Source organism: Sciurus carolinensis, chromosome 3 (assembly GCF_902686445.1).
Source record: "Sciurus carolinensis chromosome 3, mSciCar1.2, whole genome shotgun sequence".
Classification (NCBI taxonomy): Eukaryota; Metazoa; Chordata; class Mammalia; order Rodentia; family Sciuridae; genus Sciurus; species Sciurus carolinensis.
The window spans coordinates 10,930,615-11,074,793 of NC_062215.1; the positions used below are offsets into that span (position 1 = coordinate 10,930,615).

The 144,179-nt window shown below is 39.5% G+C and overlaps 1 protein-coding gene, 1 non-coding gene and 1 pseudogene across 5 annotated transcripts; 2 read left to right on the top strand and 1 right to left on the bottom strand.

Annotated features, from left to right (window-relative positions):
- Positions 1–9,724: 9,724 nt before the first annotated feature.
- Positions 9,725–10,162, bottom strand: LOC124980761 (ubiquitin-conjugating enzyme E2 D3-like; annotated as a pseudogene).
- A 27,086-nt stretch (positions 10,163–37,248) lies between these two features.
- Trnaa-agc (transfer RNA alanine (anticodon AGC)) lies at positions 37,249–37,321 on the top strand. The gene has a single exon. It is a non-coding gene; the product is annotated as a tRNA-Ala (tRNA).
- Positions 37,322–46,093: 8,772 nt separating this feature from the next.
- LOC124979828 (ABC-type organic anion transporter ABCA8-like) lies at positions 46,094–116,442 on the top strand. Of its 4 annotated transcripts, XM_047544591.1 has the most exons (40): positions 46,094–46,234; positions 47,281–47,494; positions 54,858–54,959; positions 56,031–56,235; positions 59,289–59,450; positions 64,176–64,279; positions 64,866–65,092; positions 67,031–67,172; positions 67,481–67,666; positions 68,713–68,860; positions 70,097–70,265; positions 71,555–71,613; positions 72,307–72,417; positions 73,216–73,391; positions 73,854–73,973; positions 74,362–74,500; positions 75,074–75,164; positions 78,298–78,437; positions 79,956–80,075; positions 85,577–85,775; positions 87,068–87,234; positions 92,160–92,293; positions 93,018–93,155; positions 95,221–95,328; positions 100,157–100,330; positions 100,514–100,627; positions 102,510–102,629; positions 103,381–103,446; positions 103,898–103,989; positions 105,403–105,523; positions 106,162–106,279; positions 106,932–107,023; positions 109,064–109,224; positions 109,632–109,707; positions 109,781–109,875; positions 110,184–110,303; positions 110,521–110,661; positions 114,199–114,278; positions 115,417–115,472; positions 115,602–116,442. In XM_047544591.1, the coding sequence occupies exons 3-40, from the start codon at positions 54,864–54,866 to the stop codon at positions 115,698–115,700; spliced, it is 4,866 nt and encodes a 1,621-aa protein (XP_047400547.1). In that variant the 5' UTR covers positions 46,094–46,234; positions 47,281–47,494; positions 54,858–54,863; the 3' UTR covers positions 115,701–116,442. The 4 variants fall into 4 exon arrangements, with proteins under 4 accessions (XP_047400547.1, XP_047400549.1, XP_047400548.1 ...); XM_047544593.1 differs by lacking the exon at positions 54,858–54,959; XM_047544592.1 differs by lacking the exon at positions 47,281–47,494 and having other exon boundaries at positions 46,098–46,234.
- Positions 116,443–144,179: the final 27,737 nt, after the last annotated feature.

The following is a 144,179-nucleotide window of genomic DNA, read 5'->3' on the forward strand; positions in this document are numbered from 1 at the left end:
AGCAGTGGAACTTTCAATGAATGGATATTTTTAACCTTTTCATCCTTTAGAATAATGTTTGCTCAAAGACTTCCTGAGCATTACCTCATTAGAAGTTCCACCTGACCATCAGTGTTTTATATGCAGTGTTTTCTTATTAGAAAATGTTTTATTTTGGTATTTTTTTTACTTGTTTTAGACTACTATTTTTTGATATTCCTGAAAACTTATTTTAAAGCCAGTACAGAAGCAGAAGAAAAAAGCTCAGGAAATATCATGAAAGACAGATGCACAGAAGAAAATATGAGAAAGCTACAGAGTGAATCTTGAGTAAACACAGGAATTACAGAACATTTTCTAAGAGGGAGTGCTTTGCTCTCTCCATGTGGAGACGCGTTACTACATTTGTGCTCTATGGGTTTTGAGTCAGCATACAGCAAGCATTAGGGATTTGAGGGAATTGCAAAATAGTTCCCTATAATCAAGATTAACCTGATTATCCCATAATGAGAGTTAAGTTCTCCTTTTTTTCCTCAAAGCTCATTGCTATGAAATCAGAAATAGTATTGACTGTGGCATTTCAAAATTGGGCCCCCAGGATTTGTGGTTTTTCAAGTTGTCATTAATGTTGCTATTATAGAGGTAAGCACAAAATATTCAATGCAAATTAGCACTCAATTAAATATTGATGCTATTAGAAACATTCAAAGTTTTGCAAGAGAAAGCAGAGGTAGCCTTTTTCTCTCATCTGCTCACTTTTCCAGTTATTCATTCATTCATTCATTTACTCATTTCTTACTTACAAATGCTATGAAAGTCCCTATATGCCAAGTACAGTATCACAGTTTCAGCAATACCAATAGAACAGGAACCTTTCCTCAAGGGATTCAGTAGTGGCAGGAAGTCAGGTAGGCAATCAGATAATTATTAAAATGGAAGCAAGTGTGTTGTCATAGAGTTATAAATAAAATTTTTATGAGTAAATAGGCAACATATTCTCATTCTGGAATGCCATGGAAGAATTCCAAATGAAATGATATATTTCCTCTTGAATGATCAGGTGGGAAGTATGTCTAATTCATGTGGTAGGAAAGAAAATTCCAAGAAAAATGAGCAGGCACAGAGGTGATAAAACACATCATCAATTCTGAGAAGTATGGATAGATCGGAATTAACAACTAGACTCCAGAATCCAAATTCTTGCAGTGGCAGAAGATGTAAGTGGAAATTTAGGTTGGCATCAAATCCAGACAAGCCCATTCTACATTCTGCATTCCACTGATGCACAGATTTTGTTTATTGATGTCCTTGTGTAGACCACAACAGATAATTCAGCGGTAGAAGAATCTCTGTAAGTTACTGGAAAATATATGAAGACAGATCCTTTCATTGGTTGAGGAAGAATTGTGACTGATTTCTTCATTTTTACCTGCATTACTTGTTTTGCCCAATTCACCTACTATAACCGGATCAGTGTTATGAGAGAAAGGAAAAAGATATGGGTTTTTTAATGACAGGTCTTGAGACTCAGCATTCTGGCAAGTCAAACACAGCACAAATAGGTAAATGGAGGTACTCAGAAAAAGTGGGTTTCTAGGTACAAAGCATCATCATTAAACCTACAACTTTCCTCACATTTCCCCCCTCGAACTGAAATTAACTGCCCCTGGTGTTGCTTGTTTGGTGAAGGCTGCACTTGGCCACATTTAGCCCTGAGTTGAAGGATGAATCGCATGCTTGTCACTAAGGGCATCGTTTCAGATGTCGAATGACCAACATTTCTTGCTTTCAGATTCATAAGAATTAGGAGTTTTGACATTTAGCGAAACATTTGCTTTAGGGTTTTGCTGTACAAAGAGATCATTTATTGGATCACTGCGATGAGACATCATTCTGAAAGAATTAAGGAAAAAGCCACCAGAGTGCTGAATCCATTGAGACCCAAGGATTCAGAGACACATGGATTCTGCACCTGAAGAGCAGCCTTTAGTCAGGAGAAGCAGAAGAGCAGAGTGAATAAAACTAACAGGTAGGTGTATATTCAAATGTCACATTCACCACACAGTTGTGTAAATGTGGGCAAATTGCCCAAAAGAGCAAGCCTAGATTTCCTTCTCTGCGAACATGAGAATAACACCCGATCATACCAGCCTCTAATGGTTATCGACATGATGGGTCAGGGCCTTTCCTACAAAATCCTAGCCTACACTTTGAGAAGTATTGAAGGATCTGTAAATATCATTCCTATGAACATTTGTTCCAGTAGTTTGGATAATGATCTGTATATGAAAGAGCAGGAAACTTCAAGATGAGAGCCCAGCTTTCTGGTCTTCAGTTATCACAAAGTCATATAATCTGTGTCAGTCATATGACATCAGGATCAGGTTAAAGAACATTTTTAATTTATATATTTTAGTAATAGAATTTATTTCTTGAGCAGAAAGTAGAGATAATTCTCCCAGCCCAATACATTTCCCTTATTATTAATACCTTGTCTTAATATTGTATGAATATTTATCACAATTAAAAAGCCAATAGAATTCATTATTATTAACTGAATATCATAGTTTAAATCACAAAACACTCTATGTTGAACAGTTCAATAGACTTAAGCCAATATCCACCATTACAGTCTTCTGTGGTATAGTTTCATTGTCCTTAATTTTCTCTGTGTTCCATCTGTTCTACTCTCTCCCTGAACTCCCTACTCTCTCCCTGAACTCCTATAAATCATTAGGTCTTTTATTCTGTTTATAGTTTTGTCTCTCCCTGAGTGTTTTATATATATAGTTTACAATATATAGTGTATCATATATAACTTTTTATATTAGATAGCACATAATATATAGCATTTTTCAGACTGACTTGAAAGATGATAGAATCAGTTGAAATGGGGATTTGACTTACAGAGATTTATATTCTTCATGTGGCAAAGTTAATTTGCATTGGATGAATAGGAACTATATGTATAATATAGACAGGAAGCATTTGTCTTACTATTGATTTTCTGCTAATTAATTTCTGTCTCTGAGACCAGAGAAAATGAATTAGCATCTTAGTTTTTTAGATCATTCTTCTGTAAAATTAGGGAAACAATAATACCTCTTCCACGGGCAGGTTGTGAGTTATAAATTAGCAAATGATAGTGTATGAAAAGTTGGAAATGCTATGTGAGTTATTTATCACTCACATTTTAATAACTAAATGCTAGTTAGTTATTAAAAATAAAACTATTATTAGTTTACTACTACTAAAATAATAGATTAGTAGTGGAAGCAGTAATATGGGACATCAATATTACCAAGCAATAATGAGTCTCCACTGGGTTCAACAATATGGAACAAACTGTAGTTTATCCGTGAAAGTATTAATGAGGAATGCAAAGTAACTTTCCTCAAAGGACAAAGGGAAAGACATTATATGTTTGGTAATAATGAGAGACTGAGGGTCATTGTATCTCAACAGAATATGACTGGAATTAAAGGAAAGAGAATATTTTGTGTCCATATAAGAAAGCATGGTGACCTGGATTTTAGGTAATTTAGGAGAAAAAGGAGAAGAATTAGAAATGGGCTTCAGGAAGAATTTCCTGTTTCCATACAAATTCATGAAAATTTTTTATCATGAGAACCTTTACAGAGGGTGAAAAGAATCAAGGATTGCTCAAGGATTGGCATACCTGGGACAAGACCCTGTGCCACACATCATCACATCAAATGCACACTTGTGTTATTTTCATTTCCAGAGAAAAAGCAGTGTTTTAATTTTTGCATCCAGCAACTTTACTGAATTCATTTACCAGTTCTAACAGTTGTTTACTGTTGTTTTTTCCCCTTCCTATTTTTATTGGTGCATTACAGTTATACATAATGTAGAATTCATTGTTATATGTTCATACATGCACACCATATAACAATATAATTTGGCCAACATGTTCCTCAGTATTTTCTCTTACCCTCCTCCTAATCCTTTCCCTCTACTCTACTGATCTCTCTTTGATTTTCATAAAATCACCCCCCAACTTTAATTTCCTTTTTCCCCTCCAGCTTCCATATCTGAGAAAACATATGACCCTTGACTTTTTGAGTTTGATTTACTTCACTTAACATAATGTTCTGAAGTTCCATCAGTTTTACTGCAAATGACATAATTTCATTCTTCTTTATGACCGAATAAAATTCTGTTATGTATATACACATTTTCTTTATCCATTCATTCATGGATGGATTGGTTCCATAATTTGGCTATTCCTTTTCTCCACATTCTCTTCAACATTCATTATTATTTGTATTCTTGATGACTTACATTCTGACTGGAGTGAGATGAAATCTCAGTGTAGTGTGACTTTCATTTCCCTAATTGCTAATGGTGTTGAACGTTTTAAGAAAGCAGTTTAAGCAGTTCATAGGTTGCCTGAGACCACAGAGATAGAGACTCACTTTGAATCTAAACCCGTCAGGTCAGAAAGATTCCTGTCCTACAAATATTCATGAAATTGTTCTTGTGTTTTTCTTTGTATTAGTTTTAAGAGAAAGAACATCTTCTTTTCCAAATAGTCATGTTCTATTTGCATAGCCTAGAAGACTATGACTAACTGGTGAATGAACGAGGGGTGAATGAAGGAATGAATAAGATCAGCATCCATTCTAGTTCCTCTTTTTCAATTAAGCATGAAATACCCTTCCTTTCCACACTGGGCTCTCCTGGGGTTTGCTGTACGTGGGTATCATCTTCATTATGTCCTTTTTCTTGGCCTTTATTATAAAATCAATTCAGTTTGTCATCCTGACTGGCTCTGTGGTGGTCCTCAGCCTCTTCTTCCTCTATGGCCTGTCTTTGCTGAGCTGGTGAGTCAAATCTCTGTGTGTCCAGCTTTTACTCTAAGGAACAAAGTTGGTGACTGAAAAGGTTATAATACTCTACCTCTTCCTCTTCCATTTGCATGAGACAATCTACGGACTAGTATAATTTGATTTGTAGTGCTTCTAGAATAAATTTACAGTGTAATTTATAAAATAAACTTAATTCTGTATGTTAGATCTTTTGTTTTAGTATGCTACTAATAATTCTTAGAAAAACCTAAACTGACTAGATCTTTTGTCATGTAGATAGCTCTTTCTTTTTTTAAAATTTTTAAAAATTTGTTTAAATTAGTTATACATGATAAGTCATATATAATGGAATATAATTTCTGATTCTTCTGGTTATGCATGATGTAGAATCCCACCCACTGTATAGTTACATATGTATACAGGGTAATAATGTCTGTTTCCTTCTACTATCCTTCCTATCCCCATAACCCCTCCCCTCCCTTCAATCCCCTCTACTTAATCTAAAGTAACTCTATTCTTCCCTAGCACACCCCCATTGTGAATTAGCATCCATATATCAGAGAAAACATTTGATTTCTGGTTTTGGGGGATTGGCTTATTTCACTTAGCATGATATTCTCCATTTCTATCCATTTATCAGCAAATGCCATAATTTCATTCTTCTTTAAGGCTGAGAACTCAAAAAACTTAACACCAAAAACCAAATAACTCAATCAATAAATGGACTAAGGAACTGAACAGACACTTCACAGAAGAAATACAACCGATCAACAAATATAAGAAAAAATGTTCAACATCTTTAGCAAATAGAGAAATGCAAATCAAAACTACTCTAAGATTTCATCTTGCTCCAGTCCAAATGGCAATTATCAAGGATACAAACAACAAAAAATGTTGGCGAGGATGTGGGGAAAAAGGTACTCTCACATTGCTGGTGGAACTGCAAATTGGTGCAACTATTATGTAAAACAGTATGGAGATTCCTCAGAAAACTTGGAATGCAACTACCATTTGACCCAGTTATCCCACTCCTTGGTTTATACCCAAAGAACTTAAAATCAGCATATTATAGTGATGCAGCCACATCAATGTTTATAGAAGCTCAATTCACAATAGCCAAGCTATGGAACCAACCTAGGTACCCTTCAACTGATGAATGGATAAGAAAAAAATGTGGTATGTATATATGCTATAGAATATTACTCAGCCTTAAAGAAGAGTTATGACCCTGACTTTCTTAATGAGCATCTTGGTAAAGTCTGTCCTCAGTCACCTGGCTGTTTCTTCTCACCGTCTTCTTGGGGAGCGTGGGGTTCAGAGCATTGCATGGGTAACTTCCTGTGTCCTTGAAGTGGATTTAATTTTTTTAACCCCTTTGCCTTCCTGCTTTGTAATGGCCCAGGTGAGAAGCCATCTATTTGTTTATTAATGACATTACCACAGTACCTTTCCTCTGGAATTCAGTAGTCTGTACTTATTTCAATGTTTAGCCGGATAAGCTATATAGCTCTATTGAACACTTTTGTGAGGTTGCAAAGATGAATTTTTTAAAAGTCGAGAGACACTTTCTAAGCAAATAAATTCTTTTATAAGTTTAAAAAAATGAAGACTTCTAAATATTTTTATAAAGTATTTCGGTAGCCTCCAAAATGAAGTTAATGTTATAAATTGAACTCTAGCATGTACAAATATATGACAATGAGTTCCATTCATATATAATTATAATGCACCAGTAAAAATTTGGGAAGAAATAAGTTGAATTCTAACTAACTTATTTCTATTAGCCATTTCACTCAATAATTTTAAAAGGACATGTGATTCAATTCTGAAAACTATAAAGCAAAGCAAAACAAAATAAAGAAAATATTTTGCTCACCAAGGTTCGATTAGGAAATCTATCTTCACTCCTAAATCATCTTCTCTTCTCCCTCCTTATTTGGTTCTTACACTGGATAGACCAGCTCCTCCCTTCACCTGTGGACTAAGCCCAATCATCAAATCTCCACCATGATGGGCTTATATAAGATTAACTATATAAAATTCCTTCTCTTGAGAATTAGGGATCAGCCCATTTTTCCTATTGGTCTTTCCTTAAATATAAAATGTAGTTTTATAACATATTTAACTCTCATGCAGTTGTATCCCAAAATATCCTACCGTCTCTCCATTCCCAAACTCAGAACTGGGTCAAACGTTGCATCTGGTCTGAGTTTCCTATCTTATTAAGGACTCCCTTTTCATTTGGAGCAGGCCTCTATCCCACCCACTACTAAATCACAGGTAGTTTTCACGTGTCTCTGTTTTCCAACAGAGAACTCTCAAGTACACATCCAGATAAATTAGACCCTACTTCCTAGGGTCTGGCAGAGAGTAACAATTACAGTCTATGTCAGAGCTAAATTAAAACAAATTTAGAATAATTCCTTTCCTTTTACCTACTGGTTTATTTTTAAATTTTCAGTTCTTGCATTTGGATTATGATGTGAATTCTAATGCAAACTAATGGTTGACTTGGATCTAACCATAGCTGCAATTTTTATGTTGTTCTTTGATGGTTTCCTCTATCTGACATTGTACTCTGAAAAAATTTTGCCAAGTAAGTAGTAGCATGATACAACTTGACATCATGTCTGCAATTGCATTTCTTTAACAATACCTCCTACAAATGTGTTATCTATAGTTCAAGAATTTGTGACTAACGGGAAAGAGACCAGCATAGCCATTAGTATAGAAAGAATTATTTCTTTATTTTTTCCTTGCAACTTAACTGCTCAGGATTGAATTCTGAATTGTGTACAGAATCAATAGTTCTTTAGATTACTTAAATATGTGGCTAGCTTCTCTTCCATCTTTTTATCCTTCTTACATTTAGGACATGTGGTTCCTAAATGCTTTATGGCTTTGTACTCAATCCTAGGAATTATTAGAGCTGAGCAGTTCTGAATGTTGCCTCCATATCAGAATAACTAGCTTTGCTTCCTGTTTTATTTAACTGAGAAATGAAAACTATATATATTTATCCACTCTATCATGATGCTTTGAAATATGCATACGTTTGGAATGGCCCAATCAAACTAATCAGCATTTATATTACTGTGTGTGTGTGGCAAGAACAATTAAAATCTACTCTCAGCAATTTTTAAGAGTACAGTACATTGTTACTAACTTTAGTCACCACGTGGTAAGATCTCTTGAATTACTGAAATTTGTCTTGTCTTACTGTAATTTTGTATTCTTTGGCCAACATCTCCCAAGTCCTACCCTCTCCTCTCAGCACCTGGTAACTACCATTCTATACTCTAAGCTTCTATGAATTCAACTTTTTTGGATTCCACATATAGATCAGGTCCTGTGGGCTTTTTTCTGACTGTGCTTGACTTATTCCACTTAACATAATCTCCACCAATTTCACCCATTTGTTGTAGGAAGTTTAAGGAAAGACCAAACCCAGTTCAATCCAAGACAGTTCCTTCTTATTTTTTTTTTTTTTTGCCTTTTTCTAATTTTAAAAATTTTGTCATGTACAACTAATTGGAACAAAAATATTTTTAAAAAGAAAATTTATAAATAGTTTATGTTTTACTGTCGTTTTTGTCTTCATTGCTTAATTGCAAAGATGTTTGGTTTCATGTTCACATTTAGTTTTTATTCCTAGTGTACTCTTATTTCAAGCAACTCAAAACTACAATTCCTCATTTGTTTTCTTTTTCTTGAAAACTATTGCTTGCCTCCAGCTCAGTTTGCTCAAACTCTTTTGATGTTTTTCCCCAGTGCTCTAGCAGACAAGATTCGCTACTTTCCCTTGGCCCATTTGTTCAATAGTGGCATCTTAGGCAAGTGACTTCTCTACAAATCAAACGCAGATTTGAATGCTCTTCCTTTGACTTTTGACCAGAACTTTGTGCAATATTGAGATATGGTTGATCTTTTCTCAGGTCTCAGTTCAAAACAATTTTTTAATCTAACTTAAAATGTTATTTTTCTATTAACATCATTTTTATTGTTGAACGTTGATAGATTCCTACCTTTAGATCTTTATTTTTACCCTGCTTGTTTATTTTGCCTTCATTTTTCTTGGTTTATGCAACTTTAATGAAGAGAAATAAGTCAACAAGCAGAGCTGTTTGTTAATCGCTCATCCATTGACAACTTGCATAATCTCTTCAGTGCTAAAGCAAACAGTGTGTTGAAAGATAGGTTAACTAATAGCTCCAAGCCTTCTAGCAATTTAAATGAAAATTACAAAGTATTTTGAGACTCTATTTTGGAATGCAAAAGGTGTTTGACTTCCAATTTCCATTCTCTGTAGAACAAGAACAGTTCATTCCTTTATTACATCCATAAAATACATCACAATTTCTGTTTTGCTGATACTACAAATTCAATACCAATTCTCCAGTCACATCAGTTATAAGCATAAAGTATATCCTCAGCTTTTTTTTCATAAAGTATAATCTCAAGTTTCTGATGTGGAAGGTTTAAACCGAACAGATGCTACTAGAATAATGCTGTTCCCTTTGATGTGACAACTGAGCATCTATCTCTCCTCCCCCTCAGATGACTCTTCAGCATGTTAGAACAGTGAGGAAGGTTTAGTCTCATAACCAAATTCGTGTGAAGATATTGGCCACATAAAACACATGCTCATTAAAAAAAATTCTGAATCTTAGGCAACTCTTCTCTTATAACTTCTTTACAGTTTCTAAAAGCAGTTATTGTCCAAAGCTGGAAGGACTTAAGTCTTCTTAGATAGCATGTAAATGAATGCAGGAAGGTAAGCAAAAAATAAATAAATAAAAATTTTAAAAGGTGAGATCTGAGAGGGGGAGCATCCAGATAAGAAAATTAAAAAACAACAGTAATTTAAAGTTTATTCCAGTTCAGATGCAGGTTATTCTGACTTTGAAATAGCATCACATGGCATACTTCTGAGTCCATTCTGAGATATTTGGTTGTACGAATCTCTGTCTGTCTTATAGATTCCTGCAACCTCTGGCACCAAAGCATCATCTGCATTTGGATCATATAGCTATGAACAAATGGATAAAAGAACTTTAGAAATAGTTAAAGCAGGAGACCATTGTGATCTTAGAATATTGAGAGATGCTGCCATTACTGTTAACATTTGGATGATAAATTCTTATTGTAAAAGCAGACTTAGGTGGTTGGAAGGGATAGTCTATAGGAAAATGAATTGTCAAAAAGAATGTACCACCTTGATGTGAACAATTAGGTCCCATGATTGTGGTTTGGCAATGAAACATGTCATCCCCAACTGGACCTGGAGAATGTTTTACTAGAAGGTCTTGGGCCAAATGCCTAAATTCCTTATTAATGCATTTCAGCACCATAGTCTGTGTTTTGTGTCTGACTCCTCACTACCTGTGTGTGCTCTTTGGGTCAGTTCGACAAACCCTCAGGAACAAGAGTGTTGGTACAGCCAACACTCTTGATTATCTGAGCCAGGAAGGATGGTCTCTTCATTTCATACAAACTGTGCCAGACACAGGTGCACAGGGGCTGTGGTGTCCCTCAAGCTGCAGCCTGGGCCTCCTTTCTGTGTAGCAGCTGGTGACTCCATGACCTTATGGGGCGCATGTCTTGCTTTCATTCTTAAAAGATATATTTTCACTGTGTATAGAGGTCTAAGTTGACAGGGTTTTTTTTTTTTTCTTTCTTTCTTTCTTTCGCTAATTTAAAGATGATGCAGGCCACCATCTTCTGGCTTGCATTGTCTCCAACAAGAAGTTTCTTGTCTGTTGCTCTCTGTATACTGTCTGCTTCCTCTGGCGTCTTTTAAGACTTTGTCCTTTTGTCGATTTTTTAAAACCATTTGCTTTTGAAATGAATTGGTATGGTTTGCTTCATGTTTTTTGCACTTAGAATTCCTTGAGTTTTTTGGATTCAGTAGTCTGTAGCTTTGAGCATCTTTGGAAAATTTTCAGCTATTATATATTGAATTTTTTCCCTTTCATTTCTCAGTGTCTTCAGGGACCCCCCAATTATATGTATGTTGGGTCACTTGATATTATCTCAGAGCTCAAGGGCGCTTTTTTATTTTATTTTTAAAATTTTTCCTACCCATATAATCAAGAGTTTTGGCCAGAGGACATCATAAGAGGAACTTATGTGTAAGTCAAATTCATTCTGATGGCAAATGGAGGGGCACCATTGTGTCCATTGTACAGTTTCAACTAATCCAGTGTGTCATTCCCTCCTTTTCTAATGGCCAATCATTTAATTGTACTAAGATGATATGCTCTGTCTTTCCTAATAATATTCATTATGTGTTCAATAGTCTTTCCCAACTTTCTCTTTTTAAGGACTAAGAACATACAGCATGTTTTGGGTCTGCATTTTGGCCAGTCCAAGGTTAAGAATTTGTTAATGTTGCATTAAAATTCCCCCTGCATTTTTTAAGTGAAATGTCTATCTTATTAGAAATTTCTTAGCAATTTTTCTGATACTCTCCATGTCAGAACATTTTTAGACAGTGATCACTTGGTGTTGGCAAGGTGTTCATGTTTAGTGGTGAAGGGTGACCTTCAAAACAGTGACAGACGCAAGTGTAATTTTGTCCTGGTCACAAAGATGAATATGGACATCAACATTCACCCTTATTTCATAACAAATAACAGCTGATAGTGTGGCCCCTGAGAATAAAACAGAATCTGAATTTTCTGATGACTCTTTTGAATCAGTGTCTATATAGATCCATGGGAAAGAAGCCATGGGGTAATAGATATGAGGGCTGGGTCAGAGGTGAAGATGGTATCCTCAGCCTAAAGCCTGCTACCGACAAGCTCCAAGGCCATAGGAACCCTCCTTGGGGAACTTCACAAGGCTCCCACTTAACCTCAGCTTCCTTTGTATGTAACTGTCTCTGTCCTCTATCCCCCAGCTCCCCCACTTCCTTTAAAAATATAAGGCATCGTCCTGAGAGTTGACTTATACATTAACTAAAGTATTAAGGCCCCAGCAGTCACAATTCAAGAAAAATCCCTTCACTCTCTCTACTATCTGTTGTTTCTATTTTCTCCCCTTGGTTCTCTTTTTCTGTTGCTTCGGTGATTCACATGTTCCCTCAACTCACTTATGGGAGTACCTATTTTCCTTTTCTAATCTTTTTCTCTCTCTGTCTCCTCATCTCTTCATTCCTTCTACAAAGATGCAGGAGAAAGAGGAAGAAAAGGTTTAGAGATGGAAACAAGGAACGTGGGACAATGTGCCTTTCAGAATCCTGCATCTCTTCTTTCTGTGGGACAAAAAACTATCCACTCTGTTTGGTGGCAGTTGCATTTATTTCCAAATAAGGAAGAAAACCCTCAAGTCCTTCATGTTCAGCTGTCACCCATCCATCAATGACTAGCTCCTGAGCACTCCTTTGTGAACTCTCATAGACTAAACCTGGCTACTTCTAGGGTCCACTTAATTTTTAATTTTTAACCTATTCTACAATTACCACCACACTTCTCTTTGACTTAAATCAGTCCTAACCTCAGGCAGAAAAAGCCATTTAGAGCAAAGACTTTGACTTGTTTTGTGTGTGTGTGTGTGTCTCACATTCTCTCCAGTGCCTCACCTAACCAAAAATGCTTAGGCAGAATGAAAATATAGAACTGAAAAATAAGTGAGAAATGTAATTTAATCAATAAAAATGAAGACTGCATCCTGTGATAAAAAGTAGTAGGTGACAAATAACTATAAATTGGATCAGTTTATGAATTATATACTTACCTGATAGAATAAAACCAGTACATAAATTCCCTAAGATTCCAGAGCTATAATAACACCCATAGTTAATTAGCTTCCCTTCTGTGAACATAATCCTCATCACCTAATCAGTGACATCCAATACTTCTTAAGTGTTTATCATGTATCACCCATTGGATATGCATCACAAAACATTGTGTTTAGTCTTCAGAATAGCTCTGTTACATAGGTACTATTATTATTTCCATTTCCAAAGTAAGAAAACTGAGGCTTCCGGGGAGAATTACATTTGTCAGCTATTAGGTGTGTAAATGGGATGACACTCAGCAGCCTATGATGGGTTCTTCTTATCTCCATCATACTATCTGACCACCCATGAGCAACTCTGGATCATGGTAAGGTGGAGACATTATCTCCAACTGGCTTCTGTGGTTCATAATGAGCCTTGTCATTTGAGATATCTATGTTACCTCATTGTACAGCTTCCCTATCAGTGGAGAAATTTAGCTCAGGGATGAGGTTGGCTATCAATCATAACACATAAGACAGAACTCACACATAAAGAATCAGAATCTCTTCCAATGGAGCACAAGCACTGGTGAATTTTTTAAGTGCCCTGATAATTCTAATGTGGAAACTGCCAATCAAAGTGTGAGTGCCATCTAACCGCAACTAAATAAAGTTGAGAAGTTCCCCCAGATATTCTTGTACCTTACAGACAAGATTTACCCAACCCTCTCAACAAAACTCAGAATTATAAACTGCAGAAATTTGCCAACTTATTTATTTATTTATTTATTTTTACAGACTGCATTTTGATTCATTGTGCAAAAATGGGGTACATCTTTTCATTTCTATGGTTGTGCACGATGTGGATTCATATCACTGGTGTAATCACATATGTATATTCCACCATTTTTCATACCCCCACCCTCTCCTAAAGTTCCTCCATTCATCTCTCACCCCCCAACCCCCCACCCCCATTATATATCATCATCTATTTATCAGGGAAAACATTCGACCTTTGGTTTTTTGGGATTGGCTTATTTCACGTAGCATGATATTCTCCAATTCCATCCATTTATCTGCAGATGCCATAATATTATTCTTCTATAACTTTTTTTGCTCTTTTTTTTTAACCAGAATTAAAAATCTTAAAGAATATATAGAAAAGCTTAAAAGTATAGAAGCTCAAAGGGTAAAAAATAATATTTATTATATAAACATCTTGATTTTAATCCAATGAACTTTTCTCTTGGTGAGCAATTGGCAGATTTACTTTGTATTTTATAAATCAATATTTGAATCTCATGATTATTTTCCTTCCCATTCTACTACTATTACTACTACTGTTTTGGATCAGTTTTGGAATCACATGTGCTTGAAAGATACATTGTACAAAAGGTATAGTAATGACTTTTCTCTCTGCAACTTAAGTTTTTCTATTGTAGTCCACTAGCCATCTTTAATATTATATGTAGTTTATTTTGCGGGGAGGAAAAACACATTTGGTTCATACAGCTTTTAGCTACATAATGATTTATTACTCACACATTTTTAATTTAATAAATTATCAAATGGTTATGATATGCCAAGTGATGTTGTTGAACCTGTGCATATAAACCTGTTACATTCCTTTAAAATCACCTACTTTCAGAACTTATGAAAAAGGAAGACTGTAGTATAATTTTTATTTCACAAATGAATGATACATACTGTCAGAAACGATGGTAGCGTGATAGAAATACATAGGCAGTACATAAACTTTTAAACCTACGTTAGTGTGAGAGACAGTTTGCCTCCCCTCCTTCTTTTTCCCATGCTTCCCTTCTCCATTCCTTCCCAGATCTGACATTTGACAAACATGAAGCCCAGACCATTGTCATATGTGGTCCCAGTGGAGCTGGAAAAGCAACACAGTTTGACACTCTCAGCAGGTTGTGTGTTCCCACCAAAGCTAAAAGAGTTTCCTCAAAATTAACAAGTGAACCAATTATTAGTCCTATGAGCATGAACTGTAGATCCAGACCACCAAAAGAAAATGAAAGAAATTTAAGTTTGGCTTACATGATTCATTTATAAAGTATATAGAATTTTAATTGAAGTATAGAAATTGTGAAATACTCAAATTTTCACATTAACCACTTATCTTTTCAGCAGGTATCAATGACCTTTTTCTACATGAATAAGATAACTTAGGGGCTGTTAAAAAGCAATGATACCTTATTTTTCATGATTGAATGGGTTGGTTGGAAAGTTCTTCCACTCTTCCTGGAACCACTGAGGCTCAGGGCCTGGGACAACCTCACACCTGTGTCTAGGATTTTGTAGGTGGTGTTTGAACTCTGTTTCTCACACATCCTATCAGGCTATCCTGAATTTCTAGGATTGATGGTCTCCAGATTTTGAAAAGCAAGAGAAAATAATTGCCAATGTCCTAAAACCTTCCTCTCCTCGTGTGGCATTTGCTAAGATCTCATTATACAAAGCAAGTCTCATGGCTGACCCTAGATTTCAATGGCAGAGAAATTGATTTCACCTCTTCATGGGAGATGCAGAAATATAGCCATATTTTCAAATGTGTCACACAGATGAAATGGGTCATCAAAATGGAAGTTCATCATGTATGAATCATATGACTTTTATCTTATTAAAGATAAAATCAGATAGCCAATTTTAGTTATTCAAGTTTTTTTTAAGTTTAAGTTATCTTAAAGTAAGGATGCTATATTATCCTGATAGTAGCTTTGTTTCTAAAGAAGAAATGCAGGTTGAAAGATCACTTGAGGTAGGGCCACCTGAGGAGGCTCAGGATAAATGACAGGAGTAGGGCATGATGCTCGAAGCAAGGATCACAATATGTAAGAAAGCCCATGTGTGCAGGAGAGAGAAAGAGAGAGAGAGAGAGAAAAAAAACTGAGAGGTGGAGGGTGGGCGAGACTGGAATACTGGATGCCAAGACTGCAAATATGAGGAAATTTAGCATAGATGAAGACAAATGTCTATACCAGTTGATCGTTTAGAAAGTCAGTGTTCTTACTACTTTCTCAACCTTGACAAGACTGTACTTAGTGTCTTTATTATCTCTCACCCAGAATAATAACTAGCATCCTAGCTAGTTTTTAACAGTATGTGTATCAACTGATTTTTGTATTTGTTGTTGCTTTGGTCAGCTTTTTTGCTTCTGTGACTAAATGACCTGACCAACACAATTGTAGAGGAGGAAGAGTTTATTAGAGGGCTCACGGCTTCAGAGGTCTCAATTCATAGACAGCAAGCTCCACGCCTCAGGCTGGAGGGGAGGCAGGACATCATGGCAGAAAAGTGTGGCAGAGGGAAGCAGAGACAGTCTCCATTCTCCAGATGTAACATATACACCCAAAACCACGCCCTGATTCCCACCTCCTGCAGTCACACCCTACCACTTTGGTTACCACTCAGTTAATCCCTGTTAGGGGATTAAATCCCTGATTGGGTGAAGACTCTTACAACCCAATCATTTCTCCTCTGAACCTTCTTGCACTGTCTCACACGCAAGCTTTTGGGGGACACCTCACATCCAAACCATAACACTAGCATTGGATTTGTTAATGCTCTATTACATTTATCTCTTTTTGGATGATATTGGAAAATATTTCAAATGACATATGACCTTTTTTTGAATATCACTTTGCAGCTGAATGATATGTGTTCATGAAAGAATAACATCATTCGTTAAACAGCACATCCCTGATGCCAAATTATAGACAGAAAATGAAAACAAAAACAAACAAACAAACCTGTTCATACATTGCTTTTGGAAAGAACAAGTAAATTTCCAGATAAGTCTTTATATAGAACTCATACAATAAAATCTGCAACAAGAAGTAACTTGTAGTATCAGAGTAATATGAACCAAGTGTCATACTAAGCTCTTGAGATGAACTGTGGCACTGAACTCTCATAATAGCAGTAAGGGATGATACAATTCCTATGCCCACTTTAGACAGAAGGAAGCTGAGGCACAGGGACTGATGTTACCTGCTAAAATCACACTGTAGCACTGGTGGCTCTGTGCCCCAATCATCCTCTTAGAAGAGAGAACCTGTTCTATCCTGTGGTAATTGGCACAATTGCTTCAGCTTTTTCCATGTTCTGTGAACGTCTAGCGAGTGTGATGTCTAATCTTGTTCCATATGTAGAAGTACCTTAAATGCTGAGAAAACTTACTCTTATTATATCCTTCTTTTTGAAAACTGAGATGAGTATTTATTTCCAGGTAATAGAGAGCAGAGTATGATGTACCTCAAGTGAGAAGAACACACATAACCAAACAACAACAATAACAAAAGCAAAACAGGAACAATGAAAAATTATGGGTTTAGCAAAACATTCAAGGAATCTGTCATTAAAAGAACCATCAAAAGAGTAAAAAGTGATGTGTGGATAGCCACAGAGAGAGGTTAAAGTAGTGGTTTCTTTTGCCATTGCTTTTCCAAAATTCCCAATGGAAAAGGAAATATCACAATGGACACCACTGAAATTCAGACAATAATCAGAACCTATTTTGAAAATTTATACTCTAATAAAATGGAAAAGCTTGAAGACATTGACCAATTTCTAGAGACATATAACCTACACAAATTGAATCAGGAGAACATAGAAAATTTAAACAGATCAATTTCAAACAATGAAATTGAAGACACCATCAGAAGACTACCAAGAAGGAAAAGCCCCGCCCAGATTCTCAACCAAGTTCTACCAGACCTTCAGAGAAGAACTATCGCCAATCCTCCCCACATTATTCCATGAAATAGAAAAGGAGGGACCTCTTCCAAACTAGTATCACTCTGCTACCAAAACCAAAGACACATCAAGGAAAGAAAACCTCAGACCAATATCCTTGATGAACAGAGATGCCAAAATTCTTAATAAAACACTGGCAAATTGCATACAAAAACACACTGAAAAGAGTGCACCACGCTCAAGTGGGTTTCATTCCGGAGTCGCCATCTCTTTAGAAATAACTTCAGTTGTCAGGTCAATGCCTAAAAACAAACTAACAGGGCTTATCCCTCCCGGCTCCTGCCCCTCATCATTAGGGACTATGAGAGCCCAGGTTATTAAAACTTTGTCATATCTATGGTTAACACAGGCAGATAAATTATCAAGCAAGGAAGTTCAAATATATATTTTATAATGAAAACACAAATATTCCTTAGAACCACCAGGCAAAGTACCAGTCAGTCCATTTAAAAGAAACATGTGATCAGAAAGATTGACTCCATCTCAGGGAGAATGAAGAATGGCCGCCAGTGCTCATGAGCAGTTTAATCACCCCTACTTTTCCATACTCGGTACTCCAATTGAGAAACGATTCTTTTTGCTCTTGCATTTCAGGAGGCAAAGCCCTAGGACTCAGAAGAAAACCACCAAGATCTGGAATTAGGGTTTTCTTTAAATTTTAATTATTCCCTCTCATTCAAGCCCATGGGGATAGAAACCCTGCTCATTCACACGTAATAGGTGCATCCCACATTGAGGAATGAATGAATGAATCCAGAATTGCTGGAAAGAGCAACTATTAACTGTTTCCCACTGTGCCCAGAGCAGGGGTTACTACTCTGCTCTGGGACTTATCTAAGTGAAAGAAAGTGTCTCTTGTTCTTCAGCTTCCTATTCTTTTGATTCAGCTGAACCGTTCTAGGTCTCAAAAGATTTTCTTTATTGGGGAGTTACAGTCCACAATTATTTTCTCTTCTGGAGGCATGCTTTGAAGCTGTTTTAATTTCAAGGTGTTCTGAATAAGGTTGTTAGTGAACATCTTTACCCAAGGTTATATGGACAGTTTCTCCTTTTTCTTGAAATTTCTGCTCCTTCTATAAGTGAAGATTATTGAATTTCTGGATCAAAGAATGCTCTTAGAGGAGGTTCAATCAAAAGCATGTGAGATGGCACTTAGAAGATATTGCTTAGTTTTTATTTTATAGATATTGGTATTTTGGAAGAAATATAAGCTGACGGGACAAGAAATCCAGGGAGGCTTGTTGACATGAGACAAGTTTTCTCTTCCCTTAATGGGATGAGGAGGAGAAAAGGTTGGCGTGCCTATCTGGTGGCAGCAAATATGGGCAGTTGCCAGGATTCACTTCTTGAAATTAAAACCTAAGAGGAAAGCTCTCTTCACACAGTGAGTATTTAAGCGCTGTAGTGTCTTGCAGTTATTGTGTTAAAAAAAAAAAATCTAGACGGAAAAGCAGGAAAAAAATGTTAAAATACAGTACCTAAAATTCTTTGATCTCACTTGTTGACAGTCACGATATTTATGTTATTGTACTGACACACTGAATTTGTCATTTGTCAGCGATAGGCAAAAAGCTTGATTATGTAAGTCTCCCTTTCTTCCTGTTGTTTCCTCCTTCAAAGTTTCCACATTGGAGGAGGCGGTTGTGCTGGAACACAGTTTTCATTTCATTTCACTTACGGCTCTGAATCTAGTTAAGAGAATGCAAGGACTGCTATTTTCACAGATTATGTGAATTGTATTCCTGGGTATAATCATAATGGACTCGAATGACTCAGCTCTTCACCTAAGCAATGTTTACCAGTCAAACGCATATCACCTAAAACACGTTGCAAAGAACAGAACCGAACCTTGGGAATTCATCTATCCTTACTGGAATTTTGTAGAATGCACACTCTAAAATTTTTATTTTATTGAATTATAAAAATTCTATTCCTGGCTCTGCGAAGCCAGAGGGCATCAGAGATGATCCCAAAATCAGACACAGCCAGTCTCATTGTTAGTTTGGCCCAATATGGGTTTGGTTTTAATTTTAATTATGTGCCAATATTTAAACATTAAGTCATTATTAAATTGCAATGTTGATTTGTGCTTCTTCAAGGAAAAAGAAATTGAAAATCTAGAAATGTACATGGGCCACTTTTTAGCATTTACTACATTATCAGTATTTGAAAAGACTGCACATTTTACTAATTTTATATTTTCTCTTTCAGGATTCATAGCCTTTTTGTTCTATTTCAGAATTACCCCTTTTCTCTAGCATGTGATACCAAGAGACGGAGTAGCTTCCTGGTTCTCATGATGTATTGGTAACGGGTTACTCGGAATGTTTACCCCATCAGCATTCAAACGACCCAGCACATTTTCTGAGGTGGGTGTATGAGCTCGTGGACTGTGCTCTGTCACGAGTTTCCCAGGCTATTCCATTTGGAATGATCTTAATGGATCTTAATGTTCTTGAGTAGAGCCCCAGATAATGGATTAGCATTTGGCTGCTTCCTGGCGCCCTGGTTTTGAAAGATCAGGACGCTGTTTGGAGCATTAATTTTCTAAATGCAAAGGGGAGCTGACTCCTCAAACACTTTTTTCTGAGGACTCAGTGGGCTAACGAGTGTGAAATCACTGAGCACTTCAAGATGGGAAAACAGAGGGAACAGTGAAGCAAAACAAAAACATCCTCCTAATAGCTGAGCACTGAGCCACTGGGTGCTGTTGCCGTCATCCTAGTGTTATCATCATTATTCAGAATATGGCAGGAGGGATTTGCTGGAGGTCATCTTTCTTCCATCATTTACATCATCATTACTCCAGATTCTATCAAATAGCACAAATTCTCAGTGTCCACCCCGTCCCACCCAAAGCAGCATTTCCATATGTGAGACAAGAAAAAAATGTTTTTTTCTTCACAAAATTTGATCTCATGTGATCTGAGATGATCTGATCATGTGATTCTGGAGAACCAAAATACTTATCATCATTTGTAATTATTTGTATTAGTCTCTGATAATTACATTTCTCTCCATTAGCTAGATGTTTGAGCAAAGAATGATGCCTTTTTTAACAATATTTTATGACCTCTAACTTGGCATATGTCTAGAACATGGTAAACATTAAATACATATCTGCTAAATTAATACATAAAAGAGGTTATTAATGTATGTCATGCCCTCTTCAAGTCTAGATTTCATACAGGAGAGCAAATACCATTAACCCATCTGTATGTAGAACTAACCATGTGTTCAACATGATTTTCATATGCTCCAGTACAGTCTCAAATTACTTTCTCATATCCTATCTCATTGTGTGCCCAAGAAATAAAAAAAAAAAAAAATCCCTCAGTAGGAAAGTATTAGAAATTTAATTTTAGGGACAGGGCACAGTTGTGCACACCTGTAATCCCAATGGCTCAGGAGGCTGAGGTAGGAGGATCGAGAGTTCAAAGCCAGCCTCAGCAGCTTAGAGGGGCGCTAAGCAGCTCAGTGAGACCCTGTCTCTAAATAAAATACAAAATAGGGCTGTGGATGTGGCTTAGCAGTTGAGTGCCCCTGAGTTCAATCCCCGGTACTCTACCCCACTGCAAAAAAAAAAAAAAAAAAAAAAAAAGGAAATTTAATTTCAGGACAAACTTTGGAAATTCTATCAAATATTCATTTTCTAATACATGATGTACAATATTTCATTAGTTAACTATGATGTTGGTTTGATTTCCTGGCTTCTGAAGCCACCAAGCAAAATTGAGCCTTCATTTACAATGTGATACTGTATTAGCTACATGAGTCTGATACCAACTGGTACAGTTGACCTTAGACAATAGGCCCTCCTATCTTTAGGTTCTGCCTTCTCAGATTCAACCAACAGTGCATGGAGATATTTGAAAAAAAATGTCAGTACTGAATACATACAGAGTTTTTGTTGTCAGTATTATTCCTTGAGCAATACAGTACAACTATTTATTTAACATTGACACTGTATTAGGTATCATGAGTAAGCCAGAGATGATTTAAAGCACACATCAGGATAAGTGCAGATTATATGAAAATACTACACAATTTTATTTAAAGACTTGAGCATCTGCAGATTTTGGTTTCCACAGGAAGCCTGGAAGCAGTTGCTCCCAGATACCAAGGGATGATTGTGTTCACTTATCCATAAATTTAACTTCGATTAATGACTCTGTTAATCTATCTTTCATTAGTCAAAATGCATCTATTTATTGTCCCAGGTAACTCCAAGCATTGAGCACCAAAAGCAGGATTTTTCTATACATCTAGACTTTGTGGTGTTGCCCCAAGTCAGTAGTTTTGCTGTGATGGACAGATTTGCCCCTAAACTTTCCCAGCTCGCAGAGAACTCTGGAAAGTTCTGTGACAATGTTGCTGCATGTCCTCATGGGAGTGAACCAGACTGTGCTCAGCAGGTGCATTCTGATTGCCTGGCTGACCCCCAACTCTGATTTGAGTCTCCTCAGTAGGATGTTTAATCCACAGGACACTAGCATTTGTGAACAATGAGAGCAACATGAGGATTGATGTTCAAAACAGTTGATGAATCTTACATCTTGAAGACTGTTAGGAACCGTATTAGCTATACATTAAGTCTGAGGTTTTCTCTGAAGACTTCCATTTTCCTTTGCTTTTCATGTCTATCTACTCTGACTTCTTCAACCTATATTTATTTGGAGCTCAGGAAAAATATAAAAATATAATTCGTAATCATTCTGTCCAGAGAAGTCTAGTAAAAAATATATACAATATATATGATAATTTATACTTCTATGTGTTTATATATGATATATATACATCATTACATATATTACTACATTTCTATATATAATTAGTTGAGTAGTTGTGTATAAACAATAAAGGATAAATTAGGAGTTGAAATCTGTGAGCCATGACTTTTGAATATTGAGTTGATTGCAATAGCTTCAACTGTGAAGATATCTTGATAATTATTAAGGGCATAAAATGTTAATCAGGGGCTGGGGCCGTAGCTCAGTGCCAGAGCACTTGCCTAGCACACGTAAGGCACTGGGTTCGATCCTCAGCACTGCATAAACATAAATAAAGGCATTGTGTCCATGTACAATAAAAAAATTTTTTAAATGTTAATCAGCATTAAATGCCAGTGGATTTAGAATTTTACACTCATGAAGAAAGAATTGTTGCTATTTTCCATTCAACTTCTTTCAATTACCTTCTTAACTTATAAAATTGAATATATAAGGAAAATCCTATATTGATAACTGAATTTTAATGAATGGAGATGGCAATCTCAAATGTGAAGCATGATTTCAAGTAATGAGGTTAATGGTTTTTGAGAGGAACACTCCAGAAAATTAATTTCAGCTCTGTGCCTTGAGTTTACTGCATTGCTCACATTTTCAGGAGAACAGCTACAAGCGGATTGGGACTATAGCCTGTCTCCTTTTATGGCTCCTTTTGATCTCCTCTTTTTCTCCTTCCAGTTCCATAAGCAACATCGATGACTATAAGGTAATAGAAAAGAATGAAATTTTTGCTAATTTAAATATTTAGAAATTGATAATAATGTGATTATAAGATTTTTGTTTAAAATGTTATGCAAGTTTACAAACTAAGCAGTCAATTCAATATACTTACAGCATATAGCAATAAAAAAAGGAAAGAAAAAAAAGAATGAGAGAAAAAAAAGAAAAAAGGAAGGAAAGAAAGAAGAAAAAAGAGAAAGAAAGAAGCAAAGAAAGAAAGACAAAAGCTTGAGTTACATCACTTTGGACTAATGGTGAAACTGGGATAAGATTTGACCTCCTACCATAAAAATTTTATTAAAAAATAGAATATCTGGTTTTATCATGGAGAAATAGACAGCAGAGGACTGGAATTCCTAAGAGAAGGAAACAGTCAGTTTGAGTTCTACATTTATCACAGATTTCTTCCTGGAAATATTTCATGGAACATAGAAAGGAAGATCCCAAGAAAATAGTCAGAGATCTTATTACACTGAAGAGATAGAAATTTGTAGTTCAAAGGGATGGAGTCTCCTAGAATCTGCATGGCAGTAAATTGAAAAAGAAGGAGCTATGTTGAGAAAGAGCTACAGAACTGCGTGGGAGAGTTGCTTAGCGTTGGTTCTTAACACTAGGCCATGCATGTGTAGAGTGAAACTCTACAAAGTCAAGAATGGACAGATAGCTCGAAGATGAGCAGAGCCAGGAGCCCACGCAGGTCTGGAAAATACGAGTTCCAATCAGTTGTTGAAGGGGTTCACCAAGGGATTCAACCCAGAGGGGTATTCCTTAAGAGTAGAGCTAAATTAGCCCTAGAGTAAAGCTTCTTGTAAGCATGGTAAACATATCCTTCGAAAGGAAGAAGAACAAGAAGTCACAAAAGCAGAAGCAAAAACTGAAGTAGTAGAAGCAGGTGCTGCTTAAAGATAAGACTTAATGAAGAGCAAGTGGATCTATACATAACTTAACCACTTTCCAGGACTTTATTAAACCTTCTTAGAGTAAGAAAACAAAATCCAACACCCAACAATGTCAAATTCACAATGTCCAACATCCAAAATAAATTACTTGACATTCAAAGGAGCAGGAAACTGTGAGCTGAAACCAGGAGAAACTCAGTTGAGAACAGACACAGAAATGACAAAGAAGTTAACCGAAATAATTTTGAAAAAGAAGATATTAATCTGCTTAAGAATTTAACTGAAAGAATGAATATGGTGAGAATAGAAGAAAATTATAAAAACAAATCAAGTGCAACTTCTATAAAGAATGTATCTGTCTGAAAATTAAATGAAAGTAATTTATGGAGTACAAGACACAGAGGAATAGAAAACTCTGAAAAAAACGGAGCTTTAATGATTCATAAGACAATATTAACCAGTCTACCATGCATTTAATTAAATTACCTAAGGGAAAAGAGACAGACATGACAGAAAATAAATTTGAAAGCAAATTCAAAATATGATGAAAACTACACATTCACAGATACAAGAAATTCATTGAATTCCCCGTGAAATAAACACACACCAAAAACACCCACAGAATGGTTTAATGGCTTGGGTATGAGATGTCCTACAGAGGCTCCTGTGTCAACCCAGGAATGTGCGGTAAAGCACATGGATTGTGACCTAATCAGTCCATCCTAGTTTGCACAGGCTGAGTGGTAACTTAGGACATGACTGGAGGAGGTGGGTCGCTGGGGTCGTGCCTGGAAGGGTTCGTCTTCCCTGTGGCCCCTGCCCCCTGCCCCCTCTCTCTCTCTGCTTCCTAGATGTCATGAACTGAGCAGCTTTCCTCTGCCATGATGATCCTCTGCCTCACCTTGTCCCAGAGCAATGCAGTTAGTTAGGTATAGACTGAGATTTCTAAAACCATGAGCCCCAGATAAACTGTCCCTCTTCTGAGTTGTTCTTGTCAGGTACTTTGGTCACAACGATGCAAAGCTGACTAACACAGAAATTAAGAAGCCCAGCAAGGAGATCGGGGACAATTTCTATCAGACTAGAGTCAAAAAGGAAATGGGAACAGGCATCAAAGGACCCTGGAGTTAGACACTTTGGAATAGTCCAGATTCAAGAACACAACCAGACTCATCTTAATTCCTTCGAGACCTCCTTTGTCCATGGAATCTACATTTCAAAATCTCCATTTGCCTGGGACTTTAGAAATCCCCGTTTAGAAGTTCCTGCTGCCAAGGTAGTTTCCTGACAGTACTGGAAGTCCCAAGTCCTAAGAAAGCCCTCAACCAGGCAAGCCGGGAGGGTTGGCCGTCCTCCCACCATAGTGGAGTGACCTCTGTTCCAGGACTCTTTCAGATGGCATCTTTGATCAGCATGGGGAAGGGGTGGAGTAGTTCTCTTGTTAAGAAGGTGTGAACTGGACTAGAACAGAAAGGGTCAACCTGACACTCATGCAAGAGGAAGGTCTGTACCTGATCCCAGAGCTAGAATCCTCCGTGACAGATCTGATTTTAAATGCTCTGGCTCATTATGCTCAGAGCAACCTTGATAATGTCTACATTTTGGTGTCAAAAGTATAATTCCCAGTGTACTTATCTCACAAATGTTGAGAAAAATTCAACCTCACAAACAGTTAAGAAAATCAGAGATGGTTTAATACATTTTGTTTTTAGGTAATTATGGATATTTTTCTTTGATATCAAATTAGACAATTGATAGTTTCTTTAATTACAATGTGAAATCTGACAGCATATTATCAAACTATTTTTTCTTGCTTATATTACAATTCATTGGTCTGTCTGGCCCTTTGACTTGGTCCCTAATCCATGCATGTTTTTTTTAACCAATCAGTCAGTTGTCAACTATTAACTCTATGAGTTATTGAAGATCTTCTAAATGTGAACATCTTTGGTTCAATACCAAAAAAAACCCCATATTTGTTAAAATCACTATCACTCTCATCAGAAAAGTATTTACATTTCAGGAAGCTGTCAACCTCATAGTGATGGTTATAAGTCCACAAATTCCAAAATTCTCAGTTTTGTTTAAAATCTTGGATTTTCTCACAAGCAAGAGATCATATCAGCTGTGTCCCTTGAAGTGATGACTCACTCCATTTAATTTGGAGAAAACATCCACCAAATTCCAGACTGACAGTTGATCAATTTCTCTTTGAGATAAAAAAAGAAATTACATATTCAAAGAAAGTGCTTCAGCTCAGAACTCAAACAACAGTGTAAGTGCTTTTTCTGAAAAGAAGATGGATACTTGGGATATTCTTTAATAAAAGAATTTCCTTTTACTGCCTCATTCAGAATATTTCAAAAGATACAGGCAATTTCTCCTATACATGGTAGTCAAGTGTTCCCCGGAGGATCTCTGATTGGATTTGTGCTCAGTCACAACAGTTTGACCCTTTACTGCTTTTGTAGCATTGGTGCAAATATTCCTATCCTTGGTAATAGATATGGAGAATGAGACATTCCCAAGTTAATGAGGCCTGAGAAGAAGAAGTAAAAATGAAGGCTACGCACTTCATCTCCCAAGACAAGTGTTTTCCAGGTGTGGGCTGCAGACAGGGAGGTGTTTTATCACCTCTAAAGTAACAGTCTCTAGGAGGTGTTAATCTCCTCCAAGATAAATCCTCTCCAGTCACTGCCCCCAGACTTCCATCAAAAAAAACTCAGATTCCTGAATGTCCAAGAAAACTGATGTGCACTCTAGAGCATCCCTCAAAATAACCTATATAAACCCAGTCCCTTTTTTTGTTCAGTGGCTCATTTTCCACCAGGAAAGTGGGTCCACGGGCGCCATTTTCATCCCTGCACCACCCCCCAGATAAACAGCTGAGATGACTCATGAGGTTTGCATCCTGATGGGTCTTTTTGTGCTAACACTTAGTCCTAGTTAAAACCATGAGATTCAGAAGTTATTCATATTTTGAATATTTCAACCGTGCTAGCCTCTGTTGTCAAGCATTCTCCTTAAAAACAGATCTGGTTCCATGGGCCACTGGCACTGATAATAGGTAAATGAAAGTCAAATGGTGGGAGCGGCCTCAAGTGTCAGTTTGAAAGTTTAATTTGGCTGGTGAAATATCAGCTCAGTCTTCAGATTTGCAGCGAAAACGTTCACTGCTGGGAAATGGCACTGCTGTGATTTCTTTGCTTTCTTTTCATCCAGTAGACATTTGACAGTGTTCACTGTGAAAAGCTTTTTTAGTTTTTCAGGTATTGGGAAAGCTTCTTTAGCCAATGTTGTAATGACTTACCCAGTAGGATGCCTAAGTGGATTTTCCTTTTCTTGTTAAAAAGCTCTGACAATATTTTGTCTTTTGAAAGCACTCATAACATCTATATTTAAAATGCTAGATTATTTTTACTTTAAATTCGGAATGATAGTTCTCCAACTATTTACCTGGCCTCCAAATTCTATTCAAAATACTCCACAACAGACCAATGTACAGAATAGAAGACACAGACACAAAGCCACGTAAATACAGTTATCTCATACTAGACAAAGGCACCATGAACATGGATTGGAGAAAGGATACTCTCTTCAACAAATGGTGCTGGGAAAACGGGAAGTCCACATGTAGCAAAGTGAAAGTAAACCTCTCTTGCTCACCCAGCACAAAACTCAACTTTAAGTAGATCAAGGACCTAGGCATTAGACCAGAGACCCTGAGCCTGCTAGAAGAAAACGTGGGCCCAAATCTCCATCATGTTGGCTTAGGAACCAAATTCTTGTGTAAGACTCCTGAAGCACAGTAAGTAAAATCAAGAATCAATAAATGGGATTGTATCAAACTAAGACACTTCTTCACAACATAGGAGACAATCAAGAATGTGAAGAGAGAGCCTACAGAATGGGAGAAAATGTTGCCACCCGCACCTCAGATAGAACATTAATCTTCAGGATATATAAAGAACTCAAAACATTTAACACCAAAAAACCAAATAACCCAATTAATAAATGAGCAAAGAAATGAACAGGCACCTCACAGAAGAAATATGATCAGTCAACAAATATATGAAAAAAGTGTTCAACATCACTAGCAAATAGAGAAATGCAAATTAAAACTACCTTGAGATTGTGTCTCATTCTAGTTAGAATGGCAATTATCAAGAATACAAGCAACAATAAATGTTGGCAAGGATGTGAGGAAAAAGGTTCACTCATACATTGCTGGTAGACTGCAAGTTGGTGCAACCACTCTGGAAAGCAGTATGGAGATTCCTCAGGAAACTTGGAATGGAACCACCATTTGATGTAGTTGTCCCACTCTTTAGCATGTACCGAAGGACTTAAAATCAGCATACTATAGTGATGCAGCCACATCAATGTTTGTAGCAGCTCAATTCACAATAGCTAAGCTATGGAACCAACCTAGGTGCATGGATGAATGGATAAAGAAACAGATGAATGGATAAAGAAAATGTGCTACATATATACAATGTAATATTATTCGGTCAAAAAGAAGAACGAAATTATGGCATTTGCCAGTAAATGGGTGGAACCGGGAGACTATCATGCTATGTGAAAAAGCTAATCTCAAAAAATCAAAGGGTGAAAGTTCTCTCTAATATGGGGATGCTAACACTCAATAAGGGGCAGGGATAAAAAGTTCATTGGATTAGATAAAGGGGAATGAATGCAGGTTGGGATGGGAATGGGAAGCATAGAATGAATGGGACATTGCTTTCCTATGTTTATATATGAACACACAACCAGTGTAACTCCACATCATGGTGAAAGTTATACTCTATGATGTATGATATGTCAAAGTAACTTTAGGTTAGGTAGGGGAGAGTGAAGGGAGGGGAAGGATAGTAGAATGAATCAGACATTACCCCATGTACATAAATAACTAAACCACCAGTAGGATTTTACATCATGTATAACCAGAAGAATGAGAAATTATACTCATTATATATGATGTATCCTTGTGCATTCTACTGTCATGTATAACTAATTAAAACAAATTTTAAAAAGTACAAAATACACTCTACTGTCTTGTATACCTAAAAAGAACAAATTAAAAAAAATACAGCAAAACAAAACACAACATAAAGCACAATAAGGAAAATCCATCAACATTTACCAAGCAGAGTGATGAAGATAGGTTTTGTTATGCTTGCTTCTTACTTGCTCTTTCTTTCACCAGTTTTATTTTTTGTTTCTTAAAGTAAATCTTTCCCTTCGATGAATTAAAGACAGGCTATGAGATGAGAAAGCAATTCGATGTCTTCTACAAGAGCCAACAATAATTCATCCTTGGACATAAAGAGTTGTAGAGACTTATTGTTTTGGAATAAGATATTATTAAAATCTAAAACAATTTCTTTTAGATAAAATTTAAGGTTTAGATGAGTTTTCAAAGAATGTTTAGAAATATTGAAAAGGAGATAATAGTTTCTTGACATTTCTATGTGAGTACAGAGAAAACTCTGGGGTTTTCAAATTACTATTTATTGGACAGTAATGAGATTACATCCATGATAGCGGGAATAACCAAAGACACCCAGTGCCGGGGTCCAGTCCTAGCAGCAGTTGGGGGTCCTAGGTGGATAGGAGGCATCGGCGTGGTGGAGAGATAGCAGAGACACCAAGTGTTCTGAGGCTGAATCTCTATCTTTATTTTTCTGCCAGTCTTTTTATATATTTTTCTTTAGTAATGATTATATCATTTTATGATTAGTTCAAAATAAAAAACCTTCAAAAGTACAATCTATGCTTCTTCTCAAAGTACACATTCTTTCTGTATGATAGCTGAGATCAAAACAACCTTATTTCCCAGCTAGATTAAAACAAACTTGCCCCCCAGCTACATTAAAACAACCTTGTCCCCCAGCTAAATTGAGGGCACCATGATCTGTTAACTTCTAATTTCCAGAACGAATTCATCACTAGATTTTCTGAGAAATTACCCTTACCATGAACTCCAGTATTTAACAGTGAAAAGCTTTTACTATTATTAACAAAGGGCAAAGAAATCAACTTGTCGTTAATATTTAGTCTATTCTATTTCATTTAATGGCGGACTACAATCTCATTTTGATTCTTAAAGAATTAGACTAAACATAGGAAAAACACAAATTATGTTTATGACTAACCCAAATATTTTTATTATGTAAAGTATCTCTAGATCAACTATTAAAACTAGGAAAGCAACATAGGCTAAACACTGCATCCAAGCTCAGAGGAATGCCTCTTTATCCATCTATATTTAGAAATTATTGTACTAAAGTAATCACAGTCTCCTTTTAACTCAAGCATAGCTACAATTGTTTATTTTCATATATTTTATCTATGTATTACTACTAAATTTTATTGTGTACTATTTTGCGTCCCAATACAGTAAAACCTTCCCAATGTTTTTCCAGCAAGTTTCTAATTACATATTGATTATTAATATTAAAAAGCAACTATACATGGAGACATGCCACACCTATGGCCCCCAAGAGGGAGGATGAGTTTTCAACAGAACCATGTCAAGTGTCAGAGTGGTAGGAAATAGATGTGGCAACCCATTAAGTACACAGTGGAAGTACTAAGATACGAAGGATAAGCTGAGTCAATATTGTGTGTGTGTGTGTGTGTGTGTGTGTATTTGTGTGCGAGATTCCCTGGTGTGACTTGTCACTTACAGAAACCCACCATTATTATCAGCTGTCTATGCAAGGAGCGCACAAACAAGAAGAAATGCCTCTTTTTTTAAGAGAAAGAAGAAAATAGCATTGAAAAACACCTCTTCCTGTGTTAGAAAAGGTTGGACGCAGTACCTCTATGTTTGGCTCAGGAAGTTTCTCTAAACTTTAGAGTCCTTGAACAGAGTTCTGCACTCAGGAACTCTGCTATCGCCTGGGCCCTGCAGAGAAGCCTTGACAGTTTCTTTTCCAGTGAAAATTAAACCCTTTGAACAAGGAATCATTTATGCCTACACTAAAATCACAAGCTTTCTGTGCATGTAAACCCTTGGAACTGTGACATCGTCTTTTATTTAAGTTTTCCCAGCGCCCAGTGCTGCCCACCAGCGACCTCACTGTAGTTGTGCTAGCACATTCTGAACCTTGACCATGGGGTAAGAGGAGCCTGTTTCCTGACTTCTGCTCCCTCATCTGGCACACCTGGCTTCCAAGTGTGGCTTGGTCACTCCCGGTCTGTGTGACCTTGGGCAACTAGCACACTCAGAGAGCTTCTAACCCTTGTCTGTGTCATCGTAACAACTAAACACTGTATAATGCACGTAGCACTAATCACATAGGGAGACGTCTAGGGATTGTTGCTGTTTTAGTTAGCTTTTTCATCACTGTGACCAAAACACCTGACAAGAACAATTTTAGAAGAGGAAAATTTATTTGGGGCTCACAGTTTCAGAGGTCTCAGTCCATAGATGGTTGACTCCATCTGGGCCTGAGGTGAGACTGACCAACACCACAGACTACAACAGCTCAGGACACGGCAATCAGGAAACGGAGAGAGCTCCGCTCACTGGGAACAAAATATGTACCCCCAAAGGCACGCCCCCAGTGACCCACCTCCTGAAGCCACACCCACACTCTACCTGCCTGCAGTTACCACCCAGTTGATCCACTTAAGTGGAATAGTGCCCTGATTAGGTTAATACTCTTATAACCCAATCATTTTGCCTCTAAACTTTCTTGCATTGTCTCACACCTGAGATTTTTGGGGACACGTTGTATCTCTAAATCATAACAGTTGCTACTATTAATGCATCTTTTTTGCAGGAGAGGTTCAGGGTTCAGGACATAATGGAGCTGGTAAAACACACCCATCAGATGATAATCAGAGAGACAAAACCAACCTTAGGACAGGTGGGTAGATGGAGATGAATAGATAGAATTTTATGCAGCAATTCTCAGGTGACAACTTAAAAAAATGTTACTCATTAGTTGTTTAAAGTTATTTAAATAATATATTGAAGAATAAATTGGCAAATTCTTACTTAAAGCACAACTATATAATTCATTGAGTGGAGATTCTTGTTGACCGTTTTTGTTTCCTTTCAGGGTATTAAGAGGGAACATCACTCAAGGTCAGGTAAGGTCAGGTATCATTATCAAAATCATGATGAAGGTGAAGACCCCTAGGCAAGAGGAGTCTCTCCAAGCAGAGATGAGGCTTCCCCCCTGGTAGCTCAGCAGGAAAGGTAAAGATGCCTCCTGGTTTTTGAAAGAAAAATAAAAATTAATAAATACAATAGTGAAGAAAGGGTGCATTAAAAAGCTGAAGTTTGTGCACAACCATAGAAACAAAAATTTGTACCCCATTTGAGTACGAGGAATCAAAATGCAGTCTGCAAAAATTAAAATAATAATAATAATAGTAATATATTTTTTAAAAAGCTGAAGTTTTGTGTGTTGTGGTCTTACTATGCGCCAGGTACTGTGCTAGTCTTCATCTCGACCTTAAAGTAGGTACGACAGTACTACTTTTTCATTCCAGTGAATCACAGGTGAAGCTCTGGGTGTTTACAAGGAATTCAGGAACTAGGTTTTATGAGCATCTTTGTTAATAGAAACTTCATATAGAAACACATGAGATGTCGTAAGAGAGCATTGATTGATGGCAGAACTAGAATATAGTCCTTATTTTTTTTTATTCTAAATGGGTTAGTATCCTAGTGTCATCTCATGGACGACACCATCCCTAGATAAATTATATGGTTATTTTCTCCTAGAATTTGCCGTATATGACAGATGAACTAGGAGTTACAAAGGGGTAAAGCCCCATCAATAAGAGAAATAATCCAGAACAGCAAGAGTTGTTTTTTTTTCCCCCCAGAGGATCATACAAAGGTAACCTGTGCAGTATATTGCTAAATTCAAATGCTTCACAAACACATAATAATTAATAAGTGTGGTGGGTGGGATTGACTACCCCATAAATAGAAAAAAATAAATCCTTTGAGGTAGAATCTAACTTGTTCTGATTATTTGTGAGCAATAAGTAGATAAACATGTACCTGTTAGTGCTGATGTACGTTGGGCGCTCCTGAACAAAATCTCATGAGAAATTCCTAAGGACGTTCACTTGGTCTTCAGGGACCCATCTGCTTTACCCCATGAGTAGAGCAGCTTGGCATGAGTGAGGGGAGGGGCTGGGGGAAGAGGAACTCTGACAGAATGCGCCTAGATTTTCAAGGTGCCTGGAAATTTCAGGAAGCTGCTGGAGGGTGTGAGGACCCTGAGTTCCTGGTTGACCCTGTGTGGCAAAGGCAGGTCTCAAAATGTCACCTAGACTGTCCCTTCTGGTTTCATTCCAGGGAGACTGAGACACAAAACTGATTCTCACCTCCTCTCCCAACCCTCCTTCTTGTCGATAGTCTTCCTTTAACTACTGTGGATTCACTCTAGAAGGTTTTGCTGGGTCAAACTCTCTCGTATGTGACAACAGACTTGGAAGATGGTTGCCATGGACTTAGGTTAGCCATAAGTGGTGCCCTGCGTACCAGAGGCCAGCCTTACTCTTCCGCCGTCCAAGGTACTCCTCTCTGATGGTCTATCAATTGCCATTGCTGGATGGATGACCGTTACCGACCTTCTTCAAATTAGAGACAGGTAGGAAAGGTCAGTTTGAGAAGGGACCCTGGGAAACAGACAGTTCCCAAATTCAAGGTTAACCCACAGAGATGAAGAATTGGGACATACAAAACTATGTCTCAGCTTTAGAATTTCAGTTTGAATTCTAGAAGCAGAAAACCAAGAAAGAGAGGGTTGTGTGTGTGTGTGTGTGTGTGTGTGTGTGCGCGCGCGCGGCAAGTGATGACAGATTGTTTTCACTTTTGCTTAGTATTTTTACTTTTTTTGGCGCATATAACAGTGTGAGATAAGACAAAAATCACTACACATTGAAAGAGATCACACTATTTTAGATTGTAGATATATATTGACTTCGGATGCTGTATTTAAGATGTATTTCCTTCTACTACATATTATCTTATTGGCTTGAACTATAGCACGAGAAACAGACTTCCTGTATGATCATGAATAACCCCTCTCCATTGGAGGGCTCCACTTGCAAATTGAGCTACTAGTCCCTCCGGGCTATTTCGTTTCATCCTTCTGGAACTCTAGCCCATGAGCACTGCTGTGGGCAGCTTGTTTCCTAAACGGTTACGTCACTGCTCAGTGATATCTTGGATTGCTGATCACATGCCCTCAGGAAGAGATTCTGATTCCCTAACTCCAGAAGTGTCTTCTGACCCTGTTGGTAGCACCTGAGGCCATCATGAGCACCCCAGCTCTCCAGGCCATGTGATCTGTCATTGTCATTGCTATCATTAGTGGCTTGGGGCTTTTAGTGGCCTATTTCCACCCAAATCCAGTGTACGGGGCTCTTCTTGTAACTCTAATGGTTCTTCCCTGTTGACCAGAGGTGTTTTCCATCTGAGTAGTAGCAAGCTGCAGTGAGTTCTAGAAAAAGGGCTAGAAAGCTGTCAGCTGCCTAGGAAGCCACTGAGGGCCTTCTCAGCTATTTCCTGATGCACCGCTATTTAGCATGTCTCTTCCTTCCACCACCTGCTTCTCCGCCAAGACTGCTTAATCATGGTCTCACACGCAGGGAAGGAAGAGCCTCAGTATTGCCTCGTGCCTTAAAGATGGATCTCAAAAATTGCTCAGCAAAGTAGGAACACAGCACTGCCTCCTTCCCTTCCAAACCCGAGCGAATGAGTCCTCTCCAGAAATGTTTGACTTATCACTCCATTTGGTGCTTGCTTGCACTTACACTTGTGCCCTAGGAAGATTCAGTAGTCAGCTAATTTAAAATATGTGAACCCCTCGTGTATACTCATCCTTCTGCAGTCAAACAGAGCTTGGGCCTGGAGGAGTACCACCTCTCCCAAGTGGGACAGTTCTGGTGACTTTCCACTAAATCCGAGTGCGTGAGATGTGCCTGCTCTGCCCTCACTCAGAACTGCAGGGGGCGGGGTGACCTCTGCCTCTCTGTTCTCTTCCCTCCTTTCAGGTTTTCCTGAAGCTATCCTAGGAGCAGAAGCTGGATGATTTGGATAACGAACTTCAGTGAAGTGGAAGTTCCTCCCGCAGGAAGAGCCTTAGGCCACAAGTACTCGGTGTTCCCGTGCAAGGCTGTGGTTGCTTTTTAAAGACATTTATTTTTGTAGCGTCCAAGTCATATTCTTAGAAACCGTATTATACACACTGAGATGGTTCTCCTTGCGGTGAGAGGGGGACCAGTGCTGGGGAGCTGCAGGGACAGTATGGTCAGAAACATCTGACTGAGCACCTTCCATTCCAGCCTCTGTGTCTCTGCACATCATATCTATGCTGTGCTCAGCTTGTTAAAAAACTCAACATCATATATGAAATACATCCACAGCGACAGATTGCTTTTATTTGCTGATGTGTAATTTTACACTGTATAAACATAATACAATTTATTTAGCCAACCTAGCTATTATGAATAAAGCTGCCATAAGCATCCTTTTATACATTCTTTTGGCAAATATATTCATCAGCACTCTCCAAAGAAGCACAACCGATGGAATATAGAGATAGATAGATGATAGATAGATAGATAGATAGATAGATAGATAGATAGTCTGTCTTAAGATATATAGAGATAAAGACTTATTAAGAGGATTGGCTCAAGCAATTATGGGGTCTGAGAAGTCCCACCATCTGCCATTATCAATCTGGTACAGTTCCAGTTCACACCCAAAGACCCAAGAAGGGGGAGGCCAGTGGTGCTCAAGTCCAAAGCCCAAGAACATGAAATACTTAAATGCAAGGGCAGGAGGAAGAGGATACCTTAGCCCAGTCAGACTGACACATAAAATTAACATGCACAGAGGAAACAAAGTGTTCACTTCTGTTGAATCTGGGCATAGGAGACCAGTTGCCAGGTCACAGAAGAGGTATTTGCTCATAGTAGATACTGTCAAATATTTTTGCAAAGTAATCATGCAAATTTATAATTTATCAACAGTATGTGAGGACTCTCAGGCTTCCATATTGTTACCACTTTAATCGTAGACACTGGGCATAGGGAGAATCTCTCATGATTTTAATTTATATTTCACTGATAAATGTCAGTATTAAACATCTTCTCACGTGGTCATTCATCCTTTGGATACTTTTTTGCATGCATTAAGTAGCAAATGAGTTATTTTGACCACTTGAAAGAATCAGGTTGCATGCCTTTTGCTTATTGACTTGCAGGATTTCAGGTATACTCTGTGAACATGAGTGCCTTCCTTGAGTAGAGCTGGAGTGAATATATGCTGCTAATATGTAACATCTACAGCCAGGTTGTGCTAGGGAAGTGGGACAGGTGGTCAGGAGGCCAAGATACCTGGAAATGGCACGGGGTGAGAAGCAAGGCCTATGGGGAAGGTCCAGTGGTGACAGAGTGGACAGGAGACTTGGCGAGATATCCAGAGGCAATGGCTGGACAGGATCATCTCCATCCCTCAGCATGCTTCACCTGGTAGCACCTCCTCTCCCTCACAGAGTTTTGTCCAGTGGTGGCTGACTGGACAAGGGATACACGTCCTTTCCACCATGCCCTCAGTGCTGTGCCAGTGGTCACAAGGTGAGGGGTTTTATATATCAGGCTGCAGAAACTGCAAACCTAGCTTGCTTAGTGTGCTTTGTTCCTTGTATGCCCAGCATCCCAAGAAGCTGCTGTCATGGCACAGATGCAGAAAAGCAACTTCCTTTAGCTAACATTAATGTATCCTAACTCCCAGCATTCGTGAGAGGATGTCTGTGTCCTCTGAGATACCACCAGGACTGGGGCTGCTGTCCATGTCTCCATGACTTGGCTGGACTCCATGTTCCGGGGACATGTTGTCTTACCGTCCTCCTTTGCTCTAAAGATGATGCACAATATCTCCTTTGATTTAATGGTTTGTGGGCCCACTTTCAATTTTCTTTTTAATGAACAGGATTTCTTAATTTATGGTTAATTCTATTGTGTCTTCTCTAAAAAAAATACTTTGTCTATCCCAAAGTTGTGGAAATACTGCCCTGATGATATTGCTTCTTTCTGGTAAGTCCATCATTTACCTTATTTGTCTTCATTTCTACACTGCTAGGACCTTCCATACAATGCTGAACACCAGCGCTGACAGTGGAATCCCTTCCTCTTCCAAATCATAGACTTAAAACACGCAACATTCCTTCGTCGAGAGTGACTCCATATTTCATGCCTTGTGATCTCTCTATTTTGGGGTTAAAGTAAGACTGGCCTCATAAGCCAAGTTGGGAAGTTGCATGGATTGCATAGGGTCAGATATCTGAAAGGACTCTCCAGACCCCTCACACAGCTTTAGTGAAGTTAAAGTATATGCCAGAACCAAAGAAAGAGTGCATGGGGGCCCTGAGAGTCATTCTCAGAATTCTTTCTAGGTCATGCAGAATGTGCTTCCTGTTTGCATGAGGTACTGCCAAGTTACATGCAAGAAATGTATCAAGAAAATGTGGGTCAAAGTTTCCAGCAAGGGCTGGGGATATAGCTCAGTTGGTAGAGTGCTTGCCTAGCATGCACAAGGCCCTGGGTTCAATCCCCAGCACCACCAAAAAAAAAAAAAAAAAAAAGTTTCCAGCAAGATCCTCTATACCCTGCTATTCACATAGCCATGCCAGGCTGTGCAAGCACTTAAACAAGGTATAATCTATACATCCTCATATCAGGCAATCGAGCCAGCCCCGGATCCCATCAGGGAAGTGTGCACACTTAAAATGCACATCGTAAGACACTAGCCAACTCATCTTCTTCTTATCTTGGCCAACGGTCAGTATCAGACTCCCAAACACCCACTAAGCTAAGCACAGAGCAGTCCCAGTCTGGGTGAAAGATTCCATTTCCTTATACCACCCACCCACCAACTCTTGGACAAGCCTGCTTGATTATAAATCCCTTATCATCCTGCATAGTTTGCAGCATTTGTAAAATGAAAGAAGTAAAAGGACAAATAACAAAGTCCTAAATATTTCTGTCGTTTCATGACCAAGAGGTGTTGCCTTAAAGTGGTGTAGGCAAGTACAGCTCCCAGTTTTGTAGGTATGACTGGCAAGCCAAGGGTCATTTGCACCTTTTTCAAGGGTGGTAAACAGATAACAACAACACAGCAAAGAAGCACATGCACCAGAGACCATGTGTCTCATGAAGCCTAAAATATCACTGGCCCTTTATAGAAAAATGCTGTGAATTCCTGACTTAAAGAAGTATTTCAATTTAATAAGTATTTCATATAAGTATACCTTGCTTGCAAATGTTCACAAGCTTGATATCTTTTGCCTCCTTTCACCAATAAAATCTGAAGTTTATGGAAGGAAGGGACAGATGGACTCAATGTGTGAACTTACTACAAGCAAATTCTGTTCCTCCTCCAGTCAGTTGTCTCCCATCAGAACATCTTTACTAGTTTCTAAGTCAGTCTTCCCCATACACTGGATCATTGTATTACCATAGATTTCATTAAAATCAATCAAATTAATCTTACTAATTAAACTAGAATCTATCAGATAGTGATTACATCATAAATTATATTAAAACCATTACCAAATAAATCAATTAGAATTACCACTATATTTTCTCAGCCTTCCCAGCAAAATTTTTGTCCATATGCCAAATGTGGTCATGGATCTGGATGGGTTGGAAATCCAAGTGCTGTAGACATAACCACATGGATTATTTTATACCCTTTAAGATTTTACTGACATGGACTCACGCTTGTCTATATTTTTACTTATGTCTACTTCTTTCAACTAGCAGAATCTTACTCAAGTTTAGTAGATTCCCATTTCCAAGTAACCGCACTGGTAATTTTGTTTACAAGCAGGACCTTGGCAACAAAAAGCAGCGACACAGGGTCTAGTTCCTACTTTATAAATCCCACAGACATGAAGCTCTGTAAGTTAATTCCTTCTCTCTCTGCTTCCATGATCTCAGGCCATTGTCCTCGCCCCACATCTGCCTCTACTGGGCTTATGGCTCTTTCCCACCTTTAATCCCTATGATGTGATCTGCTGAGTACACTTTATAGAGGTGGCATTGTCTGTTCAGGAGCTTCGTGCTCTTTCCCTCCCTTCCAAAGTAACCCTGAAGACATCTCCACTCATTAAATTTGAGCTCATCTGGGATTGAACGCTCCAGGGTCTTTCAAAGTATCTCTGTGCCCGCTGCATTATCCACTAACCATGTTGCCATGTATATACATGCTCAAGTATATACAATTTGAGCGTAGAATTTAATCCTAAAATTCTGTGTTTCCGAGGATAATGTCCTCAGGGTAGAATTCATCCCCATAGATGCATTCACGTACACATCTGGAAGAGCTTCCCATTGCACCTGTGGACATTGGAGCTGCCAGTGGTAGGTCCGTGACTTTTAGACAAGTCACCCCTAAAAGGCATTGGTTTCAGTTTGCCAAAACTGAAAATGCAGTCTACTGGCATTATTTACATGATACTATGACAAGTCAGGTAGGTGGTACATATTGTATGTCCCTGATATCTCAACAGGTCATCCCCTAGGCAAATAATTATACAATGATCCATGCTTCTGTTGGACGAAGTAGTATGTTTATATTCAGAAGCCAATAGCTACCTTCCAAACAGGGTCCTCAGTAAGAAATACAGCTTCCTAAATGTCAACAAAACACAGAACTCCATTAGAATCATTCCAAGAGTTCTTCTATGGGTGTTATTGACATGTCACTTATATGACTCCCAGTACACCGAACTTTTATTTGTAAATTACTCTTTGTGCCCCATTTCTCTCATATGCCTTCCACAGTTCAATCAACAATCCCCCTATTTAATAATAATATTCTTTACCTTTTTGTTTCCACATTTAGGTTTGGCAGTAGATTGAATAAAACTGTCCAGCATTCCCAATAACATTTTGTCACTATTCTGGACCACCTGAAGACCATTTACCTATATCAGTGCTCAAACTGGGTGTAGACCCTGGCCCTCCCCTCATGCAGGATCATAATCCCATCCTTTATCACTGCCAAGATAAGTTAAGCAAATCTGTCATGGTCATTTTATAGTTTGGTGTTGGTGGAACATCTAGATTATCTAATATCTTTCAGTTTTCTATTAAAATTTTAGTGACTACATCAGCTATAGTCCATCAATGGTGTTTGACAAAAACATCAAATATCTTTAGTCTTATATTAAGTATTTCCTCCATAAGTTCCCAATCCTTGATACGTTTTTGTCTATCACATTCTCTTCCATCAACATATTTCCCAATTCTTCAACAGTACAAGTTTTAGCAACCTCCAGTATCCGCAATTCCCGTGGGGTTCTCATTCCCAGACAGGAAATAATCCAGTTTCAAAATACCAACTCAGCATCTGCTTTCTTGAACCTTTTCTGACAACAAATATTGGATTCTCTAGCACAGGACACTAAAATGGAATTTGGAAAGCAAGATAATTACTAGGGATTAATATCTATTAAAAGAAAGATGAGGAAGGAGGATGGGAAAGAATGAGAAATGAAATTGTGTTGTGAAGAAAGAACAAGAAAATCTTAGATAACACACCACCTCACTTGGTCATGGGATACAAACTGCCCTAGGAAGAATGTGACCTCATGCCAGCTGAGTCTCAGCAGCTGTTATGATTTGGATCTGGAATGTCCCACAAAAATTTCATGTGTTGAAAGCATGACCCCAAAGCATCAGGGTTCAGAGGTGAGGAGTTTAGGCAAAGATGAATCAGGAGGGGACTGATCTCATCCATTTGATAGATGCCTCAACTGGTAGCTGGAAGATGGGTCCTAGTTAGAGAAGTACATCATTTGGGGCATGTCCTAGAAAGACTTAAATCTTCTCACCAGTCCCTTTCCTCCCCACCTCTGTGATTCCAACTGCCATGAGCTCAGCAGCTTCCACCATGACCTTCCACCATGATGGTTCTGCCTTACAACAGGCCAACTATGGACTGAATCCTCTTAAACCTAGAGACGAAATAAATCTTTCCTCCTCTAAGTTGTTCTTGTCAGCTGTTTGGGTCACGGTGATGAAAAGATGTCCAACACAGCTCCTGAGGATGATACTGAAGGTATTGATGTCTGGAGGCTGTCTACTGGCCATGGTCCCAAAGCTGAGGGGCAGTCTCTTCCACAAATGGAGAATTAGGACAGCAGCTTCCTGTCTGCCACAGCAATACAGAAGACTTGCCACTCAGGCAGTTTTGACTCATTATTTAATATAAGCACATCACAAAGGCACAATAACTCAGCATTGCGGATGAGCACTGTTACTCCACAAATCCTTTAAATGGAATCTTACGAATTCGCATCTAATTCTGATTTTCAAATGTGATATAAACATATATATATTCAGCTAAGTAATGCATTATGGATATTGTGCATTCCTGCATACTTTCAATCTTCTAATCAAAGACTCATTCACTCACCTATACTTAGGAATCCAGTTTGGTTGTCAATGGAGGAAAGGGAGAAATAGTTCTCTGGGGAATAAACCTAGCTTTTCACGATAGCTGCCAACTGTTAGGGTGTCACCAGAACACTGAGTTCTTGTTTGGGGGACAGTTGTGCAGAGTCAAGCATGCACCTTTAAAAATAAGGTAAGAAGTGTCAAAATTAAGTCTCAGAAAGCCATTTGGATGGGCCCTACCCTCTTCCTTCCACGCACTCTGAATATTAAGCTGACTGTTTTTACCCTCTGTCCCCTAATCCTTCTTGTGAACCAGATTCCTTCAGTTACTAGGCTGACATTTAATACCAGACTCACACTTAACAAATTAAAACCATAATGATGTTTTATAAAAATGTGCTTCATCATAGGTCGTGGCCTGAAAACCAGGAACAAGACAATCTAATTTCTCAGCTGTTCTTCCCCAAATTGCCAAAGAGAATGTATAACATTTGGCCCAGACTTCTTTCAAATTAAAGCGAGATAAAAAATATAATTTCGAAATGGGACTCCAGGAAGCACACAATTTCAAACATTAGCATAATCTAAGTGACATAATGCATTGGGTTATAAGGTGGTAAGTTGTCACAACCTCCCACTGAAATCCAAGAGCACAAAACCGCCGGGTTAAGGCATTCTGCTTCTGTGTGTATGTATTACTGGGTACAGGATGTCTCTTCGTGTTTGTTTTGTGGTGTACATGGTGAGAGAAGATATAACTCAGCTCTCCGTTCATCAAAGGAGATGGTATTTTGTTCGAGTGCAATGCCACACACATTAAGCACACCATATTTGCGATGCATTCCTTGCATCTGCAAAGGATTTCATTGGTTTATGCCACAGGCCTCTCAACCAAGCATGAAGAACTTGTTCTCTTGTGGTCTGTGTCACTCTGCCACAGAGCATCCTACATTAACAGGTTCAGCACAGCCTTGGGTCTCTTTCCTTGATTATTTTCCTTATTAGTCCATGAGCTCCGCTCACAGAAACTCTCTCCCTCTACTGTTTCCTTGTTGTTGCTCAATGGTATCTTTGGATGTTACCTGGTCTAAGGGAGAGATTCAAATCCCTGGTTCTAGAGATCCATGACTCCCATGGACAGCTTCTACACTCACAGTGACTTTCTTCTATTCATTCTTTAAGTTGAGCACCCCAGATTTCTAGGTCATATGGTCATTTGTCACTCTTCCCAGATTGCCGCTGTTGTTGGTCCTGGCCTAGGACTATTGGTGGTGTGATTTCAGTTTGCTGAACCCCCGTTTCAGCTCTATCTATCTTTCTCAGTCTTCTTTGGTCAATCAGAAGAGGTTCCAACCTGGTTAGGGTCAAGTTGAGGTGGCTTCTGGAAAGAGGCCCGTGAAGCTGTCTGCTTCCTAGGAAAACACTGACATCTTTCTCTATAACTTTCCACTGCTTTTCTTTTCAAGTGTCTTCCTCCTACAGTTTCCTGCCACTCCACTGAGCTGACAGTGCAAAACATGGACACATGTACAGGAAAGAAGTGGGCAGGTGCTGCTCCTTCCCTGTCAGTTCAGATGCCCTGACTTGCAGCATCGGCATGAGACATTTTCTTAAGTACAAGCAAATGCACTGGTGTATTTTACCATCGTGACAAGCTTGGTCCGTGAATGTTTATTACCTCGACTTCTTAAGATACTTTTGTATTTTTTATTTGTATTTTATGTCAATGTTTTGGGCCATCTAGATGTTAAAATACATGAACCCTTGAGCTGGTGATGTAGCTCTGTAGTAGAGTGCTTTTCTAGCATGCATGAAGCCTTGGTTTGGTTCCCAGCACCAAAAAAGAAAGAAAGAAAGAAAGAAAGAAAGAAAGAAAGAAAGAAAGAAAGAAAGAAAGGAAGGAAGGAAGGAAGGAAGGAAGGAAGGAAGGAAGGAGGAAGGAAGGAAGGAAGGAAGGAAGGAAGGAAGGAAGGAAGGAAGGAAGGAAGGAAGGAAAGAAAGAAAAAGAGAGAAAGAAAGAAAGAGACCTACATATTAATAATAATCACTAAATTACAGAAAGGTAATAGGTGTTTATTTGTATATGCAAATACACATGTATGACATATGAACCCCTAAAATAAGTTCATCCTTTGGCAGTTGCAATGTCAACCTGGAATGCTAGCATCTCACAGGTCACCCTGGTGCAACTGGATGGTTGAGGGAACTTACATCTGCATGTGAAAGCAATGGATGAATGAGTCACCTACTTGCCACTTACTTGGAGCTAGAGGAGGCAGTGGGACAGTTTTCTCCTTTCTTTTCTCTTCCCTCCACTCAGGTTTTCCAGGAGGTCTCCGGGTGTGGAATTGGATGATTTTGATGAAGAAGGTGACCCCTTACTGAAGTGGAAGCGCCTCTCACCGGAACAGCCTTCAAGTCCATGTGGCCTATGATTCTGCATAAGCCTGTGCTGTTTGGTAAGGCAATTATTTTTATAGCTTCGATGTTATGCCTTAATATTTGATTATCACGCCAGTCATTTGGCATAAGCTATTGTGAAACCCATGCTGTAATTTTACACAGAAATGCTAAAATGAATCTTCATGCCAGAAGGAAAAGAGCAGGCGCTGAAGTTGTGACAGTACTGGCCAAGATCACTCAGTCACAGGCAAGGGAGGGAGGGAGAGGGGAGAGGGAGGGGGGAATTGAAAGCATACATAGGTGATGGCTAGTTGATACACTGATCATGAGAGATAGATGGATACGTAGATAGATAGATACATAGATATTAACAATAGGTAGATAATGAATTATACATAGATACTAGAATGATAGATAGTACATAATGGTAGTAGGTCGATAGAAAATAATTTACAGATGAATGTTAGATTAATAGATATTAGATAGATAAGTAGATAATAGGTAAATTACAGAAGAGGATAGATGATTGATAGATTATAGACAGATAATGGATGATAGTTAGGTTGAGTTCCATTTTAATTGTGTATCACTTAACTTTTTAAAAATTACCTTGATAGGCTATTTAAGATACTAAACATAACAAAACTTTTTTCAATTTCTGTCTGAACGTTCCACTATTTTATTATTTTTATTAGCCTAAATAAAGTTAAAACATTATTTTATGAGCCTAAAGTCAAAACACAGAGATGTTATATAAGAAAAGTAAGTCACAAAAAATGAGCACAGTGTTTGCTTTTGTGACTCACCTTGAAGTTTTACAAAATTTCTGTTAACTTATTGAGTTGCTTTTTTGGTTGACCTTCCTCTCTCCCTCCCTCCCTCCCTCCCTCCCTTCCCTCTTTCCTTCCTTCCTTCCCTCCTTTTCTTTTTGTATTTCAGTTTTCTTTGCAGTGCTGGGACCAGAACCCAGAACCTTACACATGCCAGGCAAGCACGCTACCACTGAGACACATACCAAGGCCGCTGGTTGTTGGTTTTTGAATCCAAATTGAGAAATATGAAAATTAGATCCTTTGTAAAATGAAGAATTTAAGTTATTAGGTAGTAAAAATTTAAAATAAATATACATTGTTTTATATAACTAATAGTTCAAATGACCAAATTAAGAACATTTTTTAGATAAATACTAAATTTTAAAACAGTTTTCAGTGTATTTTCTCATGAGTTATGTTCAATTAATTTAGAAAACGCCAACACTTGATTACATATTATATCTGATGTGAATAAACTGAAAACCTATCCACTATATAACACTGTACATAAAGAAAACTAATATCTAATTGGGGGGGTGTGCTTTTTGTTTTTATATATTTACTGATTCCTTTTTATATTGCATTTCCAAATATATTGTGGGCACTTGCTACTTTGTATAAGAGAGTTAATAAACATAGTTTTAGCTCAGAGGACCAGGTAGGGGAAATTTAAAGTAAATTTCTTTAACAGAATCTTGAAATGTTACATATTTTTATATATTTATATCATTTTTCTTAAATTTATGGCTGACCTAATTCAAAAACAAATGTAATTGATCCTACTTTCTGCTATCGATATCTTTTTTTTTTAAATTATTCGTTCTAATTAGTTATACCCGACAGCAGAATGCACCCTTCGACTCATGTACACAAATGGAGCACAATTTCTCATTTCTCTGGTTGCACTGCTACCGATATCTTTTTTTTTTTTTTTCTTCCTGATATCTTTTTAACAGATCGAACTGCTAAATGTACAGGCTTTGGACTTGAAAATCATCACAACTCTCTGTCTCACCCATGTTGGATGTGGCCTAACGATTATGCTATCTGCCAAATGAAACAACATCAAAATACACATTTTTTTCAAGTGCATTTGGAATATTCACTCAGAAAGATCATCCTCCGGTTAAAAAAATAAGTCTTGAAAATTTTAGCTTTTTCTGATCATAACACTCAAACTAGAAATCAAAAACCAAAAGAAAGCAAGAAAAAAAACCCAGATATTTGGAAATTAAACAACACACTGGTAAATAACCCAGGGATCAGAGGATAAGTCTCAAGGGAAATAAGAAGAGTCTGAACTGAATGAAAATAAAAATGGGAAAGGGAGGTGGGGCATTGGGAGGGGACCACAGATCTCGATTATCCAAGAGAGACTGTCAGAGTCCTGAGCAAGAGGTTTTCTGGGATTAAGCTGTTTCTTTTCCACTGGTTTAAAGAGAGTGCTTTGAACCTTGATGTTAGCCCCAATCATCTTAGGCATAACAGAAAAAAGCTTACAAATATTAAAAGCTTAGGAATATTGAGTTTCCTCTTTCCGAAGGCACTTTATAATATGACACCGCAGCCATGCATCAATGCCACTGCCCAGCAGGAACTGGCTGAATATCAATGAAAAGACTAACAGCCCAGAGAGTGATCACGTGGGCCTGGTGTTTGGCAGGGCCGACTCTGACGTCATAACCTCCCTTCTGAAAGCGGTCTTCACGGGGACCTTTTTACAGAAGTCAAACAGTTAAAGCAAATTCTGGAGAAGTGCTAGAGACCCGGAAAAAAAAAAAAAAGTGCATTGTTTTCTTTCAGTTAGTCACCGGTGGATAAACTGTGTTTCTAGATTCCTTGCTTCAAATTTCCCAAAAGTAAGTTCATCTTGTTTTTTGTTTTCTATTTTATTTTGTGGTTTCTTGTTTGTTTTTAGGTCTTGGGGGATTTTCTTTTTCTTTTTTTTTTTTCCCTTCAAAAAATAATAATGTTTTATGAACTGAATGTTAAACATCTGTTGAGAAATTATTTTGAAAATTAATGGGCTATTTTGAAGTGTTTTGATATTTGGAGCTTAATATTAGATAGGTAAAACAATTGAATTAAAATATGAGGGTTTTAAAAGTAGGCATCTGTGGTATTATTTTAAACTAGAAACTGAGAGTAGGAATAAGCTGAGATTGGCTAACAAGTTGATTATGAAGAACTTAAAATGTTCAGAACTGACTTGTAAGTCTGAGTTGTTTTTGAAGTTATAGTTTTTCACGTCTATTGCACAATAATCGTGTTTTTCTGACTTTGAGACTGTTTACCAAGAACATTTACAGAAATCTTCTTATCATCTTTCTCTCAATCTCAGGTTGTAAGAATTTTAGAAATCTGAGTTTTCCAGAATCTTTTCCTCTTTGAATATCATGAGTTGAATCGGAATGTGAAATAGGTAGCTTTTCCTTATCACGACGTTGTTTTGAATGCACATGGTTTGTGGTAAACAGATGATGCATGCTTCTCTAGGGTAATCATTTTGTTTTGAATTTTAAAACAGCATCAAAAGATAAGTCAGTCATTCCAGTTGGAAACTATTTGCCCTATGCATATTGAGGAATTCATGTTATCAGTCTTTTTACAAACTGTAGAATATAGGACAGTTGGGGAGAAATAAATTTGGAATACTAATTTACAATGGAAAAGCTAAGGGGTGGAAAGAGATTGAAGTTTCCATGCTGCCCCGGGCTGTGGCTGATTCCACAGCCAGGAGGTCACCATCTGGGCCATCCCACCCTCCTCGACAGCCCTGCCCCGTCCCTTGTCAGTCTCATCCTGAATTCTCTGCACTAAGAATGCCTGAGGGGAGCCTCAGCACCCTCGCCTGACCTACCGCCATTTCATTCTTGAAATTTTCTTTCTCTCCTCTTTTCCCAAGGGCTTTCTGGCCTCTTTCCTCATCTGCTAGACTTGCTTCCAGCCTCGGTGAACAGCCTGTGTTATTTTCCCCTCTGTCAATACCCTCGGATCCTGCCTTGGTCAACGGGCCTCCCACTGGAACTGGCCCCTGGACCCCCTCACCCCAGCTTTGACTAAAGAACAGCAGCACCTTGTGCGTGATCTTGTCCCTATGGCTGGGACGAGGGCTTCAGGTGGGCTCCTACCCACTCCTCAGCACTGTGGATGAGTTCACAGCAGCCATGGGTGTCCATTCCTGACCCACATTGGGTCTGCAGAGAGGGTGGAGACCACTTGCTTCGGAAGTCAGGACTTAAGAGCCAACTGACCGTCTTCACCTTGGGGCTGCTGGCTCTGTGGTCAAAAGTCCTGACCTGTCCTTCCAAGTCACATTCCTACCATGCTTCCTAGAAAACTGGCAAGCATAACAGAATCTCTTTACTTTCTGTAATGCAGCTCAGACATCCTCATTCCTCCACCAGGAAAGACCTTACAAAAGCACTTGCATTCCATGATTTTCAGGGGAGACCCAGAAAATCATATGTGTGTCATCCTGGTTGATTGGGGCTGTGGAAAGAGGAGGCAGTAGTATTAGCCTCCAAGGAATTTTGTATCCCTGCTGCAATAAAACATATGTATAAATTTCCCCACTAAATCACATACACACACACACACACATCTACATGTTCTTTATTCAATGTCGAATATTATAAAACTGATTTGCTGCTTCTGTTAGAGAAAAAAAGCTCTAGTTTATTGCTGTTGTAAACCCTAGAGGATGCAGGCCATTTTAAGGTAAAGTATATAGGCTGCTTCATAACCCTACACAGGACAAAGGGTGGTGGGTTTTTAAACCAGCAGAGGTTCAGGGGAAATGTCTACTATCTACCTTAAGCACAGTCCCAAATATGTCACTCAATATTGTTGGTAAAAAATAATTTCACTGTATATGTACTTTAAAAATTGAACACATTTCTATTTAAGAATGACTAGGATGATCAAGTTGGAACTCAGTGGCAAGTTGAAATACCTATACCATATTTGTAGGAAGATAGAGATAATAAAAATGGTAAGCTCTTCTAAAATAAGGTATCACTCCCTGAGAAACTCCAAAATTTTAGAGCAACCATTAAAGAACTCTACCTCTCATATCTTTGGGACAGGAGAGAAACAGGGGGGAAAAAAAGAAATTTTTACCAATTTAAAAAGAATTGATAAGACTATAGACAATAAGATAAGAAGATAGACAAAACTGAGAGCAAAGAAAACATAGGTTTGATCCAAAAATAAAACACAATGCATGATCATTCAAAACAAAAGTCCATGGGTGACATAATTCACTTCCTCAGGTACAGTTATTGGTTTAGATTTCTAAACATAAAAGCAGTTATGAATTTTTCATGCTTAGTCATATATTTAAAAATTCAGCCAAGGGTTGAGAAATTGTTAATGATTTGTCAAACAAATGTTAAGCTAAAGAAAGTAGTGACTCCATGTTATCAGAAAGAGAAACAACCTGCCATTGGAACAGGAGCTGCCGAGTAATCTTGTTTGCACCCAACCATGTAGCCTTGAAGGCACATGCTAAACAAAGATACAATAAGAAATTGCCAAACCCATCATTAAAGTGGAAGATTAACATGAAACTCAACCCTGAAGTAATCGACCAAGTAAATCTAACATTTGAAAGGATGGTGAAGATGTAAAGTGGCACACAATTAAGAAGAGTGAACAGATGCCTACAAAACATTTAACAGGTGAGCACACCTGGAAACCTTCCAACTAGTACAGTAGGCTGCATTATCAAGGAAGTCTTAAGGAATTTCAAAGATGTTAAGGATATCTTCCAGAAGAGTCATTTCTCTTATCAAAGTTGTTAAAAAGTGAAAAGTCACTAAAAACAAAGAAGCTCCAATGTCATGGAAGCTAAAAAGACAATTCTAAGTAACTTATATCTGTTGCTACATGTATGTTTCAGAGATTAAAAAAAAAAAAAAAAAGCAACAAATAGCATAGGAGTGTAAGCATTCACAGCCACAGTGCCTGGGGAGGCCGGTGAGGGTGAAGAGACTCGGTCAAGTCTGTGTGGGCTGCTGCCTGCCTCCACTGAAGGACTAGAGGATTCAGACTGGCTTTAGGTGCCTGCCCAGGTCTGCCCTGGAAGCAGTGGTCTCCAGGAGGGAGCGAGCATGTCACTCAAGGCCTCTCCCCACCTTCCGTTGGTCAGACTAATAGTCTACTATGTGGGAGCAACTCCAAAGTTGACCGACAAAGGGTGTGGACGTGGGCCAGGGGTGCAGGAAGGGGGCCAGGATGCAATCAATCAAAGGACCTGGAGTGACCACGCCTCCAGCTACACAGGCCATGTTCTTAGCCACCACGCGGAGCCAAGAAGTAAGTGGAAGAGGCGGCCGAGCAAACATCCTTAAAATAGTACCAATAAAACCACCATTAGGTAAGAAATTAACAAAGTAGAAAAAAATAATAACATGATCAAACAGTAGCACTGATGGTTTTCTAGGGATCATTAAGGAATTCAAAATTCTGACAGGGTAATCAATAAAATAGCGAAAGAAGGTTAAAAAGAGGAAATACACGCATACATATAAATATAAGATTTTTAAAAAACCATTTAGAGATATTTTCAATTATGTCTTTAAGCTATTCAGTCTAAAAGCTTTTGCAGTAGAAATCTATAGATATATCTTTTGCAGTAAAGATGGCCAAAATTTCATCAAGGTGAAATGGAAAACCCAAATAAACTGTCATTAATTAATTAAATCTCTGTTCATTAACAACAATAAGAATCTAGCCTATCCTCAGCCCAAAGACAGCAGATTTATAAGGTTTTATCAGTAAGTTACTAGCCTTCAAGGATAAGATCACCCTGCATTAGGGAACTGAGAAACAGAGAAATGGCCCCAGAGCCATGCTGACATAAGGAGGCTAACATCACATAAGGGCAGTAGAGGAAAGTCCCAGTTCATCATAACTGAGGACCACAAACAATTGCAAGTAAAACACCGGCAAGTTCTGTTCAGTGGTAAGAAACACCTTGGGAGAAATTATAATATTTTCTGGAAAACATGAGAGAACAGACCCACCTAATGTACACATTAGAAGATTATATTAAGTATAATTATAAAAGGAGAGTAGTTTCCAAAATGCAAAGTATAAAACGCAAAATGCAGTTCGTTTATGGTAGAACATCAGTCAACCTTCCTCATCCTAATAAGACCATTTACTAACCACAGCAGAGATGTGGTAAAAATTTCATGGATCCGCCCTTAAATCAGAATGATAAGGACACCTGCTGAACCCCAACACCCCTGCTCAGCATGAGGACAAGAAATGGAGAAATAGGTTAAAAGCTTATTTTACAATGATGTAAATGTCCATATTAGAATACAGGAGACTATCATGCTAAGCAAAATAAGCCAGTCCCCAAAAGTCAAAAGTCCAGTGTTTTCTCTGATATGCAGAAGCTAAGTAAATAAGGGGGATGGATAAAAAAAAAAAAAGTAAAGAATAAAAGGGAGGAGGGATGGGATAGGGAAAGACAGTGGAATGAATCTGACCTCACTTTCCTATGGACATATATGAATATCCCAGGAAATCTCACCACTGAATATCCTTAGAAAGATCAGTAAAGTAGAGAGGGGGAACAGGGGAGAGAGGAGGAGGGGAGGGAGACAGGGGCAGTACTAGGACCTAAATTAGAACAAATTATATTTCATGCTTTTATAATTATGTCACAATGAATTCTAATGTTATGAATAATGAAAAAGAACCAATAAAAAGAAAATAAAAAGAATACAGGAGACTTTAAAATGCCATACTAGAAAATACACTGGTGTTTTAAGACATGAGATTAATATATAGAATCAGTAGCAATTCTGTAAACTAGTACTTAACATAAGTAACACACCGAAATGCTGATCACTGTTGTGGGGCGCAGTTTAAGAACAGACCCATCAGGCTGAGAAGTCCAGATTTGAGTCTTGATTAGCCGCCGGCGGGCTGACTGTCTCACGCAATGCTCCAGAAATGGTTATTGGGAGGACAGCCCTGACGACAGGGTCTCAACAGTTTTTACTCCGTAAGTCAGTACATCAATCATAAGTGTCTGTTGCTGTGATTCAAAACTACAAACTAACATCATGAGATCTAAAATCATAAGCAGATGGCAAAGTGGGTCAAAACGACCTTAGAATGGGTACTAACATCCAGATAATTGCTGTTGACAAAGTACATTGTCTAAGAAATAGGAATCAAAAAGAGAACAATTTTACATTATGTTGCCAAGTTTGTTATGCTAAGCAACTGTTGATGGGTACAGAGGTGGGTTGTTCCCACAGGAGAAGCATTTCCTACATGACATGGAGTCTCAGGGTAAAATGGATTCTGTTTGGTCGTTGCCCACGTAGCCTGGCCTGTAGCATTTCCATGGAGTCAAACATGTCACCCCACACATTCAGCCAGCCGGCCAACAAAGACTCTCAAATTTGCACTTCTCAGTGGTGATCTGTCTGTTCTTAAGTTGTGCCCCACAACAGTCACAAGCTATAGATTTTGTAATTCTGATAAAAGAATTCAATGAGTCTTTTATAGAGACTAAAAAAAAAAATGTACCATGACTAGAGGATATAAAATAGTAACTGAAAAGAAATAATTTCCATGTAGGAGAAAATGTAATACCAAAAAAATATTAATTCTCCCTGAATGAATGAATAAATTAAATGCAACCGCAATTAGATCACTATTCATTTATTCAGAAATTTGCCAAAATGTTTCTAACATTTATGTAGAAAATTGTACTGGTTAATGTATGTTATGCCATGAGGATAACTCTAGCCAAAAATTTTGTAATGGCTCAAATCCAGTGGAACATGATTTCTTGCTGAATAAACCATGTAAGACATACACTTTCAGTCAGCAGTTGTTTTTTCTCCAATAATGGTCTAGGAGAGCAGGTTCCATTCATTGATTGGCCCCTTTGTCTCCTAAGGCATGTAGCTGGTGGATGGAGGAAAGGTCACAGAGAGACACACCTAATTCCTAAGATGTCCCAGATCTGATACATATTTCTTATGTTGACATTCCATTGGCTAGAAAACACTCCAGTGTCATTGTGAATGGAGTGTGACTTTGGGCTCAGAAAGAAAAGAAATAAATTTTGGTAAAGAACCCATGATCTCAAATAATGAAGAAACTGTGGTATATATACACAATGGAATATTATTCAGCCATAAAGAAGAATAAAATTATGGCATTTGCAGATAAATGGATGGAATTGGAGAATATCATGCGAAGTGAAATAAGCCAATCCCAAAAACCAAAGGCTGAATGTTTTCCCTGTTAAGTGGATGATGATATATAATGGGGGTGGGGGGAAGGGGGTTGAGAGAAAATGGAGGAGCTTTAGATTATGTAGAGAGAAATGAGAGGGAGAGGGTGTGAAAATGGTGGAATGAGACAGACATCATTACCCTGTGTACATGTATGATTACACAAATGGTATGAATCTACATTGTGCACAACCATAGAAACGAAATGATGTGCCCCATTTGTGGACAATGGATCCAAATGCAGACTGTAAAAAAAAAAAAAAAGTTTTAAATTTAAATAAAAGAACCCATGGTCTCTACCACAAATGGTAAGGTCCCAGCATAGTGAAGACAATTTTGAAGAGAAAGGATAAAGACCTTTCCTAGTACTTGGGAAGGCTTATTATGAAGCTCTAGTTTCTAAACTGTACGTAAGAAATACACAAAGGGATTAATCGAAAGAGTAGAATACTTCAAAATGCATATGCGTGTACTTGTATAATTATATTGTATATGTACACATGTACATATACATCTGGTATTTGAGAGGGCAAACATAGCAAATGAATTAAGAAAGGAGAAACCATCAAATAATTGGTGTCTGGACAACTTGCCTGATAAACGCAAAGGAAAAAAAAAGAATCAATAACAACATTGTAGGTCACTGTCTTACATCTCCTACAAAAATAAACTGAGATGGATTAAAAGAGGTAAATATAATGAGAAACTATTTGAAACTATTAGAAACTGAAAGAATGTATGTTTAAAACTTCCAAAAAAGGAAGCACTTTCTAAACAGGACAAACACATGAAATACAGACTCAAAGAAACCAGTTGTTAATTTTGACTAAAATGAAATTAAAATTTGCGTATGATGAAATAGAAACCGATTCTAGATCCACAAAGCTAATACATGAGCCACCAATAAGCACCTGGAATAATGATGAACTCCTACAAAAATATCTGACCGAAAAAAAACCCGAGTACAGAAAAAACTATTTACAGAAGAAATCTAAATAGTCATTGGACATGAAAAATCTCTGTGACAGCAAGATGATACAAATTCAGATAAGGAGACACCCTACACACTCTTCAGAGTGACACACATATGCTTGTGCTTAGTAAGGGTCTGGGAGGTACAGATTCTTGTTTCTGTCACCGTTCTACCTCAACGTCCTCTGGCTCTGTGCACCTGAGACACAAAAGGGGTCCCTCTCCATTCCCTCACCCCCATCCCATCAGTAAACGCCTGTGGCTTTTTGCTCATTGAGTGCAGATGTGGTTGGGCCATTGTAGAAGTCTTGCTCCAGCCTCTGTCTTAAACCGGTGCTAAGGACGGAGGCCGTGGGTGGGTCTGTCCAGCATTTCCCTTTCCTTGTTTACCAGCCATTCCCACCTGTATCTACAGAGAGGCTTTTACCTCCTTCGGAGGTAGCCTAACTCTGCTTTGAATCCATGTAGGGGCCCCACAGCACACCTTCACGACAACTTACCTCTGCTTGGGAATGAGGATGGGAAGTTTCCAGGAAGCGGTCTGTTCCCGACAGATTCATGTGCAGGAGACCAAGTCCCCAGTGTGGTGGAGCTAAAATGGTGTACCCTAGTGGGAGGTCGTTAGGTTATTGGGGACATTGTTTTTGGAAGGGACTAATTAATGCGGGTCTTGAAGAGTGAGTTGGTTCTCAGGAGAGCAGGTTGTAAAGCAAGACCAGCTCATGTGCTTGGCCCCTTCAGGATACAGCTGGTTCCCGTTCCATTCTTCCACCATACTGTGACACAACCAGGGGACCATTCCCAGCATACCAGGACCATGCTGTTTGGACCCTCTGGCCATCAGAATTGTGAGCCAAATAAACCTCTTTGTAAAATACCCAGCCTGGAGTATTTTGTTATAGCAACAGAAAACAGACTAAGGCAAGTCCTCTAGGGAGAAAACTGAACATCATGCCAGCTAGCAAGAGTGATAATTCAAGGGGCCATATTCATTTTCATAGGGCAGACTGTGAAGGGTGGACTGGCAGAGTACATCACAAATCAATGATGGAGCAGAATCTGGAAGCCAGGAAAGGTGGCCCGGGAGTAATAGTACGCTAACTCATAAACACCCAGATTCTAAGCACTCCTGTGGGATACTGGAGTTATCAGGCTGCTCTCTTTTTTGTTTGCAGGTTATTTATTCTTTTAAGAACTTTATATTTAAGTATTTTCTCCCCTTCTTTCTCATAAACAGGGCAGCATGAGTAAGAGAGAGATAAGCGTGTGTCAACAAACTTGGGCCTTATTACATAAGAACATTCTTAAAAAATGGAGAATGAAGAGAGAGTCCTTAATGGTATGATCCAGTATCTGTGCTACTTTGTATTTATGATAGGAAAATGTACATTACCTGAGAGGTATTTATGCTTTTTATTTTAAATATATCTCCCCCTACCAAAAATAAAATGAAAATCCTTTATATAGCAGAAGAATCTGTTTCTCAGACTATGCATCTCTTTGAAGGCCTTTAAGTTGGCATAGACCTGTAAATTGAGGACTTAAAAGCACAAAGCCTTGTCAGAACTGAGAATTCAATAAATATTTTAAAAGTCAATGATGCCTCCTTTTACTAGTATTCCCATTCATTCATAGATAGTGAGGTTCTAAAGACACAGCAAGCAAATCAACCCACAGGTAACTTTAGAACCTCTTTCCTTTTTAAAAAATAATTCATTCTCTTCAGAAGTAGTAGAAAGTTTGGAAATGTATTAAGTGCCAAGAAGAAAATTAGCATTACTCTATAATCGGACCATGTACCAAAAAGCCTGGTTGAACTTTGGTATCTTTTAAAATCAGTTAGATATAATAAGGTAGCATTTTCAATTAAATGGGATTTCTACCGTATATCCTTTGTGAAATCTTTCTAAAATTATGCATTTGGGAAATATGGCGATTTCTTATTGGGAGTTTGCAAGTGACCAGGATTTATAACTAATTACCAAAACAGTGTTCCTCGTTAGCATTCTGTTGAATTTCCAATGTCTGACACTTGGCAGGTAATCCCTACAGCATTACCAAATGAGCAACGCTCTGGAGATTTCTCTTCAATGCACAGACTTTCAGTAGAATCAAACACATCAATGAGTGGGTTACCAAGGTAATGCTAGATGACAGTAGAATACCTTGTTCTGTTACATTTCATTTCTCACGATCAATACTTTAGCATGGGTACTGATGCTCAATACATTTGAATTACTATTACTAGTTCGTTGAAATTACTGTTTGTTCTCTACACATTTTAAATGGTGCATATTGCAAGATAGGTTGAAATTTGAAAAATGAACAAAGGGACAAATTCTATGACAAAGGACTGTGGATGAATAATTGAAATCATCATTTTCTCTCTCCTTTGCCCTGGGTCGTGCAGGAATGGACGAATGCATTGTTCCTCCTACTTTGCTTGTACCTGTATCCTCATGGTCATCAAATGAAGGACTTTTCTTCACTGCCTCCGGAGGACCTGGGACGGGTAGATTCATTTAGTGGATCCAAATTTACAATCGCATACTCACCTATCACCAATGTAACCCAACAGATAATGGGTAGAGTAGTTACTACCTCCTTCATGACAGGTAAGTTTTCTAGCAATCCACAAGGAATATCTGATGTCTGCATCCAAGCAGATGCATGCATTTAACTCACATTTCAGTTGATAAACTTGTGTCCATTATCAAAAGTCCTAGAGTGGGAAATTGGACATACTTCCCCTTTGATGGAATTAAGAGGCCACTACTCAAAATCTAACTCAAAATTGAAATATGTTGCTTGCCTAGCAAGAGATTGCCATTGAGAGGACAAAATCTCTACAAAAGAAACCTGCTGATCTCTAGAGGCTTGGCAAAGCAGGTAATATAAATTGGTGTTCCTTAAAGAGCAGGAGGACTTAGGGAGTCATTGGTATGGATCTGTGGAAGAAAGATTCTTATCAGAAGGAGATCACTGCCCTAGTGTTTGCTTGTTATTATAGATAAAGAACAATTCATCTGGGACTGGGGAGATAGTTCAGTTGGTAGAGTGCTTGCCTTGCAAGCATGAGGCCCTGGGTTCAATCCCCAGCACCACCAAAAAAAAAAAAAGAACAATTCATCTTTTCTTGGATTTCATTATAAGCATTTGATCCTCATCTAACATGCAAAAGATATTTTACTATATTTAAATATTCTGTTGAGTATTCTGCATTTCAGCTTTTCACCCTTCAGGGTTAAAGTCCTTACCAATGGAAAAGAAGAAGAGAATGATTACTGTCAAGATAATTTCTGGAACACTTTTCTGAGATTAGGGAAGCAGAGTAGCACAGAGGCCACAGAACTGAACTTAAAGAGTCGGGACACTGATAATGAAGGGTTGTCCTGTGACTCTGTGACTGTAGTACCTCTGGCAAGTCGTTGGCTTCTCTGAATTCATTATCATCAGATACAAAGTAAGATTAATAGCGTTGTATTTTCCATGCATATTTCCGTTGAGAGAGAGAGAGAATTCCAGCTTGACCTGTCTTCCAAGGAAAGTCGTGTTTAACTTAAAGAAGCACAGGATTGGATGCAGGGCTGGCCGGGGGGTTAAGGCCAGCAGAGGATGAAATATCCTCCACCTTTGAGGCCGTCATCTCAGGTGCTGGCTTCATTCAAGCTTGGCTCTTCCTGCACAGAGGCAGAGTCGGTTTGCAGATCTAGATTTAAGCTCAACTGGATACGCAGCTACAATGAAAGAAGCACAGATCTGTCCCTATAGTTCACAATAAATTCAGGAATTGTATCCATTGGAACAAATGGGTGACTGTGCATTTAGTTTTGCTATCAGTCCACCAAGGTCTGTTCCCTTTGGATAGGAGAATGCAGTAGGGTCATTACCCATTGGTTGGGTTCCCAGGTCACCGTGAACACCCCATCCAAGTTAGTATGTGAGCAAAGGAAGGGCAGCATCCCAAATGAATCTGAGTGTGTTTTTATTAGGAGTATTGGATGTCGGCAGATAAAAATGACATGTGTTCTTTACAAATAGAAATGCATAAATCAGAGGGGAATCTATGTACCCTGTAACTAAGAGTTGAGTTGTAACTTCAAAGTGACTTAGGGATTGCAGAACTTTGTGATTACACTAAAAAGCATGGATCTGTTCAGTCCCAAGGCTGAATTTTGTGGTATGTGAATTATACATGAGTTTAAGAGAAGTAAACAAAAACATGACTTGGACGGTACTGGGTGTTAATTTTCTGCACCATAATCCTCACAAAGGGCATAACTGCAAGGGAAACCTATGGATCTTGCTCCTCCCAGTCTCAGGAAGTTTAGATCAACTCTCTTTCTTTTTTCGTCAACCTCTGTGCAGCCCAGGCAACCATTAATGTTGGGCTTGAATTCAGACCCTCTCACTGGAGTCACTATCCACAAGTCCAGCCTCTCCGTAGCGTGTGTTGAGGTGTCGGTTATCTGGAGTCTCTGTGGCCTCGGTTGCCAAGCCGCTATGGGCTCTTCTTTCCTGCCTGTGCATATTTCACTGCACACTACCAGGCCAGGTGGACATGAAGCCTCCCAAACCTGCTTTCCATCGACCTCACCCACCATTACACCACTGCTAACACCTGGGTCTGCATGTCTGCATCCACTGCTGATTCAGGAGGGTACGCCGACCCCAACTCTGCACCGGCAGTCCACCTCCCAGCCTGGGCGGAGAAGGGTTTGCCTTCACATCCTGTTTCATAGGCAGCTTCCCGAAGACCCCAATCTCGTGAAGTTGCGCTTCTCACAACACTGATTCCAACACACGTCAATGATGATGACAATATCCATTAGATACAGCCACGTGCTGAATTTTTACAAAGACTTTATTCTGTACTAATCGAATGTTATTTTGCTATAATAATATTATTCTGTACTTTATGATTCTGTATCCCATTAATATTCTGAAATAATACTAGATCTCATTAAGTGCAGCTTATAAATATGGAAATTGAATAAAAACAGTGACTTACTCATCATACAGATTTAAGGAAGAGATTTCAGAATAAATCGATTCTGTCAAAATGCATACTGCCTCCACCTCTGCCTTTGACACTTGAACCCAGGACTTCTCTTGTATTCCTTTCTATTCTCTTAGTCTCAATGAGACATCTAGATAGCATTGAACATGAGCTCTGGAAAAAGGGATTCTTTTAAGTTATGTCAACATAGGCACTCCACATATTTTGAAAAATTTCTCTCTCTTTTTTTTTTTTTTGAGCTTCTTATCTTTACTGTCAGAATTTGTACAGGAAAATAACTGTAGTTATTTCCAGTATCAACAAGTGCCTAATTGTATATCTATATGCAATTTTAGATTTATTAGAATACTAATTCTTCTACAAACTGCTTAATTGCTATAGTATGATATGTGATGCTATTGAAATTGGCTCAATAGTCACAACATGTGGAAGAAAAATAACTAAATTTTATGTATTCATTCTGATGATATCTAAATGGAACTTGAGAAAAATCTTCCCCCAACATTTTAGATTTCATGACTTATCCAAAGTCAGTATATGATTTCATTTTATTTTCATAAAGAACTCTAGTAAAAGCCATTGAACATGACACCTTGAAGATGAGCCTCCTGGTGATTTACTCATAACATCCTCTTCTCTTCATGGCAGGTGAAGAAGTCATGGGACTAGCAGATGAAGAAAGCATTAAAGAATTAGCAGCAGATTATTATGGTGAAATAGTAAAAATCATCTTTACAAACACATACTCGTATCATCTGAAATTCTTGGGATCCAGAATCCCGGTAGGGAAGGAACACAAGGACCATGAAGGTAACTTTCCAGTCATGTGATTCCACTGATCACTATCTCGTTTGTGTCTGAGCCATTCATGGGAATAGATGCCAGTATGTCAAGTTAGAGCATCTCTGTCTATTGTGGTGATGTCCATGTCATTCCACACATTTAAAAAAGTGCATTCATTTTTGGGTACACTAACATATTCAATATATGACCACTATATATGGATATATATATGTATATATGCATATATATATCCAGACACTAACTTATGCATATACATATATACACATATACATATACACATATATTATCTGTGATATAGTTGTAATATATGATTGTTAAGGTAAAATAAAATTTATGGATAAAACAGAACAAACTTCCCTTTAAATGCTTACGTTAGTCCATATGAAAGTAAGAGCAATTCCCAAAAGTCTAAAATGAAGAGGGCATCAAACCCAGCATTAATAGGTTATTATTTATGTTATATGACTTTGCCAAGCTCAGCAACTAAGAGGTTTGGGTTTTAGTAGCTCTGTGAGAACTGAGTAGAATATCTTCGGTTTGTGTGAGATGAAGTTTCCTGCATTAATTTGGAATTTGGTGGCTGTGTACTCAACAAAGAGTAGACCAAAAAAGAATCACCTGTTTGCAAAGGAAGAATAAAAAGAAGCTTGTTTATCTTCCCTTGGGCTCTGAAATGATTAAAAGAGAATTCTTCAAAAAATTATAGCTTTCAGTCACCTTCTCCTGGGTTTAGAGTTCTTTCTTGCTTTGACCAGCTATCTAGTCTGAGGAATCCCAATTAAAAACCATAAATAAAGTGATCCTTGGTTAGCCAGGCACTATAGTGACTGGCAGAGGATATTATAAATTTTCTCTAGCAAAATACAGCCTCAACTCAAGCAGCAAAGATAAAATATCTCTAAATGTAAATTTACTATTCAACATGTAAAAACAAGGCACCATGAGAGTCCAGAGAATTCCCCAAGCTAAATATATGTGTGTGTGTGTGTGTGTGTGTGTGTGTATCTATATCCCAGTGGAATTATAAAACTGAAAATATAAGTCTAAAAGGTTGAAGAAATACAAATTGTATAAAATATGAACAAGAACTAGTTGGAACCTGTGATTTTTTTCAAAAAAGATACCACTAACTAATTAACTAAATAATAAGCAATGGCAACTAAAATGTTCTCCTGGAGAAAAGAAATAAATTTTGTAGGAAAGCTAAGGTCACCCTTACGGAAAAAGTATAAAAGTTTATTTTAAAAGACCATCCTAGGGACTTTTGTCCAGTTAGTGTCCCACGGCTCACCCATGATCGCAAACTTGGCGAGAGGTCACGGTCGTGCGTGGAGAAGTGGAGGCGCTCAGCGACCTCTCTGCTCGGGGTCTCAGAGGGAGGAAATGAGGCCCACGACCTCCAGGATCTCGGGAGGCCCTGCAGGAGAATCTGCTTCCGAGACTGTTGACATGGTTGAGGGAATTCGGCTCCTTGCAGCCACAGGACTGAGGTTATGTCTTTGTTGACTGTCAGTGGGGTCACCCTCTGGACTCGTGGGGACCCTGTCTGGTTCTTGTCCAACACTGCTCCGTCCTAAAAGCCAGCCACGGCACGAGTCTCTTCCTTGCTTCAGAACTTCGACTTTCCCTGTGCTGCAACTTAGAAATTCTCTGCTTTTTAAAAGAGCTCATGTGATTAGATTAGGCCCTCGGGGGATGGTTTCCTCTGGCAGATTGTACCTCTTCATAAAACCGTGGGGCGCTCTAGCATCATGTTCAGCGTTTCTTTCCCCCACACTGGGAGGACAGGGGATCAAATCAGGGTGACAGTCATGGTGGGGCATCACTTGTAGAATTCTGCTTACTAAGATGTAGATGCTGCCTCAATTGCTTCATGAATAGATTGTGATTCCAATCAGAGAAATAATAGATTTTTTTCTATCTCAACCAAGTATTCAAACTACTTATTTTTAAAAACAAAAATAAGACTATGTTACTGCCACACGTGAATAGGCCAATGACAGAGAAAAGAGAATCCCCCCCAAATTCTCACATAAACGTGGAAACTTATATATGACTGAGAGGACATTGTCGATTACTACTGGGAACTGCAGGGAAAATTGTCTCTCCATAAAGAACAAAATAAAATAATCTCATACAGAACAACCGATTCTAGGTAAAAAAATTGAATGAGAAGAGTCCTGTAAAACTTTCGGAAGTCATTATTTGAGAATACCTTTATAACTATTGGGTAGGGAGGAATTTTTTGCAAAATAAAAAACATCTAAACTATAAAATAAAAGATTGATAAATTCACATAGATCAAAATCAAGGAATCCTCATTATCCGAAAACACCGTGTAGATAGTGAGAAATTAAAGTTGAAAAAATATTTTGAAAAGAAATAATACTAGCAAAAGATGAATTCTAGGATATATAAAGATTTTCTTTGAATAGATAAGAAAAAGACCTCAAATAGGACATTATCAAAAGACATAGCAGGTATTTCATAAAACATGAAACACAGATTGATAATAAGCACATGGAGGGATTCTTGCCTGCATTAACAATCAGAGAACTGTATTTTGAAACTACTTGTGACTTCATTTCACATTCATCAGATTGGCAAAAATTAACAAATACTACGAAGTATTGACTAGGTTATGTAGCAAAGAGAATAGATATCCAATATCATACAATTTTCCAAATTCTGCAAAAATTGAGAAATTTTATTTTTAAAGTTCAAGATGTGAATAACACACAACCCATCATCATAAAAATATTTTTAGTAAAGCTCACATCCTTATGTTAAAGACTGGTTACCCATTCTCCTCTCCTTTCTGAGAGCATAGGAAGCTATTATCAAAGAGCCAGACCCAAGGCATTTAAAACCAAGTGTGAATTCCTCATCTTTCTTCACCTGCTTCTGCAAACAGAATAAGTAACATGTAATAGTGCAGGAAACTCATTTCATTTGGAGATCCTTAGTCGAATGTGGAATAGAATATACCCCAACCTCCTATAAGAGAGCCTTGCTGAACTTGTAACCTGAGTAAGAATAAGCTTTTGTGGTGATAAGTTGAGATTGAGAGGTCATTTGTTGCTGTAGCATATCATATATCATAGACTGTCCTGACTGATACACACATATTCATAAGAAGATATCTATAAGGATATCCACAGCAAGAGAGACTTTTTTTTTTTTTAATGGGAGTTGGGGATAACAGTAAAAAGAAAAAAAGGAAGAACACAAATATCATCAACAGGAGAATAAATAAATACATAGATTGGTTCACATTGCTGCAGTGGGATTTCATAATAAAAAGAAGAAAGAAATAGGGCTATTTATGCAGATTCCAAAGTCAGAAAATATCACAATTGAAGCAAAGTACAGAATGATGAATATAATGAGATCTATGGATTAAATAGAGTTTGTGTTTAAAAATTACTTATATAGTTTAGGGTGTACAATAAAAGCTTAAAGACATACATAAAAATGAAGTTCAGAAACATTGTTAGCTAGCTAAAGGCTTGGTGCTCTGGAAAGAACATTTAGACAGTCCGCAGGGAAGTTCAACTGTATTTGTAATAATTTATTTTTAAAGTTTGGCAGTAGGTACATATGTGTCTATTTTTATAATATTTGTAAATCTGAACGATTTCAAAATAATTTTTAAATATTTAAAATCCTGATACAATATGCATTTTGTTCCTATATTTAATTTTAGTTAATCTTATTAAAGAATATCACCTTACTATGACTTCATTAAATATATTGTAAGTATATTCAACATATTAAATATAGTTAAAGCTACATTAAATATGTTAATATCAGTGGACTGGTAGATTTTTTTTTTTTTCTAAATAAACCTTTCTCTTCAAAAGACATTCTGATTGACATGATTTAAGCATAGTGGGTTCCCTTATTCAAACTTCCATTCAGCCATCCGTTATACCTGTGTTGTACCTAATGTTGGAACAAGCGGTAGTCCAGTGTTTTTCAATGCATACTAGATCCTGCTGTTTTGAAGAATAGTGTGTGGTTTAGATATGAGGTGTCCCCAAAAAGCTCAAGTGTTGGAAAATGCAAAAAAATTTAGAGGTGAACTGATCGGGTGGTGAGAGCATTAACCTAATTGGTGCATTGCTCCACTTGAATGGATTAACTTGTTGGTCACTGTAGGCAGGAAGGGTGTGGGTGAGAGGTAGACCACTGGGAGCATGCCTTTGGGGGATATGTTTTGTCCCTGGTGAGTAGAACTCCCTGTTTCCTGGTTGCCACGTCCTGGGCTGCTTTCCTCCACCATGCCCTCTGCCACGATGTTCTGCCTCACCTCAGGCCCAGAGCTATGGAGTCAGCCATCAGAGCTCTGAAACCATGAGCGTCAAGCTTTATTCTTGTCAGGTCTTTTGGTCACAGAGGTGAAAAAGCTGTCGAAAACTGATAGTAAAAAAAAAAATATTGTTTGCACAATACAAAAGCAGAAAGGAGTTCCACAGAATTCTTGATTGACAGAGAAGCACAAAAGGTGGTCTGAGGAAACTGACTACAGGGGTGTTGATCCCAGGCGGAACATTCCCTAGGTCAGCTCTGCCTGACTCATGTGGAGAATCATTACTATCCCTTGTGTTTTCATATGTTTTTGAGTCAAAATAAGTCCTATTTGAATAATGGGCCACTGTCAAGTCCATTTCCTGTGATCAGGATCAACATAACCCTAGTGATAGTTTCTTTTCTTTTTTATTCACGAAGCTCATTGTTTTGAAACGTTGGACGATGTTGAATGTTACATCTCAATATTCTGGAAGGAAGGTTTCGTGGCTCTTCAAGCTGCCATTAATGCTGCTATTATAGAAGTGAGTACAAACTGTTCCATGAAAACTTATTTTCCCTGCAAAGGGATGATACTAGAGGCACTAGAAGTTCATGGAAAAAAATATAAATGGCTAGCCCTGTTCTTTGATTTAATCCTTTGTAGCATTACCACAAAGTTTACTAAAGTTGATACACATCGTTAGGATATAATAAGGAAATCAATAGAACAGAAGTAGGTTCTCATGGGCATATAAACAAGTCCTCGTAAATAAGCAAATTTCCCAGCCGAGAATGCTGTGGAAGGGCTCTTATTGAAATTGGCAGTTACACTTGAAGTTTGAGGTGAGGGGTTTGTGAAATATAAGGTCAGAAAAGGCATTGCAAACAAGTCATGAAGTGACATTCTGTGGGGAAATAGTCAAACAGTGAATTCTAAGACTTCTGGGAACCTGGAATGGCTGGACTCCAGAATCCCAGTGGGCCAGTGCCGGACACAGATGTGGAACTGTAGGCTAGCCTCAGATCCTGACAGGATGGCACATTTCTAGGAAAAGAGACGGTGAAGACAAACAGGAAGATGAAACATCACTCAGGGTGGAAATGTTAATTTTTATCATCTTTCATCAGACCACTACGAATCGTTCGGCGATGGAGGAGCTGCTGTCAGTTACTGGAAAATACATGAAGATACAGCCCTTCGTCAGTCAAGGAGGAGTTATGACTGATTTTTTCATTTTCTTCTGCATCGTCTCCTTCTCCCCGTTCATTTACTACGCGTCTATCAATGTCACAAGGGAGAGGAAGAAGATGAAGGGACTGATGGCCATGATGGGCCTGCGGGATTCGGCATTCTGGTGAGTCGGCTGTAGCACCAGCCTGTCCGTGGAGACACTCGGGAAAAGTGGGCCTCTCCATTGCGTCTTTATTAAAACCCTCAGATTTTCTAACTTTTCCCTTTATCCCTCTGAATGCAATAAGTTACCCTGGGTACAATGTTTACCAGGAGGAGGCTGAATGTGACTGTGTTTCCCTGAGTGAAGAAGGAACCCCAATTAGGTTTAGGTTGCTGGGTGATTGTGACAATGGAGACGGCCACTGAGCCTACTGACAAGAGGGAGTTGGGAAAGACAACACTGCCAGAGAGAAGTGGAATTCCAACTGCGCTGGGAAGGAAAGGGCAAGAAGTCAAGGATCAGGAGCTCCTTTGAGGCTGAAGAACAGGTAGTGTCTCTGGGGCCATGAGAGGGCAGAATAGGGTTGTGGATAGGGACTGGCTAGTTTGATCTTAAAGTTGAAGGTTGAGTAATTCCAAGAGCAGACAAGGTTCTGTGCGAGATCTTAGGAGTAATTAATTGACAGGGCATGGAGCTGATGTTTATAGGGAGAAGGAAGTAAAATCACAGTGGAGCTAGGGAGAGAGGCGGGTCGTGCACATTGTGATTGATTAAGAGTTAGCGTTCCTTCCGTGCTAAAATCCTAAAAATCAGTACTGAACTCTTTATTCAACTAATATCAGAGGAAAATATAGCAGAGCACTGCAATCTGGATATTCTATAGCCAAACACCTAGACTTGAGACTGTTAATATCCCTGTTCAGTAGGTTCTCTGTCAATAACATGAGTCGAACATAGAAATGGCATTTCTGCCTAGAGAAGCAGATGATTTAATATTTGCCAAGTTCATAAAACATTGCCCAACACATAATCATTGCTATAGGTGTGAGATATTATTGTGTTGGTTTTGCAGCTGTTTCTGATTTTTAAAATTATCATTACTTCATTATACTTTTCTAAAGAACATCGTACAAAAAGATAAATTGATGAGGAAAGCATAATGGACTCTTCGGATGGTATTACTTTTAGCATTCTACCTAATGGAATTAAGGACAAGTGTATAGACTAGTTGATGTCTCCATCCAGAGAAAGATGAAAGTAGCTTTGGGTCAGAGAAGTGACAGAATTTCACAATAGGAGGAATTTCTTATCTCCAAGGAAGTTTACGAAGCTTCTCACGCTGAGTCTCTAGAGAGGAAAGGATCAGCAGGGATTCACAGAGGTGATATCCTGAACTAAAACAGTGCCCCACAGCGTCACCGTGCCAAGTCCCCACCACAACATAACTTTCTATTGTCCAGAAAAATAAAGGGGTAAAGGGTGGTTACAGAGTTTTCCCACAGTCACAGGGTAAGAATGTCCAAAATGAAATGTCGCAACCAAAATCCATCAGGCTGGAAACCTAATTATTTCCCCACAATGATGTGCGTTTGTGGGCACGTGTGTGTTCCTGAAATCATTTTTGGAAAAAAAAAAAAAAACAATTCTTAATCCCTTATGAATTCCGTCCAAAAGTTTTGTAACAGCATGTTCTAGAATATGCAGTAAACATCTGCTGAGTGAGAGCATGGTGGCTGAATGAGTGAGTGGCAAATGAACAATGAAAAATTATGTTAGGCCAGGCACGGTGGTGCATGCCTGCAATCCCATCAGCTGGGGAGGCCGAGGCGGGAGAATCGTGAGTTCAAAGCCAGCCTCCAGCAAAAGCGAGACGCTAAGCAACTCGTGAGACCCTGTCTCTGAATAAAATACAAAATAGGGCTGGGGATGTTAACTGTTAATCAAATATATATTTGATGTTGCAAGCACATTGTTGTGAATTCTAGTCACACCATGTTCAGTGTCCCTGAGTTCAATCCCCGATAACCTCCCCCAAAAATATATATTGTAGAATGCCTTGTGGGTTCTCCTTTTCCACAGAACGCTAAGTACTAAAACAAAACTTTGTTTCCACACCAGGCTCTCCTGGGGTTTGCTCTATGCTGGCTTCATCTTCGTTATGGCCCTTTTCTTGGCACTTATTATAAAATCTATCCAGTTTTTCATTCTGACCAACTTCATGGTGATTTTTATCCTTTTTCTCCTTTACGGATTGTCACTGGTGAGTTGAATTAAATTTCTCCCTGTCCCTCTCTTGCCCTAAGAATCAAGTTGTTGGTTTCAGATGTACTTAGTCTATATACCTGTTTTCTGCCTGCTCTGTTTGCATGCAAAAATCTATAAATAGGTACAATTGAATTAGTATTGCTTTGTAAAGCCAGTTTTTAATACAATTTGCCAAATGTTAGTTTCGTGAATTATATGCAAACTAATGATAAAATTAAAATGTTATATGTCAACTCCCTCCTGTTACCATGCTACTAGTAATTCCTGGAGGAACCTGAACCCCCTGGGTCTTCTCTCCTTTAGATTGCTCTGGCTTTCTTGATGAGCGTCTTGGTGAAGAAGTCTTTCCTCAGCAGCTTGGTAGTGTTCCTTCTTACTGTCTTCTGGGGGAACCTGGGATTCACAGCTTTGTACAGATACCTCCCTGTGTCCTTGGAGTGGATTTTCAGTTTTCTTAGCCCATTTGCCTTCACCCTTGGAATGTCCCAGGTAAGAAGCCATCTGATGGTTCATAGATAGGATCTTTCTTCTCTGGAAGAGTCTCATGTTCAGCATGGTAAGATTTAAAACCCTCATCTAGACTTCTTGATTTTGCAAAGCTGAACTTTTAAAAACTTTGAAAGTACTCATCTCAGCAAAATAAACCATTTAGAAAGGTGGGGGTGGGGTGAATGATCAACACATAATTCTTTAGAGACCATATAAAGGGTTTTTGTTAGCTGTTCATCAAATATATATCTGATGTTGCAAGCACGTTGTTGTGAACTCTAGTCACACCATGTACAGTAGGACCCTGGGTTTCTTCCTCCCCTCTAAGGTAACTTTGTGCCCAGGGATTCATATCTTCTATCCCCTTTCTTCTGGACCCGCTCCAGCCTCTGGTGACCGCTCTTCTACTCTGCATTTCTGTAACTTCAGCTTCTGTTCATATTTTGATTTAGCAACTGAAGACAACATACGACCATCAAACACCAAGTAAAATACCATCAAGTTAAAAACACCTTGAAAATCCGTTAATTAACTAGTAAACTGTTTATTTTCATAAAAATTTTATTTTTATTGAACGCACCTTGCCTTCCCTCCAAATAAATTGTGATGCCAATCATCAACTATCTGGTATTTAGTGCTTAAGAAAAGAATTGTTAATTATAAAGCACTCCTTCACTTGGATATCATAGACCCACCCACTTTCCCTACTGGGGATTTTTAAACATACCAGTGTTATTTTTTCCAGAATAAAAATTCTCAGGACTCACCCCATCTTTTGACTGTGTCCTATTTGGTAAAAGTCTAAATTCAAGATCTAGTGCCATCTTTTGCCATGTTTCCCTACCTCCTCCGAATGCTCCAATTTCATTTAGAACACACTTTCCATCATTGAAGTTATTAAACAGTGTTATAGTTTCTCAAATGTCCATGCCTTCTGATACATTTGACAACCATAAAGTAGTCCATCTCCTTATTTAAAGTTCTATGAGACAATACGTAACTATTTTATTCCTGCACTAATTTATCTTTTTTTTTTTAATTTTCAGCTCTTACACTTGGACTATGACTTAAATTCGAATGCATTTCTCCATGCATCGGACGGCTCAAATCTAATTATAGCAACAAATTTCATGTTGGCATTTGACACTTTCCTCTATCTGGCATTGATGATGTACTTTGAAAAAATTCTGCCAAGTGAGTGGTGATATGATTAAAATCAAACATCAGTTGAATAATGCTCTTTCCTAGAACAGATTTCCTAAACCATGTGCAAATTATATGTTAAAAACCACTTTGTGGGACTAGAGTTGTGACTCTGTGGTAAAGCCTTTGCCTCACATCTGTGAGGCACTGGGTTCAAACCTCAGCAGTACAATAAATAAATATATATATATATATATATATATATATATATATATAATAAAGGTATTGTGTCCATCTACAACTAAAAAAAATTTTTAATAAGAACTACTTTGTGTATCAATAGGAAGGAGATAAACAGAGTTGTCAGCATTAGTCCTTCATGTCTTCCTTGCCTTGATACTCTTTAGAACTGAAGTCTGAATTTCATGTATTAAATCACTAACCTTTGCTTGAACTTCAATCCTCTTAAGTTATTTTTAAGGAGATGCTTAGAAATCTCATTCCTAAATGGGTCTGTTAATCATGAAAATTTAGGGCTGCCATGCTAGTTAGCATGGCAGTTTGGAACCTTGGCTCTCCATCTGAAACACAGAAATCTAGAATTTTTTTTTAATTGGAATTGCAGTAGTACTGGAGATTGCACCTGGGCCTCATGCATGCTGGGCAAACTCTCTATCACTGAGTTGCATCCCCAGAAAATCATAAACTTGCTTCCAAGGAAAGTTATTATTTAGGGATGAGATAAAACAGAAATATAAAGTTGCCTTTTAGAAATTCCACTCTGTTAAAGTTTGAATAATTTTTTTTGCCCCATTCTTCCCCTTTCTTACAAATGTACTTTCCTTTGCTAATAAAATGACACAGAATTCAACAGACCCAGAAAAGTTTGCATTTTTATTCCAACATCTGACTTCATTGAGGTTAAGGAAATTTTGAGTATTTATTAAAATTGCTCCTGAAAGCTTTTTAATCACAGTTTCATTGCTTCCTATAGGGGTAACTATTATAATGGGGATATCTTGGTGATTTTTTTTTTCCTTATGAAGTTGCACATGTCAAAACATGCTTGATGGGACTAAGGCATAGCTTAATAGTACAGCACATTCTTTAGCAGGCATGAGGACCTGGGTTTAATACCAAGCACCAACAGTAAACACAAAAAAGCATTGCCTTCCATTGACCAACAAGGCTTCGCAGCAAAGGGGTTGTATTGCCAGGCTGCATTAATGTCACTCCTCCCTAAAAGTGATGGTTGACCTTGTATTTAATTGTCTTCTGGTCGTGCAGATGAATTCGGACATAAACGTTCACCCTTGTTTTTCCTGAAGTCCTCATTTTGGTCACGACAACCACAGGCTGATCGTGTGATCCTCGAAGATGAAATAGATTCTAGTCCTTCATCAAATGACTCTTTTGAACCAATGTCTCCAGAATTCCGAGGGAAAGAAGCCATCAGGTAACAAGGATCTTGGTAGAGAACAGGCCAAGGCTGGGGAGCTAAGAGTTAGCATCTGAGTCAAGCAGAGCTCTCCCTGGGCTCTGTAGAGGTCACCACCCCAAACTACCCAGGACACATGCATCACCTCCCACTTTAGAGAAATCCCTTCCGCCCCTTGTAGTGTTGGCATCTACATTAAATAGGAACTTCTGTTTTGCCAGTGAGGACAGGTCAACAAAACTCTTGCTTGGATTCTCAGTCTTTTTGTTCATTTCTTTCTGTCTCCATCCTTAACCTTCCTCAATTCTTTGGCAACATTTGCTCATACTTCATACACATTGCATTTATGATACTTCTCATTTTTTGACAGTAAAATGGGATCAAAGTAGAAATGAGAAAACCTAATTAAATAGTTTAATGTGAATAAAACCTGACTTGTCTGATGAACAGTAGATGACAAAATAACATAAATTTAATTTCATTTGTGGATTCCACTTACCCACTAGAATAAAAGCATGCAGATAAAATATCTGGCATTCCAGATTTATGATAGCACCCAGCTTATGTTAATTCCATTCCTTTCTATTGCCACCACCACCATCTTGTAACCAACGTTCTCTTAAGCTTGTTGGATATTAACCATGAGTCAAGCCTTGTGCATGTAAGGTGAAATATTTTATGTACCCTGCAACACAATCCTAAAACATTCCAAATTCTCAGGTTGTAAATACTGAAACTTACCTGGATCTAGTACATTGGTTAAGATAACAGAGTAGCCAGTTGGTGCAGAGGGCATGAGTCAGGTGGGTAGCCCTGTGAGACCCCTGCCTCATTGTGGTGATGCACGGCCTCTCTTCTTTGGTTACCTTTTAAGGGTTCTCCAGAGATGGAGACTCAAGAGACCACCAGCCTGTGCCCGTGGTTCATGCTGACCCTTCCAGTGTTGGTTGCCCAAGTTCTCTCTTGGTCTGGCTTCCTTAGCTTTACAGTCCAGAAATGATCCTGTTCTCTATTAACCGATGTTAGACCATGCCCCAATCTAGGGAATCAGAGTCTACTGATAAGACCCAAGCACAACGTTTTAAAACTCATCAGGTGAGGCTAATGCCCAGCCAGAACTGGAGTATTCTGCAGGATTCTTGAAGAATTCTGAGCCACAGCCAGAACTGCATGAGAGTGATTACTACCTCTCCTTCTATCCTGAAGATCAGATTCATCTGATTCTGGCAGCAAACTAGAATTACAGACCAAAGAGAACTGTCACCTTGAAGTAGCTCTTCTTTTTCTTTTCTTTTCTCTTTTTTCAGAATCAGAAATGTTACAAAAGAATATAAAGGAAAACCTGATAAAATAGAAGCTTTGAAAGGTAAAAAAAAAAAAAAAAATTCTTATATTGGTGTCAATTTATGATTTAAATTCAAATTGTTTTGCTTTTGTTGAGCAATTAATGATAGTATCTCAGATTTTAAAAGTTATTTGAACCACATCATAAAATTTCCCTTCTAACACATCACTTTTACTTTATGAAAATTAGAAAAAGTGAGGGTTTTAGAATTACATGTATTTAAAATCTATACTAAGGTAGCCTACAGATATTTTTCCTACAAACTCAAATTTTTCTTCTATAATCCAAAAGCTATTGGTAGATACTATATTTTTTCTTTTTCTGAAAGGAGAAACTTACCTGGTGGAAGTTTTACCCATGTGACTGTTTGTTACTGATCTCTTCTCCCATTCAATAAATATTAATATCCACCAACCATATGCCAGGCAATGGTAATGAATTTAAGAGTATAAGGCATGTTTCATTCATTTAAATCAAGTAATTTAAAAATTTTTAGAAAGATTATTTTGAAAAATAAGTTTATCAAGGGTATTTTTATTTTTAACGTAAAACAACGTATTCATGCTAGAAAACACAACCATTCAAGGAAATAAAGTAACAATTTGTTGGCTCCATAACAGAGTGTTATTTTTGATTTTTACTATTTTCCTTCCTTCCTCCCATCTCTTCTCCTTCCTTCTTTTATCCTCCTTTCTTTTCCTTTTTTCCTCCTAGATCTGGTATTTGACATTTATGAAGGCCAAATCACTGCAATACTTGGTCACAGTGGAGCTGGAAAATCAACGCTGTTAAATATTCTTAGTGGGCTGTCAGTTCCCACCAAAGGTGAGTTCTTTTTTCCACAGTCAGGTTGACAAACAAGTAAGCTGCTAATATGAAATCCTCTGATTATTAACGACAAACATAAATACCAAAGAAAAATGGAAATATATGTGTAATATTGTTCTATAATGGTTTGTAATATTTAATTAGTATATATAGAATATAAGTATTTTGTGATAATTATTTTCATGGTCATTAGTTTAGCATTCCTATATGTAGCTGTCAGCTCTTGCTGTGTGACAAATACTCCTAAACTTAATGGCTGAAAATAAAAATGTTTTATTCTTTTTCACATGACTCTGTGGGTTGACTGAGCAGTTTTTCTGTTATGAACCATGTAACTGGGACTGGGTGATTTAACATGTGCCTGCTCACATATTTAAGGTTCAGATAGGACAACTGCACCTCTATTTTTGCGTGGGCTTTCACGTCTCAAGAAGCTAGCGTGGGATTCTTTACCCAATGTTCTCCATGCTCCCAGCAGCAAGAGAAGATGGCATAGTATGTAGCTGTTCATCAGCTCTGCTGGCTTCACACTTACTAAGGCCTCAGTGGGCATCTAGCCAAACCTAATCGCGAGGGGTAAGAGACATCTTCAGGAGTAACACAACCGATGGGAACTTTTTTTTTCAATTTATAGTACAACTGAAATGAAAATTCATAATGCCTCAATAGGATAAACCTTGAAGGTAAAGCAGTTTAACCTAAAATTTGATGAGTGTATTGATAGCGATTTTATGTTTTTTAGAAATAATCTGTTTTACTCATTATTATGATATTAATGTAGAATCTTTGTGATAGGTTCTGTCACCATCTACAATAATAAACTCTCAGAAATCAATGACCTAGAAAACATCATCAAGATCACTGGAGTTTGTCCACAATCCAATGTACAATTTGACTTCCTTACCGTGAGAGAAAACCTCAGGCTATTTGCTAAAATAAGAGGGATTCCACCACAAGAAGTGGAGCAAGAGGTATATAAATACATTAAAACTAACGTATTGGTCAAAATGAGATTGTTAAGTCCTATTCGCAGTGTTTTCCCTCTTTTATTAATTATCTGCGTGTGAATCCTCAGTAAATGTTGAAGAGGAAAACCTGCTTTAAGCAATAGTAAGCATTTAGACGGTTCACAATGTGCCGAGCATATTCTTAACTTTAAATGTAGAACTCATTTAGTCCTTAGAACAACGCTATGAGAGAGATGCTGTTGGTGATCCCCATTTTATGCACGTGGAAACTGAGGTTCAGAGAGATAAGCCACTTGACGGAGATTACGCAGCAGGTGAAGGTGGGGTGGCGTTCAAGGTCAGGCAGTTGGGCTACAGGATCCATGCTTTCAACCTTCACGCTTTATAACTTTGCCTCTAAAAAACTAAACAAAGGGAAAAAGAAATAAATCTTGGTTAAGACATAAAATGTTGTCTTTTGGTTAGATACAAAGAGTTTTGCTGGAATTGGAAATGAAAAATATTCAGAATGTTCTCGCTCAAAACTTAAGTGGTGGACAGAAAAGAAAACTAACCTTCGGGATTGCCATTTTAGGAGATCCTCAGGTGAGTCAAGCTAACTTGATGGGCGAATTCAAATTTTAGAAAGTAAAACGTTTTGGTGAGAGTTCAAACCTTATCATTGAAAAGGACATGTTTGATACAATATTGAAAATAAAATATTCAGAATAAGAACAAAATAGTAACCACAATACCTTTTAAATATAAAAAGGGATGGGAGATATAGCCCAATAGTACAGTGCTTGCCTGGTATGCACAAGGGTCTGGGATTAACCTTCAGTACTGTAATAAGTAAGTAAATAAATACAAATAAATAATATGGTTTTATACATTGTTTTCTGGAAGACCTTCACCTTAGGAGAAACACACACACACACACACACACACACACACACACGCACACATTTCTTCTTCACACATCCCTCCTCTGCAGATGTTCCTGTTGGATGAACCCACTGCTGGAATGGATCCCTTTTCAAGACACCGAATTTGGAACCTCCTAAAAGAGCGTAAAACAGATCGTGTGATCCTGTTTAGTACGCAGTTCATGGATGAGGCTGACATCCTGGCAGGTAATTGCTGGTTTGCATTAAATAGCCTCATGAGGACTTAAGGGTATTTGAGAAATGTGGATTGGTATTCTGAACAGCTGTATCTAATGCTGGAAATCTAGCCATCCATGGTGATCTGTACCACTGGTGGTTAGATGAACTGGGCCCAAAACATCTTGCCTCCATCCATTTCCACGTATCTTGTAAGTGTTGTGTCATTTGATTATGTGGGAGCGTGCTCTTCCAGTGAAGTAAGTAGAGTCTGTATTCTAAAGGATTAATTCTCTCAGAATAAAGACACATTAACTTGAAATATCCAAAAAATTTAAATGTTTGATCCATCAAAATGTGTTAGGTGAGGATTGTCTATAATAGAAAGTCCATCCATATAGTTGAATCTCCCTGATGAGTTATCAGAAAGATAACCTGAAGTACATAAATTAGATTAAAGTAAAGTAAGGTTCCTTGAGTCCTTACTAGCTCTGTCTCTGAAACTGTAGACAGTCCTGAACTGGAGTTAGATCATACTGCCTTTTCTTAAAAACAAATGGGAAACTTCCTAACACACTTTCTTCTCTGCTTCTTCCTTTTCAGATAGGAAAGTGTTTCTCTCCAAGGGGAAACTGAAGTGTGCAGGTTCTTCATTGTTTCTGAAGAAGAAGTGGGGGATCGGATACCAACTAAGGTAGGGCCACCAGGGAAGGATTTGCTGGTAAAGGAGAACTGGGCTTGATGGTGATTGAAGCAAACATGACAAGAAGACCTGTTATCATTATACACCAATTGCTTGCATGCACACATGCACATATTTGTGTGGAGCTATAGGTAGAGAAAGCATGTGTGTACTAGAGTTGTCGACTTTGTTGACATTTGAGATTGAGAATATACACTGGCAACAAAAGTTCAGATCAATGTGTTAGAAAATATATTCACAATGCCTGGTCTATTGAAACGTGCGTGAGGGGAACTTTTTCAACGGATATGTTCCTTCACACCCTAATCATCTCTCATCCAGTGTGTTAATATAACTTCTTAAGTAACCTACTTGCTTCCACTCCTCCAGTGCTCCCTCCTCTTTCTTGTTCTTCTCTTTTCCATTCCCCTCAATTATTAGTATTTTGAATAGTAGCATGTTGGAGCTGTCATTGATTTGGATGATACTTAACATTATTTTATTTACATCTTTGATTTTTGAGATAGGAACCATTGTTGCTTTTACTCTACAGATAAAATTATAGACTCCCTATGTGTATTAAACTATTTTGTCCTGCTAGAACAGAGTACCTGAGACTGGGTAATTTATAAAGATTAAACATTTATTTTCTACAGTTCTGGAGGCTGGAAAGTCCAAGGCCACATCTGGCATGGGCCTTTTCGCTGCATCATCCCATGGTGGAAGGAGAAAGGGCAAGAGATCACACACAGGGGTTAAACTCATCATTTTATCAGAAATCCATTCCCACAATAACTAACCCACTTCTATGACAGTGGTATTAATCTGTTCATGAAGAGAGAATCTTATGACCTAATCACCTCTTAAAGCTCCTACATCTCAACACCATTGCACTGGGATTGTTTCTAGCCCATGAACTTTGCGGGAAAGATTCAAACCATAACACTAAGTTAATATGTGATAGAGTCAGGAATTGATTTTGGATATTTTGAACTTCAAATCTAGTGTCTAAGTCCATATTTTAATTTCTATATTAATTGATTAGTTATTTTGATTTATATCACCTGTACTTAAGAAGAAAACAAAGCTAAAATGATGAGACATAACAAACAAACTTCAGTGGTTTCATTTTACCTACCAGAATCCAAACCATGTAGCCAAGTGTGTGACCTGATCTATCTTGACTCCTGTACCATGTTCTCCGACCCAATTCAACACCCTTTAGATAAAGTGAAATATTAATTGCTCCTTATGCATGTCTTACCATGATCTACACTTCCCATTGTTATTTTTTTTTTTTTTGAGGCTAGCTGTTTCCTTGAACCCAGTTAATCTTCCTGTTTTGTGAAATGTTCCAATTTTATTCTTAATTTCCTGAAGCATTTAGTTTGCATCTCTTCTTAGAAGTTGTTTAAACTCTTTGAAATTCAGTTTTTTCACTTATAAGCTGGGCATGGTAACTCCTGGTTATAAGTAAAGGTTATAGAAAAATAAGTGAGATGTGGCCTAGAATATTGTGTAATATTGAGGTCAAACAATGCTCTCAAAATAAAAGACGATAGTCGGGATCCCTGCCCAATTCATGAGTCTGTCTCTTCACGGGCCTCTGGACAGTAATTTGCATAATAACTTCATGTTCTTCTTCACAACCTGAGGTTAACAAATTATGGCTCATGGACCAAATCCAGCCCCCTTCCTGTTTTTGTAAATAAAGTTAGAGTGGGGTCCCATCTTGCAATTCTCTTGCATATTACCTATGGAACTTCTGAGACACAACAGCAGAGTTGAGTAGCTGAAACAGAGATCTCAGAGCTTTTGCAGGCAAAGTCTAAAATATTTGCTATCCAGTCATATACAGAAAAATTTGCCAAGCCCTTCCTTCCAAGGTATAAAGCTCCTGAGGAAGGACACTGTGTACCACTCACAGAGTGAGAACACCTACCTCAAGTTTTTGTAAGGGGCCAGGAAACGTTTCTAGAATTGTTTTATTTCAGGACCACATCATGGCTAATTCCCTCAGTGGATTTCACTGCTTCTATGAATAACTTATATTCTTATAAGTTCATGCATGCCTTATGAGTAAATAGAATAATTCTGACTGAAGCATTTAGCTAAATAAAACAGCTACCATTTTTAAGGGCTAAGTGTCAACATCACTATTTTTCAGTTCTTGGCAACCTTAGATGTTAGGAATCATTATTCTGTTTTACTAATGAGGAAACTGCTAAGATAGGTTAAATTAGATTTTTCAAATGATGAAAACCAAGATTCAAAGTAAAATCACTGCAGATAATATTATCTACTGTATACTCAATAACCTCGATTTAGTCAATTTTTATTTATTTGTTTGCTTTTCTACAATGGGAAAATAGTGTGGTATGTTTGAATGACTGAACTTCTCAATGAAGTTTTGTTCTTATTCGATGTTCTGGAGTTAACACTAGCAAGCAACCTAAAATTAGGGATCTCAGCTCCCCAAACCGATATTCATCCATAATTAGTTTCTCTCTATAACCTGGTTTCCTTCATAGCACTTACCACTATTGATATATTTATTGATAGTTTACTCATCTGTTTTCTTCCTGTGTCCCTAACTAGATAATTCCTTAAGAGCAGGCTAATGCTGTCTTATTCATCTTATATACTCTGAGCATTTAGTGGGATGTTTATCACATACTAAGAAATTTGCATTGAATGACTAAACTCAATAACTGAACCTGTTTGGCATCTATGACTATCAAAAGTCCCTTGTTCTTTCAAACTAGTGTGATAATCCTATTTAGCTAACTTAAACTTCTTTGAACATAATGGTCAACATTGTCCGTCTTGCTTAGTCCTGATCTTCGCTGCATTCCTGGTATTTCTACCATGTAGTTATTCTCCATTTAAGGAGCTGAATCACTAACTGACCTTCTCTGGGCACCATCTCTCAGTAATCTGACCAGTAATTCTGATTAGCTTCCTCTTTGCTTTCCTGCATTACATTTATATGATTGGGATTTTTGTCCTCTTATTTCATGTTTTTGTCCTGTTTCTTACATTAGATTTTAGCCAGTTTTCTTTGTCCTGTAGAGATTAGACTTTATTTTCATGCTATTGGAGACTATTAAATAACATACCCTCCCCCTTTTTTTTTTAACACCAGTTTGCAGTTGAATGAAATATGTGCTCGGGAAAAGATAACATCCCTTGTTAAACAGCACATCCCTGATGCCAAATTATCAGCAGAGAGTGAAGGAAAGCTTGTCTATACATTACCCTTAGAAACAACCTATAGATTTCCAGGTAATGTTTATAGAAACATGAAATTAAATATAGAAATAATATTGATAATAAAAAATAATGGTAACTTTTATAGTTAACATCATTGAGAGCTTATGATGTTGTTCAGGTATTTAAACATGATCAAATCAATAGTCAAATAATAATTGCCTATAGTGGGAAATATTATTATATTCTTATAGTAATGCTTGGGCATTTTAGAGAGCTTCTTTTAAACCTTGTTCCCCTTGTGGTATATAGAAGAACATTCTAGTAATCATAACTCTACATGAACATAAATGTTTGAAACGTCTGGCTTAACTTTGTTAAATAGCCCCATGAGAAAACTATTTCTCTTGGCCAGGCCGTTGTGATAACTTTGGGCTTTTAGGGCTAATGGACAGAAGTTTATTAATTCTGTTTGTCCTTCTGCTCCCCAACAATGAGCTCTCTGAAGGCTTACATGGAGCGGTTGAAACAATTAACTTTGCCATATGTGTGATTAACAAAGATACATAAATTATTCCATAAAGTCACTCAAATAGACATTTTATAACACAGGTATTCCTTAGAAGCATTCAGCAAAGTGTTCGTAGACTGCTAACTAGTGCATTTTTAGAGTGATTGAAATTTATCAAAAGTTTGTGAAAGTTTTAGGTAGAATGAAGAATAACACATGGTACTTGTTAGCAATGAAAATCTTCTTTTCTACCTTTCTGTATAAGATATTCTAGCTGAGAATGGAAGCTTCTAACTTTTGTGCCACCAGAATGAAACGTAGGTCTTCTGTAATTACTTTAGTCTTAGAACTGGGTTTTTATTTCTGCTTAATTACCCACTACAATTCAGGTCCACATAGGCAGGGACATTGTTCATGGCTTTATGAGCAATGACTGATGCCAAAGTATTTTTAGATGAAGGAATGGATATAAATATTGCTAGAGGGAGTAATTGCCTTCATAATTTCCTACAGGCCTAAGAAATTCTGAGTCAATTCTTTATTCTCTAATAGAACTTGTGAAATTTTTCTTCCTTTCTCAGAATAAGAAACAAATTTTAAAATGACTTAGATCCTCTGTCTACCTTTGACAGATGCTTTGTGATACAAAGAAGACTCTTCACCATCCATCTAATCCTCAAAAAATACGTTCTTCCTCTTTTGTTAGTTATAACATGAATGACTCCCATTTGCATCTGTTCTCTCAAAAGAACTCTTCAAGTAATTAGGCTTAGAGTTGAGAAATCCAAAGTTCCATAATAACTAAGTAAAAAAAAAAACTAAAATGAAATTGTAATAGAAATATAAATGAATATAAAATAATATTTGATCATGAGAGTAATGCTTGGGCTGTAGTACTATAAAATAGAAAATACATGGAATTTGGAGAATGAGATTACTTATTATGAAATGTTAGTTTTTAAAATGTCATAGACATATCTTAAGTATAACTTCATATACTTTCTTATTTTAATTTGAAAAGATGTCCTCAGTTTTCTCATGCTTTTTCTGTTCTGATTCACTGCTCTGTTTGTATTCTTTAGAACTTTACATGGATCTTGATAGCAGTCCCAGCCTGGGGATTGAGAATTATGGTGTTTCCATGACAACTTTGAATGAAGTGTTCCTGAAGTTAGAAGGAAAATCAGCAATTGATGAATCAGGTAAATACAATGCATGGAAATTATCATGTGAAAATTTTACAACAGGCAGTGCAGTTCATATGTCAAGAAGATACGTTCCAAAGATGTGACTGCAAAATGTGGTCTCCATGATTAATGCCATTCTCAGGCATTATGCAAAGATGAGATGCATCCTCTGTCAATATTGTCTTGACCGAGGGATGCATTTTCCTGCATCCAAAGCTCATTGCCCTCCTCACAGTCCAAGATCAATTTCAGACAGAACATTCTTATCTCCCTTTCTGCACACTCTGCACTTCCACTGTGTGCTGGCCTCCATAGTTTCTGATGAGAAGTTAGCACTTAGACTAATTGAGGATGCCTTGTTACTATGAGCTATTTTCTCTTACTGCTTTCAAGATTCTCTTTCTGACTTGCTTTTGACAGCTTGTTTATGTTTTTAGAGCTTTACATTTATCCCACGTGGAGTATATTGGGCATCTTGGATATGGAAATTAGTGTTTTTCATCCAATTGGGAAGTTTTTAGCCTTTTTTTTTTTTCTTTCTCTTTCTCCTCTCCTTCTGAAACTGCCATTGTTGTGGTGTTTGCTGGTGTGCTTGATAACATTCTACATTTCTCTGAGCCTCTTCATCTTCTTTGTTCTTTATTATTTATGTTCCTTAGCCAGTCTAACCTCAATTTATCTTTTGTCATGTTCACTGATTCTTCTACCTCCTGAAATGTGTTAAGTTCTGCCAGTGAAATTTTTTGTTTTTAGTTGCTACTATTTTCAACTCAAAAATTCTTATTGGGTTCTATTTTATAATGTTTTCATCTTTAATGATGTGTCCAATTTGATAAGATGAGGTTGTCATACATGGTCACTTAAAAAAATGTTGCAAATTTACAAATATTTGTGGATATCTTATGTATTACTGTAATTGACATAAATTTTTTGTGCAGCCATAAATGCATGATTTTATGATGTAAATGTTTTACATTTATTGAGACTTATTGAAGTAGTGTTTGGTCAATTTGTGAATGTTTCTTATCTGTTTAAAAACATTCACATGTAATATAAGTATATATATGTAAATATATGTAAATGCATATGTGTGCATTTACAGTACATATAGAACATATATTCTTATAGAACTTCAGTTGTATTGAGAGTTGTGTAAATGTCAGTTAAATCAAGTTGGATGATAATATTATTCAAATGTTCTATGATCTTAGTGGTTTTTCAAATTATTTTTTGCTTAGATTTTCTAACGATGATGAGTAGAGGTATTTAAATCTTCAGCTGTAACTCTGTAGGTGTCTATTTTTATCTTTTTCTCTCTTCACTTAGGTAATGTTTACTTCTTACGCTTTGAATCCCTGTTATTTTAGCATATGCCGAGGTGGGATTTGTGTCTTCCTTGTGTGTTGCCTTCATTATCCTTTCGAAGGGTCCCTTTCAACTCTGACAATGGCACTTAACCTAAGGCCCAGTTGGTCTAGTATTAATCCAGGTGCCTTGATTTTAATGTGTTTATTTGAATGGTATTTTATTCCACTGGAAATTTTTTTGCAACCTTCTGTGCTTTTAAATTCAAGGGAGTTTCTTATCGATAGTATATAGTTGAATTTTACTTTTAAACAAATCTTACAATATAGTTTTTATAAGTGGCATTTGTCCATTTACTTTTATTAAACATATTTTTCTTGGTTCATAATAGTTACACATAACATCAGGATTTATTTTTACATAATTATAAATGCATGAAGTATAGTTTGCTCCGATCAAGACCCCAGTACTTACCCTTGGCCTCCCCCTCTTACTGACCCCGTTCCCTTTCCTCTACTGACTTTCCTATTTATTCGCGTTTTTTTTATAAAATTAGTGTCTTGTGGATATACCTAATTGTGAGATTCACCCTTGGAAAGTCAAGTCAAATTCATTCCACTGTTTTTCCCTAATCCTGTTCCTCTTCCCTCCCACCTCAATCCCTTTCTTCTACTCCCCTGACCTTTCTTTTATTTCTGATTATTTTAATGTGATTATTGCTCAGGTTATGCTTAAATCTATTCTATTGGCCCCATCTATTCTTTGCTTTTTTTAACCCTTCCTGCCATGATATTTTATTAGTAATAAACAACTTGTTTCCTTATTTCTTTTTTAGCTGTAGTTTTTTGTGTTGTTTTTCATGATCACTAGGAAAATTTATTTATAATAACCTATGCTTCAATGTTGCTATACTGCTTCACACAAAATATAACTACCTTTAAGTGTATACACTCATATCTTCCCTTTTCCTTTTTGATATATTCTATCATGCATTGTAATTATATGTGCTTCTCAGTTATTATCATTGACTTATGTATGTATAAGTCAGTATCTTTATCTTTAGAGATATAGGTAGATGATTCATTGATAGAAAGGAGTGAGACACAGAGAGAATAAAACAGATTTTAATATTCTGTTTTATTTGCCCATATGTTATATCTCTATTGGGCTCCTAACTCTCCCAATCTGACATTTTATTTAGTATCATCAGCCTAAGGAACACCCTTTAGCAATTCTTGTACTGAGCAAAACATTTCCCAAATCAATACCAAATATCATCCCACAGATCAGAAAAACTTTAGAACCTCAAATAATAATTTAAGAAAAAGAAACTATAAAATTTCCTACAAACCAGTGATAAAAAAAATCTTAATTAGACATCTGATGCTGTCCCACAGACATTAGATTCTCCGGTTAGGTTTTCCAATCTTTGTTTTTCTTTGTGTTAGAAATTAGACAGTGTCTTTTAAAAAAGGAAAGAAATTGGACCATGTCTGTTTACCCATCTTCAAAATCACAGCTGTCTCCTTCACAGACTGTTCTGAAGCCAACTATTAAACTCTGCTTTCCTGATACTGTATTTTTCATCCGGATGTTTCCATTCGTTCATATTTTAATAGTTTCAGACTCTCTACTAACTTATTTATGGGCTCACTAATATTGTTCATATTTTCCAGTAGATCTGAAAATAAATCATAAATATTTTTAACACCACATGGGTCAAACCTAAGATGGGGCCACGTGCTGATGACCAACATCAGTGATGATTTTGACTGTTTTTCTTTACCCTGTCAGTTACATCTCCTGCTTCTTCACATGCTATGCAATTTCTGTTGTATCATGGACAAGTAAATTAATAATAATAATTTAAAAAAAAAACAGTAAAGACTGAAGAAAGCAATGCCCAGAAAATGTCTTGACTCTTCTTTTGTAAGGATGCCGCTATAAATTGCCGAAACGATCTGATCTGTCTTTGGCAATGTTGACTTTTGGACAGCTTTTATTCTACTCCCACCCCTAAATGAGTTGAAGGTGAAATCCAGTCTTTCCCTTCCGCATGCCGTTGAGTTATAGCGCTGAGGCTGAATTCTCCAGATCTCTCTACCACCTACAGACAACCCTGGTGCCGAAGAGCGGGAACTTCTGAGTTGGTGTAGGTGGAAGTGAAATCGAGTCATATGGGCACAAACACACAGGCGAGGCCGTCACTGGGAATTCTGAGAAGGAAGCAGCTCCAGACCACAGTGTGGAAGCTAGGATGGTGGGGAGGGAGAGGTCTAGTGTTGTTCATGGGAAAGGGCCGCTTGCAGGGGTGGACTAGAGCTCAGCAGTGTTAATTGCTTTCAGGTGCCTTTTGAAGGTGTTTTTTTTTTTTCCTTGTCCTGTGTGGGCACTAGGAGGGAGATCATTCTGGAGCCAGAATTACCTCTCTCTTAGTGATGCTGTGTTGACCTATGGTAAGGATGGGATGGGTCCCTGTATCTTTTAAGAGAACACAAATCATGCGAATCACAGGTTAAGGGCCGGGGAACTCGCTGCTTTGGCATCTCCTCAACAGAGTTGTCCTTCAGGTTGTTTTTCACTGGTTTTACTGATGCACCTGGTTTGTGAAGCTGAAAATGTTGAAGGGTGAGTGAGCAAGGCACTTACCAAGCTGCCGGTGTCCGGCAACTTATGAGTTAGGGTGGGAAAGGAGGGGAAAAGCACACACTCTCCTTATAATGGCCGTTAGGCTATGAAGTTCCAAGAGTGCATCTGCCCTTTTCCAGAGCAGGGTCCTGACTGCGCTCAGCCCCACCAAATCCCTCAGCAGCAGGATTTCCTTGACTTTCAGCCTGCCGCCCTGTTTTACTGTATTCATTATGTATCGGCTTATGTGTTTGGCGACTGGGAACAGAGGCTGACTCTCCACTCCGATGAAGCTTTGTCCCGGCCGCCGCCTCTCTGTCTTCCCGCCCTGCACGCAGATATCAGCATGATGACCAGTGCACTGTGCCAGGGCCCCTCTGTCCTCAGGTACCTCTTTCTACTCACTTATCCAGGGGATGGCTCTCGGTGGACGCTGTAGTTCACACAGGAAGACCCCGCTTACCTTCCTGATGCCTTGCAGGAGGCCCTGGGCACCCTCACATGGCTCTGTATTTCCTTCCTGCCGCAGCCTCTGGGCACTGTTCTCATGCACTTGGTGGAGCCCCGTGGGAAAGAACTGGTGGACTCATTTTGTGACTTGGGCACCATGTGATTCTAGGTGGTCATAGCAGCCCTGGTGTGACCACGAGAGTGCTTTATTCCGCTGCTGGCCCCTGGCTCATGCCTTTGATGGGCCTTCCTTCTGCCCGTCCGAGGGATGAACACCGACACAGGCATCTTCTCCCCTCTGAATGGAACGGCCCCTCTTTGGATGAGAGTTAATCTTTTTCGTTTTCATGGTGCCTCGTCTGTCTAACGGGTTAAAAACGATGACTCTTTATCACTGTAAACCATTCTTTTAAGGTGCTGTCGGCCACCATCTTGTTTGAGATCTCAATGTCTTTGTTCAGAGTGTGTGTTTCCTGTCTGCGGTTGTGCTTGTGCATTTCTGGGTGTGCTTTCTGAGGTTTTGGGTCAGGCTTATTTTAAAAGTATCACACAGTGGGCATCGTCCTGGGCACCTAGAGATGGTAGAGAATGGGCAAAGGCAAAAGAATGCAGCCTCAGACACTGAACACATCTTAAATCTCTCCAGTAATGACAATTTATAATTGACCCCCAGGCGGGTAGCTAATCATTCAGAGCTCACTCCCAGTGTGTAGCATGTCAATCTGTGGCATGTCAATCTGTGGCATGTCAATCTGTAGCATGTCAATCTGTGGCATGTCAATCTGTGGCATGTCACTCTGTTCTCTAGGTGAACGCACAGAAGAAAGATTGCTCCCTTTACTAAATTTGCACATGACACCTAGGCACTAAAATGACCTTGCACTTTTATCTGATCGCTCTAATGTACAGTGTAATTTCAAAGTATCTAAGAACTCCTCTCCACTCCTTTTTTGTTGTTGTTGTTCAAAAAATGAATCTTTTAAATATTTCCCTAGCTGAAGGCAGCAGCCAGTGAAGCCACGTCTAGAATAATGTAAAAGACTCAAACTACCGTAAAACAAACTCATGCGGTGGGCTTAATAATACACGTCTGAAGTGGGATTTATCGAATTGCTTCTCTTGTGTTTTTGCAGATGTCGACATTCTAGGAGAAGCGCAGGTGGAAAGAGCCGGGGACACTGAAAGACTTGTTGAGATGGAACAAATCCTCTCTTCACTTCCGGAGAAGAGTGAGAAAGCAGGGGGCGTGGCTCTCTGGGCGCGACAAATCGGTGCAATCGCAAAGGTTCGTTTCCTGAAGCTGAAGCACGAAAGAAAAGCTCTTCTATCACTGTGAGTATCAGAGGGCCACGGAGTTTTTTTCCTTAGCGAATGTATGAAAAATAACTAAGGCGTAAAACCAACAGAAAAAGTGAAAATAATTTTAAGATCCCTGTGTCTTCAAAACTGGATAAAGTATAATACTTATTTAATCCGTGGTCCTAGTAGTTTTCTATTAAGGGACTAATGGGTGGAATGTTCCAGAGACAATTCTAGAGGAAAGGTTAAATGATGTGAGCTTCCCTGTACTATTTCCTCTCATTCTAATGTCACTATGAAAGGTGACAGACACATTGGGAAAGGGATCCTCTTTCCCAGGATCCATATCCTAGTGCCCTGTTTTATTGAGATGCTGTGTGGTTATTCTACTGGCTTTTTCCCTAAACATTGAGATTCTCCTCCAGTCTTTATAAATAGTTGACTCTTCATTCCCACTCTGTGCATAACAGACACCATCCCTGCTCCTGAGACCCCCATTACGTCCTTCTGCTACCCTGACACCCCTGGTACCTGGGCTGTCAATCAACGCCTTGTCTCTAAACACTGTATTTTGCTTTAGAAATAAAGAGATAGGTAGCCTGCCACACAAGTGTATCTCAGCAAATACTTGCTAAACACATCAGTAATGAGAATTTGAGCATGATTTAAGAAAAGTCTTCAATATTATTGAGCATGATCTAAGAAAAATCTTCACTATGAACCTGGAAACACTGCATAACACTCAGAGAGAGTGAAGAATTGAAGGCAAGTCAGTCATTTTGCTGCTGCCAGAGAGAATGTAATTATAAATTAAGGATGGAGAAAGGTTTCGAAGTAAGAAACAGAATGAGAGTATAAGAAGATTTTTCGATTTGAATCTGAATGGAGAATATAGGAAAATAAAGAGTAAAATACAAAAATTTGAGCCTGTAAACTAAAGAAATCATGTCACTAACAACAAGTAGGGACCGTGGGAAGAGGAGTGGACGTGAAGAAAGTCGTGGGCGAGGTGTTGGGCACTGGCAAGCAAAGAGCAGAGCCTCACTCTGGAGCTTGGAAGGCAGGTGGGATCGGAGCATGAGAGACAGGACACACGGAGGGGCACAGGCTACACAATGGCCAGAGCAAGGGGAGTGACCACAGGATGAATCTACAGTTTATCCCCTCCAGTTAAGGAGGAAAAAGGATGGACTGCTCAAGAAATGAGGCCAAGAGCTGTGTTTCATTTTCACAATTTCCTGAACCCATTACGTTCTCATCTGCTCAGACCATTCTGAACAACTAGGAATCGATGGTGTTCACATCGGCAGTTTTATCCCCTGCAGGCTGTTGATTCTGGTGGTTGGATTTGCCCCTGTTCTTTTGGACTACATCTTGATGAAAGTCTATCAGAACGGTTACACTTGGGAACTGTGTCCTCATTTGTACTTCCTTGCTCCTGGACAACAGCCACACGACCCTCTCACTCGATTATTGATCATTAATAAGACAGGTAATGATGGGTTTCAAATGTAGTATGTATTCATGTATTAAAAATTTATTCTTAAATTGTTGTATAATATTCTGTAGTAGAGATACACCTCATTTTCTTAGTCACCCATCAGCAGATGGATAATTCCCCCCATTAATTGGTTATTATAGATAATGCTTTTAAAAATGTTGATCTATAAGTTTTTGTGTGAACATATGGATTCATTTCTTTGGGACATCATCCTAGGAATAAAATTGTTGGGTTATAAGATGATTATGTTTAACCTTTTAAGGATGTCCAAGCTATTTTTTTATTGTTTGTTCTATTTAGTGATACATGACAGCAAAATGCATTTTGATTCATTGTACACAAATGGAGTACAACTTTCATTTCTATAGTTATAAATGATGTAGAGTCACACCATTCATCTAGTCATACATGTACATAGGGTAATGATGTTTGTCTCATTCCAACATCTTTCCTTTCCCCTCTCTCAGCCCCTCCCCTCATTACACTCTACACAATCCAAAATTCCTCCATTCTTCCCTAACCACCAACCCCTGCCCCCCCATTATATATCAGCACCCGCTTATCAGAGAGAACATTTGGCCTTTGGTTTTTTGGTATTGGCTTATCTCACCTAGCATAATATTCTCTAACTCCATCCTTTTACCTGCAAATTCCATAATTTTATTCTTCTTTACAGAGAATAATATTTCATTGTGTATATATACCAGTTTCTTTATCCATTCATCTATTGAAGGGCATCTAGGCTGGTTAATCAATCTAACTATTGTGAATTGAGCTTCTATAAACTTTGATGTGGCTGTGTCACTGTAATATGCTGATTTTAAGTCCTTTGGGTATAAACCAAGGAGTGGGATAGCTGGGTCAAATGGTGGTTCCATTCCAAGTTTTCTAAGGAATCACCACATCATTGGGATTTGAATTGGAATTGCAGTGAATCTGTGTAGTGCTTTTGGTAGTATGACCATTTTGACAATATTAATTCTGTTTACCCAAGAACATGGGAGATCTTTCCATCTTCTAAGATTTTTTTTAATTTCTTTCTTTAGTGTTCTGTAGTTTTCACTGTAGAGGTCTTTCAATTCCTCTGTTAGGTTGATTACCAAGTTTGTTTTTTTTTTTTTTTGAGGCTATTGTGAATGGAGTAGTTTTCCTAATTTCTCTTTCAGAGGATTCATCACTTATGAATAGAAATGCATTCGAATTATAAGTGTTAATTTTATATCCTGCTACTTTGCTGAATTCATGTACTAGTTCTAGAAGTTTTCTGGTGGAATTTTTTGGATCCTCTAAATATAGAATCATGGCATTGGCAAACAGTGATAGTTTGAGTTCTTCTTTTCCTATTCATACCCATTTAGTTTCTTGGTCTCTTTAATTGCTCTGGCTAGAGTTTCAAGGACATTGTGGGGTAGAAGTGGTGAAAGAGGGCATCCCTGTCTTATTACAGTTTTCAGAGGGAATGTTTTCAGTTTTTCTCCATTTAGAATGATGTTGGCCTTGGGTTTAGCATAGATAGCCTTTATAATGTTGAGATATGTTCCTACTGTGCCTATTTTTTCTAGTATTTTTAGGCATGAAGTCGTGCTATATTTTATCAGATGCATTTTCTGTTTCTATTGAAATGATCATATGATTCTTAACTTTAAGTCTATTGATGTGATGAATTATATTTATTGATTTACATATACTAAACCAACCTTGCATCCCTGGAATGAACCCCACTTGATCGTGATGCACTACTTTAAAATATGTTTTTGTATGCGATTTGCCAGAATTTTGTTAAGAATTTTTACATCTATGTTCATCAGGGATATTGGTCTGAAGTTTTCTCTCCTTGATGTGTCCTTGTCTGGTTTTGGTATCAGGGTGATACTAACTTCTTAGAATGGGTTTGGAAGGGTTTCCTCCTTTTCTGTTTCATGAAATACTTTGAGGAGTATTGATATTAGTTCTTCTTTTTAAAGGTCTTGTAGAACTTGGCTGAGAATCTGTCTGGTCCCAGGCATTTCTTGGTTGATAGGCTTTTGATGGTTTCTTCTATGTCATTGCTTGAAATTGATCTGTTTAAATTGCGTGTGTCTTCCCAATTCAGGTTGGGTGGATCATATGTCTCTAGAAATCTATTGATGTCTTTGAGATTTTCTATTTTGTTGAAGTATAGATTTTCAAAATAACTTCTAATTATATTTTATATTTCAATAGTGTCTGTCATGATATTTCCTTTTTCATCACAAATTTTAGTAATTTGAGTTTTCTCTCTTTGTTAGTGTGGATAAGGATTTATCAATTTTGTTTATTTTTTCAAAGAACTCACTTTTTGTTTTGTCAATTTTTTCAATTGTTTCTTTTGTTTCAATTTTATTGATTTCAGCTCTGATTTTAATTATTTCCTGTCTTCTACTACTTTTGGTGTTGATCTGTTCTTCTTTTTCTAGGGCTTTGAGATGTAATGTTAGGACATTTGTTTGTTGACTTTTTATTCTTTTATTGAATGAGTTCAATGCAATGAATTTTCCTCTTAGTACTGCTTTCATAGTGTCTCAGAGATTTTGATATGTTGTATCATTATTCTCATTTACTTCTAAGAATTTTTTTTTATCTCCTCCTCAGAGTCTTCTGCTATGCATCATTCAGTAGCATATTATTTAGTCTCCAGGTGTTGGAGTAGTTTGTATTTTTTTTTTTTAAGCTGTAGTTGGCAGGTTTTTTTTTTTTTTTATTGTCAACAAATGGGATACATGTTGTTTCTCTATTTGTACATGGCGTAAAGGCATACCATTTGTGTAATCATAAATTTACATAGGGTAATGTTGTTTGTGTATTTTTTATTTTATCATTGATTTCTAATTTCATCCATTATGATACGATAGAATGCAAGGTAGTATCTCTAATTTTTTTTTGTATTTGCTAAGAGCTGCTTTGTGGCATAACATATGGTCTATTTAGAGAAGGATCCATGTGCTGCTGAGAAAAAAGTCTATTTGCTCATTGATGGATGGAATATTCTATATATGTCTGTTAAGTCTAAATTATTGATTGCATTATTGAGTTCTATGATTTCTTTGTTCAATTTTTGTTCGGAAGATCTATTCAGTGGTGAGAGAGGTAAATTAAAGTCACCCAGTATTATTGTGTTGTAGTTCATTTGATTCCTGAAATTGAGAAGGGTTTGTTTAACGTATATAGACGCTCCATTATTTGGGGTATAAATATTTATGATTGTTAGGTCTTGTTGATTTATGTTTCCTTAAGCAGTATGAAATGTCCTTCATTATCCCTTACTAGTAACTTTGTCTTGAAGTCCACTTTATCTGACATGAAGATGGAAACCCCTGCTTTTTTACTGAATCCATATGCGTGATATGTTTCTTCCCATTCTTTCACCTTCAGTCTGTGGATGTCTTTTCCTATGAGATAGGTCTCTTGAAGGCAGAATATTGTTGGGTTTTTTTTTTTTTTTTTAATTCAACCTACCAGTCTTTGTCATTTGATTAATGAGTTTAGGCCATTACCATTCAGGGTTATTATTGAGTTATGATTTGTATTCCCAGTCATTTTGGCTTATTTACATTGTTGTTTTTCATTTCCTCTTCATGAAATATTTGCTGAGAATGTTCTGTAGTGCCAGCTTTCTATTTGTAAATTCTTTTAACTTTTGTTTATCATGGAAGTTTTTAATTTCATCATCAAATCTGAAGGTTAGTTTTGCTGGGTATAAGATTCTTGGTTGGCATCCATGTTCTTTCAGAGCTTAAAATATGTTTTTCCAGGCCCTTCTAGCTTTTAGGGTCTAGACTGAGAAATCTGCTGATATCTGTATTGATTTCCCCTATAATCTGAGGTTTTTCTCTCCCATCCTTTAAAATTCTATCTTTATTTTGTATGTTGGGCATTTTCATTAGAATGTGCCTGAGTGTGGGTCTGTTGTAATTTTATACATTTTGGTATCCTGTAAGCTTGTTATATTTGATTTTCCATTTCATTCTTCAGGTTTGGGAAATTTTCTGACACTATGTCATTGAATAGATTCTTCATTCCTTTGGTTTGTATCTCTGTGCCTTCTCCAATTCCAATAATTCTTAAATTTGGTCTTTTCATGTTAGCCCATAACTATTGGAGGTTCTGTTCATGATTTCTTACCATAATCTCCAAACTATTTTTCAAAGTAAAAAACTTTATATTCACACCAGAGTTATAATTCCCACATATCCTTGTGAACATTCATTATTTCCTGTCTTTTCATTACATCCATCACAGGGTGTCTAGTGAAAAGCTTGCTAATGGCTAATGGTGTTGAACATCTTTTCATGTGCTTACTGACTTGTTCAGAGAATTGTTCTTACCAAGTTTTAGCAGATTTGCTTGCATAAATATTTCTTCATTTTATGTATACCCTTGGAACAGTTTCCAGAGATTTTTAACTAGCTGGGCTTTTTTTTTTAGTAATTTTTATAGTTATGTTTGTTCTGGATAGAGGGCCATGGAGTCCCTCATTAACCACCATTCTGCAGGTTGCTTTCCTGCAGAAACATTTTGAAATTCAGTTAGTAGTCTTGTAATAGGGAAATGAGTTTTAGTAAATTTGATGGTTAGTTAATAGAAATTATCTGTCACTCAACTCTTCATTGCAAGATTCTAGGCGAAATCAAAACCAAAACCAAAAACTATTTCAAAAGTCATATGGTATTTTAAAAGATTTATATACTATCAATGAGCATAAGCAAATAATCATGTGAAGTGAACTCCTTGAGAAATGCATAGATTCTAAATTCACGATAGCAAGCTCGTTATCAGGTGGAAAATATCCTCCCAGGCCATATTACAGTAAATGACATTAATTGTCATTGATTGTAACAACTACGCACATTGACATTGATTTTTTTCAGTTTGTAAATGTCTGTTACATTACACCTTAGGGGCAAGCATTGATGACTTTGTACATGCTGTGGAGCACCAGAACATAGCTGTGGAGGTGGATGCAGCTGGAGCTAGAAATGGCATAGATGACCCGTCTTATAATGGAGCCATTGTAGTGTCTGGTAATGAAGAGGTATGCTGGTCTCTGTTTAGTAATTTTACCAAAGGTGTGGGAAGCTAACATAATATTAATATACTCCAGTCTCCAATTTAAGAATTGAAAATGAAAAACAAGTACTGTTTCATTTATTACTTAGCAAATTATATTCATTGGTATAATACATGATAAATTTGTACATCTATCATTGTTTACCAACACAAACTATATATATTAGCAAAATACATACTGTAGAAATACCCCTTGTCAAGTGTACATTTAAGTGGAAGAAATCCATATTTTCTCTCAAGGAGTTTCTCAAACATATATCTGGAACTTCTGATTCATTCTTAAACGATTAACATCCAATAGCTGATTCTAGCATTAAGCAAGACAGTGGTGTCCTGAAAATCAAATGCATGATTTTTTTTACTACATACATGTTTTCTTATACTAATATTTGTTCTTATTTCCACAGTGTTTTTTTGTTTGTTTGTTTGTTTTTAAAGTGTTTGTGAATTTTTAAAAATTATCTGGCACCACATTAAAAACATAAACTTGGGACTGAACATGTGACTCAGTGTTAGAGCATTTGCCTAGCATGTGTGAGGCACTGGTTCCATGCCCAGCACTGAGAAAACATAAAACAGAAACAAAAACAAAAGGTTTAAAAAGTGATCTCAAATGAAAGTGTTAAATTTTGACTTCTATGGGTAAAAAACAAAGATCTTTGTAATTTATAAACTTGCCTGTGTTTTAGAAATACAACTTTTCATTAGCATGCAATACCAAAAGACTGAATTGCTTCCCGGTTCTCATGGATATTGTTAGTAACGGGCTACTTGGAATGGTTACTCCGTCAGCACATATTCAGACTGACAGCAGCACATTTTTGGGGGTAAGTATATAACTCTATGTACTCTCCTCCCAGATCATGCTTTTAAGTGCTGGAACTTTATTCTTGGTGAGTGAACCACTGTGTTATATATTAACATTTGGATTCATGCTGTTTCTGCAGCTTTGGAAAATCAAATTGCTTTTCAGAGTTTGAGTTTTTTTAAACTGCAGAGTAGAACTAACAAGACATTTTCCCAAGAAAAGATGAAATAACAAAAATGAAATTGTGTGGCATTGTGACTAGCAAAAAGTTAATGAACTAGCAGAAGGAAGGAGGTACCAGAGGAAAGAAGACAGGAAGGAAGGCAGGAAGCAAGAAGGGGTGAAGTTTTTACCACTTTAAGAAATGCTACAAAAGAAGAGAATTCAGGACAAAGTTCAGCCTAGAATTGCATACTGTCTACGTTAGAATCATGCCAGTTTCTTGTCCAAAGTATTCATTCTTTTGGCCTCCCCTACACCTACCAGATAAGTTTTCCCAAATATGGACCAAAAAATTCCTATTTCTGAACAAAGGCCCAGGAGATTGGAATACATACAGCCTGTTAAATTTGGAAAACAGAGTACCTATCACAGTTTGTAATGATTTGTTTATTTCATAAATATATTTCACCCCTTTGGAAATACAGGGATCGTGTATTTTTCAAACACCTGCATATAAATACCTTGTACCTAGGAAAAGACTTAGAACATAATAAGTACTAAATAAGTTATTTGTTAAACACATACATGAATGCAAGTGATCCTCAAATTGTTTACATCTCACGCAACTCTAGTGTTTTATGACAACATCGATGGACATTGTTCATTTACCTATTTTTATATAGAATGAACCACATATCCATCAATATTTTCATATGCTTAACAAAGATCTTGTGTCACCTTCTTATACCATCTCATTGTGTGCTCAGGAAATAAAGATGTCTTTCATTAAGGGTGTTTAAGGAATTCAATAATTAAAGCAGAAGGTTTTAGTCATGGTTCAAGCATTAATTAATTTCAGAATGTGTGCTATGTATGGTTCATTTAACCTTTAATGACTGTGAAGGTCTTTTCAACTTTCTAAAAGCAGGATACCATAATTTAGCAAATTCCCTCTCTGAGGGCTTCCTGTTTTATCTAGAATGAGTCTAATACCAGCCAGCTAGTTTACCTTTTATTTGTGTACCCACAGATTTACTTTAATCCATATCTCCAGCAGCTCATTTTATGGCTATTCATATTTACCTTCTCATTGCCCCCAAAGCAAGAGCTACCTGGAGTTTCAGACCACCATGTCCTGTCCCACCCAGAATCAATGGATTCACACTGAGCCCTGACTGAGCCTGCACTTGGGGTGCTCGGGAAGCATTCTGACAGTAAATGTCATTCTCATGATTGATTTTGTGATGAGCAAGAGTCTTTCTGAGGACCAAGTTGAAGTCAACCAGGATCTGGTTATAGCTTCCTTCCGTAGTGTGCTCACACAACTGTGAATCATGAAAATAACATGCTCTGTCTTCCAGACGGGTTGCAAATATTCCATCCTTAAAGAGGGCCACAATCAGGAACAGCAATAAATTTTCTCTGGTGCTTTCTCTCTCCCTTCTAGTACTTCATCTCTACTTGTGAATCCTGAACCAATATCGATCTAGTCTCCTGATGTTTCTGGGATGACTTCTTACTAGCACAGGGATATGATTTTTGAGACAGGCTAGCACATTCTAAATAAGATCGGTTAGAAAATTGAAAGTGCTGAATGTGAATTATCGTTTATTACTCAGCATCTGAATAAGTTTTAGAAGGCTAAGGTAAGGAGCGGCCTAAAATCTTGCTGTTATTACTGTCCAACTGTGTGAGGCAATTAACACATGCATGTTCTTTGAATTGATTTCCTTACCTATAAATTTGAGTATGAAGCCCAAAGATTAAAAGTGAAGCTTCAAAGCTAGATAATGAAAGGACTGAGAATCTCAAAAGGGACCTGTGGCAGGATTACATTAAACTGATTAGTGTTTTAAAATTTTATTCCAGAAAATTAACTTAGAAATCACTCCTTCAGTTGGTTGTGCTCTTCACTTTTCCAGAACCTATGGAATATTCCATTTGAGTTCCTGGGATACACCATATTCTGGCTGATTTTGCTGTCCAGTTGTTCTCCTTACATTGCCATGAGCAGCATTGACGACTACAAGGTAATAATGAGTCACGGAAACTTCCAGTAAATTGTTTAATTAGATGCTAACAGCAATGTTAAGATTTTTCCATGAAGCTATTTATGCATATATAATTGAGCATTCAATTCAGGCTTAAATTCTATGGAATTAAAATAATAGGAAGTTTTATAAGTGGAAGTATAGGTGTATATAAATAAATAGATAATAGAGAATGATTCTAAAATTTGTACAGACATACAAAGAACCTAGAATAGACAAAATAACTTTGGGAAAGAAAAGCAAAAATTGACACAAACTTGTGCTTCTGACTTTAAGTCTCATTACAAAGTTATAGTATTTAAGAACGTGTTGTGTTAGTTAAGAATAATCAGGTAGATACATGAAATGGAATAACCATTTCAAAAGTAAATGCACACATAGGTCATCAGTTGATTTTCAATAAAACTGCCTAGAAGCTCACATGGGGCTGTTACCATCTAGGGGTGTTGGGCTCACTGACTCTGTTCAGTAAAGAATTGAAGAACAGGACACAGAGATAGCAAGCAAGCAGCAGGTTTATTGCAAAAGCCACAGGAGAAGGGGCCCCAGAGCCAGGTGTCTGGTGGGTTTGTTCTTTTTATGGTCTCTGGATTTCCAACTTTCCTCTTCTCCTCCCCTGTCCATGTGCTCCTAGCCGTCATTCACTGGTGACCCTCCGTCCATGTGTCTGTTTTAGTTTTTCTATTGAATCCCTGCTTAGGGGCACAGGTACAGAGTGTCTGTCTGATTGGGTCCCCACTTGTGTCCATGAGCACTTTGGTCAAGCAGGAAGCTGCCCTCCTTGGAAGGCCCTCCCCGTGCTCCTTTGTTCTGGCTCGACCCAATCTCCTCACCCACCTTCTCGTCCTGACGGCCTAAACCCTTCTATACCTCCTCTCAGGGCTAAGGCCAGGCTTTTCAGCAAATTGTGCTGGAACAGCTCGATACCAAAAATGGAAACAATGTTCTTAGCCCACACCTCACACCATACCCAAAGTTAATTTGAAATGAATCATAGACCCTGTGGTAGGCAAATGTTTCTTAGAAGAGAAAGAGGTAGTGTATACGAGAAAAGAAAAAAGATGATCTTGAATTTCATCAGAGTAAAAACCTTCTTTGTATAAATGCCAATAAGGGGGGGAATAAAGGTAAGTCACAGGCTGATAGAAAAATGTTCACATTACTTATGTATCTGACAAAAGATTTTCTACACAACATGAATATTGTTGAAATGACTGGGGAAATCAAGTTTTTAAGAATGTGATGAAACTAGAACCTCTCATGAGCAGCTGGTGACAACATGAATTGTACAATCACTTTGCAAAGCAGTTTGACTGTTTCTTGTAAAGTTAAAAATACACCTCTTGCTGCGACTCAGCAAATCTTCTAAGTACTCAAGAAAAAGAAGCTGGGAGTATTGGTGCGCACCCACAATCCGAGCGGCTCGGGAGGCTGAGACCTGACGATCAAAGTCAAACTCAGCAACTTAGATTGACCCTATTTCAAAATAAAATATAAAAAGGGCTGGGAGGATGTGATTCAGTGGTTAAGTGCCCCTGGGTTCAATCCCTAGTACTGAAAAATAAAAAAAAGAAAGAAAGAAAAAGAAATTCACATTGACTTGAACATTACTGTTCTCAGTAGCTTTATTCATACTAGTCAACAACTTGAAAAAAACAACTGCTCAAGATGTGAACTGGTAAATTCTGGTATGGTCATATGATGGAATATTATTTAGCAGTATAAAAGAAGAAAAAATAATAAACCCATTGGTGCAGAGGAATCTTAGAACCAAGAATGAAGACAGACACAAAGGAGGAAATTCTTAGGTAAAACTAACCAATTGTGACCAAAGGCAGGTTTATGTTTTTTTTGTAACCAGTAGTGAAGGTTCTTGAAAGGAGTGCAGGAAATTTGGGAGAAGGGTGGAAATTTGGGAGAAGGGTGGAAATGCTCCAGGCCTTGTGGAATATGTGCGTTCATCAAGCCTCAGGCAGCTGCATATCTAACATGTATGCTTATTCTTGTTTGAAAACTATACTTCAAAAAAGTTAATTAAAAGAGAGTGTTGAAATAAGAGGAGAGACATATTGGAAAAGTCAGCATTTAGAAACTGGAACTCCAGTGTTGAACCAACTATTTGTAAATTCTGATTCACACTCTTTCATTCATCCAAACGAATCTTTTCATTCATCCTACGAATCCCCCAAGCATCCTGCTAAAATGCTTCTGGTTCCGTAGCCAGGCTTTGAGTGGCAGTCAAGGAAGGGTGAGTTTACACGATCATCCCAGGCTACCTCGGGTTGGTTTGGCCACAGATGTCAACAGAATAACCTTTAACATTCCATTTTTGTGACTCTATTATGGAAAATCCACGAGACCTGGCAGAAGTACCCCTATTTACTCATTCTCACCTTCCTCTGCTTCATTTCCTGCCTCTCTCAATGAAGTTCAGTTGCCCAGGAAAAGAGAACAGGGCCCATGAAGTGATTCCCTTCAAGGGCGGAACCTGCAGGCATCCCAAGAAATGTCATTTACTGTGTGACATAGCAGTCGGGCGCTCTGGAGTTAATGTAGCCCAGACCTGAAAACTTCTCCGGTGGGAACCAGGAGAACTTTCTTTGGCTGTGCCACAACTTCACCATCCTTATCCTGAGACCTTGCCCATCATTTCTCTGTTCCTCTGGAGGGTCTTACCCCTCTGTGTCATCTAGATTTGGGGAATCCTCAGCTCTCAGCCTGGGCGTTCCTCTCATGATAGATGCTGTTGTTCCCCAGCTAAGCTCAGCTACTGCTAGGGTTTCAAGTCCTCTTACCTGCTGGTCACTCGCAGATTTGACTCCGTCCCGGCTCTCTGCTTTGACCTCTGTTTTGACCTCCAGACTCCCCTCTCAGCATTTCCATTGTAAGTATCACAGAGGTCTCAAACCTCACGCTTGCAAAACTGGATTGGTGATTTTCTTCAACATGTCACCCCTGGCTATTTTCTTGTTCGTCAACAGAAGTGCCAGGTGTTCAGTCACCCTCCAAGCCACCCAAGTTTGTCCTTCACTCCTCTCTTGCCTTCCCCCCTATCTAGTCACTCACCAAGTCCTGCTCCGTTTTCCCACCTGAATAACCTATGCAATGTTGGGAGACTTTGATATGAATTTTCAGGTCACATTGCAAATTGGTCAGGAGCATCCCCTAGTTCATCTGAGCCCACCAACACCTGAATTTAAAAGTTTTTTAAAATGAAAAAAAAAAAATTCCAGATTACTAGAATAGTTCAATTATAATTGTGCTAAAATGACATCAATTGACACGTAGTTTTAAAATACATAATGTTTTTTACAGTTTGATGAGAAATATAAATTGCATTTATATTTATGATTCTATTTATACCTATGTACATATACATACATATTTGGATGAGTAGTGAATATGTGAACGTGGACTATGGCAAAACTACCCTAACTTGTTTATTCAGATTAAAGCATAAAGCAATTATATACATATGATTATATGTGACATATGTGATTATATACTACTATATAAAATATATAAAATATAATACTACATTTAATGGGGTATAGTATACATATTATACATAATGCATAATTAAAACATACTTAATTATGCATAATGTATAATACTTAACATACTTAATTATGCATAATGTATAATACTAATAAAATATGATAATTAACATGATTCTAGCTTAATAATATATATTTTTAGCTTAATAATTTAATTACATAATTTATACCTGATATATAATATATGAATTTTATATAATTTATAACTAATACAGTGTCTATGGTAACTTTATGTTTATAATTACATATTGCTGTATGCATTATATGTAATAATTAATATATGAATTTTATATAATTTATAACTAATACAGTGTCTATGGTAACTTTATGTTTATAATTACATATTGCTGTATGCATTATATGTAATAATTATATACCTATTATATACTACTCTGTATAACCAACATTATCATATATTATGTGGGAATTTCTTATATAGTATATGTAAGGTATAAAGCCACCTTTCTCTCCCGCTACAGGAACCACCTGTCAATCTGCGTTATGCCTGCCTCTCCCTTTACAGGAACCCAGCCTCCCAACCCACCTGTCAATCTGCGTTACGCTGGCCTCTCCCATTACAGGAATTTCCGGCTTTCGTTGCCATAATCTTCCTGCTTCCCACATTACCATTCTAATATGTCATTGGTCCATCAGTCAGTCTGTAATAATTCTCCGCGATTGGTTCCTCCCAGCCCGGGAAATTCAGATAACTGAGGAGAAACCCTGCGCCATCTTCTTCTTTTCCTTTCCCCTTTTCCCCAAGCGGCACGATTTGTCCGCATAAAATAAAAGTTCCTCGTGTGGGACCTGTGTCTGCGGAGCGTTTTTCTGGGAGTTATCTCCGAACCAAAACTGCCCCTAACATCTGCCTAACAGTATATGGAATCATACAAGCCACATTTAATCATATGTGTTTCCTGTGGTATTTAAAGACTGTGTGGCATTCTAACACTACCTGGCACCTGTGTTACCTAGTGTAACTTCGCAGAGCGACAGAGACGGGACTCTGGTGGGAAGCGAGTGACCGAGGTGGGTGAGCTCTGCTCCCCGCTCCCGGCTACGTCTGGAGCTCACGGACCGTGCACTGCAGCCCTCTCGCCTCCGTTATTGAGTCTTTCACCAGCTCTGGCATCGGGGTCCTCCATCAACGCAGCAGACTGATATTCAGGTCCACAACTAATCCACGCCCTTTAGTCTGTCGCCATAATCCAGAACTAATGCCCTTTTCTCTCTGTGCTCTCTCCTAACAGAGCAGAATGAGGTCCCAGCTGCGGATTTCGGGCCTCTTTCCTTCCGCGTACTGGCTTGGGCAGGCACTGGTGGACATTCCCCTCTACTGCTTGATCTTCCTTTTTATGTATTTAATGGACTACACTTTAAACTTCCAAGAGACTATATTCACATTTATAAGTCATATTATTCAAGTAAGTGACAATATCCATAAAGCAAATGTCGTTTTCATTTCATTAAGGGATTTGAATATTCAAACCCTTTTCATTGGCAGTATGTTGTCATAAATGACCATCAAATCCCGTGCTGTAACAATGTTTTGGGGACTCAGTGTCTTCCTGGATTGCATTTGTCTTTAATACTCCTATTGATTTCAGATCCCGTGTGCTGTTGGTTACTCCATGTCCCTTATCTTCTTTACATATGTGATTTCATTCATCTTTCGAAAGGGGAGAAAAAATAGTGGTATTTGGTCATTTTGCTTCTTTGTCGTAAGTATGTTTCATGTGAACACTTATTTTACATATTTAATGTATGATTTGAGTTAACATTGTAAATTTCGACCTCAGGAGAATAAATCAACATCACAGTCTAAAATAGTTGACATTCTCTTCACCTATGGATCCTTTTCAAAATCTACATCTTTTCCCCATCTTAGTTCCATCTTGTCTATCTTTAAAAGCGGCCAAATTGTTTCTAGAATTATAAATTTTGAGCGAAAGGGAAGTTTGGAGATCTTCCACCTCTTTGTTTTCCTGCAAAAGAAGTAAATTCAAAGCTCTTCACAAACTTATGAGGCTCCACATTCCTCTACCAACATAATTAAATGTACTTCTCCAAATTCCCTACTAAAAATTAATTCCACAAGGCCACACTTCTTTTGTCTAAATCAGGAGGGAAAATTTGTGTAACTTATGAGTATCTATTATAATTTCCTGTGACTTCAGGAGGCAAAAAGGAAATTATTACTTCAATAAGTACCTATTGACTTCCACGGTGTGTCACAAATAAAGACTGATAATAGGAAAAAAATATTAAATAGAAAAAGAGTTCTCAAAGGATAGGCAGATAATAAATAGCCACTTATTAAAACCAGGTGATAAAAAAAGATTGCCTGCAGAGTTATTTTTCTACCTTAAAAGTCTGTTACACAATGGAGTAAGAGGCTTGCAGAAACCGGAGAGGGAGAGTGTTATCTATGAAAATGAAGGCAGAGGTTTTCTTTAGAAAGTGAGACCTAGCTGGGTGCAGTGGCCCACCCCTGTAATCCTAGCTGCTCAGGAGGCTAAGGTGGGAGGATTGCAAGTTTGAGGCCAACCTCAGCAACTTAGCAAGGCCCTAAGCAACTGACCTTGTCTCAAAATAAAAAATAAAAAGGTCTGGGGATGTGGCCCAGTGGTTAAGCACCCCTGGGTTTGATCCCCATTCCTCCCCACTCCCCCCACCAAAAGAGACAGTGAAACCTGAAGAAGAACAAGATTCAACACATACAGGGAAACGCGGTGACACCTGTAGATTAGGGTGAGCAGACCTGGAGGAGGGGACCCAGGCTTATCCTAGGAATACTCACTACCTGTGAGGCCTTGGATAGAAATCAAGGTGAAGGGCGGGCAGTCCTCATCATGGTGCACAAATTAGCACATGGCTGGCCTTAAATAATGTGCTCAGGAATTTATTCTCCAGGCTTCGAGAAGCCATGGATATCTCTAGCACAGAAAAAAAGACAATGAGAGATTAACCATTACGATATTCTTATAGCCCCCAAAAAATAAAATAAAAAATGGTCCCAGAGACAAAGAAATTAGAAGTGTAAAAATTTTAAGAAGCCCTTGCGAGGTTTTAGAGAAGACAAATCTGAGAGCTTGGGATGTTCCTGTGACTTTCTCTTGTCCCTGAATTTTGTGTTTTATACTTCTGCGTAAGCCACTCCAAGTGGTTCAGTGCTTACTTTTCTGCACTGAGATAGTTAACAGAAGCTTTCATTGTTGATGATATTGTTCCTGTTTTTCAGTTTTTCAGATTTTTCAAGTTTCAATTTTTCCCTATACCTATTGCTTATTTACTGTTTCGAATTTTACTCCCCAAAAGCAGCACATGCCAACTTTTTTTTTTTTTTTTTTACTATTCTGTAATGAAAACATTCTGCATATTGGGTTTTAGGTTTGTCCAGTCATGTCTCATTCATGATGCTTTAGACCCTAGGAATTTATCTATGTTGCTCAGAGAAAATGTAATGGACCCCTGTTGACTTCAGTTTGGGTGAGGAGGTTGGAGTTGATTCAAAATGCATTCTCTGTAGGATAAGCCGCGTCTCAATTTGGAACCCATATTGAGATCCGGAGTGATTAACACGCATATTTTTGTTTTCCTTAGGTCACCTTGTCCTCTGTGCTTATGTTTCTGTTGGAGATACCTGAAAGTAGTGTGCTATTTTGCATCGTCTTTTTAATACCACAAGCCACATTGATTGGCTGCCTGTTCTTATCTTATCATGTAAGTAACGCCTCTGTCTGTCCCAGCGTGCAGGAACTCATGATCAGCTGTGAAGGCGAGTCCGCGTTGGGCAGTGCAATAGGCGGAACATGCACAAAACTTAACATTTTCCACCTCGTGGATTCCAGCTGATTTTTCTCCCCAAGGGACAATGGGTTCCAGCTGACCTGTAATAGAAAATCTGGCCCTGGTTAAGGCACGGGCAGGAAGGGGATGGCTAGTGGAAAGAGAGCAGCCTTCACGATCGTTCTCCCAGGCACGCTGAGCTTTAGAAGCAAGTGAATCAGGTGCCCTTGACTTTTGAGTCTTCAAGGTTAGAGAAGCACCCAATGTGAATACAGTCCCTTTTTTTTCCTGACTAGGTGGTACAAAAGGAGGGAAGGAAGGAAGGAAGGGAGGGAGGGAGGGAGGTGCACAAGTGGAGAGGTACAATGGGGAAGGGAAGGGACGCCATGAAGAGGAACAGCAGGCATAGGAAGGCGTGTGACGCAGTGCAGTCTCTGTCCTGGGAGGCTAGCTCAGAGCCCAGGCACTTGACGATGGATAAATCCTATTGCTTCGAAGAAAAGCTCAGAGACCCCAGGAGGAAGGAGGTCAGGCTTCACTAGGCCATTTGGAATGGACACTTGACTGACGCTCTGGGGAAATCAGGGGAAATGTTAGCAGGGCTGTTTGGGGGTGATTCAAAGTGATGAGGATAAGATGCATGAAATGAAAAACTTCCTGTTTAACATTTTATTTCCTCTTGCAGCTTTTCACGTATGATATCTTTGATGACGAACCAAATAGTAGAGAAACTTTTCTGGTCTTCCTAATTGTAAGAGCACACTCTTCCTTAAAAATTATTGTGCTTTTTACTGTACTCAACAAATCTCAGTTCTTGAACATACCCTGGAGTTTTATTTTTTGTTGTTTTCTTGAAAGTGGAGATATAAATGTCTGTGGCCTATGAAGATTTAATGTTTAGACAGTCTGGGGCAATTATTTTTATAAGGATAAGCAGAGAACATAAAGTGCTTCTAAATTTTGAGAATACTGCAACTGAAATGATGTAGCAATATCACATCATTATAATTATTTCTGGTGCTTTTGTAAATAAGATTGAAAATTAATATAATAGTTTCCCAATCTACCTACTAGTTACTGGAAATTTGGAATGCTTTCCCTAAATACATCTGTGTAAAGTCCACTTACTCCTAGTTCCTCGCTGATACTAAAACCATGATCTTTTTGTGTTTCTAATTGTTCTTTTCTCTCTTTATTCCCAGCCCTTGCTTCATTTTATCATTTTTCTTTTTATTCTCCGATGTCTGGAATGGAAGTTTGGGAAGAAACCCATGGGAAAGGATCCCTTCTTCAGGTTGGAAGAAATCAAATGAATTCTTTTATTTCATTGATCAGTATTTTAAGATTTTTTCCATCATGAGTGAAGCGATCCATTAACAAAGACATGCCATGTGCCAGGATGGAATGGGGTAGGAACAAAACTCCAGTGAAAATAAAGATTGTACTCTAGTGGAGGAAACAGACCTGAAACATTAGCTAGGAGAATCTCCAGCCCAAGATGGTGGCTCACATCTGGAATCCCAGCTACTGGGGATGCTGAGACCAGAGGATCTTAAATTTGAGGCCAGTCTGGGTAATTTAGCAAGACCGTGATTGTCTCAAAATTAAAAAAATATATATATAAAAATAAAAAGGGATTGGGGCTCTGGGGTGGAACACTTGCCTAGTATGTGTGAGGCACTGGGTTTGATCCTCAGCACCACATATAAATAAATGAATAAAATAAAGGTCTATCAACATCTAAAGAATTTTTTTTAAAAAAGGGTGGGAATATAGCTCAATGGTAAAGCTCACCTGGGTTCAATCCCTAGGACTGAGCGGGAAGAAAAGGCTCTATCCGACACGGTGCTGTGGAGCTCTAGAGAAAGTTAAATTTGGCTGGCTCAGTTTCAGGAATAATAGATTTGAATGGATTGGTGGTTGGAGGAATGTCGTCCACCCTGGGAGAAGGAATAGCATGGTGAAGAGGCCAACGATAGCGATATCTATGCTCTGCTCCCTGCCCGGTAATTAGTGAGAAGGCAGATGGCGGATCACAAGTGGTTCAGTTACAGATGGGACTTAGAGGCAGAAACTTCTGTGAACCATTCAGGGATGCAATCGTGTCCTCTGTGTCTCCCATACCATTTAGGTTTCACTATTGCAGAGAGTTGGAAGGTGACTGCCTAAATGGAAGTCAAGGGAAGAGAGACTAGAACAGGATGAAGGCTGGGTGTGATGGTCCAGACGTGGGATGGGGAGAAAGTGAAAATACACACACTCAAAGAAACAGCCCAACTTCATGACAGACCAAGCACCTAACTTATATTTTCTGAACCAGTCCTGACTTCACATAGTCCAACTCATTTTCTGCACAAGAACATGATAACAATAACACATCAATGTCAAAGCTAAGGTTCCCAGAAAAATTGCACCCCCTTGAGCTGTGATATAAAAATCCTTTGTCAGGTAATAGGCTTCAGTGACCCACTGAAAAAGATAACATTTCTATAGCTATGTAGAATGGAAGATGCATAAGATGTCACTCAGTACAGTCCTGCTGTTGACAGAAGCAGGGAGCTTACAGAGGAGTAAGAGCTCACTGCACGGAAGGGAGGTGGCGATGGTTTGTTAACTGTGCAGGCTACTGGACGGTTAAAGAATGCCGGATTCTAAATACAAGGAGGAAGGCCAGAAACCAATTGTTAATGGATGTGTTTGACTCTAGAATTTCTCCAAGAAGCATTGATGTGCGTCAAAATCTAGAAGAGCCCGAAGGGGAAGATGAAGACGTTCAGATGGAAAGAGTGAGAACGGCTAATGCCTTGAATTCCACAGACGTCGATGAGGTAAAACATGTAAAGAGGTTATTTCATCAAATTATATGAACTTTTGGTAATGTGCCTGTCCACCAGTCTGGTTCTCAAATGCTTTGATTTTTCCTTCAGCCTTACATGAGGATGACTTCTTCTGTAGGCAGTCGCTATTTTCCCCATCTAATGGGCAGAATGAAAGCCAAGTTAGCTTTCTTTGTATTTCTTAGAGTGCATATAAAGCCAAGTGCAACTGAAATAATGAAAGCCTAGAGAGGCTTTCAGAAACCCAACAAAGCAATGCACATCTCTGCTTGTTGGAGAACGTCCATGGTACAAAATTCAGAGTCAAGTCCCAGCCAAGGCACATTCTTTTGTCCCCTGAGGATGAGACAGTCAAGTGCTTTTCTAGTTCTCTTTGCTCCTGATCTGAGGAGTCAGGCAGGCTCTATAAAATAATGTGCTCCTGAGTAGCTGCTTCTGTAGGAGAGGAAAATGACATTGTTTCTTCTCCAAGATTGCAAGTCTAGAAGAATGACCACTAAGCATGTCACCAAGCAGAGGCACGTCTCTGATGCCAGGTTTGAGCAGGAAAGGGTCAGAGCAATGGGGAGAGAGCTGATTCCGTTAATGGAGAAAACCCAGGTCTGACATGATTCACTTGTCCTTTACAGAAGCCAGTCATTATCGCCAGCTGTCTACGCAAGGAGTATGCAGGGAAGAGGAAGCATTGCTTCTCCAAGAGGAAGAGTAAAATAGCCACCAGGAATGTCTCATTCTGTGTGAGGAAAGGTTGGACACGAGACTTTCCCTTGGGTGGCTCAGAGCTCTCCTTAGAGCTCCATGGTTCCTGGGGAGAAGCTTTTAGGCACCACCTCTGGGCTCGCTTGCAGGTCCTCAAGGGTGACCTCGACAACCCTTTTTACACGTCTCATTTCTAAGTTAAACTAATTCACTTGCCCCATGAATTGGGGCACAGTCACATCTACAGTGAAACCATCAGCTGTTACAGTGAACCACTGGCGCCATGATGTTGTTCTTAAATGAACACAGTTGATTTCCCAATGGTCGTTATTCACAAGAGAACAGGCTAGGGAGGCACCAGCATGTCCTGTCATCTCAACCAGCAAGTGTTAGATGACCTCAATTCATTGTTACACAGTGGTTAGGATCACAGGAGGCAGACTCCGACACTCCTGGCTTCAAAGAATGACTTTGCAATTTTCCATCAATGTGACCTTGGGCGCATAACCTTATTCTTAAGAGATTTTATCCCCCAATATGTAAGAAGAAATTATGGTAATTTCTCAGAGTGGTTGGTGTGACAATTCAATGGGATATAGCATATAAAACACACCACACATCACGTAGTGAGACTTTAGACTATTACTCTTAATTTTACTATTATATTTAAATCACATTGTCACCATTTATTTTTTTTCAGGTGAAGTTTTAGGATTGTTAGGACATAATGGAGCTGGTAAAAGTACATCCATTAGGGTGATAACTGGAGACACAAAATCAACTGCTGGCCAGGTAGGTGAATTATGTGGAAAATATATCAGCCAGTGGTGCTGAGAATAAGTGTGCAAGCTGTTACGACTTTATAGACAGCAAGGTGCCACTCAGTCATTACATGATGGAAGTGATTTAATGCAGTACACAGAAGAATAGTGCAAACATTGACATTTACATACACACAACACTTAAGCCCTGAAAGGGAATAATTATCCATGTCTTCAAAGGCAGTAAAGAGGAATTTTCTGTATCAGATCAGAAATCAAAATCCATATAAATTCAAGTTATAAATCAATAATAATACATAGACGTGCACTTGCAATGAGCAGCATCTTCCCGATATGTAATATTTTAATCTTGAGTTTAATTGCTTTAAGAAACCCAAAAATGTTTATTAGTTATAATCATCATCCTTCACAGAGTGCTTAGCTACTGGAATATACATTTTTATGCAAACACACTGTTTCTTGGGAATGTTTCTAATGAACGACTTACAGATGAGCCCCAGGGATGTGAGGTTGACTTGTACTTCAACTTCATTTAATTAAGTGGCCAGGTAGGCAAAAATAAGAGCTCAGGTATATCAAAGAGACATCATGGGATAGATATAAAACTTTTCTCCCAAATTCTGTGGCAGAGTTTTGAAAATTCCTTTGGGAAAGTATGTCCAGGGAAACGCAGGACAAAATATAAAGTGGGGGAGGTCTGTGGAATCGCCCCATGGAAAGGGGTGGATCATCCAGCCCAGAGGAAACGCACAGCCAGCAGTGGTATTGGCAAGTATCCCACTAAAGGGGAAAGAAAGCAGGTGTCACCAGCCTCTGGAGCCACGGTGAAAGCAGGTGTTCACCAAGGGGACCTGAGAGAAAATGTTGGTGAGTCAGAAAGTCCTGACTGATGTCACTCAGTACAGTCCTGCTGTTGACAGAAGCAGGGAGCTTACAGAGGAGTAAGAGCTCACTGCACGGAAGGGAGGTGGCGATGGTTTGTTAACTGTGCAGGCTCCTTGCCTCCAAAGTGACTGCCCTCCAACTCAGTCACCAGATGGACCCTAAGTCAACATTGAATCTCTCATTATACATGCAAGCGAAGGAGATATAGCTGCTCATTGACATCTTGAGACAAAATATTTTAAAACCGAAGCAAGGTCTGAAATACAAAGCCAACTACTGGCAAGTCATGACACGAGCTTAATGGGCTCAACCGGCGGGATGTTTTCAACCTTGTCATTCTCTTGCTTGAATATTTTCAGGGACCACTCTACTCCAGGACTGGCAGGTCACCTCCCCTTGTCTTACGGGGCACAGCAGGAGTTGATGGCCACGTCCTCTGCTGCAGCTCTGTCCCTCTCTCCTTGCTCACTCTGCCCCAGGACCCCTGCCTCTGCCAGGGGTCCAAGAACACATCAAACTGCCCCCCTTCACAGGACTTTGCTCTCAGTTGCTCTGCCTCAAATCCCCACCTCCAGCCTTGTCCGTGACTGGCACCTTCTCTTCTGCTGAAATGGCTCCTCAGCAGACAGGTCCTCTGATCAAACACGCCCAAGTCCCTTCCCCTGTTATTCTCCACCCCGGCTCATAAAGGTCCACAACAGCACCCCTTCTGGCCTCTCAGTCCTGTTTGCTCATTTCTCCATGACCCGATCCACTCAATAGAACGAACAGTCCCAAACAGGGCAACAGTTACTCCATTGTCCATTGTCCCAGCGGGCAGCAGCCTTTGTCACATAGAAGGCACCTATAGACATTTCATCCATGAGGGAAGCTGAAGAGCAAGTCGTTAACTAAGGCACTTCATTCAGTCAGTGATGAAAACGTTGGCCATCACTGGGGGCCAGGAAGGCAGGACACCATATTTGTGGGATCTTTGATACTCAACTCAAATACGTCGCCGGCTGTGCACACATTAATGTGCATGTATTTACTCTGATACGCTTCCTTCTCTGTGAATGAACACAGAGCATGAAGCTCAATTTGGTCCTTCAGCGTCTCCAGGTGTGTCGAGAGGGCTGTGGCGGAGCTGGTCAGAGAAGCGCCACAGTCTGACCTTCATCCACAGGTGCTCCTCCAAGGCAGCAGCGGAGGGGACGCCCCGGGCTTCCTGGGGTACTGTCCTCAGGAGAATGTGCTGTGGCCCAACCTGACCGTGAGGGAACACCTGGAGGTATTTGCCACCGTGAAGGGACTGAGGAAAGGGGATGCCGCCGTCGCCATTACACGGTACTCGGGGAGCCACGCCTGTTCTGGGTCTGGCCTGGGGAGGAGACGGGAGTGGCACCCTTCACAGGAGACTCAGGATGGGAGGCTGTAGACAGGGACCCAGGTCCTGCTGGGCAGATGTGCACCTGGAAACTGGTTTTCTCAGATCTCCAAGCACTGATTTTTTTTTCTCTTAATTAACCATAGGGAGAAAAAAAATGTATTTGTGCAATTTATCAAAACACTACAATTTAAACTGTAAAACAATTCTTTGGCTATCTTTTAAAAGAGCGCTGTCTTTGTGGGTGGGGATCCAACCAGACAGTGCTGTGCCCTCCCCTCCCCTGCCGCATCGCCTCCGGGCTCTGCTCCACCCTCGCCCTCGCTGGCCTCGTGGAGCCCACTGAGGCTCTGCTGGGTTCCTCCAGGTTGGTGGATGCGCTCAAGCTGCAGGACCAGCTGAAGGCTCCCGTGAAGACCTTGTCAGAGGGAATAAAGCGAAAGGTATGGGGTGGGGCTCAGGTTGCTCTGGGCGCCCCGCGGACAGGTCCAGGACGGCCTGCCCCTCTCGTTCCAGCTGTGCTTCGTGCTGAGCATCCTAGGGAGCCCGTCGGTGGTGCTTCTGGATGAGCCGTCCACCGGAATGGACCCCGAGGGGCAGCAGCAGATGTGGTGAGGAGCATCACCCCATGGGGACCAGCACAGACCACCTTGGAGGGAGTTTGTGCACTGTTTTTCTCCTTGAAAAATTGTCCCTTAAATTATTTCTTAATGTGAATATATATCTAACACACACACACATATATATATATATCACCTGGCTGGCCCGTACCCATCCTCCCTGTCTTCTTGAGTCCTCCCTTGCTTAATCTCTTCTGCTAATTATTCACATTCAGGCCCAGTTAAGATTTCTTTTTTTCTATCCTTTTTGGGCTTACAGAAAGATTCCCTAAATTATAGATACTCTCTTGACAATATAGGCAGGCCATCAAGGCTACCATTAGGAACACCAAGAGGGGCGCCATCTTGACCACCCATTACATGGCAGAGGCAGAAGCCGTGTGTGACCGCGTGGCCATCATGGTGTCCGGACGGCTGAGGTGAGAGCCTGTCTTGAGGTCACAGTTGACTGTGAGGTGCGTGTCTGGAAGATTTTGTCTGTGGAGCGAGAGAGGTCACTATGAACGGCCAGTGCTGCAGCACCAGGGCTTAGCATAAGGACCTTGGGGTTAGCCAGCAGCAATCAAGGGTCTTCAACATTGTACCAGACACCTTTTCTTCCCTTCTCTTATGACCTCGTGCTCCTCCGACCTCCAGGTGTATCGGTTCCATCCAACACCTAAAAAGCAAATTTGGCAAAGATTACCTGCTGGAGATGAAGGTGAAGACCCCTGCACAGGTGGAACCCCTCCACGCGGAGATTCTCAGGATTTTCCCCCAGGCCGCTCGACAGGAAAGGTAAAGGTGGTTGTGGATTCCTCTTTTCCTGTCAGTTACATCCATCTGTAAAGGAAATGTCAGGCAAAGATTCTTCTTTGGACAAAGTAGGAAGCAAGCTAGAGAAGAGAGAGCTGATATAAAAGCTCTGCTACCTGTTACCAGGTACTGTCCACATCTCTGGTCATCTTATTGAATCCTTGCAGAGACTTTCAAAGTAGATACTGTTATTCCAAGGAAAAATGAGACCATTTCAAAAGTTCTGTGAAAATCCAGTGTTTCATAAGTGAATTCTTTATCTGTATAAAGAGGAAAAAAATTGACAGGGAGACAGATTAGGTCCCATGACTAAGCTAATGAGTGGCCAAACCAGGATGTCAATCCAATTGTTTTGTTTCAAAGCTATTAATACTTTGAATTTTGTGTGGATTTGCATAATGGCACCATTCTGAGGAAAGTTATAATAGCCGAAGTCAAAGATTAACTTCTGGGTCATTTTTCACACCTAGAATAACCTTCAGGAGAAAAAAAAATTAAAAAAGAGAGCAGGAAAAAAGAAAATAAAGAGAAATAAGTCATAATGACAAAGTGGAAAAATATATTTCTAAGGTGGAGTATAAACATAAAAGCAAGGTGTGTGTCTGTGACTGAGTGGAAATACATCACAGAGGCCCAGGGAGAGAGCCAAATAGATGAGGATAGTTACCCTCTCACCACATGAAATGCTATCCTACCAAATATGATCTAAATCTTTATGACTTTCAAATGCCGGAGAGACATTTATCTGAGAAATAAATGAAAATTACTGTGGCTGTCATTACCTACTGAAGTCCTGACCTCCCGATCAGAAGCTGGGTGACGTTACCGTGCGTTGGGGATGTCGTGTGAGCCTGGTCGAGAGCATGTGAGGTACCGGCAGGTACACCAGGTGCACCGAGATCTCTGCCCTTGCTAAGAGATGAGCAGTATCAGGAGGCAGGTGAAGGAGGACGCCGAGGATCAAGCGCTCAGCTTAGAGAGTAAGGTGGGAGGTGATTCTGCGAATCTTGGTTTCGTTTGTTTATTTCCGCAATCCCACAGTGCCGGGGACTCGAACCTGGGCCTCCAGCATGCGAGGCAGGCACTCTACGAGATGGGCTCTATGGCCTGCACAGCGAATCTTGGAAGAACATCTGCTGTGCACCTGCTCACTGCCAGGCAAGACCCCCGAGGACGCAGAACTCTCTGTCTTACGCCCCCTCCCGCCCTCCAGTTCTTCCTCTTTGTGAGCCACCTCCCCCACTTCTGGGTAGAGAGTCACCCGAGACTTTTCATTGACACCAAGCAGACTCTTGTCTACCAAAATAAAGATCCAGATACCACATGACCCTGATAATCCAAACACTGTGATACGGGCAGAAAGACAGAAAGACAGAAAAGAACAGAGAGCCCGGAAAGAAATCCATGCTGACATGGTCAGTTGGCCTTCAACAAAGGGACTAAGGATGCACAATGGGGAAAGGACAGTCTCTTCAACAGGTAGTTTTGGAAACTAGATATTCACATGCAGAAGAATGAACTTGGACCCCATTTTCTGCCCTACATGAAAATCAGTTCAAAGCTTTTAAAGACTTAAACCTAAGACCTGAAACTGTAAAATTCCTAGAAAAAGTATATATATAAGTGAAAACCCTATGACATGGGTCTTGGAGATGAGTGCACGGATATGATACCAGAAGTGATGGCAACAAAAACAAGACATAAACATGTGGGGTTTCAGCAAACTAAAGAGATTCTGTATAGCAAAGGCTGTAATCCACAGGGAAAAGGCAGAGCTGCAGGGGGGAGGGTATCTGCAAACTGTGCATCTGATAAGAAACTCCTGTATTCTGATAACTAAATAATAACCTGATTTTAAAATGGGCTAACCACTCCAGGAGACGTTTCTCCAAAGAAGACATGCAACAAGTATATGGAAAAAAAAAAGAAGTTCAGTGTCACTTGTAATTGGGGAAATGCTCATCAAAATCAGAATGGGAGACAGCATCACGCCTGTTGGAAGAGCTACTATTGAAAAGAAAGACAACTGTGGGCAAAGATGAGAAATCAGAACACCTGCACACTGTTGGTGCAAATACGAAAGGATGCAGCCACTGTGGAAAACAGTATGGAGGTTCTTCCAAAAAAAAGCCAAAAAAGAAAAGCAGAGCTACCATATGACCCAACAATCTTACTTCAGGGTATACATAAACAAGAAATAAAACCAAGATCTCAAAGAAAGATCTGAACTCCCATGTTCATTGAAGCAGCACTGTCTGTTTGGTTTTTAAATTTTTTTATTTGTTCTTTTTAGTTATACATGACAGTAGAGGGTATTTTGACATATTATACATACATGGAGTGTAACTTCTCATTTTTGTGGTTGGACATGGTGTGGAGTTACACTGGTCATGTATTCACATGAACGTAGGAAAGTTCATGTGTGAACTGTCTACGACTGTCTTTCCCAATTCCGTGTCCTGCTTCACTTCATTTCCCTTTGTCTAATCCAGTGAACTTCTATTCTCCCCTCCCTCTTATTGTGTGTTAGCATCCACATATCAGAGAGGAATCCGACCTTTTGTTTTTTGGGACTGGCTTATTTCACTTAGCATGATATTCTCCAGTTCTATCCATTTACTAGGAAATGCCATCATTTCATTCCTCTTTAAGGCTGAGTAACATTCCCTTGTGTATATATACCACATTTTCTTTATCCATTCATCTGTCGAAGGGCACCTAGGTTGGTTCCGTAGCTTAGCTGATGTGAACTGAGCTGCTATAAACACTGATGTGGCCGTGTTGTGATGGTATACTGATTTTAAGTCCTTTGGGAATATGCTGAGAAGTGGGATAACCGGGTCAAATGGTGATTCCATTCCAAATTTTCTGAGGAATCTCCATACCGCTTTCCAGAGTGGCTGCACTGAAGCAGCACTATTTACAACAGCTAAGACATGAAAACAACTTATGTATCCACTAACAGATGAATGGAATTTTAAAAAGATCATGTTTTATACGTACAATGGACTACTACTCAGCCTTTAAAAAAAAGGGAATTTTGCAGTACACTACAACACGGATGAACCTTGAGGACTTTATGCTAAATGAAACAAGCCAGTCACGTAAAGACAAATACTGCACAATTCCACTTGTGAGGTATCTAAAATAGTCAAATTCATAAAATCCAAAAGTGGAAGGGTGGTTTCCAGAGACAGAGTGGAGGGGAAATGAGGAACTGCTAATCACAGGCATAAATCTTCAGTTAAGTAAGATGAAGAGACTAAAGATCTGCTGTCCAACCTGATACCCATCCAACATGACATTAAGCTTTTTGTTTTGTTTTGGTTTTGGGTACTAGGAATTGAAACCAGAGATACTTTACCACTGAGCTACCTCCCCACTCCCTTCTATTTTTTATTTTAAGGCAGGGTCTCTGCTTTAAACATTCTTAACCATGATTATAAAAGGTAGAAAAGACCAGAGCGATGTTGACAGGTAATTTGCATCTGCTGCAGCTGGTCTCCCCTCTCCTCTCAGGTACTCTTCTCTGATGGTTTATAAGTTACCAGTGGAGGACGTGCAGCCGCTAGCCCAGGCTTTCTTTAAATTGGAGAAGCGTAAGTACCATGACTTGAAAATAAGACCCCGAAAAGAAGATAATTCTGAATGACGTAATACTCTATCCCCATGGGAAATGAAATGTGACCTAATGCCTTCAATTTAAAAGTTGGAATCTCAGATTGAATTTTAGGAGCCCCAGAATCATAGCGACGAAGGTGTTTTCTGTCCGTATGTGGCAGAGAAGGCCAGAAGTGATTTTTATCTTGGCTTTGTGGGACTTTTTTTTTTTTTTTTCCGTGTGTTTTTGCATAGATATTGACCCAACCTAAGTCAAAACTTAATCATCTGTGCATTTAAAGAAAATGCTTTCTAACAGCCGGCATAGCGTTTTATTGCCTTCGGCGGTATATGAGGACACTGGCTCTTATCTGGCCACTGACCGTCTCCCTGGGTCTGTTGTGCTTTACCTGACCACAGGTCCTCCTGGCCATGGTAGACCATTCACTCTGCAACCCTGAACCGTGCTGATCAGAACTCCCCCTCTAGACTGACTTAACTGTCACTGCCCCATGACGTCTTTGCTTGCTTGTCACCTGCCCTAAGGAGGAGAATCCGACCTCCTGGTTTCAGAAGACCCTGTGACGCCTGTCCATCACATCTGCAGTCATGCCCAGAATCTTCTTTCCATTCTCTGGACTGAGCACCCAATCTTCAGGCCGTGTGGCTGTTCCCTGCACTCCCTAGATTGGCACCCGGCCCAGCCCTAGCCTCAGACTGGGGCCGGCCTGTTTTCATTCTGCTGGGCTCCTGGCCAAACTCCGACTGCCCTTCACAGTCTATTTTGATCAACAAGAAGGGTTTTCAATCCATTTAGAAAGAGTCACTCCCTTGGAAACCTCGGATATTCTCCCCTATAATCTACATGCCAGGAAGGAAACTTTGCCGGCCCATGTTCTCCCTTAAACCCAGACTTCAAAAACTGCACGGCCCATAAGCCGAACAAGAGCCGTTTCTTTCCCACATCTAAGTGAACGTCAGTGTATTTTTAATGGGATGATGTATTTAAAACATGATAAATGTGACCTTTACCTCTTTAAATCGTGCAAACATGCATCGTTTGTGTGACACGTTGACTTACAAGACCGTCTAGGCCTGAGAACCTGCCGTCCCCTAACGCGCACTCTCCTTCCGCAGTCAAGCAGAGCTTCCGCCTGGAGGAGTACAGCCTCTCGCAGTCCACCCTGGAGCAGGTGGGTTGGCTGGCTGGTTTCATACCATGCATGGAGCTGAGTGTCTGGGATGTGCATGCCCTTTGCGCTTGAAGCTGTAGAAGGTAGGTGACAGCCCTCCCCTGTATTTATGTGTTTCCTCCCTTGCAGGTTTTCCTAGAGCTCTCCAAAGAGCAGGAGCTGGATGACTTTGATAATGAACTTGATCCTTCTGTGCAGTGGAAGCTTCTCCCACAGGAAGAGCCTTAGGCCACGAGGGCTTCGTGTTCCCCTGTAAGGCTGTGGCTGCTTTATAAAGACATTTATTTTGGTAGCATCTGTGTCATATTCTTAGGAACCGTATTACACACACTGAGATGGTTCTCCTTGCGGGGAGAGGGGGAGCCATGCGGGTTGCTGCAGGAACAGCACCAAGGACCTGTCTGAGCTGCCTCCAGCCCAGCCTCTGCAGGCTGCTCTGGCTCCATTTATCTGCATAATGCTGAATGAATGTATTTACTTTTATACAATTGTTCAAGTTTCTGAGTATGATAAACAGATTTTCTTTACTATTTTTGAGCCGAAATCTTAAAACACGCTTTTCTAACCCAGAGTTAGAATTCCATGTATTTACTCTCTGGATATTTGAGACTTTAAAAAGCTGATATCTTCATAAAAATAGAAGTAGGTTTTAGTATGTTTGTTATGACTCAGAGTAATAAGACATCGCCGGTCCTAATGTCTGATATCAATATAGTTAATATGCCCACTGGTAACACTATGGTACTGATGCACTCTGGAAAGCCCAACCCTGCTGTTAGGAGTAGATTGCACTTTTATTTCTGTAAAACAACTGTGTCCCATTTACGTGGTATGTTCAAACACAGGCCTTCGAGATGCCTGGATTGTAACTGATCCTCCGTGGGTATGTGTCACTTGATTTCAGAAAGCTGATAAATGTAATAACAGAGCAAATGATCAAGTCGGTGAAAAATGGAAAATAAATATCATATATATATTTTTGAAACATGCTTGTTATTTTGTGTACTTCACGTGGTTTTCTCTCTCTTGACTCAGTGGCCTGCTGTTTACAAATTCCATTGAAATCCTGTTAAAATAGTTTCTAACACTGACGATGAGCTGGTAAAGCTGTAGATACGGGTGGTAATCACTCTAGGACATTCTGCCATACCAGCCTTTTAGAATAATTCTTTGGATATTGGCCTCATTATTACCCTTCATCTTCTAAATATATTAATTAAAAACCAATTCTTATTACCTCCCGTGACTACCCCCAATTCATGGATAAAAACAGACGATTAACAGAGAGGTTTCCTATCTCTATTTTGTTGGACTTAACTGTGTACTTTTTGTTTCACAGAAAGCTGAGACTCAGAATCCCAAGAAAGGTATCTAAGCCCACGTTCACCTCTTTCTAGACACGTTTAGGGGTCAATCCCACAACTGTGTCCAGCCTCCACATATCCCATTGCTGTGTGGAAGAATCCCAGGCACCAAACCCTTCTCTGTTTTACACGTGGAGATCGAGGCTCAGAGGGTCAGTAAAGGTCACATAATTGGCCACGATCACACAATGGATAACTCGCCCATCCAAACTTCAACCACATTTGACTGCCAGGGCTCCGGCCATCCTCACATGGACCTGCCTCCTGCACTTACTGAGCACTCGTTTCAGAAGGCAGTGGACAAAGGAACCCCGATACTTCTTGGGGTGCTCACAGTTCCTTCACGTGTATTGACATGTAGTGAGGATAAAGCCAGAGGACAAGAGGATGACGTGCAATCCATGGTCACGTTTCACGTTATCGACAAAAGTATTGTCCTCAAATAATTGGAAAAGGAAAGAAGCATTTTGATCGAAGGCCTTTTGTGAGTGGAAAGGCATTTGACTTTGAATCCAAGGAAACCTGTGATTCTGTGGGAGACAGGAAAACACAGCATTCTGGATGGGGGAATCCAGAGCCCTTCAACACCTGGAGTCCTTCACCTTGGTGTTTTCAAGTCCTTCACCATTGGGGTTTTCATCAAGAGTAAAAAAAAATTCAGATTCATGCCATGATTCAATTTTTTCTTGAATAAACAGTATATAGGTTTGCAATTAAATACTTAAGTCAGCAATATGTTTTGAAACCTCTTGAGAAGACAGGTGACTCAGTCAGCCTGGGAATTGCAAACTCCTCTTGCTTTGTGGACTCCCCCCCCGTGGGTGGGTTCAAATTGCTCTTGAACCCACAGGAAAAATTCACCATCGCCTGAGCTCTCTCTACACTTCTCTTCAAAGCAGGGGTTCTCAAAGGGTCATCCGCGTGCCAAAGTGATCCCCATGTGCGAAAACTTGCTGGAAATGCGAAGTCTAGTGGCCCATTTCAATCCTCTTCAGTCAGTGACTCCGGAGGTGGAACCCAGCCATCGGCCTTTAGCAAGCCCTCCATGTGACATTTGAGAACCACTAGATTACTTGCTCCCATCCTCTGCCTCTTTTAGGAGTATCAAGTAAAAATGAAATATGTATAATTAGTTCAACTTTCTTCAAATTCTTAAGAGCAAAGAATGGCTCAGGTATTTACAGTCAGGTGCACTGAGAGGAGGTTGAGTCCTGGCTATCCCATATCATTAAGAAGACCTGTAAAACAATTATTAAAATGAGAGCCACGAATCTATCACTAGGTACCAAATAAAAATTAAAAGGCAATAATATTTTATACAATATCATGATAATGATAGTTATAAGCTTCAGTCATTTATTCCTTGGATTTTTTGAAATGTAATCATCTGTGGCTAAGATTTCTCCTCCATTATACTATCAGTTTTTTCATTTTTATTTTTACAGACTGCATTTTGATTCATTGTTCACAAATGGAGTACAACTTTTCATTTCTATGGTTGTGCATGATGTAGATTCATACCATTCTTGTAGTCATACATATGCATAGGGTAATACTGTCTGTCTCAGTCTACTGTCTTTCCTTCCCCCACTCCCTCCCGCCCCATTTTCCTCTACACCATCCAAAGTTCCTCCATTCTTTTCTTGCCCCCCGCATTATGTATCATCATCTACTTATCAGGTGGAAAAATTCAACCTTTGGTGTTTTGGGCTTGGATTATTCCACTTAGCATGATATTCTCCAACTCCATCCATTTACCAGCAAATGCCTTGATTTTATTCTTCTTTATGACTGAGTAATATTCCATTGTGTATATACACCATAGTTTCTTTATCCATTCATCTATTTAAGGGCATCTATGTTGGTTCCACAATCTAGCTATTGTGAATTGAGCTGCTATGAACATTGATGTGACAGCATCACTGTAGTATGCTGATTTTAAGTCCTTTTGGTATAAACCAAGGAGTGGGATAGCTGGGTCAAATGGTGGGTCCATTCCAAGTTTTCTGAGGAATCTTCACACTGCTTTCCAGAGTGGCTGCACCAATTTGCAACTCCACCAGCAATGTATGAGTGTGCCTTTTTCCCCACATCCACGCCAACACTTATTATTGCTTGTGTTCTTGATTATAGCCATTCTAATTGGAGTTAGATGAAACCCTAGGGTGGTTTTAATTTGCATTTGTCTATTTACTAGAGATGATGAGCACTTTTTCATATATTTGGTGATCACCTGTGAAGTGTCTGCCCATTTATTGATTGGGTTCATTGTATTTTTGGTGTGAAGTTTTTTAAGTTCTTTATAGATTTTGGAGATGAGTGCTCTGTCCAAAGTATGTGTGAAAAAGATTTTCTCTCACTCTGTAGGCTCTCTTTTCACATTATTGTTTCCTTTACCGAGAAAAATCTTTTTAGTTAGAATCCATCCCATTTATTGATTCTTATTTTTATTTCTTGCACTATGGGAGTCTTGTTAAGGAAGTCTGGCCCTAAACCAACATGATGAAGATTCAGGCCTACTTTTTCTTCTATTTTGTGAAGGGTCTCAGGTCTAATTCCTAGATCCTTGAGCCATTTTGAGTTGAATTTTGTGCAGGGTGAGAGATAGAGGTTTAATCTCATTGTACTGCAGATGGATTTCCAGTTTTGCAGCACCATTTGTTGAAGAGGCTATCTTTTTTACACTATCACTTTTTAAGGCTAAGGACAATGTCGGATTTGTCTTTGTGTTCTCAGTTGCCAGTACGTGACCGATGGTTGATAAATGTGAAGTCAGTACTCAACTCAGTGGAGAAAAACTGGAAGGGCCAGTGAAAGACCATCACCATCAAATGTCCTTATTTTAAAACAAGCTACATGTCTAAAAATGACCGGAATATTCTTTGACCCAAGGTCTACAGATATTCGAACAATGTGACTAATCCTTCTGGTTATAATTTGTGAGTGTCTGAGCTCCAGAGAAAACAGGAAAATTCAACTTCAAGTAGAAAATGCAGCAAAATCAATGACTAGGATGATGGAATGGAGTTGACATGAGCAGTTTGCCTTTCTGAGGATGTAGACTGTGTGTGTATCACAGAGCGGACCGCGTGATTTTTTTTAATAGATGTGTTCTAGGACCCCATTTGTGTCAAACATTGACACGGCTACAAGAATAGGAAAATAAGACATTATCCAGAAGGCTAGGAAAAAGAACTCATTAATGAAGGATCTTCTACAGGCATTCTTAAACCAAAAAGATGATTATTGCCACTTTACAGGTGCAGAATCCGTGTCATAAAGAGTTTGAGCACTTCATCTAGGATTCCAATCGTTGGCAGAGGCAGACAGGAGGGGCAAGACGGAAGGAGAAGCAGGTGGAGTGACCCCTGTCACTCCATGAAACCACTCAGTCCCTTCCCCACTCCGACCTGGAGATGGGTAAGACCAACAGGCCCTGAGATCATTGTCTCAACCTAGAGAACTGGGCCCCAGGGAAGAGAGAAGGGAAGCCGAAAAGTTCCCAAAGCCACTTATTTTCAGACTTGTGCCCTGAACCAAAGGCCTCTTGACCAATGTTTGCATAAAGGCCAGGGCCATGATTTGGCCCCATCCAATATCAGATTTGACTGGATTCTTTTTTTGCAAAATGTGAACAGCAGCTGCTGAGCATTCGGTCGCAGCTGTCTAAGCAAGGACACGTCCAAGTTGTGCTCATTGTAAACTCCCAGGGTTCCTATGCGAAGGGCCATTTCCTCAGCTTCCTCTGAGGAGGGTTTTGAATAGCAGAGATGCTTAAAAACAAACACGGGAGACTGCTACGTGTGTGTGGACCCAGACTTCTGAACTTCTCTGCTGCTCACCTACCAGTCAAAAATGAGAAGAAAGACCTTTTCTGTTGGTCAAAAAGTTCAAGAGCCTGGGCTCCTTTAAGAAATCCCAGCAGGACAGGAAGAGAGGGTGGCGAAGAATTCAGGAAAAGGGAAAAGTGAGCTCTGGGAGAAGCAGGGTGGTGCCGAGGGGTGCCCAGCTGGAGAGGGAAGGAGGGGACCTGCCACCATTTTGAGTTTTGATGACAACTTGCTGGGGTTCCAGAAGGATGACAGTTTAAGAAGTTTGAATAAAAGGAAGCAAAGAACATCTGTTAAGCAATCGGATCCATTAAGACTATAGAAAGAAGGGGACATAACGTCCCCATGCTTCCATTTGAAGGCAGGACCAATGTAACTCCACGTCACAGACAGCCACAAGAACGGGATCCTAAATGGCATGGGTTGCACCCCATGCATATATAATATGTCAACATGCACCCTTACAAAAAAAGAAGACAAATGAGCAATTTGCACAAAGGTAGAATTTTGAGAGAATTATTTCTTCCCTCAAAAGCACCATGCAAGTTGCTTCTGAAGACCAGGCCTTCAAAAATAATGCTTATTCCACTTTCACTTCTCCTAAACGGGGCTGCTTCACTGTATACTCTAGAAGTTTCAGGATGACAAACTGACCATGGCTTAGTCTGATATTGCGTCCTTCCCTTTTGGCTGTGGGAATAGGTGACAATAGCATTAATAATCTGACGTTTCTCTTGAGCAGGAAAGGAGGTGGGTTCTCAGCCCTTCCCAATAATAAATCCATGTTAAATTTGGGATTTCAATGTCACTAAGTCATATTAGCTATTTTTTCCCCCTTGGAGCATCTAATTACAATTTTAAGTTAAAATAGAGGTAGCATGTGTATTAATGGATATTGAAACTCTAACCTTTGCCTCCGTTGGGGTTCAAAGATATTAAACTGAAGGACTAAGGTATTCTCAAGTGAAAGCAAGATTTTTAACACATTCCACATGATATCAATCGCACAGTGAGAGTATCTTCTCGTTTAAAGGAAACTTGGATTTTAAAAGACTGAGAAACGCAGGTTTAAGGGTTTTATTGTTCCTTCCCAACTATTTGTTCCCTTGAGATTTTTGTATCATCGTAGAAAGCATGATGCAGGTTATTCAATAGCTTTTGATTGCCTCATACAACAAGCGAGCTTTTAACTTAAATGCACAAGGATTTTAGAAGAAAATAATAGAACTATTGCATATGGAAGTCTCAACTTTCATTTGTACCCTATCATATTGAAAAAGGGAGTTAAGATGGCTTAGAATTAAGAAAATCACAGTCATACTCTAAGGACAGGGGTCAAAGAAGAGAGAAGCCAAAACAAAATACTCAGAAAACACACGAGAAGAAGAAAAGGATGGATAAAAATTTTAGGCACACGGAAAGCAATACTCCATTTTTACAAATGGTTTCAAAAGAGCAGAGTGTAATTTTTCATCTGCAGATTATCTCAAAGGAATTAACCTAATCTGGCCAGCCTGATTTCACAATAAATAAACACTTGACAATACCACAGCTGCTAACAACCTCTGGGGGAGAGAGAGAGATGTGTCAGTCCGGAACATTCCACAAAACAAAGGGGAAATGAAAACTAGTCCTTGTAGGTAGGCAAGAAAATAACTCTGTAATAGTGACACTCTACCAAGAAAAACTGATATATATATATATATTATATATATTATATTATATATAACTGATATATATATATATATATTTTGGTAAAAACAATAAGCCCTCATACAGGGGAACTTAAATTCATCTGTCTCGTTTCCCAGATGCGTCAGAGGACAGCTTCCTGGGAAACCACCACAGGGTCAGGTATTGTCCCCTTAACAGAGAAAGAATAGAAAACTGGACAAAATTGTTCAAAAGCAACCATTTCAGGTACAAAAAAAGAAAAGAAAAGAAAAAAAAGATGGCCACTTGTGAAGGTGCCCCTCTTAACAAAGAGTCACTGTATCTGACCAAACCCCTGGTGCTTGGGCACACCTGCCTGAGGCTCCCGGCCCTGCCCCAGGCTCAGGCTGCAGAAGCTGCGTGGAGAGTCCATGCGGGAGGAAGGTGAGCTGGCAGCACAGACCCGCAGCTCCGCGCTGGAGGTGGGGGACTCCATTCAAGGCAGTCAGCAGACCAGCCAGGAGCTGGATCCTTGAAGTGGACAAGCCATAGGAAGGACGAGAAAATAACCTGACTGTTGACCAACCTGTGCACACCTGGGGAAACCCAAGAAAAGAGGCCAAGATGAAGGCTAAGGGAGGCCTGGAACCTTGTGGGGACGCTGAGTGTATTCCTCCACTCACATTATGCAGGCAGCCACGGGGGGTCTATGGTATCTTCTCTGACCAAATCGTTGTCTGACCTCCAAAGTGAAAAGATGCTGGGAAGACCGGTAGGAAACAGTGCTCATCTGTGTCTGCTCTGTCCTTTCTAGTGACCCAGTGCCGAAAGGTCTCTCTGCTCCAGCACAACCTCGGTTTTCTTTCTTCTCGTTCTTTTTTTTTAATGCTTTTGTTAGTGCACTGCAATTATACACAGTCGTTGAGTTCATTTGGACATAATCACACATGCATGGAGTTTAATTTGCTGTATTTCTGTCCCCATGCCTCCTCTCTTCCTCCCTTCCTTCCTCCCCCTGTTCCCCTTCCTCCACTCGATTGGTCTTCCTTCTATTTATTATTTACTTATTTTTGTTAACCGGTGCTTTGTGGATATACATAAAGGTGGACTTCACTGTGGCGTCTTCATGCACGTACCTACGGTGATTTTATCAAGTCCATTCTGCATTTCCTCCCCTTTCATGTCCCTCCTTTCTCCCCTTCAATTCCCTTCTACTCCACTGACCTTCCCTCTAAATTAATAAGTGGATGGCATCAAACTGAAAAGCTCCTGCAGAGCAAAGGAAATAATCAAGCATGTGAAGAGAGAGTCCACAACAAGGGAGGAAATCTTCGCCTGCTGCTTCTCTGACGGGGGATTAACATCTAGAATATAATAAGAATTTAAAAAGCTTATTGCCAAAAAAACCCCAATTAATACATGGGCAAAAGAACTAAATGGACACTTCCCGAAAGAGGAAATACAAAAGGTCAACAAATATTTGGAAAATGTTCAACATCCCTGGCCATCAGGGAAATGCAAACCCAAACTACTCCGAGATTCCCTCTCCCTTCGGTCAGAATGGCCGTCATCAAGAACACAAATCATCAGAGCTGACAAGGATTTGGAGAAAAAGTTACACTCATACGTTGCTGGTGGGACTGCAGATGAGTACAATCACTTTTGAAAGCAATAGGGAGATTGTTCAAAAGGCTAGGAATGGAACCACCACATGACCAAGTTGTCTTGCTCCTCGGTATTTGTCCCAATGAACTCAGATCCGCATACTATAGTGATACAATCACATCAACGTTCATAGCAGCACAATTCACAATAGCCACGTTATGGAACCAGCCCAGGTACTCATCAATCGATGAATGGATAAATAAAATAGATGAATGGATAAATAAAATGTGATATACTTATATACAGACACACAATGGAGTATTACTCAACTATACAGAAGAATGAAATGATGATATTTGCTGGTCAATAGATGGAACTGGAGATCATCATGCTAAGTGAAAGAAGCCAGACCCAGAAAATCAAGGGCTGTATTTTCCGTCTCATATACAGAAGCTAAAGTACAGTAAGGGAAAAAGTGGGGAAGGGAGCCGGATCACAGCCTTGGTTTTCATGTGGTTCAGGGCACTTGGGGACCAGGGACAGAACCACTTATTCTAAAACACGGCCACAGGAGCTACGGGTAGGGACAAGGTGGGTGGGTGTATGGACTCACAGAACGAGACAGCACATGGGTCTCACTCTTCAGAGAGGAAACTAGGATGGCTTACGGTGTAGAAACGTGTCCATGGAGAAGAGAAAGGTACAGGAGTGTTCAAATTTGAAGAGTTCCTGGTCAGAGATGACCACCTGCAAGAATCTGTGGGCACACATCCTCGCCACCCTCCTGAACGACTTTTGGACAAAATAGTGCCATTCATAGAAAAAGGACCTGGATCAAGGTCATTTACTCAGCTGTATTTGTCCTCCTTTTCCCTCTGCTAGCTTCCTGGGAAGCTCAACCAGCACTTCCGTATAATGACCCACGGATGCACACATACATACCCCTGTGTCACCACCAGAGACTTGAGAAGGGTCTCGGTCACAAGTCAAAGCTTCAAGAAATTGTTTTGTAGACGACCTAAGAGTCTGGATCGAAGGAGCAGAAGTCAAATCTGGTCACTGTTAAAGGGTTTCCTATGGAAATATTGGGGAGTTCACAGAAAATCTAGGAAAGCTACAGAACTAGTCTCAGAATATGGTCAGGAACCAGAAGAAGTCCGATGGTAGGATAATACAGCTAACGCCACACCTCAGGGACAGTCTGCTTCAGGACTGCAGGGCCAGCCCATGGCTGCAGGGTGGTTGGTGCCAGCAGCATTGGACGCAGCCACCGAAATCTCAGTGCTGCCACTGACAGAGGACTCTCAACACGGCCGCCCTGGAAATGGCCTCTTCTATCCTTCATCCTGGTCTCACCTCCCACAGCTCAAGACTCAAGCAGGAGCAGAGTCCAGATTGGGCCGAGTGAGTAACCTGCCATCCCAGCTTGCTGGCAGAGGGCAAGAAGGTGGACTGGCCCCTGTGGCCTCTACCGTGGACAGCCTGACTATCACACCGAGGCTTAAAATGTATGAATTGACCAGTTTTGCTTAATTTAAGAAGGGTCGCAGGAGGATTAGAAAAAAAAAAAAAAAAATGGCTGGTTTTGAGCAAGCAATACTTCAGGGAATGGAGAAGGATGACTCATCTTGGGAGGAACACAACCCTTAAAAGATGCGGCCCCCCAGGAGGAAACATCCGGAAGATTCTCAGCCATGGACGTGTTTGTGACTGGAGAAAAGCTCACAGTGACCGAGAGAATCAACATTATTGCAGGATTTTTGTACTGTTCCTTGTGTTGTGCATGTGTGCACGTGTGTGTGTGTGTGTGTGTGTGTGTGTGTGTGTGGACTATTGCTGAATTCTCTTACTCTTCTTGATACTCAATTACTGTGTATCTTAAATATTTCAACACCATATGAGATTTTTTTTTTCATACCCAAATAAAGCATGCTAGATCAAAAAAAATCACTCAACACAGGCCCTTTATTTCAGAGATCTCATGCCTTTAATACGTTTATATTATCTTTTATGATGAACTCTGTGGATGGTGGGTCCCTTAGGTGAACAGCTTCCGACATGATCACCAAGGGACCCTAGGGAGTAGTCGTCTCTATCCACCTCATTACCGTTGTAACCTCTCTGCTGGTTGCTTTTGAGACATCCCAAAGACTTCAAGTAACTTCCTAAATGCTGACAAAAATTGATGGCCACCTATTCTGGACCTGAGCCACCTCCTTACCGACAGCAATGGTACAGAGTTGAGACTCTCCAGAATCGCCAAGAACTCTATTTGAGTCCAAGTTTCCATCAAGCTGTAATCTGGGACTTGTCTTCTTTTTTCCAGTCCAAGTTTGCAATGTGTAAAAATTTTTTTGAAGTGAGATCAAACGCTTCCTTTGACAAGGAATGTTTTATATCTCATGTACTTTGCTAAGTGAAGCTATGTAAGTTTAGGGGAACCTGGAAAATTCAAATCAATATTAGAGACAAAGGAAAGAAATCTTCAAAATCCTATTTGTTTTTAGCTTACTCTCATGCAGTATTCATGTCATTAAGAACCACTGATGCCTAATTTTATAAATCAGGATAAAAAGACTCAGACCTGAACGACTAAAAATCTTAGACAAATGCTGAAAGAAAAATGTACAGCTTGAGCTCCTACATCAATTATCGCTTGAGAAAGCAATTAAAAGGAAGAGCATTCTATCCTTTTGCTTGTTCCTGAGACTTTGGCATGTAGAAAATCTAGTTTCCACCACTGCATCCTGTGGGGACTTGAAGGTGGCCTCTCACACACACCCAGGATACTAACGGAGCCTTGGACTCTTTCCCTTGTTTATCCCAATTGTTCAGTAAAGTCTGGGCAGGGCCATTTGGGGGGTAGAGAGGGAAAATGGGAAATGGGTGGTCTGCTCCCCATCTAAGGACCCCTCCCACAGAGCTTGTGGAGAGAAGCCACAGTGCAGCGGGGTGGAATTCCTATGCACGGGCAATAGTCTGGGGTTGCTCAAAACGTCTGATGCAGAAGGAAGAGAACAGCTTGAACGGAGGACCCCAGTGGGTGCCTCAGGAGTGATGGATTACGTGATGGTCAAACATGCTAGAAGGCGGTGAGTCCCCTGGGAGCGGAGAGGGAGGAAGAGAGAGGTGCTGATGCTTAGTGTGCTTGGAGCTTGGGTCTTGTTATGGGGCGCAACTTAAGAACAGATCGATCACCACTGAGAAGTCCAAATTTGAGAGTCTTTATTAAGCCTGCTGGCTGACTGTTTCACACAATGCCCCAAAAAATGGCTATTGGGAGAACAGCCCTGGCCATAGGGTTGTAGGGGTTCTTATACCAAAAATCACATCAATCATAAGAGTCTATTGCTATGATTCAAAATTACAAACTAACTTCATGAGATCATCAACAGAGGGGGAAGTGGGTCAAAATGACCCTTACCTAGGTACAAACTAAAGAATGGTTACTAACATCCACATAACCACCGTTCACATGGTACATTGTTTAGGAGCAATAGGAATCAAAAGAGAGCAATTTCCTTTACATAGGAATTATCATTCTGTATTGTTAAACATGTCACACTAAGTAACTGATGGTGGGGACAGAGGTGGGGCGTTCCCATGGGAGAAGCTTATTTCCTACATAACATGGAGTCTCAGAGCAAAATGGAGTCTGTTTAGTCATTTCCCTTAGAGTCTGGCCTATCACATTCCCATGGAGCCAGATCTGTCAGCCCATCACAGGTCTCGGTCTTAACTGGGAGATCTCTGTTTTAAGATCAACACCTCCTTCTCTCCCACTCCAAGTCCTCAGAGATTATGGACAAAACGGGACAACAAATGTATTTAAAAAAAAAAAAAAAAAAAAAAAAGGAGATGATCAGTGGACCAGAAACTTGAAGGAATTCCTAAGGAATAAAAAAAAAACATAGCATAAGCACATTGAGAAGGGAAACTTGCCCCAAAATGCAGACTGGAGAAGACCACAGGGAGAGGTGGGAGTGGGACAGAGAACCGCAGGAAGCAGGGCAGGCACTTGGAGAACTGGGGGTGAGAGTCAAGTAGCGGGACTTGAGTTCTGGACGGCTGACCTTCTTCAGCACCTTCCTTGAACCAGGGGTGCTCATGCCACAGGGTTGCAGAGGGTTCAGGAGAAGAGGGAGATGGTAGTCAGAGGAGGTGTTGGCTCTGCAGCTCCGTTTCTAATAGGTTAACTCGAACACGGCCGCCTGTGAGCTTTTCGCCTCATTGGGTGCAGCTTACAGAGTGCGCGACCACTGTGGTCCACATGAGTGAACTGCCTAGGCTTCATTAGCGGGACATTCTTCCCCGCTCAAGTCCTCCGGCTTTCTCATCTATTCTCTCCCCAGCCTGATTCTCCCTCCTCTCAGCTAAGTCAGGACTTTCCGAGGGTTGCTCAGGGGTGATCCAGCCCTGATTTCTCTGGAGAGGCAGCGTAGGCGCCGTTGCTTCTTGCCCGGGCATGTTGACCTGGTGCGTTACCCATCTAGGCCTACCAATATCTCTGGCTCTGGAATCCCCAGTGGTTCCCCACGTCTGTGGTGTGTCCATCTCTGCCTTCTAACTAACAGAACTAAGAGTGCAAATTCCCAGAGAATTTCCTATTATTGGAATTCTTCATGCCTGAAGGACTCAAGCAATCAATACATTGGGCCCAGATTTAAACATGGCGCCCACTGGAATATACAGAAGAGAGAGAAATGTGCTAGGGAGACCCAGTAGAGCATGACCTCTAAACTAGCAGTGGAGTAGGATCTGAAGTGGGAGTTTTATGAGTATGGTTGTTTTTCTTTGTTTTATTTCGTTCTATTAGACTTTAATTTTTAATGCATGTCATCAGCAGGGTATGTCATTAGCCTAGACCAAACACGTTTGTGTCTCTCCACAGTGCCAGAATTATTAAATAACAATGAATTCAGACTCTACCTCTTTCATCAATGCCAGCTCACTGAATACTTGTGGGTCACCTGGTCATCGTAAGATGGACAATCACAGGTTTTTTTTTTATTCCAATCTTCATTTCATTCTGGTTCAAGCTCTGGATGGACAGCAGTTTCACAGTGTCAACTTGGAGCGTCAGTCTGAGACGTCAGCTTGGAATGGGACTTATGTGGTCACCACAATCAGGAGAAACCACACTTAGCCCAAGGACAGGTCAGGAGGTGTGTCACTGTGATGATTTTCCTGGGCAAGACTCGTGACAAGTGGCCAGTTGACAGGACCAAGGTGCTGCCATGTGTGGTGTCAGGGTGTCCCTCCTGTCACGGGTCCTGAGTGAAGGGATTGCTTCACTTGGTGGTCTGGTGTGTGTAATGTGCTTTCGTGCCTCGTTTTTCCAACATGAGTTTGATACATATATGTATCTGTTTCAGTCAGTTTTTTCACTTCTGTGACTAAATGACCCAACCAGCACAATTATAGAGGGGAAAAGGCTTATTTGAGGGCTCGTGGTTTCAGAGGTCTAGTTCATAGAAGGCTGGCTCCATTCCTCGGGGCTCAAGGTGAGGTGAACATCATGGCAGGAGAGGGTGGTGGAGGGAAGCAGCTCACATCAGAGCGACCGGGAAGCAGAGAGAGATCCACTCAACAGATACAAAATAGATGTCCAAGGCCATGCCCCAATTCCAATCTCCTCCAGCCACACCCTACCACTTCAGTTACCCCTCAGTTAATCCCACCAGGGGATTAAATCACTGATTGGAATAAGACTCTCACAACCCAATCATGCATTGGGTTCTTCTTGCATTGTCTCACACGTGAGCTTTCGGGGGACACCTCACATCCAAACCATAACAGCAACCAAGTGCTTCTAATTATCTCAATGCATGCACAGGTGGTCATTTCTCCTAGCACAATGGATTTATCCGTTTATGCCTGATAGTGGTGCCAGTCAGATGGCAGTGGTTTACTTGTACAGAGGAGGTATAGAGTCATTCCACCCAGCAACTAAGCTCCAAAGGGAGTAGCTTATGGCAAACGACTACTTAAAAAAAAAATGGACTAACAAATGTAACAGCCTGAAAACGTCTGTTCTGTACCTATGGGGCAACTCGGAGCAGAGCAGTCTGCTCTCCACAGCTCAGGTTTAGGTTTGCGAATCTGAAAGGTAGAGGTTTCCCACACAGCCTCCGCTCTCACGCATGCACAATCCCTCTCCTGACCAATGTCCCCCACCAAAGGGGTACATTTGTTACAACTGATAAGCTTACATTAGCACATCATTGTTACCTGAAGTCCACAGTTTACCTCAGAGTTCACTGTAAGTAGTACATTCCATGAGCTAGGACCAATTTATATTGACATGTACCGTAAAGGGCAGTTTCACTGACCTAAAAGTCCTCTATGTCAAATACAGGCACTTTGGTTAGTACTCGTCTCAATTTTGATATTTAAAGTAGATTAGAATTAAAACAGTGTAGAGTCCCTCATAAATGTAATTCATACCATTATGTAATTTGGCAAGGAATAAGTTTGATAACTGGTTTTCTTGAAGGCAGAAACATTAACCTGAATCAAAAGGGAACTGACTTTGAGTTTCCTGAGGTAGATTTTGAATATTTTTTTCTTTTTTTTTTCACTAAATCTTTGATCTGCATCCACACCAACATGATAAATATTGTGTTTGCTTCATCAAAAATTTGGGCTTCCCATTTATTTTGGAAAAATGTGGCTTCTGGAGTACTGAGTGATCACATTAGCATGATCAAAGGTTACACTAGTTCTTTTGGTTTTACTGATTTTGGCCTATTCTTTCTGTCACTTTCTTATTGGATTCAAAAATTAAGTATGGTTGAATATTATTTCCATCTTGCAAGAATTAATGAGCTAGTGGACCTCTGACACCTGACTAGTGATATTCTATGAAGAGTAGTCTCCTCTTAAGGACTGAGCCCTAAATTGCTGAGTCAATTGGAAAGGAGGAGATTAGCATTTGCTTTAATTCATGTTGGTAGAATCAATATTTTGTTCATCTGTCTGTTAAGGTGGGAAGTTAGGGTTGTGGTCATCCTCAACAAATTTCATATTTGTGATATTTCTTATTTGTTGATTTCCTGCAGCTGTTGAAAAATCTCAAACATTGGCTGGAGATATTGGAGGAGTCAAACCCTCTGGGTAATATTTTGCTCCTGGAGTGAGAAATAAACCCATATCCCAAACCAGTTTGGCAAGTTGAAAGTAGGAAAATTCAAAATGTAGGAAAATTCAAAATTCAATCTCATGAAGCAGGGCAGCTGAGCAAAAAGATCATCTCATTTTCCTCCAAAACTAACTTTTAAGAAAAGTTTGCTTTGAGAATGAGAAAATATGTTCAATCATGGTCTACTATCAGAGGATACGGAAGTGAAGTGAACACGTGAGACAGGAAGTAATATAATCAGGTCTGAACTGGCACCCGGGTCTTGTGACCAGGGTTCACTGGAGCATCCTGAAGGAAAAAAAAAAAACAATGCCTATTATTTGCTGTTACTTTTTATCTCACACCATATGCAACCGACATTCCCAACACGTGTCAACGCCCTCTGAGTCTCCCGCCACTCACCCTTGATAGCTAGGGCTCTTCCTGAGGTACCAATCATGAATTATTCAATCACCATCTTCAATCGCTGACTCCCGTAAATGTGTGCAGCTGCAGTGTGATCGTCTTCTGACCACTGTGATTTGGAGACTTGCTTCAATATATGGTGCAACCGCAGCCTCAGTGAGAGGAGTAACCACCCAACCCCCAGTCTACCCAAGACCATGGCAGATGTTAGGGGAGATGGAACATCACGTGTCACATAGCAAGGTCCTGCAGTTCACGCTCAAGTCTCGTTCAAGCATATTGTTATCAAGGTTTATATTAGCTATCTTTAAAAAAAAAAAAAAATAAGTTGTTCTAGGACCAGACTGCCTTTTATGAGGAGACAGTTAAGATGTGAACTTGGGAACTGGGATGTGGCTCAATAAGAGAGTGTTGCCTAAAGTGGGTGAGGCCCCGCGTTTTTTCCCGGTATCACTGAAAAGGCAAGATGTAAAGGGAAGGGAGAGGAAGGGGAGAAATGGACTTCATGCGCCCAAGAAACATATACCATGGGGTCCCGATTGTTTCTTAAAGACTCTTCTTTCCCTACCTGGATTAAAATCTCATTGACGCAAGAACCATGCTGTCTTCCTTAGTTTTGCTGTAGATCCAGGAAAAAAAAAAGTCCTCAAATATTACTGCAGAATTGCTATCAACTTTGCCAGGCATGGTGGCACATGCCTGTAATCCCAGCAGCTCAGGTGGCTGGGACAGAAGGATCACAAGTTCAAAACCAGCCTCAGCAAGAGTGAGGCGCTAAGCAACTCAGTGAGACACTGTCTCTAAATAAATTACAAAATAGGGCTGGGGATGTGGTTCAGTGGTGGAGTGCCCCTGAGTTTGATCCTTGGTACCCCCTGCAATAAAAAAGAATTGCTATTAGCTTTTAGGACGTGTGACTACTCCTTAACTAGATTATCTTTCCTCCCCCCATTGTTTTGTGAGTGGTTGGTATGTGCACTTGACATCAGGCTTCGTCAGCTATCCCTAGCTCACAATGGAATCTTCCTAAAATTGTCACTGATGGCACCCCTGTTGGTGGTAGTTAATGTGGCATTTGATTATATGTTGTTCTGGATTGTTGTGATTTGCATTATCTATAGTTTCCCTTCCTGTTTGAATTGTGAAGAAATTGAGGAAAAGGGTGAGCTTTCCATCCACTGGATGTTTGGTGTACTGAAGGAATCTGGGGTCCCAGGGGGAGCAGAGGCTTGATATTAGGCCTACATGGACTCCTAGCTAGGCTAATTACTTGCATACTTCATTCAGCTACTCATCTCGAACAGCACTGTTGTAAATACTCTTTAATAGTAGGCATTTGTGTTAGTCATCTTTGCATCACTGTGACCAAAATACCTGACAAGAACAACTTAGAACAAGTTCATTTAGGGTTCATGATTGCAGAGGTTCAGTCTATGGTCAGCCAACTCCATTGCCCTGACCCAAGGAGAGCAAGAACATCATGGCAGAAGAAAGCTATCAGCCCATGGCAGCCAGGAAGCAAAAAGAGAGGGAGGAAGGGGCCAGGGACAGACACAGTCCAGGTCACATCCCCAGTGACGTCCTTCCTCCAGCCACCCCCTGCCTGCTTACTGCTACCACCCAGTACTCCACACCAATGACTAATCCATTAAACAGGTTCATCCACTGATGAGATGTCAGCTCTCATGATCTGATTGTTTCACCTCTGAACGTTCCCGAATTGCCTGACGTATGAACTCTTTGGGGCACATTTTTAGATCCCAACCATAATGGTATTACTTCACTCTCCTATAAAAAAAAAAAATTAAGCATTATCTGGAATCTCTGCTTCCACAGGAATAGAGCAGACACTTAGCAGGCAAGGATCTGTCTGACAGTGAAACATTTTGATTGTATTAGACAGGCCCATTGTTTGGTCCACTTCAAACATTGCACATGAGGACATCTGGCTTTCTGTTTCTACAGACCCCATCTGTAAAGAATATTACAGTTATGTGCATGCATGACTATGTAACAATGCATCTCAGTGTTATGGATAATTATAATGCACCAATAAAAAGTATTTTTTTTAAAAAAGAATGTCATGATTCACAAGAACTCCTACCTGCAGCATTGCATTGGAGTCTCACAACAACACAGTAGGTGAGCAGGATGTGGAAGGAAACCAAGATTTGGCAGGGTTGTGAGATTTACCCACAAACACAAAGCTAGAAAGAAGCCAGTGTCAGATGGCCTTGGGCTTCAGATCTCCTCCACTTCTGGATGGGGGAAGGAGAAACATTAGTATTCAATGGTCACAGAGCTTCAGTACTGCAAGATGAAAAATATTCTGGCAATGGAATGCTCAGGAGTATGAATTTGCTTGGTCACACTGAACTGTGCACTCAGAAACAGTAAAATTGCTCAATTTTATGTCACAAGCATTTTACCACAATTACAAATTCTAATGTGCATGTGAAATATCTGTAACACACATGTATGTGCTTGACCTGAGATAGCCACTGGCTGCCTCGTCCCCCCTTGTGATATGGTGTTCTTCTGATATGGCTGAGATTATATGAGACCCAACTTAAGCGAAGGCTCAAATACTTTCTAAAGATATTATTAGATCTTAATTCTTCACCTAAAAAAATATTTTTTATTCACTTCTAAAATTTTGAGGAAATACTGAGACACTCAAAATGATAAAATAGTCTGGGATAAACTATTGACCCAGGGTCCAGAATCTAGTTCATTAAACCTTCTAAACAACAAAAGTTTTATCAAGGGACAGCCTGGCCTCTGTTGAAAATAGGAGAGAGTCACAAATCTTATGAAGGTCCAAGGAACTAAATGCTACCGAACACTTGTTTTTAGTCTCTCTCCATCTAGGGAATATGTTCTTGCTTCTAGCAATGGATGTTGAAGTTATTTTAGTTTTATAGCAGAGACTCCATATGACTAGAATGCTATTTTGCTTTTAAAGATGAGGCTCATCCGTGTTCACTGAAGTTTTCCCAATGTCATAAACTAAGTGACAGAGTTGCTCTTGTGTACAGTTTAATTTCAAATTCCTTCAGAGCTCCCTGGGACTCACAGATGTTACACAGATGTTGCAATTTGTAAAGCATGAAGTCCGTCCTAACAAACACAAAGATAAGCATTATTCTCTCTGCCAGTTACATAGTTTTGTTCTTACAAATCCTCAGTAAGCTCAACAACAACTGAAGTTGTTATCTTGCTTTCAGGAAAAATAGTTCATCACAAAATACATCAAATCTCAAAATAAGGACACCTGGCAAATCTACACCACTGTTTAAGATCTGTTAACAAAATCTATTGTGCGGGGTTTTTTCTCCCTAGTCTTTAAATTTATTTTTTAATTGACAAAAATAGTCCATATCAACCATGTACAATATGTTGTTTTGAGATAGGTCTGCTCTGGGGAATGGCCGAGTCAGCTAGTTGACATATGTATTGCTTCATGGACGAATCAGTTCAAACTGATGTGTGAAGATTGACTGGCTGTATTTGCTCCCATTGGAAGTGTTATAATGGAGAATGTCAACAGGGAATAATGAAAACCGTAGGAGGGGGATAAAGCAAAAGAAGGACAGCTGCAGAAAACACTGCCCACAAGACCTGTCTCCGTAGCATCTGACCTCAGCTTCCGCGTGCGTGATTGGCATAGGGTTCTTACGATGAGGGCACTCCAAGGTGCTAAAGAAGGGATTCGTGTACCACCCAGTTGCAGGGACCACAGCAAAAATAAGAGTGTGCATGTGGTGGATGCCTGTTGTTTCTACTGCTCAAAACTCTGACTTTCCTTAGACAAACCACCTGTCCTAACAATACTCCAGCTGGTCCACATAGTACTGCCTCTCTGGTCCCAGGAGACCCAGCCTGGCCCTTCAGTATGCTTGGGTTACCCTAGATGCATCGACCCTTTTAAGAATGGCACTGACTTCTACGTCTCTTGGCATGGGAAATTTGGGGGGGCGGTGATGAGAAATTTTATTTGTACTGAGACTCCTAAATATAAGGAAAATGTAAACTTGAGGCTATGGCAGCCTAAAACAAAAGAAGGAAAGAGGAAGAATAAAAGGAGAAGAGAAAGAAAGAAGAAAAGAAAAAAAGACAAGAGATTTAAGCTTCCATCTGCTGAAGATGCCCCCACACAGGAGCAAACCTAGCCCAGGAGTCACTCTAGGACAGGGGACATCAGATTCTTCCTTCAGAGCAGTAGAGAAGAAGTTTCTGTCAACTTCCCCACTGCACAACTGTGTTCAAATTGGTCATTAAAAACTCCTTTCAGCTGGCACTCACGGCCTCCCAAGCACTGTGCTAAGGGCCTTTGAAAATACAAGTTCCCTCACTGTGAACAAAAACCTAAGCAGCAGTTAGTTCTATTATTTCCACGTTACATGCTCGGTAAGTGGATTTTGGAGTCTGTGTAGCCCCAAGGTGTCTGGGCAGAGAGGAGAGAGGGTTTGAGTTTGGACTGTTGAGTCAGGTCACAATTTTCCAACCACAAGATTCCAATGACACATTTCTAACCTCACAGAACACATCGAGAAGGTGGCTTCTCCGTTTAAAGATGACAAGTTGAGAAAACGTTTAGCATCCATCTCCATCACACAAAAGTATGAGAATACAAAAACAAGGAAATTCTCTGGAGCATTGTTGAAAAACAGGAGTGCCAAATGACAAATCAGAAACTTCTGGAGAACAAAAACATTTGGCATCAAATTGACCGAAATGCTTCTGATAGTCTATAATTCAACCCAAGAAAAGAGACCCTCCCCTCACACTCCTTCCCCAAGAGTTAATGAAACATGTTTCTCTGTTGAAATGTTAGAAGGATTTCCAACAGAAAATAAGTGTTAGAAACAAAGATCAGGCTTGGCAAATCAAAGTTTTCGTGGATTGGGCCGATGGCCCCAAATTTCCCACAAAGCAAAGTGGAGAGGATGGGGGAGGGGCCGTTTGTGGGCACTGAGTTCACTGGTGCCTGGGTGCAGGAGACCATGCCAGCCGACTGTTGGAACAGACCTGGAGCGAACGGTTTTAAATCACTTCATGGACTCAGCAGGCTCAAGATGTCAAGATGTCGTTCACTAGATTTCATAGTCAATTGCAGTCCCACCTAACAGACATCCCAAAAGACAGGCCGGAAGAAGGTGGCAGGAGCCCCAGGGACCAACCAGCAGGTGATGAGCAACGGAGCCCACCAGAGCTCTAGAGAGGGCAGCCCACTAAGCTTAGAGTGTATGAGGGAAGGAGAAGCACATGGGGTACCGGGGAGTTTGTAGCCCAAGGATCCTAGAGTTGCCCTCCACGTGGAAAAAGGCCCTTGACCAATATAAATTACAGATGCAGTGAAAGTTTTGGTGCAAGAAATAACTGTCATGAAAATGATGGACAAAACACATCCTAAAATCTCTTCCTCCTCCATGCCGGCTTCATTACTGTGCAACCGTTCTCAAGCCTCTCTCCCCTCTCCCCTCTCCCAGCACTATCACACCAAAAAGCAGAAGAAATAGTTTGGTGGCATTCTTTGTGAATCCTGTCCAACGATCGTTTCTTCTCAGGGACTTTCGATATCTCATGAACTCCTCCCAACCAGCACTAGCAAAGTCCCACATGCCCCTGTGAATTCCCAACGTTTGGGCACCAAGCGTACCACTTACGTCCAGCATGTCTTTCTTCAACATTCAAAGTCTCTTTTATTATTTATCTATTGCTGCATTAACAAAATCAGCGTATTCAGCTAACACACGTTTACTGATTCACAATTGCTGTGAGTAAGGTATTTTGGAATGACCCAGCTGGATTCTCTGAGGCTCCGTGGTCTCGTAGGAAGTTGTAATCAAGATTTGGGCTCAGGGTCTGCAGCCTCATCTGAAGGCTTGACTGGGGAAAAGTTGCTTTGCAGTTCACTGAGTGGGATTGGCAGGGTTCACTCAGCTCTTGGTGGGCCATTGGACAGAGAGACTCAATTCAGAAGCCAAATGGAAAAGAATCCAGTTCTTTTCCATGTGGTTAGGAAGTTGACCAAAAAGAAGATTCTCCCAGGCAGAAGAAACAAGAGCGACTTAAGGGTGTTGTCTTGAGAGCACCCTGGGCTGTGCAAGGAAGAGAAATACCACTGGTAGAACTGAGATGGACAGAGCAAAGGAGGAAGCAGTGGAAAATAGGGCCAGGATAAAGGCAGGGGAGGAGGGGAGAGTGTGCCGGAGTGAGCACCATGCCCCCTGCTCAGCCCAGCACCGCAGCCACTGAAGCATCTGAGCCCTGGTGTGGCCTGCTGGCGTGGGTTCTGAAGGGATGGCTCTTGGTGCAGGCTCAGAGATGGAAGACTGAATTCCTGTGCTATCTCAGTGGACATAGTTTGACATAGACAATAACCAGAAACGCAGAAAATTGCTGGATATACGTGGGAAAGAAGCGATGTGTTTCTTCCTCCCTCTCACTCTGCAAATCCCGTCTTCACAACAATCTCACGGTAAAGTACACATCACACACTCTGACCTTCCCACCTTGAGTCGGAACTCCCTGCCTCTGACCAAGGCCCCAGGCCACTTATAAAATCTGCAAAGTGCGTCCTCAGCTCAGAGACTCGGCCTTCCACCCTTGACTTTGAATTCTGTCTTTTATCTCATAACTGCATTACCCTTTCATCCTGGTCCTTGGGAATCAGTGACCTAGTTGGACTACCCGCCTGGCTCTCTCTTTTAATTCCTTCCTAGACATCTTGCTCCCATCTCTTTTAGTTGCATACACTGTAAGCCAGGAGCAAACAAGTCTTTGCTACTTGGCAACAAGTCACATAGGGAAGGGAAAACAGGGTCTGCTTTTAGTCGGTATGAATGAAAATGAACTGGTCATCTTTCCACATCCAAACCCATGAGCCCCTGGATGCCATACTTGAGTTCTCTGAACATCAGGGTATGTCTTTCTGTGCCACCTGGAAAGAGCTTTAATCCCTGAGTATGAAGCCAGTCAGTTTTGGGGATCTTTGTTAGAGCAGCTAGCCTTACCCAACTACACATACACTCCCTCCACTAAAAACCCTTTGAACTTTCATCTCCAACTTTTGACCTCAACCTTCTACCTAATTCCTAGTGTACTAGCTGGAGGTAGAGAGCAACTGCAAAGACATAAAATTTTAAGACCAAAAGTTAGACATCAGCAATCGGCCCTGTTTTTTGCCCATTATAGAGCACTGTAGCCCCAGTTAACCTGTGACCTAGATAAATCACGCAGCATCTAAAAGCACTAAATTTTGTAGATGTGGCTTTCAGTCTCAAACACAATGATGCAAGCCCCTCAGAGGCAATGGTCCCCAACAGCACTCTTTCAGATCTCCTGGATCTTCAGAACTTCCTCCTAAGCTTGATCTATACTTGAATAAGTCAGAGCTTGTGAACTGAAGAAGGGGTTCAATACAGGGTTTTGAAACCTCACAGATAATAGCCTTTTTCTTCAGGGGCACTCAACCACTGAGCCACATCCCCAGCCCTATTTTGTATTTTATTTAGAGACAGGGTCTCACTGAGTTGCTTAGCACTTTGCTTTGCTGAGGCTGGCTTTGAACTTGAGATCACTCCTGTCTCAGCCTCCCGATTCTCTGGGATTACAGGCATGTGCTACCACCCCCAACTGTAGATAATTGCCTTTTAACACCCTGAAGTCAGCATAGGACGCTCCCAACAATGAACCACAATTATAACAATCTAACCTTCTGATGCTGAAGGAAGTTTAGTCGTATTAAAAAAATGTCTCTAAAACCATCTCAGGCATATTATAAAACTCACTCTGTATTGACTGAGGAGAGACTATTTTTAATATAAAACACTCTTAAAATCAATGGACTCCAAATGCAAGTACAGTCTTTTTTATTAGAAAAATCAAAGATTCTGACCAAGTTCTAGAAAGAAGAACGTATTTTTTTACAAGAATTCATTTTAGCTCAGCTAAACTGCCAGGAATTTGTTTTTTTTGGGGGGGGGGCTTGTGCTTTCATTAATGTTGTTTATTTGGGTTTGGCGAGAAGTTCATCTCCTCAGTATCTGCCCTGGGGTTTGAGCCTGTCTTAGTTTTATTACTGTAACATATAGGGACATGTGTCTGTTGAGGGTGTGTTGGGGACACTTGGTGCTCGGATGCTAGGGATGCACAGCTGTATTGAGTGTGTGAATGATACTAGTTGATAGGTGCTGTAAGTCACATGCTACCTAGGCAGGTCATGAAGGTGTGAGCATTGAGCGGGAATCGTGAATCACTCTAGAACTTGATTTTTTGTTGTGATAGGAAGGGGAGAAGAAGTTGGGCAAGAAAAGGTCACAGGACAGGGTGCTGCAATAGTGAAGCTGGCTGACCCTCACAGACTCTGGGGAACACAGACTCAGGTGCACAACGGCTGGAAGGATGGATGGGAAGATAGCCCAAACAGGAAAAAATCAGGAACGAATGTGCGGAGTGGAAAATCACGCAGCAAGTTCCAGAGTTTGGGTGATCTGGAAAGACAGGAACATGTGGCCTGGGGGACAGAGGCGTATTCCAATCACCCACCAAGGCCAAGAGTTGATTTTCATTCCATACAGGATGGAAAAGCAGATCTAGTAGCTTTATCTGTTTCTATGCCTGGCAGTGTGTACTGTGCAGTGTAGAAAATGAGTGTCAAAATTATTTACTTCCAAGTAAAAGTCGAGTAGAACAAATCTCATCTCTAGGAAACAAGGAAGCACAGGTGGCCCTCAAAGAAGGCGACGTTCTCTCTCAGCAACTGCCTGTCTCCTCCGCGTCCTTCCCTGAGGGACCTCCGTCTGGTTCCCCGGAGTACCAGCTTCCATATGATGCATTATGGTTTCCAAAATCACCATCTCTCCCCACGTTACCTCTTTGTCTCCTCTCCCCAGTCCCTGCCCAGTCAATGAGCTGGCAGCCACTTCCTTTTAAAGTCACATGCATCAGTACGTTTGGGGAATGCATCATAAAGAGAGCAGGGCAGAGAATAAACTTGGCAGAGAAAGCGCTCGAGGACTAATGAGGAGAGAGGCAGAGAGGGCAGAGGGACCCCAGTGAAACTGATGCTCTCCTCACTGTGCAGAGAACATTCCAGCCAAGTCCAGGGGGACGTGCAGAGCACAGAAGCAGCTCCGAAGGCTGCAAGCTTGGATGTTGAATTCACAAAACTTTGGAAGAGTAGATTAAATCTTCCATTTTAACTCAAGCCCCAGGGAAAAAAAAAAAAAAACGGTGGGTGAAGCCAAAGGTCCCTAAGAGATAAAATTCCTGCATTATAATCATCTCAAGTCAACCGGGATCACCCCGAAGCACAGGAATGTGGAAGTGTGGAGTAAGGAATAAGGGATTTTCTGATTTTCTAGAATAGGAACCAAGTAAATGTTAAATTTTGTTTCTGTGCTTTGGACCTCTCAGACTTTCAAGAGAGAGATAGAGACTATGAATATCATCCAAAGAAAAGATATTCCCAGAGGCCACAACTTCTAAACATAACAGGATTTTAATTAAATTATAATGCTGGGCACTCTTGGTTCAAGATGCACAGAACTAAATACCCTTAATGCTAAATATCAGAAAATCAACTACACCTACATGTAACAGTGGTTCCAGAAGTCTTGCCTTAGAGTCTTATTTTTCTTCCTGTCTCCTCAGTCAGTAACTACTCTTATCTAGGGAAAAAAAAAAGGAAAAATGAAGAAAATCCCTAGCTCCATTCCATTTGCTTTTTTTTCCTGTTTTTTAATTTGTTTTGATTAGTTATATGTGACAGCAGAATGCATTTTGACACATCATACATAAATGGAGTATGACTTCTTGTAGATGTTCAAAGACAGGGGTCCGCTGAGGGTGAGGACGTACAATGTCTACCTAGTGCACTCGGACATCGGACACCAGGCTCTGAAAGCACAGATCTAATTTTGCTTAGGATCTACAGGACATATACAGGCACATTATCCAATCAGGTTAACACACTTGTTAAAGCATAACAGAGTCAGCCTATAGGTGAACTATATGTCGAGGTAGTGTAGACAAACCAAGCACGCCTAAGCAATTCTGCCCAGCAACAAGTCTGAGACAAAGGACTGGGGAACAGTAAGCTCCTGCACACAGCATGAGGCAAGGCAGCACAGCGAGCTCACACCACAGCTTGCTGGGATGCTTGACAAGCGAGGTCTCCCCTCAGCTCCTAACTCAGCCTCAGCAGCTGCAAAGACCTTCCTTCATTCCATGGCGAGTCTTTACCATGACCTCAATTTCTCTGTCCTGACTGTTTGGCTTACTTAGACCATGGTGTCAGCGACTGCTGTCAGGTAAGCTTAAGGAATGTTCCCTACAACTTCTCATTCTTCTGGTTGTACATAACGTAGAATCACACCAGTCAGGTAATCTTATACATACATAGGGTAATAATGTCCAATTGGTCCACTCTCCTTCCTACACCCGTGCCCCTCCCCTCCCTTCACTCCCCTCTGCCTAATCCAAAGTACCTCCATTTTTCCCTAGCCACCCCTACTTTTTGTGAATTAGCATTTTCATATCAGAGAAAACATTTGGTCTTTGGGGATTGGCTTATTTCGCTTAGCATGATATTCTCCAGCTCCGTCTATTTACCTGTAAATGCCATAATTTTATTCCTCTTTAAGGTTGAGTAATATTCCATTGTGTATATATATCACAGTTTCCTTATCTATTCATCTGTTAAAGGGCTCCTAGGTTGGTCTTGCTATCGTGAATTGAGCTGCTATAAATATTGATGTGGCCATGTCACCACAGTATACTGATTTTAAGTCCTTTGGGTATAAACCCAGGAGAGAAACAGCTGGATCAAATGGTGGTTCCATTTCAAGTTTTCTGAGGAATCTCCACACTGCTTTCTAGAGTGGCTGCACCAAATTTGCAATCCCACCAGCAATGTATGAGTGTGCCTTTTCCCCACATCATCGCCAAGATTTATTGTTGCTTGTATTCTTGATAATTGCCATTCTGACTGGGGTGAGATAAAAATCTTAGTTTTGATTTGCATTTCTCTAATTGCTAGAGATGTTGAACATTTTTTCATGTATTTGTTGACCGATTGTTTATCTTCTTCTGTGAAGTGTCTGTTCGGTTCCTTAGCCCATTTATTGATTGGGTTATTTGGGTTTTTGAGTTTTATGAGTTCTTTATATATCCCGGAGGTTAGTGCTCTCTCTGAGGTGTATGCGGTATAGATTTTCTCCCATTCTGTAGGCTCTCTCTTCACGGGGTTAATTGTTTTCCTTATGTCAACAAAAAGGCTTTGTTTGCAACTCTTTTTTTTTTTTTTTTAGAACATTGTAAAAGGTCTCCAACTTTCTCAGCAAAGACATGGGAGATTCCTTTGCCAACTTTTCAAAACCAAAAGCAATTTACTAACAGCAACAAAACTCCCTTGAAGCTGGAAGCTGCCATGAAGTCATCTGTACAAAATCTTTCACAAGAGATGCTCTTTTTCCAGCACTGAGTTCCATTTCCAGAACTGACACGAAAGACCCATTTTTATTTTTCCTTTATGTCTCCAAGCTAACTTTTCAAAGGGTACCACAGTGGGGTCTGAGTTTAAAAACAGCTATGGACTTCCAGTTCCAGATTGGTTCTAGAATTCAACACTCCGTGGCCTTGTACCAGTAATGAGATATTTACTTTGCACTTCCGGCCACCTGTGTGGCATCAAATGTCTCCGACTTCCGAGAATCTGACCCTTCTTGGCAGGCCCTGTCTGGAAATATATTCCAAAATAGTGAGTATTGCAAAAGTGGAAAGCCTGCCGCTTTCAAGCGTCAATATTTTGTCTCCGAAATACTTTCAGTCTCCACACTGGGGACAGGTTGCTGCCCCCAAAGCGCTCTTTTCTGCCAAAAGACCCACAAGTCCCCAAGTCATGTGCCTTTCGGATTTTCATGCCTATTCAAAGTAGCAGCAATCCTGTAATCTGAAGCTTATTCAAACACAAAAATACTTCAATGCCCCTTGTTTTAAATGAAGCCATAAATAATTTATGATACTAAAGTTTAAAGTCCTGCTTTCTCCTTCCAGAGATAATGTACAATTTGATTCCTTATCAGTGAGGACCAGTTCATGCAAGAAAAAAAAATATATAATCAGATATAATCAGATCAACACTTCTGATTATAAAAATTGGTGGTGTGGTGGTGGGGTTATCCAAAGGCAGAGGAGGATAACAAAATCAGACAAAAACTGGATGGGATATCACCCTTGAAAGAAGAACCACGCACTTAGCCAAGTTCCATTTTTGCCCAGCTTTCTCCCTCAGGGAAATTTCTGATACTTTCCAAAGCTGAGAAGAGAGCTGAAGCAGAAAATAGCAGTCTCATTGAATTTAGGAGGTAGAGGTTAAAGTTCAAGGCTTCAATAGTGGCCTGAAATCAATTCTAGAAAAAAGGGAACCACAAAAAGTTAGCCCTCGTGTCTGCACACAAATGGCTGAGCAGGAAGATACAGCTACCAGCCTCAGGCGAGGTTCCTCCTGCACAAAGGTCAGCAAAGGTCACAACAGTGTCAACCACCAGAAGTAGACCTTGGCTACAGACCTGGGCTCACTGTGTCCTCTAGGGGTTCAGAGTCGAGGCTGTGCTGTTTCAGAACCACAAACCACTCCAGGGAAAACTCTAAAGAAAAGTAGAGGTTGGGTGCACTTGACTTTGGGATTCCTCAGATAGAG

Coding starts and splice junctions, on each gene's coding strand:
- LOC124979828 (XM_047544591.1), top strand. CDS start 54,864: ATGAGTAAGAGAGAGATAAGCGTGTGTCAACAAACTTGGGCCTTATTA. Junction 73,392..73,853: donor CACAAGAAGTGGAGCAAGAG/GTATATAAATAC, acceptor TCTTTTGGTTAG/ATACAAAGAGTTTTGCTGGA. Junction 80,076..85,576: donor ATCAGCAATTGATGAATCAG/GTAAATACAATG, acceptor GTGTTTTTGCAG/ATGTCGACATTCTAGGAGAA.